This window comes from Haliotis rubra, unplaced genomic scaffold (genome assembly GCF_003918875.1).
Source record: "Haliotis rubra isolate DU_JTF1 unplaced genomic scaffold, ASM391887v1 Scf30, whole genome shotgun sequence".
Lineage (NCBI taxonomy): Eukaryota > Metazoa > Mollusca > Gastropoda > Lepetellida > Haliotidae > Haliotis > Haliotis rubra.
In genome coordinates this window covers 3,278,809-3,400,704 of record NW_025766969.1, presented here as the reverse complement: position 1 = coordinate 3,400,704, position 121,896 = coordinate 3,278,809, and the positions used below count along the sequence as shown (strand labels likewise).

The 121,896-nt window shown below is 39.3% G+C and overlaps 3 protein-coding genes and 1 long non-coding RNA gene across 5 annotated transcripts; 1 reads left to right on the top strand and 3 right to left on the bottom strand.

Moving 5' to 3' along the window:
• Positions 1-639: 639 nt before the first annotated feature.
• Positions 640-11,968, bottom strand: LOC124282615 (kelch-like ECH-associated protein 1). Of its 2 annotated transcripts, XR_006900204.1 has the most exons (8): positions 11,876-11,968; positions 9,775-10,211; positions 6,216-6,724; positions 5,113-5,341; positions 3,718-3,858; positions 3,073-3,265; positions 1,031-2,092; positions 640-912 (listed from the first exon to the last, which is right to left on the bottom strand). XR_006900204.1 is itself a non-coding variant. In XM_046718639.1 (7 exons), exons 2-7 carry the CDS (start codon positions 10,172-10,174, stop codon positions 1,870-1,872), a joined length of 1,695 nt encoding a protein of 564 aa, XP_046574595.1. In that variant the 5' UTR covers positions 10,175-10,211; positions 11,876-11,968; the 3' UTR covers positions 640-1,869. The 2 variants fall into 2 exon arrangements, 1 of the variants encoding a protein (XP_046574595.1); XM_046718639.1 differs by having other exon boundaries at positions 640-2,092.
• A 3,592-nt stretch (positions 11,969-15,560) lies between these two features.
• On the top strand, positions 15,561-37,226 carry LOC124282613. The gene is made up of 10 exons (XM_046718638.1): positions 15,561-15,877; positions 18,529-20,264; positions 22,961-23,095; positions 24,053-24,109; positions 25,857-26,057; positions 30,196-30,399; positions 31,279-31,308; positions 31,703-31,828; positions 32,699-32,825; positions 35,350-37,226. The coding sequence occupies exons 2-10, from the start codon at positions 18,566-18,568 to the stop codon at positions 35,729-35,731; spliced, it is 2,961 nt and encodes a 986-aa protein (XP_046574594.1). The 5' UTR covers positions 15,561-15,877; positions 18,529-18,565; the 3' UTR covers positions 35,732-37,226.
• Positions 18,233-33,689, bottom strand: LOC124282614. Its single transcript, XR_006900203.1, has 3 exons — positions 33,604-33,689; positions 27,554-27,558; positions 18,233-18,242 (listed from the first exon to the last, which is right to left on the bottom strand). It is a non-coding gene; the product is annotated as an uncharacterized LOC124282614 (long non-coding RNA).
• A 5,980-nt stretch (positions 37,227-43,206) lies between the features above and the next one.
• Positions 43,207-114,500, bottom strand: LOC124282612. Its single transcript, XM_046718637.1, is given in 24 exon segments — positions 43,207-44,421; positions 47,815-47,977; positions 48,651-48,803; positions 50,287-50,404; positions 54,940-54,961; positions 54,963-55,091; positions 56,441-56,500; positions 57,486-57,614; positions 61,196-61,312; positions 62,522-62,672; positions 63,126-63,426; positions 63,932-64,056; positions 64,725-64,823; positions 65,306-65,451; positions 66,313-66,465; positions 67,768-67,956; positions 68,385-68,515; positions 69,342-69,525; positions 71,411-71,489; positions 72,056-72,134; positions 72,775-72,929; positions 77,582-77,768; positions 98,629-99,271; positions 113,078-114,500. Coding segments are annotated over 24 exon segments (3,678 nt in total). The 5' UTR covers positions 113,198-114,500; the 3' UTR covers positions 43,207-44,376.
• Between the last annotated feature and the right edge of the window lie 7,396 nt (positions 114,501-121,896).

Below are 121,896 nucleotides of genomic sequence, written 5' to 3'. Positions count from 1 at the left end.
TATACACCAACTGTTTACAAAATCTGTTTAGTACTGGTGAATATATGATTGTTTAAGCCCCAATATATTTACAGCTATATCACAGCAAAGGGTAAACAACTTGTTCTGGTCTGGACTTGACAAACCAGTGACTGACATCGTGAGCATGTGAGTTGAATTTCATGACACAACCAGTCATCACACACTATACTACCCCCATCCACTCTGAAGTTTTACAGCTTATGTATGGGGAGCATCTTGGAGGTTTAAACACCAAGCCAAAGCTTGACGTACAGGTAAGGAAATGATATACTACAAAAGTGATAACTGAGAAACAGTTCCACTGAACAGGATTTTAGACATACATGATTCATGGAAATGTTTCAGTTTGTAAACAATCTTCTTTATCAGTGAAAGATCGTCAACTTTGAATTGATTGTCAAGTTCATATCACCTTTTTCATCCAAAGTTCAAAAGCAGATGATTTAATCAATAAATCAATGTATCACATGATCTGTGCCAATCAGTGTAGCCATGGTGGTTGAGATCTATATAGGATAAATGATTTCAGATTATCATGGGAATATATGAGGTCATAAAGTTAAGCTTCAGTATGTTTAAGTTGCTTGACCTTCACTCCAAGATTCTTATATATTTCACTTTTGGCATATAAAACTGCTTCTTTGGCATAAAGTTACAATTGAAGATGAATGGCTTCTTCAATTTCTGCACTGTAAGCTATGTAGGTATAAAATGTGGTAGAGAAATATGCACAAAGACAACAAAATGAAAAACCTCTCATGAAAAATGTCCTAATACATTGTACTTCATCTCATTCAAATCAGGTCCTGTTTTCCAATATGTTACCTCTTTGCATGAAGATCAGACAACACCTCCTTACAGAGTCAACACTCACTCAGAGTGAACTCTGACCTCAATGAAGGCTTCATGACCAATCAGATGTCAGCTTTCTAGAATTATATGACTCCGACCTCAATGAAGGCTTCATGACCAATCAGATGTCAGCTTTCTAGAATTATATGACTCCGACCTCAATGAAGGCTTCATGACCAATCAGATGTCAGCTTTCTAGAATTATATGACTCCGACCTCAATGAAGGCTTCATGACCAATCAGATGTCAGCTTTCTGGAATGACTTTCTGGCTACCTCAATTCAGAAATGTTGCACAAAAGGAGACCCACACAGACCACTACCATTACTTCAATGCACTACCGGTTGGCACTGTTATTTTCAAAATTGTGAACTACAGGTTAAAGTGGGTATTTTAGATACCAAATTTTGATATGCTTTGTCTGAAAGGTTATTACCAAGAACTTTAAAGCATCAAAGCTGACTGGCTGATTAGAAAGTTAACTTCAGACATTCCTTTTTAGAGGCTGTCAATCTTAACGTTGAGGTTTTGAATCAGAGCAAAAGATCTGATTTAATGAGATTGTTCACACAATGCATCTTCAGTTTATGTCCATGCTGTAATCATTCTTCTAAATGATTATGTAAATATGCTAATGTCATTAATATGAACCATGAGATCTCAAGCAGGGCACACTGCCCACAGGAAGAACAGTGGACTCAAGAGCTCCTCTTGCATTTGTTTCTGACATAGATGTATATCATGCATAATGTAATGTTTCACCCAGAAACTAAACACTGAAAGAAATAACTGTCAGAATGCTATGTAAGCATGGTAAGATCATGGGTGTTGTAAACTCCAGGTCCGAAGGAAGTCAACTAGAAATCGGAGAAAGAACACGTCTAGATTCGCCTATGGGCTTTGACAAAAAATGAAATAAATCCTCTCCACCCTATACTATTTGACTGACAAACTAAATATAAATAACATTCAAGGACTGTTCACGCTGAAGAAATCTCACACAACACCTGCACCACAACCTGCTCGACTGACAAGCATGTTGCTAAGCAACGACCACTGATCAGCATCTGGGTCATACGATTCCGCACTCCGTAGACGACTCTGGCCGTCGAAGCCACCGACGACATATATCTTTCCATCAAACACTGAAATGCCCGGCCAAGCTCGGGGTGTGTTCATTGGGGTGATGGTTGTCCACTGGCGGGTGAGAGTGTTGAATCTGTGCAATTAGATATTCATAATAACTATGACTGAAACATGTAGCTATGTGCAAGTAGTTTTAGTGTTAACATATTTGTCGTAATTGTCACTGGAAGCAAAGTATTGACATGGTCCAAATAGGTGGGAGCAGTATTTGATTCACCATTAACTAGCATTGACCATTCTATTCTATCAACAGGGTCCGATCCACAAAGCATTCATCACTTTACGACCCATCGTAACTTATTCTTCATCATAGGTTTACGAATGGCATAACGCTACAAACGTTTGTGGAACGGGCCCCAGGACATAACAAGCATGCCCCAAAATCATTGGCTGTAATAAACAATGAGCATATATTTTGTGTTATAAAGCTAACATAAATATGACACTGAAAGTCATCATGACTGACTGACTGACTGAGTTTTGGTTTTACGCTGCTTTTAGCAATATTTCAGCAACATCACGGCAGGGGACATCAGAAATGGGCTTCACACATTGTACCCATGTGGGGATTCAAACCCGGGTCTTCGGCGTGACGAGCCAACGCTTTAACCACTAGGCTACCCCACCGCCCCTTGAAAGTCATCATGAGGTAAGGTGAGGTGAAATTGGGTTTAACGTCGTGCTTGAGAATATTTCACTCATATGACGACGTGCATGCGTGTGTATGTGTATGTGCGGCTGCTTGTACTAGCCCAGACTGAAGCTGGTTTAATAGTGCTAGCCCACTAAGATACCATGCCGCAGTGAAGCATGAATATCCCACTCAGACACATCATACTGACTCCGAGCCGACCAGTCCTTCTTGTACCCATTAATGCCGAACGCCAGGCAGGGACCAACAAGTACCATATTTTAACGTCTTTTGGTATGACGCGACCGGGGATCGAACCCGCGACCTTCCGCTCTCCGGGTGGACGCTCTAACCACTACACCACGGAGGCGGTCGAAAGTCATCATGAACGTAAAGCAGGCAGATGGTGTGAAGATTCCTACCTCTCGACGAGATCGAAGTACTGGTCAGTGTGTCTGAAGCGTCCCCCGAATGCATATATGAAGTGGTCAACAGTGACCAGTGACAGCCCCGACCGGGCCTTCTCCATCTCCGCCGCGAACGTCCACTCCTGTGTATCTGGGTCAAAACACTCCACGCTGGCCCTGTCCATATGCAATGTCTTGTCATAGCCACCTGAAGCCACACAAACAACTGTTAAGTTCTGCGTAAGTAAGTAAGCGCTTGTACATAAGTATGTGTTTGTACATGTGTGTACATAGTGTCTCAGGCCCTACCACTTCAGCTCAAGAATAGTGTCAAATGACCTACAAATCTGGGATTCAAACCAACCATTCAGAAATGATTCGTTTTACCTCTTTGCTAAACTTTTGATAAAGTGAGTATGGTTTTACACCGGTTTTAGCAATATTCCAGCAATATCACAGCAATATCACAGCAGGGGCCACCAGAAGAGGGCTTCACCCATTGTACCCAAGTGGGGAACAGAACTCAGGTCTTCGGTGTAACAAGCTAACGCTTTAACCACTAGCTACTCCACCACCCCTCTCATAAGACAGATGGACCAGGTATTATAGCTTACAAAACATGGTATTCACTGGATCAATTGATTTAAACATTAGTCTTACCAGCTACATATATCTTGCCATCACACACAGAAACCCCTGAGCCTGCCCGCTTCCTCTTCATGCTGGGAGCAAAACACCACATCTCTGTCTTGGGATCGTACCTCTCCATGATGCTGTAGCTGCACGATCGATCCTCACCCCCTGGAACAGTGTCACCATCTTGGTTGGTTCAGCTTCCACGATACAAGCCATCAGGTAATGGTGAGTGAGTGAGTGAGTGAGTTTAGTTTTACGCCGCACTCAGCAATATTCCAGCTATATGGCGGCGGTCTGTAAATAATCGAGTCTGGACCAGACAATCCAGTGATCAACAGCATGAGCATCGATCTGCGCACTTGGGAAACGATGACGTGTCAACCAAGTCAGCGAGCCTGACCACCCGATCCTGTTAGTCGCCTCTTACGACAAGCATAGTCGCCTTTTGTGGCAAGCATGGGTTGCTGAAGACCTATTGTACCCCGGATCTTCACTGGTTCATCAGGTAATGGACTACTTGACAGTTGTATTTCACTAAACACCTTTGAAACCCTTCAGTACATACACCACATACTACTATTCTTCCTAAAGAATAGTCCTAAACTTGAAAAAGTCGAGAAAAATACTTTATCGGCATGAAAATGGATCATTTGCTCGTAATTAGCTGGACCTGTGGCTGATAGCACGAGCTGTCCATGCCACCACAACCAATCCACAACATCACACATTATGACATCCACTCCTCAGAACAAGCCTGTCAACAAGCATGGGATTTAAGGAGCAAATACTGCCCTGAATCTGTACTGAGGGAGTCAGTTTTACATGGGAAATGTATGTGTACATGATCCAGACTACCCACGTAGCTAAGAAGCGGGTCATTTGCTTTTCTGGAAGACATCTTGGTCCCCTGCCTGGACTTCATATCTACTGAACATAACTGCACTACTTTACTTCCACCAGAAGGAGTGAGTGAGTGACAGACTAGGGTTTAATACCACTCTGAACAATACTCCAGTTACAGCACAACGATTAAATCCCATAGTGATGCTTTCCCAGACATTATAATTTTGGTGAAACCATGAACCTAGGTTAATGCTGAAAAATAATAATCAGGGCAAACCACAAACACAGGAATCTGGTGGATCCAAGTCTGCACACTGAATACCGACACCAGTGATTTAGGTACCCATGCTCCCTTTCTGTGAGACAACATGTGACCAATATACCGTAGCAGTGAGTGAGTGAGTTTAATTTTATGCCGGTTTTAGCACTATCACTGCGGGGAACACCAGAAATGGGCTTCACACATTGTGACCATGTGGGGAATAGAACCCAGGTCTTTGGTGACGAGCGAACACTTTAACCACTAGGGTACCCCACCGCCCCTATATATACCTACAGCAGCATGTGACAACATACCTATAGCATACAAGACCCCTGCCACAGCAGCCACTGCCACAAATGACCTTGCAACCTTCATCTCCGTCTTTGGTATCCACTGTTTCATCACTGGGTCGTAACACTCCACACAGCGGAGGTAGAGAGTGTCCTCTTGAGTGTCGACCAGCGCACACTCACCACCCACTGCAAACAGCATCCCATCCAGGCTGGTGGCCCCTACCGCTGTCCGGGCAATGTTCATACTGGGCTAGAATACACAGAGAATTAGTCACTGAAAACAAGATCAACAAACATGTCTGTCTAAATTTGGAGCACAACAAATCTAGTCCCGATCCCATAGGTTCAGACCCTGATAGTTCAGACCCATTTAGCACAGACCCAATTAGTTCTGTTCTGACTTGTCCAGAACCAGTTAGTTCTGATCCTAATAGTCCAATCCAAAAACTTCAGACTCTCTTAGACCCATTTGGAACAGACCCAATTTGCCTGAGCCCTGCTGGTTCAGATCCAATTAGTTCTGATCTTAATAGTCCAGACCCTGTCAGTTCAGACCCAATTTGTCCAGACCCTGTCAGTTCAGACCCAATTTGTCCAGACCCTGTCATATCAGACTCAATTTGGCCAGATCCTGTCAGATCAGACCCAATTTGGCCAGACCCTGTCAGTTCAGACCCAGTTTGTCCAGACCCTGCCAGTTCAGACCCAATTTGTCCAGACCCTGTCAGTTCAGACCCAATTTGTTCAGACCCTGTCAGATCAGACCTAATTGTGTCCAGACCCTGATAATTCAGATCCAGGAAGTCAAGGCATTGTAAGACCAAATCTAATTAGTCCAGACACTGTTCGTTCACATAAAAACATTTGAGTTTTTCGCTAATTACTGAAATTGTTTATCCCTTGGGTCAAGGATGGCCCTCACCAAATCCTTATTTAATCAAGATGATGAAAACTATGATGCCAAAAGTATTTACAGGGTTTGTCTGCATCATTTTCACTATTTGCATTTCTTTGCAACAAATGATCATCATTAACATACTAAAAACCACAACAAATACAAAGTGTCACACAACAAAAGCTGACAGCATTTATGTGACACTTCTCCAGCCAGGTGTTGCTCCTACCATGGACATCCACTGATCAGTCAGAAAGTCATATCTCTCCACACTCTTCAGCTGACAGTCCGAGCTGTTCCTGCCCCCCACCACATATATACACGGGGGCTGGGCTCGGGGGGTCACAAGTTGCATGGCCGTCATGTCCTGTTTTGTTCGAATTGCTTTGCTGATGAACAACTGGCACTTTGGACACGTACGAAAAAACTCGGATTTTAACACAACATTTTCCAAGTATGGCAGCTCTAGCAAAGCTAATCGGATGTGTTGGAGAACGGTGCAGGCTTTGTCAAGACGACACACGGGGTCCCACTGCAGCCACGCTGATGCTGCCTCGAACACCTGGCTCTCGGCCATCACCTGAAGTTTATCACTTTTCAACAACTGGAGAAGCCTCTCTTCAGCGAGATCGAAAAACTCATCTGTTCGCACGACTTCGAGAAAGTTCTGATAGATGAACTGTCTTGCAATTGCTTCCAGCTCTGTACATGTGTACATGTCTGCAAAGTGCTGGATACCTGCAAACATGGAGAGCAGATTTAGGTAGCTGAATTCTGTTACAGTTTGTCTTTGTTTATTATTTATTTGTTGTTTAGTTAGTTAGTTAGTGAATTGAGTTTTACGCCACATTCAGCAATATTCCAGCTATATGGCGGTGGTCTGTAATTAATCAAGTCTGGACCAGACAATCCAGTAATCAACAGCATGAGCATCGATCTGCGCAATTGGGAACCGATGACATGTGTCAACCAAGTCAGCGAGACTGACCACCCGATCTCGTTAGTCTCCTCTTACGACAAACATGGCTTGCTAAAGACCAATTCTAATTGGGTCTTCATGGGTGTTACAGTTTGGGAGTGATGTAGGATTAAACCTGTGTGCTGTTGTACGAAGCCATCCTAAAGTACTGTCTATAGAAATAGAAAAAACTTTTTTTTTCACATTTATATCCACAATTTATGTAGTTAATATGTGAAAGTGTGAAATATCTGTGAAACTAAGTTCGGGCTAACTACAGACTCAGTGGTAAGGAGATAGGAAACGTAAAAAAAGGACTTTACTGGGGAGAGATTAGTGCAGAAATGAGTATTGTGGGCTTTTTCCAAGTCCAAGGCGACTTATTTGGAACAGACCTTGGCTTTATGCAAATTAGTGTACTATGACATTGTATTTCAAAGGACACTTTTTAAATGCCCATTTTGAAATAAGACTTAGCTTCATTATAAACAATAGCTGATGGACAAAATAATAGTTTTAATTGTGAAACTCTTAAGGATGCTTCTACCATGGAGTTTCACTACCACTATAAAAACAAACAGACATGGGGGGTCGTCTCAAAAGCAAAACCAGGTTGGGTGTCGCAGACGATGGTTGGGGTTGGGTGATAGAGATATCAGCTAAGATAAGATAATCCTTTAGGGGAATTAAACTGGGCAAGTAACAAATTACAAATAATATCCAGTCCTGTCGAACTTCGGGTGGCCATGCCACCTATGTATTTTGAGACATTTAATAGGATGGTTGATTTAAGCCTTTCTATGGGTATCATACTGTTTTATATATCTCAACATGAACTTTATGAGAGAAAGACACATTAAATGTTAATAAATATATGAGACATATTCAACACACAAGAAAATGCATAGAATATCTTTGAGTTGATGCCTTGTGCCTGTAGGCAGCACGTGCATTTCATGCTAGGTGTGTCGATGGTCCGTCATCATACCTGACCTAATTGTCATCTATAGTCTGATCTACTGTTTTAAGCAGCTATTCATATAGTTTCTAAGTTTTGCCTTATTTTACGAGTAAACATGCTTTTCTGGATATCCTATTACGCATCCGACTAAACGCCCAGTTAGGCCGAAGTGTTTTTTTTCGACATATGCTATTTGAATTGCAATTGTGTACATTTTTGGGATACAGAGTAACAGCCAAAAAAACAGTTTTTTTTCTATTTCTGACAGTACTTTAGGGCTAAGAAGATCATTACTCACATACCTTAACATAGACTTGCAACTGACAGAGCGCTAAGGTTGCTTTGTACAATGGCAACTGAATAACCCTTATAACAACCCTGCAGGGTTCAACGTTAACATCAGACCAGTGGACTAGTGGGTCTTAAAGTTTACTAGACCAGACCTAATGGCAACTAGACCATACTGTTGGAAGACAAAACAAGGCTATTTGTTATCAGCAGGTTCATAGTGCATACTAGAATAACAAACTATAGTAAACACAAAACTATGTGATAATTGTTTTCTTCTGTCCATTATGAATACCAGGGCTCCAGATAATTTTTCAACATCAGGAGTACGTACTCCTTATTTTTTCAATACAGGAGTACTGGAAAACTTTAAGAGTACATTTTGAGTACTGAATGGGATTTAAAGTAGTATCAGTAATCTTGTGTTTCGTTTCATATATGCACCACAACATTGCAATAATCAATAAAGCAATACATTTTCAGATAAATACGTAAGTAAATGATTCTAAGACCATACACCACTGCTGTGGTGCGTATCTGCTACAATTATTTCCTACCGTATCGTGCTTATTTTATATCCGTACATAAGCCGATACGACCCTTATCTGGAGCCCTGAATACTGTACCTTAACTTTTGACTTTTCTGAAGAACGTTATCATTAAAGAGTAGCTTTTATAGTCTTTCTACACTTTAATAAGCTTACTAACAGTTTCTATAATACTTATTATAATACATGACACTGTGCAAGACTTTTAATAACAAAAATAAACAAATATGGTGATTTGAAACAGCCTTCATTAAATATCAACACGACCAGTCGGGCTAGCCAGACACAATTTTAACTAGACTGGACCAGCTATTTACTAGACAATGTCATTCGGACGTGCCTTAGTGTCGAACACTATTTCAATTACATCATGGAGTATCAGCACAATGTGAAAGGGTAAAGTGACACAGACTGGAAAACATTATGAACATGGGGATGGTGCTGAAAGACCAGGAATCATATCCTGAGAAATCTTAATCCATACTCTGCTGATCCTGAAAGGGCTAAGGAACACCACACATCACGGAGCATTGTTTTTAACTATTGTACTTTGTCCCCTATACTGTAGTGTGGTACTCAGAAATCATGGTGTTACTGCCTTCAAAACTACAGACAATGTGTCAAAGTAATGTAGAGTGTAGCCAGTATGACTATGTTGACATGACCTGGGTGAGTCTGCCCTGCATGTTACAATCAGGGATAAGTGGAGTGAGTGAGTTGGGTTTTATGCTGCTTTTAGCAATATTCCAGCAATACGATGGAGGGGAACACCAGAAATGGGCTTCACACATTGTAGCCATGTGGGGAATTGAACCTGGCTCTTCAGCGTGACGAGTGAACAATTTAACCACTAGGCTACCCCACCATCCTTGGGATAAGTGGAACAACTATTCTTTATATCAGTACATGGTAAATGCAGAAAATCATATTTCAATTCAGTTTTAACATATTTTTATCCTAGAAAAAGTCAACTATATTTTCACACCCTTTCTGTAATGGGTTTTGTCCATCCACCTAAACATGTTGAACTTACCCAAGCAGTTTGATGCCACCAACTGGGTCTGTAGAAAATGTGAGCAGATTGTCCTTAGAGAGTGTAGTCCCAACAGACTGGCACCCTGAAGAATACTCTGTACATTCTCCACATTAATCTCAATGTTACTTGTGTACATGAAGTCCAGCAGCATCTCCATGGTGGTCGGCTCCACGCCATGTATTTGTACACAGTCCCTGTCTGTCTCCAACATCCCGTTGGTGAACATGGCCCGCAGGTACGGGCTGCAGCCCGCTAGGACCACTTTGTGGGCATGGAACTTGGCGCCATCCACGCACAGGATGACGTCGCAGAGTTGCTGCTGCCGCCGCAGGTCTTGCATAACATCGAAAGCATTCTTGGCATGTGTTGGCACGCAGCAGCTGCGAGACTCGATCATGCCGGACTAGCCAAGCAGGGGGCGATGAGGGGACACCCTGCAATGAGTGAGTGAGTGAGTGAGAGTGTCAGAGTGTGAGAGTGAGTGAGTGAGTGAGTGAGTGCAAGAAGGTCAAATAACAGCATAAGAGCAAATGGTAGTTGATGGCATACATGTGCATTTATCTGGTATTTCAAAACTTTTCAAAAAAAATTAACATCTGAATTTATAGACATTTTCTGGAGATTTTACTGAATCTTCTCGCCATTTCTGATCCATGTTTACAGTAACATAACACCACACTTGTTTGTACACAAAAAATAACATAGAATGTATCCTGCATTTGGTTTCATAAACAGCAGACAAACAGTTGGCATATGAGTGTTATGAACTGTATGCAAGGTATATATAATTAATATAATAATGCTTGATTGATAACAAAAATATGCTAATCATTCTCTTGACTTTTTTGTGAAAATCATCTTCATCCAAACCTCTCTTTGAGGTCAATAACTGAAATTCCATGCATGAAATGGTCAATAAAGTTATTACCCCTTATTTAGTACTGAACCATACCAAAGTCAGAACCAGTAATAGGCCGACTGATAGTCTGGGAAACAGACTATCAGCTTCAGCTTCAGCTTCAGGTTCAACGGAAAGAAGGAACAGGGGACTTACATTTAGATCTGCTTTCATTTACCCGTTACGCCAGAAGTGTTTTTTGTAGAATAAATGTTACCAAAATACTAACAATAAGGACGGCAGGTAAGAAAAATAATCCCCAACAGTTTAACAGTAAAATTATGCAATATGATTTTTGTGTTTAATTTCTGCATATTCTTGTGCCTTCATTCCGTTGAAGCGGAAGCTTGCAGGGGTAATGGAGGAGAAGAACGATTTGACATGCCACAATTTGTGCTTGAAATGTTGAATTAAATATATTGTAAGTGAGTAATTATTAAATATGAGGTTTGAATTCTGAGAACACAACTCTGTGAGGAAATGAGTGTATACCTTTGATGATGGCGATATTTTATTTTGATATTAAAAATAGCACAGCACGTTGCCAACCTTTGCTCGCTTCGCTCGCATATAGGAAGACTTTTCATTTTCTCTTTGTTGCACAACCCTATTTGCGCTACAATTTGCCTGTGCTTCAACTTTGACACAACATTCTTAACTATACATGAACTTCGCTCAAATGTACAGGTCTCCTCTGACAGAACACGATTCAGGTGATAGGAATCAGTAACAGTAATGGCCCCACTGGCCGTCACAGTAATAATGGCTGTGCTGGTTATAATTATGCATACTAAATGTGATTAAATCATACCCATCACCACACTACTTATAAAGATTTTTCATGTTTTTCATTAAAAAATATAAATGTGTAACAGATCCACTATACGTTAAGATTGTCCAAACAAGACAAATAGTGATATACTTAACTATTAGATCAATCTCCAGCAGAAATCGTATTTATCTTCGTCGTTACGAGAAACAAAGGCACAAAAATAACCATGACAACTCGAGGCAACGTGACAATGTCGACAGATGTAGTGATAGCACTTATATGTGTGCATGATGTCGTGATGTTATTGAATTATGACACATGACATGAACATAACAATCTGTCACTTGCGCTTTGCTTGGGTTTTTTGCCAACAGAAAGCCACTTGACACAGTCAGATAAACAACACATGTATAAATGAAAGCACCTACGGCCAAAACACACAAGGTAGAGTTGTTGTCTACGATCACGAAACCAATTTCTTCGTCGAAGTACTGAGCACTATGTTTTCGTGAACTCGCTACTTTTCGTTATAACTAAAACGGCTCAGCTCCAAAATGGTGTGTATAAAAACGGCCCGTGTAAAAGGGCGAAAACCAGGCAAAACGTAGGTTTGTAAAATGTTCATTATTGAAGTAAATGAAACGTAATAAATTAGTGAATGAGTTTAGTTTTACAGCGCTTTTAGCAATATTCCAGCAATAACACGGCGGGGGACACCAGAAATGGGCTTCAAACATTAATTGTAGGATGAGACTATTTTTATGGATATACAACTTCTTTATTCTGTATCTAGGCGGCGTTTCGACATAGATTCTAATGTCGTTGTCAAGTAATTTGGGGTGATATATATACATGAGATGTTTGGACAATAGATGAAGGATGAGGCGAACATGAGTTGTTTATACAATAGAAGAGTTGATATAACACAGATAGTATACAGGATTAAGTAAACATTAATTGTACCTAATTGGGGAATCGAACCCGGGTATTCAGCGTGACGAGCGAACGCTTTAACCATTAGGCTACCCCATCGCCTCTAGTAGTGGTAGCAGGTGCCGGATACAGCTTTTTGAGAAAGGGAGAGGGGTGAATACGTTTGAGAAAGGGGAAGGGGGGAGGTGCACGCTTCATTTTCACCCGTTTTCACGAGTGTTCCTGTGGTTATTTGATAACTTTCAGGACAAACGGGGGGTGGGGTGGGGGTGCACACCCTTGCACCCCAATCCCAACCCACCCAACCCCCTCTGGATCCGGCTATGGGTAGAGGTAGTAGCTACATAGCAGTATCAGATTAAATTAAATAAATGAATACAATCAATAAGAGGGTCAGTGTGTCCAGTCATGGCTGGACTCATCTTCAGCAAGAACTTGTCAGAGAATGGGAAGACTTCCTAACACTGCAGCCCGTGCAGGCAGATATCCGGGTACCCATTTCAATGTCCTTCAAGTGTATAACTTAATGCTGTTGTTGTTGCTGTCGTCGTAGTCGTAGTTGTTGTTGTTGTTATTCTTGTTGTTAAGAATCCTATGGTTTGTTCAAGGATACCATTATATGACAGAGTGTTGGTGTGTTTGGGAATTAACATTTCACAACCGAAAAAGCGTTTTCTTTAGACTTTTGGAGAAATGAATTAGAACTGTAATTAAATACCGAGGTAGAAGTGGTTTTCAATTAATATTATCGTACACTCATTCAGTTAACATTCATTATGAAGTTTTTTAATGACATTTTAGAAGTAATACACATATAGGGGTAAGTCTGTGGATGCCAACTTCTGTACTAAGTAGAACACTCGGTTCCGGTGTATATTGACCCGATGAAAGAGTAAACTATACTCCAAAACGTTCTGTTCCTCATATTACAGAAGCTGACATCCATTAATTTATCCCCTTTAAGTATGCGCGCATTCAATTAATGTTATCGTTCAATAAGATTAACATGAAATATTAAGAAAAACACTACAGTATCAACGGAATCAAGAAGCTAATGAAATTTGCTGAGCGATTACACCCCGAGTATGTGTGTAATCCGACCGTTAAAGGTCACATGCAACCAAAAAATCAAACATAATTAAAACACAGTTATCACTTCTTCATGACATATAATATGCATTGCTGATTATGAAAAAACAAATAAACAAAATTATAAGCGTATAATCGCAAATCAAAAGTGCAATATTTTGTACTTGGGTTTACCTCCCTCGAAACGAAGCAGCCGGGATACCGAACCCAGTCAGAGCGGGTGGGTGTGCACTCAAGTGTAACGGCTGGTTCATTAGCAGATGCCGCCTTCACGGCTCATTGTGTGTGTATATATAGAGATGTTGGGTTTTGTAAATACATGCTCATTTTTTTTGTGTATAACGTTTTGCAATCAACAGACATCATAACATGTCATGTGTTCAAGTATCACACGTACCTGCCTGTCTGTGTAATTACATAATGTGACAGAGACCGAACTCGGGCCATAAATCAATGCGTTTTGTTTATGGTGTATAGCCTGATTGGTGTTAAATTCAAATTGCATGTGGTCAGTGATCGCAGTTGTGTATTGAATATTGTCATTAGCAGACAGGCAGGCAGACACACAGGTGTCAATAAAACAAGACATTGAGTTTTGTCTGTGAGAGCGACATATCTATATCACAGTTAGAAATTGTGTCAACGCTAAATAATGACATTACTTTTAAGTATCGAACTGAGAAAGTGACTCGGTAAGAAGAACGTGTGGTGAAATAGACAAATGTAATTATATAAACAGTTTATTTACTGTCATAACATATAAAAAGCTCGCGCCTGTGAGATATCAACAAAACATTATGAAAATAGCTCACACCAAAGCCTTCACCGAGTATTCACCAGACAGCCCGCTTCCAAGTTGCGCGAACCTATTGCACTGCGCACGTGCTATGAGCGCAGCCCAGCTGTTGAAACCCGTATTCCCCAGAAAAGTCTGGGGAAAATTAGTGAAACGTTTGAACTCCGATTTCGCGCGTTTTTTTTCATCGCGTTATTTTTCAACTTTATAAGTTGAATTTGCATTTTTGACGCTTTGTTTCGGTAAGTCCATACCGAAAGGTATCAGAATCTGCAAAGTTGTGTTTTACGTTGCATGTAATCATCTAATCTTTGAACTAATTAATCTATTTCTTCTTTCAGAGGCATTTAGAAGCTGATTTGATAAAGAGGAACAGTTTATTTGGATAGATAACCACTTTATGGCAATAGACGCGACGTTTCGGTAAAGACGCTAACACCGTTATCAAACAATTAATCTGTGTATTCAGTTCAGACAAATCAACATGACACAGGTGCTCGATTTATGCCACAGTAGTTACTTAAATCAACACAACAACAGCCTTGTTTTGGTAGAGTAACTTAATTGCTCATCTAACTTTGTCCCTGAGTGACCACCACTCTTAATTACCCCTATGCATTTGTCCCTGACTGACCACTGTATTCCCCTATTATGTAAGAGGACGGTGGTCACTCAGGGAATATACCAACTGGAGTGCTGTCCAGGGGCTCCTTTCACGAAGTAACCTTTACTAAGGTTAACCTTAACTCCCCCATTCTTTAACAGTGCACTAAGGTTACCTTAGTGACTTACGATCACCTTAGTGCTTCGTGAAAGGAGGCCCTGAACATCAATGGACGTCAAATAAGTTGGCGAACAGGCATACAATGTACAAATTCATTTGTTCATAATATTTCTAAAATGTTTTGAACCATACATGAGATATTTGGAAATAATCTATAATGTTTTTATATGAGACTGAAGTTGAGAGAATTCTTGATCTTTTTTTGCCCGGGCTGTTTTATGTAAACAAATTATGGCTCGTTTTAGATAGGAGCCGTTTTATCCGGTAGCTTATTTTGTTCGATCGAACGGGAAGTGTCGAATCGAGGGAGCACGTATTGAGTGTACGTGTAAACAGACGTAAAGAGTGTTCACAAGCATTCTGATAACAGCAACAATTCGACTTATTCATACAAATTAATATCATGATTATATGTGAGACGAGTTCTTTTTACTTCTTACATACTTCAGTAAAACAAAGTCAAAGATGGTTGATCAATTATTACCTCCCTATCAAAGGGAGTTAAATATGTAGGTCAACGAAAAGAATGACTTTGAGATTTGTAGAAGACCTTCTGTTTCCAGCATATTTTACTCACTTTGCAAGCGATAGATGCCTGTATATTAGGGCTTAATTTGAGAAACTCTATTATGCTTTGTCTTCATTTACTTGTATTACAGACTTTCTTCACAGACGAATTATTTATAGTGGTATGCATAATATTTTGCAAAAGTGCCTTCCCTTTGACGTATTCCCGGAAAGGCAAAACTGCGCAAGAAGTTTGCAGTTTGCTGTTCCTCTAAAACTACGACGCAAACCCTCAACTCATAAGAAAGTTTTAATTAAAAGGTATTTGGGTTGTATGGTGTATATTATCGGGCCAATTGACTTTCGGTATCACTTGAAATATGGTATTGAACATCGTGTCATTGAGTGACAGGGTAATAATGTCGGTCCTGTTTTTGATCACTTGGCTGACTTGATTATTTCTTAAGTACTGGAATTTTTGTATTTTATCTTAGGCCGTTCATAATGTATGGCTAGAGGGTGGTGTGCGGGGTGTCACTTACTTTGTACATAAATTGTAGGGGAGATCATTCACATTGTCCATGCTTCTCCATAAAAATCATCATCACCCCCAGCTTTAAATTATGAACAGCCCCTCATGTCAAATAATACAGAATGTTGAAATGAGAAAATATCAATGTTTGAAAATATACGCTTATACTTTTTGGACATTGAAACTAGAATTCTCAGTACAAACTTTGAAATGTTATCCTTTCATGGGCCCTTTGATTTCTGAACTGAACAGACTAGAATTATTCCCCATAGATTATGACTTATGATTGTTGCCAATTGATGTATTCTGGTCTCCTATCTATTTCCAAGGCCCAAGATATGGATACTGAAATTAATCACTTGAAAAAGTGTGTTGGAATTGCAAAAGATGAATACAGGGAAGTTTATCGTGTGTATTTTCCCTCAGTATCCTCACCTCAAGAGAGAAACAAATATGTATAACAATTGTGACGTACATGTGACATCACTAGTGGTAAGCGACTTGCACATATGGCAGAAACTTCTCTTTGTCTTTCATTATCAATTGGCAACAGTGATGTCATGTTGTGAGGGACAAAACCCTGGTGTGTATATTAATGAGATAGAACTCACAGCAAATGTGCAAAATGACAATATATTGCAAAAAATAATTTAGTGACTTGTGATATCTGTGCTGTTTTGGCTTTGAAACTACAAGATAAATAATTTATATGTTGAAAAAGTGAAAGGTGTATTTCCATGTGAACTTGCCCGTTGACTGTTTTCACAAGTTTCCAAACTTATCCAATTTCAAAAGTATCAGCTGATGGCTGACCTACATGTTCAACAATGTATACACAAACTGAATGACTGGTTCACAGACTGCCTGATCCAGAGATATCAATAACAATATATCCACAAGTCATGTTTGATCATTTCCCTATAAATGTGCAGACATGCCCCTTGGCACAATATCTGTACATGCAGTCACCTTTGATCGTGGGGAGGTCGACACTATGAAATGTGCTGATACGCCCCTTGGCACAATATCTGAAGCTGCATGCCTGGATGCTGATAACACTGCAACCATGTTGCAATGTTTAGATATCAATCAAAATATGTCTAAAGACCTGTAATAACACCATATCAAACTTTAGATTGAGTTACACAGTTAACACAAGGCTCCACACCAAGCGAACATGACTTGTGCTTGAACTGATATTAGAATGGTTTCAGTAGGATAGCTTCAAGTGAAACTGATGTATCTGGATTACAATGAACTAGTAGACTTGGGACATGTGTAAGTGCATATGATATATTTACTTTTATATTTCATAATTATTCAGTATCTGAGTTGCCCAGTCATCTAAGAGTTCTCTCCTTTGGACCAGGCCAGAAACTGATGATTGAGGTTCGAATCCTGGTTCACCCTGTTCATGTTTCTTGGTTTGTTAGCTCCATACTCGTGCTCGTGGGTTTCACCAAAGTGGTAGAAGTCTGTGATATGATTCTCTTCAGGCTTTTTTGCCGCACAAAGCTGACATTCCATGATTTACTGTAATCATAGTTATTTTCGCGTGGGATTAATTTTCTCTCTTTTTGCGCAAAAAGATTGTGCGTCAATTATCATACCAAGCGAAATATTCATGGTCAAGTCATGACAAATACTCAAGTATGAACAACATGCAATTTGTTTAATGCAGCCAATCATCAATTTGACCATGTGAACAACACGTGTTCATAAACAACAAACACTACTTTATGATTTTTTACGTTTAATTATCGTAAGTCCTAGTATACACTCTTCCTTAAGTTGTTGTCAGTTAATCTCGCATATGGGACAGGTGTTGTCATGTTGACACAAGTATAATCCCACCTCTCTCTCTGATTGTTTTAGTAAACATGATTCAATTATGGCGGCAAGCTTTGATCATTGCATGTCTATTGGTTGTGAAAACTTTGTGATGGATACCATCACTCAGGTGTTTGAAATGCGCGAAAAAACAGCTGTGCTAAAAGGTCTTTTGTGAACTTTCTGCGAAAATTGCACCCCGTGAAAATATATACGATTACAGTAACTGCAATATCGTTCAAATCAGCATTCTACCCGGCTCACTCAACATCTTTGAGTGGCATTTAGAAGCAGTATACAGAATTGACACATAGATTTCAACTTCTTCAGTAAAGATGCTAGTTGTAAGTTTATCAGGCAAGGGATCTGTTCTGAAATGTCACACTGAAAATATATCAAGTTAAAATCTGTCTTCTTGTTTAACCTTTATTATGTCAAATGTCACATGGTGGTCACATGGTGGTCACACTGGTTTCCTACATGATAACCTTGACAAGTAATGATGGAATACGTATCTATGGATTATTTGTCACCATGATCTAGCTAGAACATTGCTATCTGCAGCATAAAAAATCAAGTCAATCTGAAAGGAAGTTTGGTTATGTTCCAGATGGCGAGGCGAGGTATCACAATTGTCTAGGTGACAAATGGAGAACAACCCAGAATGCATCAACTCCGAGTGTGTTGGTATTGGTATTCCAGCATATCACGGCAGATGTCAGATGTGCCAGCATGCTCAGGATAATCCGATCATTCAAATTGAGGCTCCCAGAAACCTTGTAGACCCTGTTGCCCCTTTCAAGTGCTTGATAGAAAATTGTCCCAACTTTGGGAGCATTGAGAAAGGAAAATTATGCAATGAATGTTACAACACTCATCCACACAGATGCAAGACGCTTCATTGTGATAATGTCAGCCTTGCTAAAAATGACTTTTTCTGTAAAGACTGTCTAGAAAAACGTGAAAAAGATGCACATCAATCAGAATGTGAAGGGCATCTTACTGGAACTTTTCAAAGTCAAAGACATTCCAAGGACCCAGGTTTGGAAGATGAGGCAAGTGGAACACCCCAAGGATGGAGCTCTACCAGACCAAGTGTAGAACCTCAGTATTTGGACCCTGTGTGGAGAAAGTGTCTTACTTCTGGCTGTGGCAATTCAGGTACCAGTGCCAATGGACTTTGTCTTCAGTGCTACTTGGGACAGGTTGATAGTGAAGGGCAGGCGAGTGGTTTCCTGGAGTGTCATGTAACTGGTTGCAAGGAGTTTGGGTATCAGAAGTTGCATGGGTTTTGCAGAAAATGTTACAGTGCTGGTCAGATCATGGATAAGACAGTCATTAAGAAGTCACCTTCTTCATCTTCCTTGGCTGAACATGCTAAAAAGGGTGAATTTAAATGTTCCACACCCAACTGTAATTTTTTTGGCCTTGCAGAACAGAATGGACAGTGCAGCAGTTGTTTCAAAGAGTATCTGAATACAGTAACGATGGAGGCTGAAAAACATCAAACTACTGGAAATGATTCTTTAAGCCAATGCAGAACTCATGGCTGTGGGTTCTTTGGAACGCCAGAAAGAAATTACCTGTGCAGCAGTTGTTTCAGAAAAGCAGGTGGGAAGGAGAGAACACGTAATGCCAGTGGGCCTCCTGGGTACTCTGCTCGGCAGAATCTGCTTGATAATGGAAGCAACAACAACAACAGCAACTCTGGTGCATTCAGTAATTCCACCGCCAACAAAAGTCAGGTTCAGGGAGTGGAACCCAGACCTGGAGGCCATACTAGCACTGCACATCCAGGAGCATCAGAACCTAACCGCTTGAACACTCGTACGATACCAGACATCTACATACCTGTCACCTCAGATGAATTGTTTGGAGAAGGACCTGAAAAAAACAGACCAACACTAAATATCAAAAGATCTTACAGCTCGCCATCAGGGTTTACTTTGATTGAGCGGGAATGCCAGAGGAAGTGTGGTCGGAAATGTGTGGCTCAATGCGAGCCCTACTGCATGAGTTGTTACGAAGATTTGAAACTTCAGCCACCGAGTATGATACAGCACTTTGAGCCATATTACCACAATGACGTTCGATTTGCAAGTAATCCTTCATTGTCCTCCCTACCAGGTGTATGTGAGTCGCCTGGGTGTGAGGAGCCTGTGTCGGGTTTGACTTACCCTCTTTGTCAAGGTTGCGGAGAGCAAGGTCAAGGAAGTAAAGCCAGGCCAAGTGCAGGGGCAGAAGATGCAGATGACAAGGACCCAGAATCAGTACCTCCTGGAGCCAACTCAAGGGAAGGTATGGGTACAGGGAGAGTACCTCTTTCAAATCATGCAGCACAACAAGGTATGTATGTCTTCAGTAGTTATCACACCAGTCACTTAGAAATGGCCAGGGTATTGATAAATAGAGGCTATGTGTCATTTGATTTTTGTGGCAGATTGTGTCCAAATATTAAAAACATCTTTTGTGAGTTTTCAAAGTGTTTCAGTTGGATGTTGAACCCATGTTTATATTGTGCTTATATATGGTGATAAGTAAGATGTCAAAAAGGCTCTTCTGTTCCATGTTAGACCATGATAAGTCAGAGGTTAAGGATGTTGATCTGTTCCATGTCAGACCATTATAAGACAGAGGTCAAGAAGGATGTTTTGCTCCATGTTCGAACATGTTGAGTCAGAGGTCAAGAAGATTGTTCCATTCCACGTTTGACTATTATCAGTGGAGCATCACGAAGATTGTTCTGTTCCATGTTAGACCATGTTGAGTCAGAGGTCAAGAAATTTCTTCTGTTCCATATTAAACCATGTTGAGTCAGAGGTCAAGAAATTTCTTCTGTTCCATATTAGACGATGATCAGTCAGAGGTCAAGAAGAGTGTTCTGTTCCATGTTAGACCATGTTGAGTCAGAGGTCAAGAAGATTGTCCTGTTCCATGTTAGACCATTATCAGATGGACGTCACAAAGATTGTTCTGTTCCATGTTAGACCATGATAAGTCAGAGGTCAAGAAGGTTGTCCTGTTCCATGTAAGACCATTATCAGTCAGAGGTCAAGAAGGTTGTCCTGTTCCATGTTAGACCATTATCAGTCAGAGGTCAAGAAGATTGTTCTGTTCCATGTTAGACCATGTTGAGTCTGAGGTCAAGAAGGTTGTCCTGTTCCATGTTAGACCATTATCAGATGGACGTCACAAAGATTGTTCTGTTCCATGTTAGACCATGATAAGTCAGAGGTCAAGAAGGTTGTCCTGTTCCATGTTAGACCATGTTGAGTCAGAGGTCAAGAAGGTTGTCCTGTTCCATGTTAGACCATTATCAGATAGAGGTCAAGAAGGTTGTTCTGTTCCATGTTAGACCATGATAAGTCAGAGGTCAAGAAGGTTGTCCTGTTCCATGTTAGACCATGTTGAGTCAGAGGTCAAGAAGGTTGTCCTGTTCCATGTTAGACCATGTTGAGTCAGAGGTCAAGAAGGTTGTCCTGTTCCATGTTAGACCATTATCAGATGGACGTCACAAAGATTGTTCTGTTCCATGTTAGACCATGATGAGTCAGAGGCCAAGAAGGTTGTCCTGTTCCATGTTAGACCATTATCAGATGGACGTCACAAAGAGTGTTCTGTTCCATGTTAGACCATGATAAGTCAGAGGTCAAGAAGGTTGTCCTGTTCCATGTTAGACCATGTTGAGTCAGAGGTCAAGAAGGTTGTCCTGTTCCATGTTAGACCATTATCAGTCAGAGGTCAAGAAGGTTGTCCTGTTCCATGTTAGACCATGTTGAGTCAGAGGTCAAGAAGGTTGTTCTGTTCCATGTTAGACCATGATGAGTCAGAGGTCAAGAAGGTTGTCCTGTTCCATGTTAGACCATTATCAGTCAGAGGTCAAGAAGGTTGTCCTGTTCAATGTTAGACCATATTGAGTCAGAGGTCAAGAAGGTTGTCCTGTTCCATGTTAGACCATTATCAGATGGACGTCACAAAGAGTGTTCTGTTCCATGTTAGACCATGATAAGTCAGAGGTCAAGAAGGTTGTCCTGTTCCATGTTCAGACAGATGTTGAAGATTGTTCTGTTCCATGTTAGACCATTATCAGTCAGAGGTCAAGAAGGTTGTCCTGTTCCATGTTAGACCATTATCAGTCAGAGGTCAAGAAGGTTGTCCTGTTCCATGTTAGACCATGTTCAGTCAGAGGTCAAGAAGGTTGTCCTGTTCCATGTTAGACCATGTTGAGTCAGAGGTCAAGAAGGTTGTTCTGTCCATATTAGACCATGTTGAGTCAGAGGTCAAGAAGGTTGTTCTGTTCCATGTTAGACCATTATCAGTCAGAGGTCAAGAAGGTTGTCCTGTTCCATGTTAGACCATGTTGAGTCAGAGGTCAAGAAGGTTGTTCTGTTCCATGTTAGACCTTGTTGAGTCAGAGGTCAAGAAGGTTGTTCTGTTCCATATTAGACCATGTTGAGTCAGAGGTCAAGAAGATTGTTCTGTTCCATGTTAGACCATGTTGAGTCAGAGGTCAAGAAGGTTGTCCTGTTCCATGTTAGACCATGATGAGTCAGAGGTCAAGAAGGTTGTTCTGTTCCATGTTAGACCATTATCAGTCAGAGGTCAAGAAGGTTGTCCTGTTCAATGTTAGACCATATTGAGTCAGAGGTCAAGAAGGTTGTCCTGTTCCATGTTAGACCATTATCAGATGGACGTCACAAAGATTGTTCTGTTCCATGTTAGACCATGATGAGTCAGAGGCCAAGAAGGTTGTCCTGTTCCATGTTAGACCATTATCAGATGGACGTCACAAAGATTGTTCTGTTCCATGTTAGACCATGATGAGTCAGAGGTCAAGAAAGATGTTCTGTTCCATGTTAGACCATGATGAGTCAGAGGTCAAGAAGGATGTTCTGTTCCAAGTCAGGTTAAAACGCGATATTGTCATTCTCAGCATTTATGGTACTGTTACTATAACCACGATAGTTGCATGTTTTTGGCAGGTTCTACCACCCAAAAGGGTAGACATTACTTGAAATGAGCAACTACGTATCATTATTCAGGTGAACAAGTTGATGGTCGGTTACCTGAAAAGAAGATGATATCTTTGAAACCTTTGTGCTTGATGCAGACTGACCTGTGTAGCATCCCATGTGATTATATCGTCTGTCTGTGGAATAAACGCAATATTGAGACAGGTGAGAAAAACATATTTCAAAGACAAATATATATTTTTTTCAAGAAGTGGCAAAGGGAAGCCAGGTTGTTATTTTTGCATATAGCACTATTTAGAGAACCGACCTTGAATTAATGTAAATTTGGTCATCGTTTTGTAAGCAGCAATATCTCCCAACAGTAAAACTACAGTCACTAAATCATTACTTATGTAAATGTATGAAGACAAATATGAAGTAGTTCATTCACCAAACACATGAATAACGTCAATCACTTGCTTAGGCTATAGTTTGTTTGCAGTGAAAACGTACCGATGAATTTCACTTTAAACAAAAAAGTAAATCAAATAAAGTGAAATTAAGATTGCGAATCCTCATTATTTTACCTTGCCAATTGAACATTTAAATCTCAAAATTTTATTCAAATTAGGATAAAAGTTGTTTAACAAAGGATCATAGATTCAAATCGCTATTACTGGTTTGCATTACAAAGGGGTAAGCGCAATAGTTGGAACAGTGAAACTAATGCATGTGCGTTAGGTGAAGAGCGTTAACTTATAACAACCCTTGTCGTTTTCGGTGTTTCATTTGATGTGCATACCCCCTTGTAATACAAACCAATAATAGCCATGTTAAACTATGATCGTTCGTTAAAAAACTTTAATCCTAAGTCGAATAAAATTCTGAGATTTAAATGTTCAATTGGCAAGGTAAAATCATGAGGATTTGCAATCTTCATTTCACTTTATTTGCTTCACTTTTTGGTTTAAAGTGACATTCATCGGTATGTTTTCACTGCAAACAGACTATAGTAATGACCATTTTATGATGCATCCCCTTCAGCCGCTCCGAACACATCCCTGCCACCACTCTCTGGGTGTAATGAAAATTGTTACAATGTGTAACCAGGTATCAAAGTGTCATTAGAGCAGAATCATTCACTCATTCTTCATATAGAGTAATTCATCAAGTCTATTTCAGGAAACCATCCATTGCTGGATAAGATTGGAGAAGTTACTCAGACCCGAGAAGTTTTTAGTAAGTACTATTAACCACAACTTATTATGTTTAAACAACACACTATTGTCTTCCCTTGTCAAGCTCCAAGTATACTTGGTTTTCAGCAACACATGCTTGTCATAAGAAGTGAGTAATTTTTAAACTTATCCTATCTCATGTTATGCGCTTTCTCTTCTACTATTGACAGTCCAGTGGGAACAACCTGAAATGATCTGTCCCTGGTTGATCATGTGACCACCATCTGTAGTCATTCCCTTACTTGGGGTGGTGGGGTAGCCTAGTGGTTAAAGCGTTCGCTTGTCATGCTGAAAACCCGGTGTAACAGGCCAAACTTTCCCTGAGGAAACTTTGGCCTAGGACAAACTTTCCCCCCCTAGGCTTAATCTTCCTCGGGGAAAGTTTGGCCTAGGCCAGATTCTCCCTGGAGAAAGTTTAGACCGGGGAAGAAATGGCCTGCTACACCGGGTTCGAATCCCCACATGGGTACAATGTGTGAAGCCCATTTCTGGTGTCCCCGCCATGATATTGCTGGAATATTGCTAAAAGTGGCATAAAAACATATACGCTTGCTCACTCACTCACTCACTCACTCACTCACTCACTCACTCACTCACTCACTCACTCACTCACTCACTCACTCACTCACTCACTCACTCACTCACTCACTCACTCACTCACTCACTCACTCACTCACTCACTCACTCACTCACTCACTTGTTGCACTGGAGTGTGGACATGTAACAAGTCGTGTTGATCCTTGTGCTTCATCCAATGATTGTTGTGCATGTTATTGGAGCCAGGTGTTCTGTGTATCAAACTGTGGACAACCACCAGTTCGCAGTATACAGGAAAACAGGCTCACTCAGAATTAAGAACAGGGATTCGAAATCTAATGATTTTGGGCCTTCTTCATGCAAAAAGCCTGAACAATCTACTTAGAGAGGTGACTGTACTTTAAAATCGCCTGTCATACAAACGCTCATGATTTTCTGGACACTCCGTCCCATTCATACCTCCGTCAGCTCTTCTGTCCTTTGGAAGTATCCACAGAATCAGTGACGCCTACACTGACAGAATTTGTTTCACTCTGTTCATTCCAACACATCTCTTAGCTCTTCTCAATCAATGAGTGTCAGGGCTGTGGTCGAAGAGTAAACGTTAATCCTTTTAATTCTTCCATCGTGCACAAGATCAACCTCTCTCTCAAGATATCTCAGACTTCAGACCTACCCACTCCCTGGCAGTTTGTGCTAAAGGGATTTTATGAAGCAAACCATCAACAGTGAGCGTACAGCCAACGTTCAGAGGATAAGACTGACTGACTGAGTTTGGTTTTACGCCGCTTTTAGCAATATTCCAGCAACATCACGGCGGGGGACACCAGAAATGGGCTTTACACATTGTACCCATGTGGGGATTCGAACCCGGGTCTTCGGCGTGTCGAGCCAACGCTTTAACCACTAGGCTACCCCACCGCCCCTCAGAGGATAAGAAGTCTAGGCCAATCTCCATGTGAATTTATCATCTCACAGTTGTCATCTTCCTACAGAAAATGTAATCTGCAACCCACCATCCAACCATGGGATAAGTTTAAAATGCAGACCTAATTATTTACAGACCGCCATCGTACAGCTGGAATATTGCTGAGTGTGGTGTTCAACAGCAAACAAACACAGTTCTGTCATTAGTTATTAAGAGTCAGTTTTACATGGAAATGGACAATATGAATATCATGCATCTACTAAATGTTTTGATTGGTTTACAGAAACATCTCTGTCCCACAACAAGGTGTTTGAGACAAGTGGAGGGCTGTCAAAGGCTGGTAGTGTGTTTCACTGTAAGTATGACCACGCTGTGGATGTCCAGGTAGCCAACGCCCTGCTCAGGTGTGTCAAGTGTGGAGAAGCGGAAGCCCGGAAGAAGTGCAGACAAAAGATTGTCGCACTGTTTCCAGTAGCGTATTTTGGTGTGTAGCCTTGTTTCATCTATCTCTCACTTTAATGACTCAGTTTCCTGAAAAGGAATTTCAACTTTTTATGAAACCACTCATGGTCATGTCCATATTAGTTGACTGTGAATTCTGAATGTCTGTCTGATTTTGACTAAACATTTCAGATTTTGTCATCTAATTTTCTTAACCAGTTAATAGTTGTTAGTGCCAGTGCAGCTTATGTTTCTCTGGGGGGACAGGGTCCCAGGTAGTCTGTCATACAGACCCTGAAACAAACATACCCATTGGAGCCCGTGCAAGTCTAGAATGTGGGGCAAGTCTAAAATGTGGGGCAAGTCTAGAATGTGGGGCAAGTCTAAAATGTGGGGCAAGTCTAGAATGTGGGGCAAGTCTAAAATGTGGGGCAAGTCTAGAATGTGGGGCAAGTCTTGATTACCATAGTTCAGAAAATGAAGAAAGTCGCTGGCTCCTTTTTATTGTATTGTATTTCAATTTAAAAATTAAGCGTTCGCTCGTCACGCCGAAGGCCCAGGTTCGAATCCCCACATTGGTACAATGTGTGAAGCCCATTTCTGGTGTCCCCCGCTGTGATATTGCTGGAAGATTGCTTAAAGCGGCGTAAAACCATACTCAGTCAGTCAGTCAGTCAATTTAAAAACTGCTTTTTTCTGTAAGATATGTTCATTTCAGAGACTATAGCTAGCTGTCCCAATCATGTCAGTTTAGGCCACAATCTATTCGCAGAGCTGCATCTCTTGTGCTCTGTACCAGGAATACCATTCAGACATTGTTTAAGCACAACTCACTCACATTTTCATTACAACAGTTAGATTTTAATGATTTAAATATTATATATCTCAGCATGATTTCATTACTCTCAAAACAGAGAAACTTTTGTCTGCTTGAAATATAAATAGCATCTATGTGATGCATTCTCTTTCAGAGGAAGTCCTCCTTGGGGTACATATAAGCATTAAAATGTCCATTTTAAAACCCACGACTGTTGTAACTATATTTATTAATAAAATATTTACAAAACAAAAAACACGTTTTTGTGTTGTGAGACCACCCCTACAGCCAAGAACAGGTAACTCTAACCATCTACCTCCCACCTCACTTTTCATGCTGAACGATCAGACAGAATGAGGGGAGGCTGGTGGCCGTACCCCAAGGTGGATTTTCTTCAAAGAATCAGTAACCTCTACAGATTTGTACGCGATTCTTTTTCGGAAGAAGTCCTCCTTGGGGTACATATAAGCATAAGACAGACTCCCAAAGATATCTGTGTTGTGAGATCACCCCTACAGGGCCCCACAGGGCCCCCTACAGCCAAGAGCAGGCAACTCTAGCCATCTACCTTGCACCTCACTTTTCATGCTGTCATTCTATTAGGAAGACGCATGTGGGTGTTCATTGCAAGTTTTTTATCTTCTACCTTTGAGATGAGTGACACAGAATCAGCTACTGTATGTATGGTTACTTTTTCTACGCACAGGCGCTTGTATGGTTACTTTTTCTACGCACAGGCGCTAGATGGAATTTATAGCTTGATTTTTTTCATTCATAAATTGTTGTCACTTTGCCGTACGGTCACCCACTTCCTACCGTGTGGCAGGCAATATGGCGGAGGTTGGGGGGTTGGTTCTGGGAGACCTCACCGCTTCCGGCCTTTGGTCCGAGAACGAGGTGACCCTGCACATCAATGTGCTAGAACTGAGAGCAGTCTGGTTGGTATTTGAACGCTTCTTGGAGCAGGTTCAGAGCCGAGTGGTTCGACTAGAAATGGACAACCAGACGGTCTTGTCCTACATCCTGAAGCAGGGCGGTACGGTGTCTCCGTCACTCCTTCAGCAGGCGTGGCAGTTCCTACTCTGGTGCTATCAGTTCGACATACGGGTTATGCCTGTTTATCTCCCGGGGCTAGACAACTTCCGTGCAGACGCGCTCTCACGACGTATACTAGCCCCTCATGAGTGGTGGCCTGACCGGGAGATATTTGGGATTATCTCCCAGTTGTTTGGGTCGTTCCAGGTGGATATGTTTGCCTCTGGGGTGACAAACTAGACGCCGGTGTTTTGGTCTCAGATTCCGAATCCGTGGGCTATCGCCCAACCAACGCTGGTTTCTGGTAATACTCAGGTTGCTAGTTCAGCCTCCTGTACTATCCTGTACAGAACAGCGCGCCACGACCGAATCCCAGGATTCAGTGGCTGGCATGGTCTTTGTCTGGAGTCACCTCCACGCGAGCGGAATTCCTGCACCAGTTGCTGACACAATTCTGGCTTCGCGAGAGGGATCCGACAAACGTTCAATACGAGGATAGATGGGCCTGTTATGCGCGCTGGTGTGGAAACAGGGATTCTTGATCCCTTTTCTTCGACTTTAGTGGAAGTACTGGAGTTTTTACAGTCTCAGTTAGAGGCTGGTTTAGCGGTGTCTACTATCTGAGGCTACTACATGGCAATATCTGCTTACCACACACTGGGCTCTCCTAGGGCAACACCCTCTGGTGTAGTGTTTCTTAGCAGGCGTGAACAGAATCCGTCCGGCCGTCCTGCGTACTAGTCCCCCATGTGACTTATCCCTCAGTTTAGATTGGATGTCCGGTTCTCTCTTTTACGATCTGTCGGCTCTATCCCTCCAGCTGTTAAGCTGGGAAGCAGCCTTCCTTGTGGCGATGACATCTGGTAGACGGGTTGGTGACATTCACGCAATGTCATCAGATCCAGAGCTTACCATTTATCACAAAGATCGGGTTAGCATTCACTTACCAGATTCTTACCCCCCCTAAGATCGCTAGCTCCTTTCATATAATGGCGCCTATCGATCTACCTGCTTTTACACACCCCCTATCGTCGGGAAACTCTAGTCTGTGTGCTCACGTCCTAGATGTTCGTAAGACGCTTAAGGCATATATAAGGCGTACAGCATCTATCCGTAAGGATAAACAGCTGTTTTTGCTGCTATGGCGACGGCAAGGCTGGTCATCCGGCTAACAAACAAACCATATCGAGATGGCTTGTTTCTGTTATATGTATGGGATACATACACAAAGGCTTAGCTCCCCCAGAGGGGTTAAAAGCTCATTCGGTTAGAGCAGTTGCCACCTCCAAGGCATACGCTGCTGCTCTGCCCATTGAGGAGATCTGCTCAGCAGCTATTTGGAGCCGACCGATATGTTCATCCATCATTATCAGCTGGACAGACACTCACGTGAGTGTGCTCAGTTTGGCCAGACAGTTCTCAACAGTGGACAGAGTAGTACCTCTCTGGCTGAGTGAGCTTTCGAGACTACATCCTCTGTATTTTACCTGGTGTCGGGTTTTTATCATTCTCCTTTTATCGGTGGCAGTATTTGGTGATGGTTCTTATTCCGGCTCTACTTTGGTATTTCGGTGTCTTGTACTTTACATGTACTTTCCACTTCACCACACTTTGCTGGCTGGGTGTTACTGGTAGTGGGTTGTTTCGGTGAGTCCCCATAGTATACTCCTCCAAACCTTGGGTTGGGGTGGGGTTATTTAAGTGCCATGACACTGTTAGCCAGTCAGATATAGGCTAAGACATTCCGGGTCCTGGCCCTAGCCATGCCCCCCGCCTTGATTGACATCGGCGGTCAGGTGACTAGGTAAGTGTAATTTTCTATCTCCGCTCGGTTGTAGAATGTTACTTCCAACGGATTGTTATGTCAGACAGAATGCCACTCCCGATTCAAATATCTTTGGGAGTCTGTCTTATGCTTATATGTACCCCAAGGAGGACTTCTTCTGAAAAAGAATTGTACAAACCTGTAGAGGTTACTGATTCTTTGAAGAAAATCCTCCTTGGGGTACGGCCACCAGCCTTCCCTCATTCTGTCTGATCGTTCAGCATGAAAAGTGCGGTGCGAGGTAGACGGTTAGAGTTACCTGCTCTTGGCTGTTGGCTGTAGGGGGCCTGAGGGGCCCTGTAGGGATGGTCTCACAACACAAAAACATGTTTATAGTTTTGTAAATAATTTATTAAAAAATATAGTTACAACTGTCCTGGGTTTTAAAATGGACATTTTAATGCTTATATGTACCCCAAGGAGGACTTTCTTCAAAGAATCAGTAACCTCTACAGGTTTGTACAAGTTTAGGGTGCTAACATTTACTTTTAATCCTATGCTCAGAGGACCTTCAAGGAGACCCAGGCATGTCAACGCGAGTGAGCATGTACGTCATTTCTTACATCCAGACCGTCACAGGCTACACACAGTTGCTCAGCAAGTTCTGGCTGTGTGTCGACTCAGCTGACACCAGCACCAAGTGTAAAGAAGAATACGTAAGAGTCAAGGAGAAGAAGAACAAAGATATACATAAAACCAGTCTTGCAGGTGAATAGTCTGATTAGTGGTATCTTGGTTACATGTGTGTTGATTATCTCCCCTAGTCTGCTCCTCTTAATGGATGTTAAGAGGATGTGTGAAATTATGTTCTAAGTGCACACAAATTCTGTAATGGAAAAGTAGTCAGAAGATTTGTTAGTTGTGCGAGTATGTACTAAGCACGTGATAAACCTTCTTAGCCCATGGTATTGTTAGAAATTAATTGACTGATGATTGGAATCTTGTGAGGCAAATGAGTTTGTTGACTGTAAGAGTCAGGTTTCACTCTTGCCAAACTAGTTCAGTATTTTGTGTTCAGTGAAACCCTGGCTGTAACTCAATACTTTATACATCCATCATGTCAATTTTCAGATATAACAGATCACCACATTTTTTACAATGGTGTCAATTTTCAGATATAACAGATCACCACATTTTTTACAATGGTGTCAATTTTCACATATAACAGATCACCACATTTTTTACAATGGTGTCAATTTTCACATATAACAGATCACCACATTTTTTACAATGGTGTCAATTTTCACATATAACAGATCACCACATTTTTTACAATGGTGTCAATTTTCACATATAACAGATCACCACATTTTTACAATGGTGTCAATTTTCACACATAACAGATCACCACATTTTTTACAATGGTGTAAATTTTCACATATAACAGATCACCACATTTTTTACAATGGTGTCAATTTTCAGATATAACAGATCACCACATTTTTTACAATGGTGTCAATTTTCAGATATAACAAATCACCACATTTTTTACAATGGTGTCAATTTTCACATGTAACAGATCACCACATTTTTTACAATGGTGTGCCACTTTGTCATTCAATCTTTCTCTGAAACATCTGCTTACAGGTTGTCACCAGTGCAAGAATTCTCCAGCAGGTAACTATGATTCTTGAACCAAACTTTAACATCCTCAGCTGATTCAAACAGGTAGCTATTTTTTGTATATAGACAAACTTTATGGATAGCAACTTCTATTTTTTGTGAGTATGATGTTTCGTTACAGATTCTTGTACTATTGTCAAGTAGGCATGATAACCATACAAGAATCTGTATCGAAACGTTGCACTGACGAAATAAAGAAGTTGTTACCCATAAAGGTTGTGTATATTGTACTTCCCAGCTTCTAGAATAAAAGAAGCTATTTTTATGACATCCAAGGTTGTCCTATTTGTTTATACTGACCTGTGACTAAAGGGTGATGTTGTCCTCATGTAGAAATGTGGTTATGTTTTCACTGTACTGTTATAACATTTGGTTTTCTTCTTTGTAGCAAAGCTGAAGCCCATCTCTGACACATGTGGAGATCATTGTGCAGTGTTTTGTATCCAGTGTCTGAAGATTGGACGACGTGACCGGCTACGCTGTCCCCGGCATGGCCTGTGTTTCTCACCAATAGGTAGGGACAGTTGCAGATTCATGGAATAACTACAGTTCAATGACCCCAAGGCCATATTTAACATGCTAAATAAATATCATTAAATCTGTTTGTATGTCAGGAGGGAGATTTTTTATATGACACAACTATATCAAACACACTGTTCATTTGTTTATTTTAATTCTTACAACTTTAACAAATGTTATTCTCAAAAAAATATGATAGGACTATGTACATGTTATATTTATAAAACCTGTGAAGATCTGAGTTTTAATTGGTCTTCAGCAATGCATGCTTGTTGTAAGTGGCATCTACCAGATTGGATTGGTCAGGCTCGCTGGCTTGGTTGACACATCATGGTATCCCAATTACATAAATTGATGCTCATGATGTTGATCACTGGATTGTCTGGTCCTGACTCGAATATTGACAGACTGCCAACATATAGCTGGAATATTGCTGAGTTTGGCGTTAAAAATAACAAACACACAAAAATATTTCATAAAGTACAGGTAGAGGGGAACACTGTCACTACGGCTATTTCATTCATGTTTATGAAGTTTGGGAAGATAAGATGCCGATGATGTATGGATGAAAAGTTAAAAGCTAATTAATTATTGCTATAAATGTGAAGTTATGTGAACAGCAGTGGACAATATTTGCTTGTAATGGCTCCGTAGCCCTTGACTACCATATCTAGTTAGGGCATCCAAAATATTTTGGCAAAAGCACAGATTTAGTTAATTAACTGCAATTTGAACAGTGGATCAGCTATTCCCATATATTCCCTTCGTTTATATAATATTAAAGAGAAATTTTTAACTCTTTTTCGTTGAAGTGTTATGTCTATATATTTTTAAGTCTACTCATGTTAGAAAACATGTTTTTCAGGTCATGAAAACACATATGCCATACTGGTGGCTGGACATGACAAGAATTCAAAAGTAGCCAAGATGTTTGTTAAGGATGTTGAATACATGAAAAGGGCATTACAGTGTGATGACATCATCGGAGTCAGGTGAGTCGTAGGTAGCCATGGTTACTCAAATATATCTTTAGTTGGTTTATGAGATCAGCTGATAAAACCCCTCAAATGAGAAACTAATTAGAAAATCAATAATAATAATAAATAGAGCTAGGTAGGTAGGTAGGTAGGTAGGTTTATTTAATTCCTCCAGATTTGGAGATACAAGATTAATTGAATATTAAAAGCTTAAGTTGTTAGCCACAAGTGTTGAAATGTTATGATATATATATTAGTCTTTAGAAAGTGAAACTGGACCAGTCGATCCCAGATGCAAACTGTCCAACCAGTAGCAGCAGTTGTATGGTGTCAATGTCATACGTGTGACGTCCGAGCAGCACTTCGGTCAGCGTTCTCTGTTCTATATTGTCTAACAGAACATATGTGTTTACACCGAATATGTCTAGAATATCCAGCCACATGGTTTCTCGTCTTGCGCTTACCACATTGTCAGTACAAAGGTGAAGAATGTGGTGTACAAGACCATGAACAATGCAGGAACACATTGGGCACTGTTCAGTTCTCACTGGGTGCGTGATAAGAGAGAGAGTAGCTTTAAGCCTCTCTCACCTGTGTGGGTGATGTCTACTCATGGTCCATATCAGATGTGGAATATAGACACTGTGATTGGTGAGGAACAGCGACATGCTTGCATCAGTCTCCATCCGGGACACGAGTTCATCAGTTTCCGTTTTGAAAACTCAGTCAGTCAGTCTTACACAAACTTGATCTGGGTTTCATGTTTATTGTCAGTTATCAAAAGAGCTTGAACTACTTCATATAAACTATACTGTCATTTGGGAAATGACTTCAAAAGAGACAATTCAAGGAGAACAAGACTACTGCAATAGTATTGCAATAGTTGGTCGCAATAGTATGTTGCAATAGACTATCGCCATCGCAGTAGTTATTTCCCCCTCAATTGTCACCCCTAATAATAAACATACATACTGCTCTCTGCTTTTTAACATGAGGTGAATGGAAGACTCTCAAGATTTTATCGTCGTTGTTTCAAATTGTGAACAATACATATTAAAATATGCATCCTAACAAAAAAGCAGACAGTTATCTTCTGTTATCTTGTCATGATCAAACTGTTTTTATAATTAGTAGCAGTGCTTATCGGTAAGTTTGGTAAGGCAAACAATTTATAAACCAAATTAAGAAGAAATTTAGGGCCTTACCTTTTGTTTATTACTGTTGTGCAGTAACCTAGGAAATAACAGCCAGTGATGAGTTTGGAAGTTTACTTTTAAAGTGTTCATGTTTCCTACAACATTTGACAGGTGTTTCATGTATTTTGAGGGGAAGTGGGGTAGCCTAGTGGTTAAAGCGTTGGCTCGTCACGCCGAAGACCCGGGTTCGAATCCCAACATGGGTACATCGTGTGAAGCCCATTTCTGGTGTCCCCCGCCGTGATAATGCTGGAATATTGCTAAAAGCGGCGTAAAACCAAACTCACTCACTCACTCACTCATGTATTTTGAATACCATATATGACCGTAGATAAGCCGAGGTCTTAACTTGACCCTTAAAATCTGCATCAAAATGGCATGTTCCGTACATAAGCCAAGGTACCCATGAAGATCCGGGTTAGAATTGATCTTCAGTAACCCATACCTGTCGTAAGAGGCGACTAACGGGATCGGGTGGTCAGGCTCACTGCTTTGGTTGAGTCATGTCATTGTATTCCAGTTACGTAGATCTATGCTCATGCTGTTGATTACTGGATTGTCTTGTCTCGATTATTTACAGACTGCCCCATATAGCTGGAATATTGCTGAGTGAGGTGTAAAACTAAACTCACTCATTCACTCAAACTCACATAAGCTGAACCAACCTTCATTCAACTTCTCGTCGGGATCAGTCTGCGGAAATAGTATCAACCAATCCATATTGAATTATGCTATTAAATCCTGTTGTTACACTATCTAGTGCCGGTATTTGTCAACATACTTGTTACATATACTGATGACCTATTCAAGGCAGTGATCAGTGATTCTCAATTTTAATTGGCAAGATTCTCAGAATATCAAAATAATGCTACATACCAGGGGGAATTCTGGTTAGAATTGGTCCCTAGCAACCTACACTGGTCATATAAGGATTCTCAATGGACCGTGACTGGTGACTTTGTTGATGGTGTGTCAGTCAGGGCCCCGTTCCTGAAAGCGATCGTAGCACTACGACTGTCGTAAGTCTATGTTAAAGTTTGGGAGTTACGATCATCTTAGCCCTACGATCGCTTTGAGGAACGGGGCCCTGGACCAGAGAATCCAGTGATCATGAGCATTGATCTCCCAATTGACGTATGTCAACCAAGTCGGCAAATCGGACCACTGGAGCTCATGAGTGACATCTTACGACAAGCATGGGTTGCTGAAGACCAATTCTAATGTGGATCTTCAACAGTTTAACAATTGGGCCTGCCAGTACACTCCAAAAGTGCACTGTAAGAAATGAAACATTCCTGTATCTACTAGTATATGATGTATCAACTGTATTGTTTTGTCCGCAGGAACGAGAACATCCAAGTAGTAACCCCTGGTACAGAAAGAACCATGTACGAAAGAGTGATTAACGCCTTTTCTGATCTGCAAAGAAAGATCCAACAGAAGAAGGGTCCATCTTTCTTCTGTTTCTTCTACTCTGGGCACAATGACAAGAAGTCGCTAAAATTGGGGAAAAATAATGACTCAATCACACCAAAGAGATTGAAACAACAGCTCAACAATTTGGACGTGGAGAAGATTGTGATCATTCTGGATTGTTGCTACAGCGCAGGAGCAGACTTGACTGTTGAGGTTGATGAAGAGGATTTCTCATTGTCAATAGGTAGCTGCGCAAAAGATGACACTGAACCGGAAATATATGTCCCCAAATTGTGGAATCTGGACTGAAATACAGGAGGACTCAGGATCCAAAGGAGGAGACACCTGTACGTACCAGTGGTCGTCATCCACAAGTGACGAGAAGTCTTTCCATGACTATGAACATAGCTTCTTTACTTTTAGCATTGTGAAAGCATTGAATGCAAAGTGTCCCCTTGAGAAAGAACGTTGTGGGCAGTGTCAACAGTTCAGACGAGAAGTCATGAGAGCGGATGGTGTTTTCTTGAAGACGATTCATGAAAGTGTGGATTATCACGTTCAGATGCTGGCACAGAAAAAGACCAGACAGCAACATCCCCAGCTTGAGAGCAGCCATGATGACGTGCTCCTTGCATTCCATCATTTCTACACTTGATGCCATTTACGATTTAAACGGAAACTGTTCATGGCCACATTCTAGTGATTCTAGTGATAGGACCACCGTAAGTCAAAGCTGAAATATGGGAATTACTGGGGTGGCTAAATTAGATTCATGAAACAGTTCCTTAGCTCTAATTCATTGGCACTGAAGGTCAGTATTCTTAAAGGGGCTCCATCTAATGGAGTTCAGTGTGGGTCTTGGTCCTGATGATGTAAATGGGGACAAATGGAGTATCTTTTTGATTGATATACATCAGTAACAGCTTTCGAAATACCTGCCTACCCGACCGCCTGGGACAGGTTATTTTCAACACGGACTGCCAGATTCTCAAATTCACCTGCCCGGTTGGGTTAATTTGTAGACATGTAAATATTTTGTGGGCAGGTAAGTTTTGGTCAGGGCTGGCAAGTTTTACATCTATCCAGCCCTGTGGTCTGGCTGAAATTTTTGGGAGTTTCATACCCTGTCGTTAAAGGTGACTTGTCTGAATCAGCTATCAAGAGATGTGCCACAACTTACATCAAGGTGCAGGTCGTCAGCAAGGGGGCCGGTGGGGTAGCCTAGTGGTTAAAGCGTTGGCTCGTCACGCCGAAGACCAGGTTTAATTCCCCACAGGGGTACAATATGTGAAGCCCATTTCTGGTGTCCCCCGCCATGATATTCTGGAATATTGCTAAAAGCGGCGTAAAACCATTTCTTCCTAAGTCCCTATTTTGCTAACAGTAGTAAGCAGTATCTTAAATCGTGAGAAGCACATGTAACCAGCTTCAATGAGCGAGAAAAGTCTGGTCATTTGATTATAATACCATGGGAACTGATGTCTCAGTTCCATGGTAGAGATGTCTCCAAGGGGAGATTACTTGATCTCACCAATGAAGTATATCTTGTGGAAGCCAGTGTTAGGTGATATATATATATATTTATGTACAAACATAGTCAATAATGACTCAGCCAGTAAAATCATAAAACAGTTTAGATATAAGACTTTATATTGCCTTTCTGTGTACAGTGACATATATGATTGATAGAGAAAATTCTATTGTAGTTATTTTGTTTGTGTGGGAGATTTATATTTTTGACACCAACAAGGATTATTATTAGACCTGATGATTGGGCCAGAACAAGCCCTGAAACGTTGTACTCGAGAATAAAAAGAAGATGTAACCCAGAAAAAATCTCTATGTTCATCAAATATCATCTTTTAAAATGCCAATCAAGCATCTAAGGATTATTATTATTATGGGATATTTATATAGCACACATATCCACGCAACTAGTGCATGCTCAAGGTGCACACAAGGGTAAAGTGTGTGTACAGTTAATGGTGCTATACTTTGTGGGTCTGTTTGGGAATGTATTCATGGAGTGTTGCACCTCGTCAAGGAAGGCAGTGGACAATGGAACCCCCTGATCAGACATGGGTTATGTTTGTCAGTCAGTGAAAACAATGCCAGCTAAGGACTACGAGGTCGAACCACACTTCTGAATATGCCAAGGTTGTTTATTTTATGGCATTATGACCAGACATACCTTTTGCAATGATTTTCTTACTTGAATGTCTGCAAGCAGAAACTGTTTGGATAACCATGTTTAAGAGTTTAAAAACGTTTGTGACATAGTCCTTAGAATTAACTGCATAATCATTTGTTATCCTAAAACAGTCTGAGAGTATTTAAGCATGTAGACTACTTACATATATTGTGCAATGTAGTTTCTGTTGCTGTATGTGATGAATTTCATTATATCTTGAAAAGATATATATTTTTTGTTTCTGTTCTTTTGTGTATTATGATGATTATGTATATTGTTTACTTTCTGAGAATAGTATTACTGCTCCTTTTACTGGCAGGTGCTTGCTGCTTATGAATGACTTACTTAAGCAAATCTGTATTCAATGCATTTATCTGCAGTCAAACTGCTATACTGTACCTCCTGTCCGTAGTCGAGAGTTGTTTTGTGTAACACTGCGCTTTCTGCTCTGTTGGGTGATCACGTGAGAAAGGATATCCTAATCATACTAAAGCGATATCGCTACTTCTGAACTCATTGTCATGTGATCTTGGGCGCCGGGGTAGCCTAGTGGTTAAAGTGTTCGCTCGTCACATTGAAGACATGGTTTCGATTCCCCACATGGGTACAATGTGTGAAGCCCGTTTCTGTTGTCAACTGCCATGATATTGCGGTAGTATTGCTAAAAGCAGCATACGATCATATTCACTCACTCAATAATTACCAGCTGGTTATTGACAGAATCAGAATCAGAATATAGGAGCCAAATGAAGTGCAGAAAAGATCAGAGATATGGTGTCTACTCAGACCAGGAACAGTCAGAATTACCAGTCATTTCACAGACCAGGTCATGGACTGTCAGGGATTATACCATATGTTAAACATGTTACATAATGATAATATGATGTGTGTTATATAATGATGTAGTTGATTATGAAAAATCAAACTGGGCATTTACCATATGATATATATTATCATACTAGTATTTATGAAACATATAGATTTCTGTGCAATCAAAGGGCATTGTATGTATGCTGATCTGTCAGAACAGTCCTACATGATCTATACAAGGTACGTTCCAGAAGATTTTTTAAACAAATATTTGTACTGATACGTTCTGTTTTCACTCGTGCACGATGTCTAATGAAAATTATGTCTATAGTTTATGTGAAATTTATCACATATATTCTTGAATCATTAATCAATCATGTATCATTTGTTCTCGGGAATTATTGTTAACCTTTCTGTCATCCTGTTGTTCAGGGGTTATGATATATAATAAGGTTTGGGTAAGTGTTAAAGACTATAGACTTAAGCTATGTCAGCATAATATGCCTTCCTCAAACTACAAAGTGAGACAAACGTTAATATTGTGGGTAATTTCACATTCAGAACAGAATGAAAACCACAAAAATACATTAACAAGAAATGATGACTTATTATTTCAGTTTTAGAATGAACAATCATTTTGTATGATGTCTTTCAGTGGCATTTAGAAGTTGTACATTGATGTCCAAGATATTTTTATGGATTAAACTTCTTTGTAATTTCTCTGACGACGTTTCGAGACCATTCCATTGAGTTTCACCTGATGAAGGGACCTGGAATGGTCTCGAAACGTCGTCAGAGAAATTACAAAGAAGTTTAATCCATAAAAATGGAACCTGGAATGGTCTCGAAACGTCGTGAGAGAAATTACAAAGAAGTTTAATCCATAAAAATATCTTGGAAATCATTTTGTAGCTTAAAATCTGAACATATGGTTTAGTTTGTGGTTAATAATTAGATAATTTTCCAAATAAAAGGTTGCTATATAAAATACCTTACTTGTACTGTAAATGAGTTGACATTGACACTGTCTGTCCTCGCTGATGTCATGATGTTTCTGCTGTATAAACATAATAAACAAATTACTGTTGAGAGTGATGTTTAATCTGTTTCACATTTACCTTGTCATTCACTCATTCGTTCAGCCGTTTTTCTATGCATCCTTTCCGCAATACCATATGTTTGGTCCCACGTGTAAATACCACACAAACCCACTTTGTGAACCTCATTGTCAGCAATATATCCGTGCTTTAAAACTGGATCAACATGGTCAACTGCAGCTTGTCACTTTTGGTTTACCAATGACATTTTTATTTTTATTCAATTGTTTACAGATCTGCTGACCATTAATTAAAATCAAGAAAGCAGAGACAAAATATCTGAAAATCCCATTTAGCAATAATGTATATCACAAATTGTTTTCATGCATGTCTCTAGACAATATGTTGAGCTCACCTTGTCCATGTTTAAATAATTGGTCAAGTCCCGCTGTACAAAGCAATCTTATCACAACATGTGTGATAAGCCTACATGAAAGTATGTGAGTTGTGATCCCCTTAGTCTAAGATAGATTTTGCAATGGGGCCCTTGATCTTGGCCACCGTGACTGAAATGTAATTTGTTCATTTTTTATGCCCTCTGAATAATATTTTCACAAATGTCAGAAAACAACAATCCACCATGTTTGTTATAGTGTGTTTTATATACTGCTATTTACATATATAGGTTTCTAAAGAAAAGAACCTAAACCAACTAATATGAATAAGAAGGACTTTTTCAACCACCATTTTAAGGCAGCAGACCATTATTACTTGATTTTGAATGCTGTTTTCGCAATGGATGTGATATCATAACAAAAATGGCCAATGTATGTTGCAACAGTTCCATGTACAAGTTATAATGCTTTAAACATTACCTTCCACTACACTGGCACAGAAAACAAACATGTCTTCAAGATACAATTCGAGTGTTGAAGTCTTAGATGTGCACCACCTCCCTGGTGGAGGGTCTGCCTGGAGAGTGTAATGTCTCTGGTCCAGTCCCCTAAGAACATCAAGATGGTACTTGTAGTTACCCTGCCTGCAACTGGCAATAAGGATGTGATGTCAGAGTGGGGTTTTCATGTTAACCTGTGGCATGGTATATCAGTGTGCTTACACGACAAAACTCACATTTAATAGTCTTGTACACTCAGCAATGCTTACAGCTTTATAAGTACTATAGTCTTGAATGTGACATTTCAAAAGTCACCTTTCCTTGTCTGTCTTGTTAGCTCTCCTTTTCAGCTTTATGATGTCATTGGTCAGGGGAGATAATCTGTTATGTCTTGTTGAAGGAGCAAGTAATTATTTAATCACCTTCATGCTGTAGGGTCAGGTGAAAATTTTCAGTCATTTTCCTACACAGATTAGCTGGGTGTTATTGTTTAATCATCTTCCTAAGAGGATGTTGTTTATGTGTTGAAGATTGCTATTTGATAAACTTAATTAAGTGCATCTGATGCCCCAAACTTTTGTTTCTTTGAGCTTCATGACCACAGCCTTGTATACCCAGTTGCATACATGCATGCTAATGATGTCAATCACTGGATTGTCTGGTCCAGAGGTGATTATTTACATACAACCTTGGAATATTGCTCAGTGAGGCAATAAACAACAAACAATAACTGGTGTCTTCAAAAGTTACTTGAAAACATTGGAAATATGCAAGGTTATTTTTGTATGTTTGTACTGTAACTGCCTTTCAAGCTGAATAAAAATGCAACAAAACATGAGTACCTTTTCTTTGTCTCAGGCCACTTCATCACAGACAATGCTCTGTTGCTTGACAACGGAAGAGTTTGTGCTCTATACCAGTGTAGGAAAGATGTAGAAAATCTAGCCTGTCCACAGGACTGGCAGGTCAAATTTTTTACCAGTCCTGCCAAAACCTAGCCTGTCCTCCAAATATAAATAAAACACCTTCGGCAGTGTAAATATTCAAAAAGGTTATAATCATTATATATATGTCATTGGTTTGCTAAAATTGACCCGACATGAGGACGGACTAGATATTTTTTTAACCCGTCCTCCACAAAATTCACCCGTCTCGGAAGTTGGGACGGGCTATCTTTCCTACACTGTCTATACCTTCAATGACAAGACCTTCCTCTACTATAGTCCGTTTGGCTCAAAAGCGGACCGATGAATTGCAATCTCGAAAACTTATAAACATAAAATACTCAATGAAACACTGATCACAATGAAAACGTCAGACCAACTCTGAGAGGTGTTTGCAGAATTTATGTCCTAAAAATAAAAAAGTTGCTTAACAAACTATCATTAAAATATCGACACAGTTCACTATTTGTTACGAGGGAGGAGTGCAGAGAAAGGGACAGCCCGGTGTGCGAGAAAGGATGGAGACGGGCACAGCACAGGTTAATGAATCAATAACTTTGTCGGCACTTGTGCACGTGCTTCTCTAACACCTGGCTGTCCCTTTCTCTGCACTCCTCCCTCGTAACAAATAGTGAACTGTGTCAATATTTTAATGATAGTTTGTTAAACAACTTTTTAAATTTTAGGACATAAATTCAGCAAACAAATCACAGAGTTGGTCTGATATTTTGATTATGATCAGCGTTTCATTGAGTATTATATGTTTATTAGTTTTTGAGTTAGATTGCAATTTATCTGTCCGCTTTTGAGCCAAACGCACTATAGTGAGAGTAGAACAAAGCCCTTCACTGGACTTGAAATGTGAAGATCTGGGTTAGAAATGATATTCAGCAACCCATGCTTCAGGTAACCCTCTTTCAGGTAACTGACTGGATTGAATGGTCAGCCTCGCTGATACGGCTGATGCCCGTCATGGTAGTCACTGGGTTGTTTGTCTAGATGTGATTATTAACAGCCTGCTGACATTGAGCTGTAATATTGGTTAGTGTGGTGTTATACTACCAACACTCGATTCTGGGCCTCGTGTCCAGTACACATTATGCTATTGCGATGGCTGTGTGGGTTAGATGGTTGACTTGATGTGCTTGTGATTATGTGCCTGACTCTGAGAGTGTGGGTTCGAATCCCAGGTTGGACTCAACCCAACAAAAGTGCTAGAATCTGTACTTTACTGAGAAAGTGTAATCCCAAATACGACGTTTTACCAAACTGGTGCTTATAATGGTTGGGATAGTACATGGATGCTTGGTAAAAGCTTGTCTCTTTGCAATTTAGTATTTTGACTTATACCGTACATTCCCAAATTGTTTCAGGTGAACAATTGACTCGACTAAGCATATGTTTATGATGGGTGCCAACGGTGGGGCAGGATACACTCACCCTTTCTCGAACACCTGGTATGAACACTATGTCATAGTGATTCATAAACACAAGCTCTGTCATTGTATCGCTTGGTGACAACCACTGTATTGTCTGGTCCAGACTCGATTTATTTACAAATAACATTGTACAGCTGTAATACTGTGACACAAATATATCTTCATGATATTGTCACAATTGTACAATCGACTCTGCTTTTAGCAGAGATTTCTTATGGATGTGGAAAGGGTTTTGTCACTTCTATCTACCTTGAGGACTGTTTTGGACCAGTGACTGGTTTGTCTTGTCCAGAGGTATAGATGTCCTGTCCCTACACAATGTTATCTCCCTGTACCTGATCAAAAGGCAACTGTGCCTACAAATCTGCAACTCTCCACAGCCAACTGCAGACTTTACCCACCTGGATCAATCCTTTGTTTGGAAGGGTAATTGGGTGTAACATAAGTGGAAAACAGTTTCACATTCAGTAATGTTTCATATATTTATACAATTATATTTACATTCAGCATTGATCAAAGCATTGTAAAAAGGTACTGCCATACAAGGCATTTGACAGTATTTTGAAAATAAGAACATAAAAGAAAACGTCTCCAATCCTCTCCACTTTCTTTTATAAACCTTTTTACAATGTCCATACTCAGGATAAACACATCCCAGACCTGTGTAGTCATAGCAACAGACTCAGTCTGAGGACATGATTGGCTGTTGTTACTGGTGATATCCTCCATGTTTCTGTCTTCTTGACTAGTTGGAATATTATCCCTGATACTTATTTCAAGTACATTACCCTCAAATGCATCAGGAAGCACAGTACTTTACAAGACAATAGAATGTGCAGACATACTCTCTAATACACTAGTCCTTTACATGTGGTTCAACCCTGCCTCATTTTGAATATGACCTTGACCGTATTAATAAGGCAGAGGTGAATACAGTCATGATGTCCGAGGGCTTTATCAACATTGGTTCTTTGATATTCTCAAGATTCTGGTCAACATAAACACTGACTAACACAATGTTCTATGCAGTCTGTTGGATTCATAACAAGCAGTAGTCTCTTACAAAAATATGGATCATTTCTTCCAACAGGCATGCAAGTATGACAGCAGCATATAGATAGGAAACACAGATCATAAGGAGAAGGATGATGATAGCAGACTGGACTCCGCTCTGTACTTTCCTAGGTGTTCACGGTCCACACTACTGAATAATCAGTTTGAATATCAACCATTCATCATGGACGGTGAAATGTTTCTTGTGCAGGCAGTATATTGTTTTATGACTCATCCTTAATTCATTCTCCATATTGCATCCGTCAAGATGTTTGTCATATCCTTGATTGTGGCTAGGGAGACTCTGGGCACAGATGAAAATTGTTGCAGAACTTCTGCAGGTAAAAGAGGTCATGGCTCTGTTGATGTTGATGGAACATCTTCAACTTACACCAGCCAATCAGTTGGAGAACCATCATATATGTTGTTGTCACTCTGTTTTAAATTCAATTTGTGTGCCTGACACTTTCAGCGACTTATTCCCACAGTCAAATTCTTCCTCTTTATATATTCTCATGAGCACATTTTCCTGAGGTTTATTGTTTGCCCTTGAGAAGACCTTGACCATCACAATGACAGTGACCTTCAGTTGAAGCCTTGATGGACACCATTAGGTCGCAGACTTCTCATCTGAGGACAAAAAGATCATTTGTTTTCTTAAGCATGTTTAAACAGAAAAGTAAATGATGTAAGACTTCATGAAGATTTCTAAAGGAACATCTGATTCAGTTCTTAACGTAAGGCCTAAAAGATAAACAGTTCATGATTGGTTCCTTTTACCTGCCAATATGGTAAGAAGCTATAAGCTTTTGTTTCGTAAATTACGTCAAAAGTTCAATAGACAAGATGTGGGTTAGGCAAACATGTATCCTAAATGTCAGATATTCAGAAACAAGATGCATCAACTTAGATGAAAGTAATTGCAAGCACACACAATTGTCTAGACTTCTAAGCGTAGGCTCGTCACGCCGAAGACCCGGGTTCGAATCCCCACATGGGTACAATTCTTGAAGCCCATTTCTGGTGTCCCCCGCCGTGATGTTGCTGGAATATTGCTAAAAAGCGGCGTAAAACCAAATTCAGTCAGTCAGTCTAGACTTCTCAGGTACACTGTCCCTAGGATGCATGAACATTTCCGAGGAACAAGTGGTGTTATTGTCTACATTCCAACTTCTTTGAGATGTTTAATACATGCTGATCTAAAAATATGACATAAAAATAAACACTAAGAAACACAAAGATATCTTAATAAGGACACAATACTATGAGAAAGAGAACTGATTCAACACTGCTTTCAGCAAAAACACCAAGTGAAACACAAAATGGGCTTCACTCATTGAACACACGTGGGAAATCAAACCTGTGTCCTGAGATGGACAAGCAAACTCCTGAATCACCAGGCTACCCCAGAAATACTATGGATAACAATTATCCTTCATGTCATGTAAAAACACGTAAGTTAAGGGGCAATTCTCGGAGCTGATGAAGGGGAAGGAAGTAGCCCCGAATCCTTGTGTATAGAATGTTTCAGAAGACAGAAATTGTTATCAATAATATTCTTTGTAATAGGGACCCTAATATTTCACTGGTTATTATACACAACAATCTTTTCAAACAGTGAAACAGATTTCATGCGAATAAGCATCACAGAACCAAATAGGCCCAGTGAAACATTTCCTTTGCTCATTCAATTCAGAAACCAAAACTAGCTCCTGGTGCACATGCAAAACTAGGATTAGACCAGGCCGGGTGTCAACAGACTCTGTGCAGAACATCAACTTAATGCACAAAACAAAAAAGGTGGGTGGAGGTGGGGTGGGGTTTGGGTTAGTGCCAAGTTCAAAACTGTAGTACTCAATGGCAACATGGATGCATGGGTACGCGTTTGCTTGCTTGTATCAGTCTACTGCCAGTTTAATCGTCCTAGCCCCATGAGATAACAATGGACAGCTCATGCAGACAAAGTATCCTGGCTCTAAGTCTACTGCCAGTTCTTGCCTTATCTCGAATGCTAGGCAGGGATACAACAAGTAACATCTTCCACCATATTTTGATGGGACACCACCGACCTTTAGCTCTCCAGGCTGCTTTCAACAATGTGTCAGTCATATCACAGTCGACTTACCATTGGATGCAGCTCATCTACAGCTTTGGTCAACAATAAGCACAGCAATGGAAGCTGACAATACCATACACAGCAAGTTTTTGTTACATCTATGAAGTATCTATTGGTTGGCTGGTTGTTTAACACAGCACTCAGCAATATTCCAGCTATTCGGCAGTGGTCTGTAAATAAACGAGTCTGGACTAGACAATCCAGTGATCAACAGTATGAGCATTGATCTACGCAATTGAGATACGATGACGTGCCAACCAAGTCAGCAAGCCTGACCACCCAATCCCATCAGTCGCCTCTTACAACAAGCATGAGTTACTGAAGACCAATTCTAACCCGGATCTTCGCGGGTTGACGCATCTATTAAATCTATGATGCAGACATAACAATGTGTGACAGGTATCCAAAACCAACGTGCACCAACACAAGCCCAGGAGCCATACACAGAAATACTTACACTTGTCAGTTAAACTGTTGAAATAATAACATTGTATAACATCATCATTGGTATTCGGCTGAATTGTTATATTTGTAGCTTAAAGGCACAATGTCACACTTTTTCGACAATATTTAGGCCTATAATGTATATTGGGTCATATGCACTTTTTTTAGCTTCCTATTGATACAGTAAAAGACTTATTATCCCTTATGACTTGCCTGAATTCGATAATTGAAACTTCAAGGCGAACAGCTTCCAAACAGATAACACTTGCCATATATGGAATGTAAACTATTGCGCCGTACATCAAAAACTGTCGCACGTGGCATTGTCGGTGTTTGCCGAACTGGCCTCAATCACAAGTTGTGTTACAGGATAATCGTAAAGTGCATTCCAAGGGACAAGACTCTATGGGGTTCACTTGAAAATAAGTTCAGTCAGTAGAGGGCACGAGAGTCGATTTAATGCAATGTTACATTCATTCATTCAAAACTGTTAAATTTCATATTGTAATCTTAAAAGTAATTTTTGGGGGGAATAAATTATATGGTAGCTTCGCTGGGGGGTGACAGATTTAATGATAGAAAAGCAATATTGATTTTTAGAGACGTGTAATGTGATAGTGTGCCTTTAAAGCTGAATTCAGCAATATTACAGCTATATGATGTCAGTCTGTACATAATCAAGTCTCAAATCTGACATTAGAGACACATCATGTGCATTGATCAAGGCAATTTCAATACAGTGACATTAATTAACCAAGTCAGCGTGCCTGAACACCCAATGCTGATTGTCACCTCTTACAACAAGCATGGGTCGCTGAAGACCAGCGGATCTTAACTGGGTGATTTATCATGTAGGAATACAATACAAGATTTGTACAGAATGAATGTGTGAGTGAGATTCTTATCAGCAGTATTCCAGCTGTATGCAAAGTCATATCTCATAACCCTGGACTGAGTTAATCTATTAGCGACACAACTAATTATTGAGAGGTGACAGTGAAGATGACTTCTTTTGAAAACCTGGAAATGTTGTCATCATTTAAGTCAGCTCGTATAAGCTTCAGTTTCTGACCACCTATTCTGCCCTGAACGTCCCCATGGGTTTGGAAGATTAGTTATTACTGACCTAACTAACCTTGACAAATTTTGTTTTGTTTGTTGTTTAAGGCTGCACTCAGCAATATTCCAGCTATATGACAGCGGCCTATAAATAATCGAGCCTGGACAAGACAATCCAGTGATCAACATCATGAGCACTGATCTTTGGCTACAAGGCCATGTGTTAACAAGTCAGCAGGCACCTGATCCTGTTAGTAACCTTTTGTGACAAGCATGGGTTGCTGACGACCAATTCTAACCCAGATCTTCAGGGGTCACCCCAACTCATCCTGGTATAAACTGTCTACCAACTGGGATGTCTGACAATTGGGAGGTTACTGGTTAGAAACAAACTGAACACCCACCAATGGTCCAGAAGAGCGAGTGATGCGTGTCCGGTCATCTAATTTCTGGTTGGTCAGTTCTGATGTTACGGATGACCGTCTTGGTGGTATAATTCCAGAAGCGATCAGTGGAGGTGTGGAGGTTACCATGTGCCGATTCACTGTCTTTAACACTGGACCCGTCCTGAAAGATTGATAGGAACTGATGCTGTCAACAAGGAAGAAGAAAGCTGTCAATGGTTTATCTTCTGGTTTTTTAAATTCAAAACAGCAAAAGTAAATATTCTAAGTGATACATTTGGACAAGTTCATTTCTTAAGAAACTTTTGATATTGAGGTTACAATTTTAACATTAGTCAGATATGCACATTCCCTCTTTAAGTTTGCCATCATCAGATATCAAGGACATTTTACTTTTATTAGCCACTTTCAATTTGAAAATGTCTGAAAATTGGTGAAAGATTTTGTGTCCTTTTCTGTCAGACTGATCTACTCTCATACTTCCGCAGTTTCAGGAAAGTTGAGAAAATAATGGCAACTAATAAAACCATTTAACAGCACCAGCATTGTCTAACTATCACATTATACTTGAATTCCTCTGCAGTGTATTAAAGGGTTACAACACATGCAATAAAGATGGACTTGTCTCAGATATATAGCTCCTTTCAGAAATTAAACTTAAACGTTGGGTATTTAACTTTAAGAAATTGTTGAACTCCTGCATAATTTATTAGAACAGAACTCCCTTTAGTCTTAACTGATGATCTACTCCTGTAAAACACGCATGTAAAATGTTACAGCAACAACAGCCTAACTATCGGAGACAAGTCCCCCTTTAAGTGTAGGCGCCAGTGTACCTGACAGGCTTTCTGAACACAGGTGGAGGGAGTGGGAATGTGAGGGGGTTAGATACATGGTCAAGCTGGTAGGGGTTGCGGCGTGATGACACAGGGAAGGTACGAATGGGAGTCGCAACATCGCCTGCTTCAGAGTCACTGTCATCGGAGGAGCTACAAGGGAAGGTTAGTGTTTCAACAACCAATCACCATCTAGTATCAAATAACATGCACCTTCTAACTTGACCTTGTGCAACTTGTTTCAAACCAGATCCATGTTTACTTGACAAGAATTTGTCATTTGACAGTTCTGATATAAAACTATTGTAAGATATCATCAGTACAAAGCTGCGTTAAAGAAACAGCTTAACTATAATAAAAAGAAAGAATTCAAATAACTTCATTTGAATAAAACATTTATAAATATAAACAAGCAGGGTTTTTCAGGTGAAACTGAGCAGCAAAAGATCTTGTTGGCATAAAGGAGTTTTGACAAGGACAAATACCTGGATTCTGCTATTTGTGAGTACATTGTGTACACATATGGTTTTCAAAACTGCATATTGTATTATCCACTGGAAATACCCCAAATCATCTTAACCATTAAAATGACATTAAATCACAAAATTCGAGTAAATGAATTCATCTTGAAGAACAACCAAAGAAGACTAAGTTTATAGTCATTAGTTTGTCAACACGAGATTTGACCAAGCAAATTAACATTGGTGAGTGAATGTTATGCAGTTGGTATGTCATGAAGAATAGATGGCTTCAGATGTCATCACACAAGGTCTGGTTTGGAGGCCTGGGTCCCGTTCCTCAAAACGATCGTAGCGCTACGATGATCGTAACTCCCATACTTTAACATAAACTTATGACTGTCGTAGCGCTACAATCGCCTTGAGGAACAGGGCCCAGTTCTTTATCTTGTTAAACAGACACAGTGATTAGGAGTATACCAGAGTCAGCAGTATTACAGCTACAAATAGTTCTCTGTGTAATTCAAATCAGTCAACAGTGAGGATACATTCATTGTCCTACACAGCAGTCAGATCATGCCTTGTTGCAAACCCAGAAGCCATTCTGACCATCTGATACCCATTTTGGTGGCTAAGAAACACAGCCAATGTGTCTTCCCTAAATTCCTATGTACTGACACACAAGAGATACAAAGCTGTTATTCCGATACATTTTCTATCAAGCATACAATACGTGTTTCTGTACAAGCTAACTTCAGTTTGCTGCCATTTTGAAAATCAGATCAACATCACTAAACTCATTATTTTCAACACAGGAGCATTACTGGGTTTGTGATAGGCCAAGACATATGATCACTTGATAATTTGATCAGGTGAGCTAAAATATCTTGATTCTAAAGTGCTTCCAGTATCACTAGAAGATACGTTCATAAAACAGTGTTAAGATCACTTGTAATCAACTTTTTCTAAACCTTTGCATGTAAACCAAGTTTAATTTGTTTAACTTCTTACATCCATTCTAAGAGATGTTAAGATACTTACAAATGCCAAGGAATAAACGTTTTAGTAACTATGGTTATAATATATTTCAAACATGCAAATATTATTACCTGGAGTGTAGGTAGTGAATTAATGCAGATGTGCGGGTGAGCAAAGTCAGTTAGCACATGTAAGATTACCTGAGGTCCTTGGGTCCATTAACCAGATGACCATTTGAGAGGCCATTGGTCAGTGAGGTGGACGGAAGGATGAAGCCATTTGCACTGTGTACACCTGGACATAGATCCCGGAAGTTGTCTGCAGAAAGATATCAGATGACATGAGGTACAGAAATGGTGGATTTCGTTGGTTGGGTTTTTGTTTACTCAGCAATATTCCAGTAATATGTCGGCGGTCTGTAAATAATTGAGTCTGGACCAGACAATCCAGTGATCAACAGCATCGATCTACACAATTGGGATACGATGACGTGTCAACCAAATCAGCGAGCCTGACAACCCAATCCCATTAGTTGCCTCTTACAACAAGACCAATTCTAACCCGGATCTTCACAGGTCGGTGGATTTTGTACCTGGTGATTTTGGGGCAACGTGAAAACAAATTTAACAGAAATAGTAATCCTTACTTAAGTTATTTCATAACACATACGATCCTTGACCATTCACTCAGTCTTACCTGTCTTGCAGTTGGCTTTGAATGGACTACTGTGTGGGTGTATGGTTTGGTGTATCCATACATGACACAACCACATGTTTATTGATGTGAATCAAGGCCACATACAACTATTTCATACAGTTACTGGACAACTTTAATAACTGGTTGTTTTAAAACCTATTCCAAATACATGGGTAGCATCAAATGATTGGATTCTAAGATTCTTAGATACAAATCTTAGATACTACTTCTATATTTTCTAAAAAGCAAACACAAAACATTATCTCACATGTATAAAATATAAAAGTGAGTGAGTATGGCTTTACGCTGCTTTTAGCAATATTTCAACAATATCACAGCAGGGGACACACATTGAAATGGGGAATCACACATTGTTGGGACCCATGTTGGGAATCAAACCCGGGTCTTGGCGTGATGAGCAAACGCTGTAACCACTAGGCTACCCCACCGCCCCACAATATAAAAGCCTCCTAATAGATGGATAACAAACACTCAAAACACAAACAAGCATAATTAATTTCCTATTCACCAACATTCGAATTTTTCACTCCAAAACCACATCAGATCACACTAAAGTACTAGAAAGCAAAACTCAATCTACTAAATAGAAGTTAAAGAAAATCCATCTTCTTTAATATGACTTTTGTTAATATGTCATGGTATGACAGATTAATTATAGTCATGTGAAGAAATTATCTTAACCTCTTTTGAGTAGTGTATATATAATCCAGGGCCTATATTTTCGAAGCTCTCTTAACACTAAAACAGTCGTAAGTGCCATACCTTAAAATTAACTTACGACTATCTTAGCGCTAAGAGAGCTTCGAAAATCTAGGCCGAGGAGTCTACATGCAACAACTAACTCTATCCAGCTTGAAACTTTCAATCTATCTAGCCAAGTATGCCAAATATGACAATGTTGTTGACTCACAGAATGATGCCACGTTCATTGGGGGCTTAGTGTCTGTGTGGAGAAGTTGTTCATATAGTACACAGTTTTATATACAACACTAACGAGAAAAAAGGAATTAACAACTGAGCAGGTTATGTTTTTGTAAATATATCTAATACCATATTCACAGTAGTAAGCATCCCTGACACACCTTTAGATCAATCTATATGTTAGTTGTATATGTGCCATGTACAAAGCCTGAACATTTGTATGCCAGGTTTAGTTTCATGGATGTTTGAACTATGTTTGTTCAAGTACTGCTCAATCTCTGACAACAACTTTGACTTGTGTTAATATGCACGAACCTTTGTCTCTTTTCTTAGTGCCCAGTATCAGAGACAATATAATAGACGGACAGCCCTCGAGCCAATGTGCAAAACCTAGCGCTACGGCTTGTACTGCGCAGCCTATCCAGAAGATGGTGAAAACGTGCAGTGTAAGAAATAGTTTCCAAATTTTGCTATCCCATCGGGCTTGCTATGCCTGAAAGTAACTAGCCCACAAAATATTACAGAAAGGTAAAATACCATCATTTATCAGGCCATAGTCTTGCATGACTTCAAAGTGTATTATAACTGAACAAGTCGGAGAGAGTGATGTATTCAAATTCACTAGCCAATTCGGGCCAGTGACTGTGGAGTTTACTGGCCCGACTTGATTTATACTAGCCATGAGCTATTCGGCCAGTGGTTATTTTGTACACTGAAAACGTGTGTTCACTTCAGTCATCAATCTTGTGTATTTTCATTGCAAAGGTAAGATTTACATTTTTTTCATTAATGGTATTATATGGTGTCTGCAAGTATATAACACAGAAACAAGACCAGATTCAAAATACCTCCAGTTATTATAAGTGTCCCATACTACTTCATTTTACAGTCATTATGGTTATTGTGTTGTAAGCCAGAATAGAATCATTTTACAATTTTGACATTAAATAAAATAAAGTGATAAAAGTAAGTATGTACAAGATATTTTTTTACAGAACTGAAATTGTGAAGACCCGAGTTAATCAGACTTGGGCAATCTCCTCAGAACAGTTACTTCATTCTATGTAACAAAATATACTCCTCACAAAAAATTAAGCAACAAGTGTATTTTTGGTCAGTACATATGCCTTTACTCATGATCATTACAACTGAATCAAACATAACAAAGATAAAGCATATCCACACACTTTTCCAACAAAGAAATCAAAATTCATTGAACAATAACTGACTTGCAAATCATCAAAAACAGTGTCACTGAAAAAGCCGTGCAAAATGTGTTGCATCAGGGTATGAAAATGTCTGAAAACACTTTTACTGTCAGTTTTGAGCACTGATCCAAAGTTTAATAACGTGTATGGCCACCATTGACCTGAATACACGCTTCAAGACGTCTAGGCATTGACCAGATGATCTGTCTAGAGTCTGTTGTGGAATGTTCTGCCATTCTCTCCGCAATGCCTGTTCAAGCTGATCCAGAGTCTGAGGACGAACGTGGAGGCCGTACACACGCCTTCGAGGATGTCCCAAGCATGTTCAATAGGATTCAGGTCAGGAGACCTTGCAGGCCAGTCCATATGGGTGATGTTGTTGGTCTGAAGAACATCAGTGACAACTCTTGCTCGATGTGGACGGGCATTGTCATCCATGAAGATGAAGTTAGGACCTGCTTGCTGAGCCCACGGAATGATCACAGGTGTGACAATTTAGATCTCGGTACCCTCACACCTGTCATGGTACCTCGCCTGATGACCACAAGATCAGTTCGTCGTCCAACTTGGATTCCTGCCCAGATCATCAAACTCCCACCTCCATACTGATCATGTTCAGCAATCGTACAGTTGGCGTTATCGTTCGATACACGGTTTCTCCACACACGAGCCCTACCATCATTGAAGTCCAGACAGAATCTTGACTCATCTGTGAAGAGAACATTACGCCAGCCGATTGACTCTCCAGTTACGCCGTTGGTTAGCCCAATTCAGTCTCTGTTGACGATGGTGTGCAGGCAGTGGGATACGCTGCACTGGTCTTCGGGACCTGAGACCTTCAGCATGGAGTCTGTTCCTCACTGTCTGTGTGGAGATTCTGTTCCCAGCAACTCTCTGGAGGTCATTCTGGAGAGATCTGGCTGTGGTGAACCTGTTCGCCGGCTAGGGTGGCCAAGTATCGGTCCTCTCTGGGAGTTGTCACCCTTGGACGACCTGGCGTGGTCTCTCAGTCATCAATCCGGTCTGTTGGTGACGAGTGATCGCTTCTGGAGATGACGCTTCGATGAACATTGAAATGGTTGGCAACAGCACTCTGGGTCTGACCCCCTGCACCATTCCAACAATTTGAGCAACTTCAATTGGTGTCAAGTGACGCCTAGCCATTTCTCAAATGTTACTGTCAACAATTTGTCGTTGCTGGCAGTTTTAACGCAATCAGAACGCATGTGCGACGTGTATAGCACATGTTTTCCATGCATTTTGCATGTGAGTTTTGAGGGTGGTTGCGTTCAGGCGGTGCTAACAATGTTATCAGAAAAACAATATGGGAAATGCTTTAAGTTCATCAATCGTAAAGGGTTCTCCTGCATGGCTTATATGCCAAGTAATAACTTCATATACCCATGAAGAAAATATGTGGAAAAAAATACTTGTTGCTTAACTTTTTGTGAGGAGTATATATGATAGTTACAGGGACTAAATTGTTTGATCGGCATTCTAGAAGTTGGTGAGTCAAAAATGAAACATACAACTTTATGAATGACAACTCCTTGTTTATTGCATAGAGCGACGTTTCGATGGGCAAGTAAAGTCATGAACTTTTAGCTTGATAACGGTGTAAGAATCTACATTGAAATGTCACTCTATGCAGTAAACAAGAAGCTGTCATCCATTAAGTTGTATGTTTCATTTTTACAGGTACTGAAGCTCACCTCCAACACACCTTTACAAAACTAAAGTCATCAACTATCAATGAAAACATATAATGAAGGATCGTTCCATGATTGAAATTGCTAGTCTTTTAAATATATGCATTTTATGATTTTGTCAGCATTTCTGCTCTATCACATGATTTTCACTGACATGGTGCCCACGTATGTAGTAAATGGTGCCCACGTATGTAGTAAATGGTGCCCACGTATGTAGTAAATGGTGCCCACGTTATGTAGGAAGTAAGTATCTATATTATTCCCCAATAGGTAGAAACATGCAACAATGTACACTTACCAGCATGAGTATACCCTGTTCGGTATGTTGAAGCCAACAAGAGCCTGTGAGATGTTGGAGGTTCCCTCATTGAGCGCCACCTGCAGGCGATGATGGATATCATCAGGGGAGGTAAGCGGAGGCTGCCCTTGTGCATTTCTACCATCTACAAACTGCAGGAGGGAAGCAAAGTCAGCAAGCAAGGTTAGCAAGCAGGTCAGCAAGGAGGGTTGATAGGAGAAAGGTGGAGAGAAGAACGACAAAGCATAGAGATTTGCTCCTGAATTTAGGATTGGTTTGAGATTATATCCCATGTATATCACTTGTGTGTGTGTGTGGCTGTTTGTACTGACTGGACTTGCACCATATTTGTAATAATAGCCCACTGAGAAACCATGGCACACTCTAACGCTGATACACCATTCTGACACATCATACAGACTCTATCCTGATCATTCCTCTGTGTCCACATCACTGACAGTTCATGAATCTCCTCTCACCTACTTATTGCCCAAATTAGTCACATGTTGCCATTTAGTTTTCATTATTTGAGATATAAAGTTATGGAACATATTTTGACATTCAAGCTTATCAGGGTCACAATTTACTCACTCATGGTAGGAGAAAAAATTGATGTCCCTTGTCAACATGCGAGTAAACTAATGTTTGAATATGTCTGAATAAACTGTATTTCATTTTCCGGAGATTGTCCAGCGTCCTCAGACACCTTTACTAGTCTGACAGTACATGTATTCCATTCAGCATAGACTGAGCCTTGAATGGGTACATATATATCTGCACTCCTGATTACAATACCAAACCAGTTGTGTCTCAATGGGTTTAATATTTCATGGCGACGCAAATCAGTATGTTATGTCCAGATCTGGTTTTATACTAGCTCAACAGATAGTTAAAATGAATACACCTAACACTTAATATTGACTCCCAGCTAATCTGTCATATGACCCATATTAATGCCGAAGCTGCAGGGACTTTACTTTTATTTTAGCAGTATATTACAGGGATTGAACCCACAGTTGTGTCTCAATGCAACATTTCAGTACAAATCAAAGTTACATGATCTATACTAGAGGTTAAAAAACACCTAACACTTAATATTAAAACAGCTAATCTGCCATAGACTAGGCTGCTTCTTTACTTTTATTGAGCAGTATATTACAGGTAAGGAGTGGAGCCAAGATGGCAACAGAGGTCAGAAAGATCTAAAAATGTCTATGATATGAAAGCATAGATGCTATTCTGTAGAAAGAACTGCCCAATCCCATGAAGTTGAAGACAGTAATCTATGCAACTAAGCAAGAAAGGCCACACTTTAATACTATTGCTTATATCAGCACTAACACAGATGTTACCATGCCCAGTTCATACTGGGCTTTTGGTCAAGAATGTAACATTTTTTTTGCATACTGTAAAATTGTGCAACAAATGTGTTATCAATATCTGACATCACAAACAGGACTGACTGATTACAAATACATCTCTTGGGTTTTCACCAACTCACAAAGAAACTGAGATCTTTCTGTCTGTCTTCTTCCGTTTTCTTCTTGATTTCTGCCATTCTCTGGAATGTGATAAATGAATACAAATAATGTTCCAGACATGAGTGAGAAAAAACAGGAACATCATGCTTGGTCTTCATATATACACACAGTCAATAAAATCTTGTACTGAACCACAAATGTAAGGTATGTTTTTCAGAAAAACAAAAATTGTATCTATATTATTTTATACTCATCCTGACTCATACTAATTACTTATCTCTATTCCTCCAAAAATGTAGTACAAATGTAGTCTTGTGCTGTGTTCACCAAGAACACAAAAACATCTCACTCAAACACACCCTAAACAATTATCATTTGTGTGGTACATAACTTGCAAGTAATGTCTCTGTTTTAATTCATATCTTTTAATACCGGTCTGACCATAGTTTCATCACATAGTCTAGTTTTGATTACCATAAATTTGCATTCCTCGATTCCCTGACCACCTATATAGAGCTTGGAATAATGACTTCCTACTCATTTCTTCATTGACAGCTCTCTGCATGGCCAAACTTCTTGACTTCTACTGCTGACAACTATATTACCCATCAAAAGTTTAGACTCACTTAAAACACTCACTATATGTTATGTAGATATACATGGGGTTACATCGCAGATGAATTTCTCCACTAACTTGGGGAAACCAACTGCAAACCTTATGCAGATGAATTACACGAGGATCATGTATCAACTTGCTGAAAGGTATGTGCAAATATCGTGCATGTGAACAGCTGTGTTTTGGTGTAAAGTTTTGTTAAGAATTTGCCAATTTTCACTGAGTTTCATCATTTATTGAACTCATGTCAATAAACTTTTCAACTTTACAAATTAGTTTTACAATGCATCAGTTCATGTGTAAACAGTACCCTTAATCTGTATAGAATATGTTGCAAAATCTAGTTTAGATCAGTTGACTGAAGTAAGTGGCTACATGTACACTAGTGAGTGTAAACTATTGATGGGGAGTATATGTGATAATGAGATCCTCTGTAGTACACAGTGTACCTTAGCCTGCCTCTCGATGCTCCTCTCTTCTGTGAAGCAAGGCACTCCCCCATTACTGCGCCCCTCATACTTGCTGATGTAGTGGGGGCGAGTGGCCATCCTCATGTACTTGTCCAGGGCAGCGTTGGCCTGCAATCAGAGTTTCTGGGTCACAAGTTGCAAACTTTCATTTAGATTTTACATATATGGATTTTTCAAACATCAAACTTTTATTGTTCATGACAAATGTTGAAGTTGTTTGCCTGGCCATCTGTTTTATTGAATGGCAGAAATATTGAAGATGTATAGAAAACAATCATCATTGAAGTTACTGAACTGGAACAAGAGGAACCACAAGCATGATTTCTTATATGAGAGAATAATTTCCTTGAGCTCCCCAGAATACAAAACAAATCACAACAAAAATAATATAATAAGACCCAACTCCAAACAATAACATTCAGTTATGGAAGGAAGGTACTGTGACACACATGGGGAAGACAAAAGGTTAGAGTGAAGCCATGCAGGTCATGTTAATAGATGAGGCAACTTGAGGCAATTTGTGGCAAGTCATGTTTAGAAGGATATATACCAGCATGTGTCAGGGTCCATATGACTGACCAGAGAAATAACAATATCTTTACTCCTTCACAAACATACACACAGCAGAGGTGTCCTGGTTATAGAACTGAATGACTAGGGTTCTACAGAGAACCAAACAGGCCGTGCTAATGTTGTCTGTATCTAGAGGACTGGATACAATCAGATTGCTATAATGGTTGCAGACATCAGGAACCTAAGCAACCTGGATGACTAGGGTCCTTGAGGAGACACATGAAGGTCACGCTAATGTTGTCTGTGTCTAGGGGACTTGATACAATCAGATCGCTATAATGGTTGCAGACATCAGGAAGCTAAGCAACCTGGATGACTAGGGTCCTTGAGGAGACACATGAAGGTCACGCTAATGTTGTCTGTATCTAGGGGACTTGATACAATCAGATTGCTATAATGGTTGCAGACATCAGGAAGCTAAGCAACCTGGATGACTAGGGTCCTTGAGGAGACACATGAAGGTCACGCTAATGTTGTCTGTATCTAGGGGACTTGATACAATCAGATCGCTATAATGGTTGCAGACATCAGGAAGCTAAGCAACCTGGATGACTAGGGTCCTTGAGGAGACACATGAAGGTCACGCTATTGTTGTCTGTATCTAGGGAATCAGTGCACACTCTTAACCACTATACTCATTGCAGACTTCAGGAACTAAAGCAAACTGGATCATATATTTCTCTGTTGTGGATCTAGGGGGAATCAACACAACATCCACTCTAAGTTAATACCTTCTCCAGGTGCAATGACAGCAGCAACAGTTCTGGATCCAGAAAGTATATAATGAACTCCGTCTTCTACTTGAAGAACAAATCTGAACTTCATTTTATTTCTTCCCCGTTTTCTTTCTATTCTTGCAACAGTTATGAACGTTTTAGTATTTGGGATGTAAAAGAAAAGTGAACTAAATCAATGAAATATTGATTCTACACATCAAGTGATTTTCCTCAGAAAGATCAAGAATAATTCCATGACTGGGAATCAGGTTTGTACTCCCCAGAAATAATGTTCTCCTATTTTCTCCTTTCATATCATGGCTGATGGGTCCTGGCAACCTTAACTTCCACTATGCATGATTCTGCCATCTTAGCTATGACTTGCTCACATATACCATTGAGACCCTGGAAGGTCTTAATAAACTTTCAAGCCATCTACTCTGTGTAATCTTCAATCCGAAATTGTTCAACTAGATCTTCCAGAATACAGCTTGCAAGAAGACAACCTGATGTAATATGTAGGCTGGCCAATGGTGCCACTCCCATGACCATTAGTGATACAAATAATCAATTAACAAGCCATGAAAATGTACACCATGCACTGCTTGAAGATGGATCACGTTTGTCCAGTACTGCCATAAAACTAAGGTATCATTTGATAAGAAAATCTTATCCAGCATGTCATATTAATTTCTCATACAAATATTTCTGAAGCTGTCTTCGAGTATATAAATTGTACCACTACAATGGAGCATCACAGAGACAATTTCCAGCAGACATGAGACACCATTCAAGAACTGATCCTCACTGAAAGAAACTCCTGCATTTACTCATTGTCTGTCCTAGAGCAGTTTTAATCAGACTGTGTTCTGTGTGACCCCTTCTCAAAATGGTGGACAAGTGGGTAGATGGTGGTGGAGGTACACCTGCTGGTGCCTCAAGGGCAGAGTTAGAACATGGTAACATGTCATGTTGTCGAACAGTCTTGGCTGTGTGACTTCTTGAGGCTGACTTGTTTTTATGACGTATATTTCTCAGCGGGTGAAACACTACCTTACCATCGTCTAAGTGTATTTTGAGAAATTGAGATGTGATTATCACAGAAGACAAGTCAGTGTCTTCAGATGATTGTCTGTATCTGTGGTTCTTCAGCATCTGAAAAGCTTCAAAGGTCAGTCCTGGCATTGCTGACCGAAGACTCGATGGGACAGAACTCCTCGGAGTCTTCTCAGGGAGAATCGAAAACTGTTTGGGGTTTAACACAATTGTTTTCTTCTCAGGGGTTGAAGATTTTGATTTAGATGATTTCTGAAATTTCAAAATGATAATAGTATCTGTCTGTATATTTGGATAATACAGAAATCTGGAAACATTAGGTATTGAACAGAGGATACAACTTTCCATCTCAAAATCTTGGAAGAACAAAGGAAACCAAAGAAAGACATGAGGAAAATAAGAACAAAATTGATACCGTATAATATCAACAACATCCAGCAAATGAATCAGTCCTGAGAATGACAATTCAAAAACATACCTACTATAAAACTGAGACACCAACCACAAGTACCAGTAGAGAAACAAACAAATGGAAAGCAAAAGCAAAAGGATGTCCAATGAAAGAAAACCAAAGTAGACTGAATAATGTCACATACATAGTACTGCCAAGTGTAACAGAATTCAATCTGTCCTCAGCCACTGATGGAGTTGATAAAGAAGACTTTAACACTACAGTGAGTGAGTGAATTTAGTTTTACTCTGCACTCAGCAATATTCCAGCTATATGGCAGCGGTCTGTAAATAATCAAGTCTGGACCAGACAAACAAGGGATCAACAGCATGAACATCGATCTACGCAACTGGGATACGATGACATGTGACAACCCAGTCAGCGAGCCTGACCACCTGTAAGTCGCCTCTTACGACAAGCATGGGTTACTCGTTTTATAAGCATGGGTTGCTGAAGATCAATTCTAACCCTGATCTTCACGGGTATTAACACTACAGTCCTTTGCACATACATAAACATGATCTCAGTGTGACTTTGATGCTACCTTAGTGCTTCTTGTAAGCTAGGTTAACTTGACCTGAATATACCAATTATAACTGAATGTTCCAGTAAACTTTATGTCTAGCCAAACAACAGTGAGTGGGTTTAATGGGCAACATGGTTCAGTGCTAACACTCAAGTAGATTGTCTGACTTTTAAAGGTCAATTTACTCAAGAGACTGTTATTCAATGGTACTTTGTCCCAGAACCTACCTGTTTGGCTTGTTCACTAACAACTGGGTGACAAGATCACACTGCAAGACAGTAAGGGATGTATCAGCCCTGTGACTACCTGAGACCACCTACCTGTCTGACCATTAGCGTCTGGGGACCCTTGACAACCGGAGACCTACCTGTCTGGCTCTGTACAGAGGTGAGCTGTGTGACTGGGAAGGTAGAGACCCTGCCGGCAGCTGGTGGTGGGAGCCATGATGTGACTCTGGGACACATACAAGGGCCGGCAGAGATGCCTGCTTGTAGCAAACATGTAGCCAATCACCAGGTTAGTTGCACACAGAACATTTATTATGCACACAATTGGTGTGACAAGCATGCAAGTCATTACCATGATATGCCAGTCTTGATCCTGCAGTGCAATTCCACTCTATCATGATAAATATCCTGGGCTCTTATTCTTGAAACGTTCGTATCCATAAGAACTCTTAACTTTGATGGTAGCTAAAGTGTTAAGAATGGGCTTAAAATGTTTGTTGGGCTACTAATGTTTCAAGAATAGCTAGCCAGGACACATTGTCCTTCCCAGCCCTCAAAATTCAAGCTAGTTCGCTGGCCCAAGGCTACAGTGTTCAAATCAAGTCCTCATGGCCTAACAGTATTTAAGGGCCATAATTATGAACCAGTTCTCAATCCTTCTATTTGCCTACAAAGTTAACAGATTTAATTTAAACTGATAGAACAAGTAAGTACTGTATATATTCTTGGCTTCTTCAAGTAGGACTTGTTATGAACTTTTGAGGACAAGGGAAAAAAGTTAACCAGATCTCTGGACAACCCTTTATAATTTGAATGTCTGATCCTGTAATGAGTAAGTATGATTTTATGCCGCTTTTAGCAATATTCCAGCAATATCACGGTGGGGGACACCAGAAATGGGCTTCACACATTGTACCCACGTGGATAATCAAACCCGGGCTTTCGGCGGCGTGACAAGCGAACGCTTTAACCACTAGGCTACCCCATCTCCCCTCTGATCCAGTATCACAAGTCTTGTTCAAATTTGATTTGGCATTTTCAAAACTGAAATCAGTTTATGAGCTGAAAGAATCCATGCAAAGCTAGTGAGAGAGATGCTGACATCACGTACAAATAAGTTCAGATATCAAACCAGTCCAGCATATTTATCATACTATCAGGGAGATATATACACTGGAGTATCAAGACCTGACATTCCTTCAGTGCAAACATGTTATGTGTTTCAATATTAGTACGTTTTAACAATGCAACACTGAAACCATTAGTGGGAGGGTGTTCTTTTTTAATCAAATCACAGCAACTTTCAGCGTAGTTCAATTAACATAAAATTGGCAAACAATATTACAAATTCACAGCACTCTTCAACTTCAACTCCAGAACAGAACCCAAACACCACTTCTGTGGAAATTGAATTATCCAATCAACTACAGTCTGAAGCTGTAACTATGGTTACAAGACACACTCACAGATAAAACCTTCATTCGGGAGTCCTCTTTCTTTTCAGCTGGGGTTGGTGTTTTCTTGTCACGATCCCGCTGTTTTCGAGATTTCCGCTTCTTCTTCCGAGTTTTAGATTCTTTCATCTCTGGTTCTGATTCACTGTCACTATCACTGGAACTGAAATGGGAAGTGAAAAGAGTACAGACAACCACTCAATCCAAAATAAACAAAATCAGCAAGGTTTCTAACCATCCAATCCATTTAGTCAGTTCTTTTGGCAAGCAGTATGTACCATGAAAAACAGGGAAATCAAAAGAGATCTATTTCAAAACTCCAGCAAAGGTAATTATCAATACTTGCTTTGGATCTCAGAGACATGATCGAAAGTAGTTTAGATAAACAAAATGTCAACCAAGCCTGACTGCCAATTATTCTAAAGTTCCTCATTGGTGAAACCACTAGTAAAAGTTATATATTCTTTCACCAAATTCTCAATGTCCAATAACTTCTTGGCAATGTTACACCAGTTTGTGGAGAGACAAGACGTAATGGTAACATCACTGAAAATACAAACAATTTAAAGAATTGTAATAATTGTTATAATTGTTAGAATCACACTTTGACACTAACTCTGATTCTGTGATAGCATCTCGAACACTGAGCTCTGTGAGAATGTTCAGACAACCGTCCATTGTTTTGAGTGACATGTTATCAATGAGCTGATCGATCTCCTTCCTTGTTATTGCTGGTTCCTTCCCGGTCTCAGGTTTCACTCCCTTCTGCTCCTTTTTGTCCTCCTTCTTCCCCTTCTCCTGCTTGTCCTCCACTGAAGACTTTTCCCGATCCTTGGCCACGAGGGACAGAATGACGCCAGTCCACTTCTCTGCATCCTCCTGGATCATCTCTGCCTCCATCTCAGACAAATTGGAATCTGAAACATCATCAGTGAGTGAGTGAGTGAGTGAGCATGTGGTTGTGAGTGAGAGAGAAATGGGTGTGGGTGGGTGTGGTGGGGAAATGGGTGTGGAGTGGTTGTGAGAGGAATGGGTGAGTGAGTGAGGAATGTGAAAAAGAGTGAGGTTGGTTGAGTTAGGAGGAAATGGGTGGTGTGATGAAATGGGTGTGCGTGGTTGAGTGAGTGAGGCAGAGCATGGAGAAGAGCAGTGAGCAGTAGAGAGGAATGGAGTGTGTTGTCTGATGCTGCAGTCAGCAATATTCCAGCTATACTATCACAACATACAAGAAATTTAATATAAATGAGTGAAACTTGTGACAGAAAGCATGACCAAGAAGACATGCTCCACAATGCAGTACACACAAGCAGGCAAGTCAAAGCATCAGACACTGAACACGAATCCATTTCAACTGCCTAAGAGTCTAACAAATCCTAGTCTATCCTTGATCTCTACAGGGACTGAACTGACTGACGGTCTCACCTTGCCTCAACATGGCCATGTCCGTGAAGCTGGGGATCTTGGTGTCCTGTGGGAGGAGCCCTCGACTCACCAGAATATCCTGAGTAATCACTCTTGTAAGGTCAAGGACAACCTCCGTCTGGCGGCTGGCAACAAAAAGTATTGCTTGCTTAGTTCCAAGAACCCCATTACAAACATTACATCCCTATAAAATATTTGTCATTTCAGAATAACAAAAAACACTTGCATTGTCTTTTTTTGTATGGATATTATCTATCCCATGACTACAGAAATTTAGAAAATGATTAATTAATGCAAGGTAATTGTCAAAAAAGAGTCAAAACTGTCGAGGGTTGAGACCACTTAGCAAATCATTCAATCTAGCTTTTGAAAAAAATGATCCAATTGTTGCCTAAGACCAAAATTAGTGAATGTTGACCTGGGAACAATATGAGCCAATGGGACACCATGGAACAAAATAAGCTTATTGAAGAAAAGTGGGGCAAAAGGAGCAATTGGTACCCCAGTATAAATGAGCCAATTATAGCCCAGAATAAATGAGCCAATGATAACCTAGTATTTAAAGAGGTAATGGTTGCCTAGTATAAGTGAGCCAAAGATAGCCTAATATAAATGAGCCAATGGTTGCCCAGTATAAATGAGCCAATGGTTGCCCAGTATAAATGAGCCAATGATAGCCAGGCCTAGTACAAATGGGCCAATGATAGCTCCGTATAAATGACCCAGTGGAAGCCCAATATAAATGAGCCAATGATAGCCCAGTATAAATGAGCCAGTGGTAGCCAATACTCACGCCTTGTTCTGCTGCAGCTCCATGTAGTCCAGCACCACCTGACCCAGGGTCTTCCCCATGTCCATGAAGTCACTGATGTTGAAGTGCCGACTCCGCCCACTTAAGTATAACAACACAGCACATGATGAGATTATATTCAGTGGATCTGAATCTGACATGACCTTGATATTGGGGTAATGATGAATCGAGATGATGAGAATTTGGGGAAATGATTTTGTTTATAAACATTGGATTTCCATGTCCCTGTTATAATAAGATATAATCCCAATATGATGTAAGGTTACCTTAAAAGCAAACTGTTTTTCCAGGACTCGATATGTCGTCTTATGTTGGCGTTATATTGTGGTATGTATTATCATATATGGCTATTTTTGTTTGTTTCTTGTTTAACGCCACATTCAGCAATATTCAAGCTATATGGCGGGGGTCTGTAAATAATCGAGTCTGACCAAACAATCCAGATATAGCTTTGTAGGCTCCTGTTTATTTCCGCAAACTGCAATACAGCTATCCGTAAACTCCAACATGTTGCATATGTGTATTATAAACACACTGCACTTCTATATCCCTGCCACTGTTACCTGTCGAGAATGGTTCCGCTGAATGTGGCCTCCAGGGTGAAGCTGTTGTGGATCTTCATCTGCCTCCACATCACCACGCGACCTGTCGACTCCTTGCACTTCCTTATATGAAACTTGCATGATGGGTAGCTGAATTTGTCAGGGGACTGCAAAAAGAAGCAGTGTAGTTATTGGCTGGGGTGGACGGAGGTGTGCTAACACAATTTCATTACTTATCATCAAAACCTGAAAGATGGATATTATAAGTTGTATGCTTCTCTCGAGGGTAATACAGTCTGATGTACACCTGTTTGTACCTGTGTCACCCGAGCCGGTAGGCGAGGGATAACACTGCTACAAAGATGCATACATCAGACTGTATTACCTGAAGGAGAAGCATACAACATATTTATCTTACCGCCATGTTAAATGTACAAAATATCATTTTATTTTATTTGGAAGATCGCTACCAACTATATGACATGTAAACAAAGTGACGTTTGCCTCTTGACTGGATTTTTAAAATCAGTGAAACATATTCTGACAAGCTTAAAATTGCTATAAAAATGATTAATTATGTTTAAGTTGAGTGTATAATATAGTTTAAATAAAGCTGTGAAATAAATGTCTACATAGTGAACTAAAAACAGCTTATCAAACGGTTTTCGAACTCCGGGCACTGCATGCATCATATTATGACGTCATACAATTGTTAGTGATACAGCTTCTCGGCGAAGAGTTTGGCAGTTACCGTGGCAGAGGGTTATATTTTTTCCAGTTGTCACCCTCCTGGGAAACTTGTTAAACCATCATTGACCAATGAAATTAAAGTATTTTACATGAAGGTAAGATAATATTCTTTGTACATCTTGTATCCCTTGAAAGAGGTGGAAGAAAAAGAAGAGAGCCAACACTTCTGTCAATTCTTAAAAGGTGTTCACAATAACTGCAACATCATTTTTCACCTGTGGTGATGGTTGTCATACACGCATCTCATTGGTAATGAAGATATTTAATAACTGTAATACCTTTTGAGACATCAGCCACGGGAAGAGCCGTTCATTGATAAAGGTCCTTGCAGCACCAAACTGGGACACATCTTCTTCAGTGGATGTGTTATTGCCATACATGAACACATTGTGTTTGCGACTGTGGCCGTGAAGGTCACAATATAAAAGCACCTGTCAGAAAGAAAACTTTACTTACAATTTGTGAAAAATACTCATGGACCTAAAGTCCATGCCACATGTATTCTTGTGAACTTCATGATTTGCAACTGTGTTGGCAGCAGCTTTGAAAATGGTTTGTGAGCAAGTGACATTAAATCTTTAGGAGTGAGTGAGTGAGATTAGTTTTATGCCGCTTTTAGCAATATTCCAGCAATATCACAGCAGGGGACACCAGAATTTGGCTTCACACATTGTACCCATGTGGGGAATTAAACCCGGGTCTTCGGCAAGACGAGCGAACGCTTCAACCACTAGGCTACCCCATCGCCCCTTAAATCTTTATGACATAACAATGACATGATCCACTACAACTCTTTGTTCTTCAACATGCACTATTTACGGAATATTCCAGCCTTGCCAGTGGTGGGTCACCAGAAAAGTGGTTCACACATAGCACCTACCGTATGTACATTAAGCAAGGCAACTGACCTACCCCATCAACCTTTTGCAACTGATTATCGTCAGATTCACACATTGTCCCCATGTTACTGAATCGAACCCTGGTATTTGGCCTGATGAGTGATCTCTTTAACCACTAGGCTACCCTACCACCCAAGTACTATGAAAAACACCAAGTGGTCCAAAACTTCATTACATACGGAGTAGTACATAATGCCCAAAACTCATCCCTAAAGAGTCATATCCAATCTCAGGCTAATAACTACATTGCCAGTGGTCAATCTTACTTTTAGAACAGATTCATTGTATTTTTGGACCACATTAATTGTTATTTGTTTGAACACTTTCATTGATATTTGCAAAACAGGATTATTATCATTTGTGGAACAGGTTCATGTATATTCAGAACTGGTTCACTGTACGATTTGTTAAAACAGGTTCATTCACCATGCACAGGGGGCATGGTAGACGAGCTGTCTAAGGCACCGCGCTAGTAAGCAAAAGGTGCCTGGATCGATCCCCACTTGTGACCGGGTGTAAAAACCTTGGAGCTAACATTACTTGCAGGTTGTGCACTTAAAAGAACCCACTCATCTGATGGTAGGTGACCAGATGGTGGACACACAAACATGTGCAGACACCTAGTTGCAGGTATAGTAACATGCATCATCACTGGACAAAATACTGTGACTATGTGTCCCAGTTCACCCAGCTGCAAATGGGTACCTTGGGTACCCATCATCATCATCATCATCATCATCATCATCATTGTGGTATTAGTGGAACAAGTTCATTGTTATTTGCGTTCATGTTTATTGTAGGGTGGAGTATCTGTAAGGGTGTGTAGCAACTGACCTCATGCCTCTGCACCAACATGTCCACCATGCTCTTGACATACCAGATGGTTGGGAAACTCTCGCACCGCGGGTGGCGGTAGTTCCTGTTGAGGTCTCGGTCGGCGAGAGAGCAGCGGTAATTCCCCACAATCACACCATCAGGATTTAACATTGGCACTATTTTGAAGATAACACTATTGCGAAGTTTCTGGAATATGTACACAATAACATTCTTCAATAAAAGTTTTGTTGAACAAACTGTCAGAGATGAACATTCTAATAGTAAGACAGAGATTAAAAGACCATTCAGTGGGTGGAAAAAAAGTCCATAACTTAAAGACCTGTGTAATAACAATGTATTATAGAGACGAAAATGTTGGGGTCAAGGTTGAGGTCAAGGTCCATGGCAGGGAGACAATCAGGGGTGAGTCACACCAAAACCTCTTATGTTCATGGGCACAATTAGATATATTAATAAAGAAAAAAAGACATACATTTTACAGTTTAAACAAATTTTGCATATTTTCACGAGAAGTAATAACTTGGCAAAGAAATGCTTGGGGTGAATAGTATAACTGACTGGCAAGTAAGACTGGCTTCATGCCTAAGTATGTCCATTGACTGAGTCTGACTAACCTCAGCTACCGGGTGGGAGCTCGTGACAAAGTCTAGAAGTCCCTTCATCATCCAGCTGGCCTGGGACTCCCCTGGGTGGACACGGGCAGACACCACAACTGCCTTCTTCCTCACTCCTGGTGTTGCATGCTCTGTGACCAACAGTCACCAGTGTCAGACATTAGGGTACAAATGGCATCATCTACATTACAGTCATATGAAGGTGGTGGTGATGGAATAGGGTTTAACGTCATGTTTGAGAATATTTCGCTCATATGACGATGTGCATGCGTGTGTATGTGTATGTGCGCCTGCTTGTACTAGCCCAGACTTAAGCTGGTTTTATAGTGCTAGCCCACTGAGATACTATGCCGCAGTGAAGCATGAATACCCCACTCAGACACATTATACTGACTACGAGCCGACCAGTCCTTGTTGTACCCATTAATGCTGAGCGCCAGGCAGGGACCAACAAGTACCATATTTTAACGTCTTTTGGTATGACGTGGTCGGGGATTGAACCCGCGACCTTCCACACTCGGCGGACGCTCTAACCACTACACCACGGAGGAGGTCTCATATGAAGGGTTCCATCTATGCTTTTACTGGATCAAGTACACTTACCATGAGCGAGCCAAGTTTAATTTCTACAGCACTAATTATAACCTGGAATCCACACAATTTTAGTCTTAAAGTGATGAAAACTCCCATGCTTTTACCTCTATTTATGACTGTCATACCACTACACTTGCTTTGAGGTAGACATCTCATATCCCAGATTTGTCTTGGCTTAGGAATATTCAGCTTCATTTTGTTCATACAATGGTTGGAATATGTGTCCTTGTGTGTAGTGCTAGATTACTGTAATAGTTTTGCCATTTTTCCAACTGTCACCTATTCTCTTGGAGGCCATGTTTAGGCTATATTTGTGTGTGACATGTAGATCTGCGGTGCTGCTCTGGGTATGTCGACACCTACCAAAGTTAGTGACTGTGATGAGGAAGCAGCTGTTGCCGGCCCGAGTCTCACACAGCACCTCCCGCCTCATGAACTGCTCACGCTCCGGGTCCTGCAGTAGGGTGTCCAGGTCCTCCTTCAGGTCCGTGAATGTGTAGGGGTAGCAGTGGGCCAGGTAGTATGTGTCTTCAGCATGAGGGAACTCCTGCAACAGTTACATCAGTGAACATAGGGGTTGGCCATGTGTCTCCCCTGAGGGAACTCCTGCAACAGTTACATCAGTGAATAGGTTGGCCATGTGTCTCCCCTGAGGGAACTCCTGCAACAGCTACATCAGTGAACAGGTTGGCCATGTGTCTCCCCTGAGGGAACTCCTGCAACAGTTACATCAGTGAACAGGTTGGCCATGTGTCTCCCCTGAGGGAACTCCTGCAACAGTTACATCAGTGAACAGGTGGTGGCCATGTGTCTCCCCTGAGGGAACTCCTGCAACAGTTACATCAGTGAACAGGTTACATCAGTTGGTCATGTGTCCCCTGAGGGAACTCCTGCAACAGTTACATCAGTGAACAGAGGGGTTGGCCATGTGTCTCCCCTGAGGGAACTCCTGCAACAGTTACATCAGTGAACAGAGGGTTGGTCATGTGTCTCCCCTGAGGGAACTCCTGCAACAGTTACATCAGTGAACATAGGGGTTGGTCATGTGTCTCCCCTGAGGGAACTCCTGCAACAGTTACATCAGTGAACAGAGGGGTTGGTCATGTGTCTCCCCTGAGGGAACTCCTGCAACAGTTACATCAGTGAACAGAGGGGTTGGTCATGTGTCTCCCCTGAGGGAACTCCTGCAACAGTTACATCAGTGAACAGAGGGGTTGGTCATGTGTCTCCCCTGAGGGAACTCCTGCAACAGTTACATCAATGAACAGGGGGGTTGATTATGTGTCTCCCCTGAGGAAACACCTGTTGTTTTAGGCCCTGTTTGTGATCTATAAGTATTCAGTCTGGATCAGACAGTATAGCGCCTGACATGCATGTTAATCTATGCAACTGTGATACAACGACATGCGTTCAACCACTGAAAACCTTTTAGTCGTCTGTTAGGACAAGTGAAGTGAATGATGACAGACCTTTTATAAGGGACCATGTTGTAAGAGGTGACTAATGGGATCGGGTGGTCAGGCTCACTGACTTGTTTGACATGTCATCGGTTCCCAATTGCGCAGATCGATGCTCATGATGTTGATCACTAGATTGTTTGGTTCAGACTCAATTATTTACAGACCGCCGCCATAAAGCTGGATTATTGCTGAGTGTGGCGTAAAACTAAACTCACTCACTGTAAGGGACCAACAGTTACATGATTGAGGGCAAGTGAATAAGGTTAAATTGATGTATGGTCACGTCGGGAGTAATACCTAAGTATGTAAGTTGTGAATGTTTACTATTTTTTTAGAAATCCACAAACATGGGTTATTGACACAAGGATTTATACCTACATCAAGCAAATCCTGACACAGCCAAGAGACATAATTATCAATGCTCTGTATAACAGGTTACCCGGTTGTGGTTGGTGAACTTGCTGTTTCATATTGTTGTAACCCTAAGACAAAGGTTTACAAGTAGTTAACCACCCAGGAAGTGATATAAAATACACAATGCCATTTTAGAAAGTGATCAAATGTAACATATTTTATATTTGGGATTACACTTTCTTAGTAAAGTACAGATTCTAGTACTTTTTGGGTTGAGTCCCATCCGGGATTCGAACCTGAGGGTGTGGGTTTGAGTGAGTGAGTGAGTGAGTAAGTGAGATTGGTTTTGTGCCGCTTTTAGCAATATTCCATCAATATTACGGCGGGGGACACGAGAAATGGGATTCACACAATGTACCCATGTGGGGAATGGAACCTGGGTCTTCGGCATGACGAGCCAATGCTTTACCCACTAGGCTACCCCACCGCCCGGTGTGGGTTCGAATCCCGGATGGGACTCAACCCCAAAAGTACTAGAATCTGTACTTTACTAAGAAAGTGTAATCCCAAATATAACATGTTACACAGGAAGTGATAGTGTCCCAGCATGCATCTTACCATCTGCCACTCCAGGTAGTAGTAAGCTATGCTGCGCTGTAGCAGCGGGCAGTGAAGGTAGGTCATATTGCGACTGTAGCTGAAACGGCAGAAAATAGTTCAACTGTATCACACACTGGGCTGGTTTATATCTCTTTTCAATAAATCAGCTTAATTAATGTATTGTTAAATTTATAGTAAGAGACTGAGTTGTGTTTCATGCTGCTTTAACAATATTCCAGCAATATTACAACAGGGGCCATCAGAAATAGGCTTCACATGTTGTATCCAAGTAGGGAAACAAACCAGGGCCTTGATGAGCAAACACTTTAACCACTAGGCCACCCACCCCATTGGGTTTATGGTAAACTACCTTTGTTACATGAAAACAAATATCATGGAAGAAAGTTAGTGTGTCTAATTTGGGTAAGAGCAGAAACACACAATGGTAATGAAGACATCTGTACTTCATGTCTAAGAATCCAATCGCTGAGTAAAAAATCAATTTGTCAGTTGTCAAACTGTTAAAAAAAGTTAATTAAAAAAGTTAATTCAAACCAGTAGCTGATTCTTTACTTTTTTCCATCAGCATATGTCAATTCATCACCATAACTATCCGTATGGTATCCACAAATACGTATTACTTCACTAAGAACAGTGTAGTACCTGATGTGGTGGCCTGTACGGTACCAGCCAGTCTTCCTATCTCGAGCATTTTGTTCTGAGTATCCCAGTGGCCGCATACCTGGTATAAATCAAACAGAATTTAATCAAAACTGTTCATCAATTTTTTATAAGGATATTGAAACATTTAATTCTGTTGCCAATCTCAAAACAATGCATCGGAATGAAAGTTGCACCTATCTCATGAAAGTTGCACCTATCTCACTACAGATCTGAATAGTATTTGTATGATGAGATCTCTAAGCAATTACTCCAATTCAGTTCCCAACCAGGACACTCACAGTATCCAATTGTGAGTAGGATATTAAATGACATTTAGATATCTGGGGATGTCCCCTTCCCCAAAAATTTTGAATCTCCCATTTTGTATTTACCGTTCAGATTAACAATGTTTCATTTGTGCAAATACTGTCACTGACAAAAATCAATAGTCACTTTGTTAGTTCATGCTTTAGAAATAGCATTAACTTCGAAGCTAAGTATATTTCTTTGGCATCAAACAATGTGAAAATTCAAATCCCACCCCTATTAACAATGACTGACAAATATAGCTTTCTTGTCTTGAACCCTCAAAGTAACTTTCTTGTCTTGAACCTCAAAGTAACTGGTTATGAAACTAAAAAGATAAATTGTAAACTATTTTCTAACCAATAAACGTTTTATCTTTACATCCAACTACGCAGACCACAAACCACACTGACCATAATTATACAGACTGTCCCTCTTGAGTAGGTTGACGATGCGGAACTTGTACGTGACCCCTGGTACAGCATTCTTGACCCGGAAGTAGTACCACTGTGTATGGCGGTTTGTGTACAGGTCCGTCTTTAGCACCAGTTCATATTCATACTGACCTCTGGAATAACATACCAAGCTTTGAAAAGACAATACATCAAGTGCATATTGATAATGGTGTAAAAATCTACATCGAAACATCGCTCAATGCAATAAACAAGAAGTTGTCATCCATAACGTTATATGCTTCATATTTTAATGATTCATCAGTTTCATTCATACCTGAGAAACACATGCGTAACTATTCATATTTGTATGTCATGCTAATGATGAAGATTGTTTATTATGTTTGAGAAATAAACGTGAATCTTTGAAACTCCAGAATCACAATACACCCTGTGCATAAATATTTCAAATTTCAAAAAAACACGAAACCAACTTCAAACATAATGTATTGTGTGCTACAGGTGGCTCCATTATGTCAAGAAAAACATAATATATTGTGTGCTACAGGTGGCTCCATTATGTCAAGAAAAACATAATATATTGTGTGCTACAGGTGGCTCCATTATGTCAAGAAAAACATAATATATTGTGTGCTACAGGTGGCTCCATTATGTCAAGAAAAACATAATGTATTGTGTGCTACAGGTGGCTCCATTATGTCAAGAAAAAAACATAATGTATTGTGTGCTACAGGTGGCTCCATTATGTCAAGAAAAACATAATATATTGTGTGTGCTACAGGTGGCTCCATTATGTCAAGAAAAACATAATATATTGTGTGCTACAGGTGGCTCCATTATGTCAAGAAAAACATAATATATTGTGTGCTACAGGTGGCTCCATTATGTCAAGAAAAACATAATGTATTGTGTGCTACAGGTGGCTCCATTATGTCAAGAAAAACATAATATATTGTGTGCTACAGGTGGCTCCATTATGTCAAGAAAAACATAATATATTGTGTGCTACAGGTGGCTCCATTATGTCAAGAAAAACATAATATATTGTGTGCTACAGGTGGCTCCATTATGTCAAGAAAAACATAATATATTGTGTGCTACAGGTGGCTCCATTATGTCAAGAAAAACATAATATATTGTGTGCTACAGGTGGCTCCATTATGTCAAGAAAAATAACATAACATATTGTCAAGAAAAACATAATATATTGTGTGCTACAGGTGGCTCCATTATGTCAAGAAAACATAATATATTGTGTGCTACAGGTGGCTCCATTATGTCAAGAAAAACATAATATATTGTGTGTGGCTCCATTATGTCAAGAAAAACATAACATATTGTGTGCTACAGGTGGCTCCATTATGTCAAGAAAAACATAATATATTGTGTGCTACAGGTGGCTCCATTATGTCAAGAAAAACATAATATATTGTGTGCTACAGGTGGCTCCATTATGTCAAGAAAAACATAATATATTGTGTGCTACAGGTGGCTCCATTATGTCAAGAAAAACATAATATATTGTGTGCTACAGGTGGCTCCATTATGTCAAGAAAAACATAATATATTGTGTGCTACAGGTGGCTCCATTATGTCAAGAAAAACATAATATATTGTGTGCTACAGGTGGCTCCATTATGTCAAGAAAAACATAATATATTGTGTGCTACAGGTGGCTCCATTATGTCAAGAAAAACATATATATATTGTGTGCTACAGGTGGCTCCATTATGTCAAGAAAAACATAATATATTGTGTGCTACAGGTGGCTCCATTATGTCAAGAAAAACATAACATATTGTGTGCTACAGGTGGCTCCATTATGTCAAGAAAAACATAATATATTATTGTGCTACAGGTGGCTCCATTATGTCAAGAAAAACATAATATATTGTGTGCTACAGGTGGCTCCATTATGTCAAGAAAAACATAATATATTGTGTGCTACAGGTGGCTCCATTATGTCAAGAAAACATAATATATTGTGTGCTACAGGTGGCTCCATTATGTCAAGAAAAACATAATATATTGTGTGCTACAGGTGGCTCCATTATGTCAAGAAAAACATAACATATTGTGTGCTACAGGTGGCTCCATTATGTCAAGAAAAACATAACATATTGTGTGCTACAGGTGGCTCCATTATGTCAAGAAAAACATAATATATTGTGCTACAGGTTGCTACATATATTGGTGCTACAGGTGGCTCCATTATGTCAAGAAAAACATAATATATTGTGTGCTACAGGTGGCTCCATTATGTCAAGAAAAGAAAAACATAATATATTGTGTGCTACAGGTGGCTCCATTATGTCAAGAAAAACATAATATATTGTGTGCTACAGGTGGCTCCATTATGTCAAGAAAAACATAATATATTGTGTGTTACAGGTGGCTCCATTATGTCAAGAAAAACATAATATATTGTGTTACAGGTGGCTCCATTATGTCAAGAAAAACATAATATATTGTGTGTGCTACAGGTGGCTCCATTATGTCAAGAAAAACATAACATATTGTGTGCTACAGGTGGCTCCATTATGTCAAGAAAAACATAACATATTGTGTGCTACAGGTGGCTCCATTATGTCAAGAAAAACATAATATATTGTGTGCTACAGGTGGCTCCATTATGTCAAGAAAAACATAACATATTGTGTGCTACAGGTGGCTCCATTATGTCAAGAAAAACATAAGAAACAAACAATACAGAGTATTTTTTATAACCAATGACTAGATCCCTTATCTAAAAATTCTTATTGATTCTGAGGAAAGTGTTGTCATTAAATACTCAAATACACCCCACACAAGGGGCATCTGATCTATGAGTCGATTCTTGAACAATTGTTACTGACAACAGACTGAAAGTGAGAACTTAATCACTCCCCAGACAGCAAGTCATGGCTGGAGTTAAAGATTACAGACTTTGAAAATGACACATCAAAGCCTAAACAGGAAACTTGAATAAAGCATATTTCATTTGAGTGAATTCACACAAACTTGGATAAAAATAATTAGGTTCATGATAGTCAGCACATTCAGTTTAGAATAATTATTACTCAACAATGATAATCCTTTAGGATGTATTTATATTGCACAGAGGTTAAGCAGCTTGTATGTCAAAAGGTATACTTCATGTATTTTCAGCTCTAATATAAGTCTGTAAATGTATGAAAGTTACAGCCATAATATCACTGACAATACCAATATTTTATGCTACAATCAATCTATTAATTGATTGACTGATTGATGTTTTATGCTCCTTTAAGCAATATTTTATAGCAATTTCATGGTCTGAAATTGCAGAAATGGGTTACACACATTGTACCCATGGGGAGAATGAAACTTGGGTTTCTGAATGACAAACAAATGCTTTGATCATTGGTCTACCCTACCACCCATTATTGCTGACACTGGGAGCATTACAGAAAATATCTTAATATCTCATACAATGAAAGGATTTTAAAAAAATGCATTCTTAACCACAGAAGTATGAAAATCTATTGACAATCAAAAATGCCCAAATAGAAACGGTTCCACAGAAAAACAGGTATTAAATACGTGATGACTGTTATAAAAAGGTGAAACTTAATATCTTAAAATTCATTAATTTATGTTTTGTTTATATATAGTGGCACAATGTTTACAATGCCCTAGCCAGTGAAAAACTTCACCACCTAACTACGACCTCTCTTTAAGCAGTAAACATTCGTTATGTGACGTTAACAAAACAAAACGTCCACATAAACTCCAGTCAAGTAAACCTATATTCAAACCAACACTAACAAATCAGCGTACAGTGACTTGGGATATCTCCACCCATATCCACCTGACAACTACAGGGGATAACAGGTCGTATCCCTCCAGCAGTGTATACAAACACACTGCCTACCTACAGAAACTAGCGCTGGGCCGACACCTTGGTTTTTGCCAGTCTACTGGCGAAGTCAATATTTGATAATGGATTTATCTGGCAACAATTACACTTCAGTGTACTGCTAATAAACAAGGGTGCCAGGAGTGAAATGGTTGTTACTTCTGAAGCATACCAAGACTTTTTTGTAAGTCAATTTAACAATGATAATACTGGCAACTTCTCTGGTGATCTCTTTACAGCATATACAGATATACTTTACACCAAACATATGTACCTGGCTACTCCGCTACGGAATACCTTCAAGGATCTGTTTAATAGACTTGTATAGTCCTTGTCAGACACAAAGAAGGAGTGCTGGGAATTGGTCAAAATCATAATTGTTTTTCAACAAATCATCATGGGTCATTTTGAAATTTTCCCTGATATTTTTGTTAATGGACAAAAAAATAAAGAAAAAACCCTGTAGTATTGCACAAAAAGGCATTGGCAAATTTCACATCTTTAAAGGATATAGTAGGTTAGGAACATTAATTTCTTGGATTCTTGAAGATAAATGTTGGAATGAAGTGGTCATGAAACCAAAGTTCTATCACAAGTAAATATGTGATGAACCTTATGAGTTTACTATCAGCTATTTTCAGAGTTTGGGGTTAAAGTAAAACCCATGAGTAAGTGCAAGCAAAGTGCTGACAACAATGCTCCTATGATTATAGGATCCTGGTACAAACAAAGGGAGTTAACTCAGTGTACTGCTTCACAATAGACAACCAGGTAACTCAACCAACCTGCACTACCAATATACTGAGCTGACTATACAGATCCTACTCAGAAAAAGTTAAACAATGGTTCTATGCTACTGCAACACACAGCGTTACAATTGTGGGTGTTTCCTAACTTTGTCTGAACAGTATAGAAGTATTATATCCTTACACTCTCCTGGCTTGGCGTAGATTGCCGCTCTCAAAGCGAGACTCAAACAGGAGGTTTGGACAGCATCCCTCCGGAACAGGCTGTGCATGGTGTTCTCGTGGGCTGCGTTCAGAGTCGTACACAATCAGCACTCCGCGCCACCGCCCATGGAAGGGCGTGTCCTGGTTTTCTGCTGTTCTGGAGACCGCTGAAACACAAGGAAACTGCATAAGAAACTGTCCTTGAGAAACTAATATTCCTATTATATCCCACAAGAAGTATCACTGGCAAACAAAGATTAGTGTCAATAATAAAGTATATTCATGATCTGTGACTAAAAAGTGCATGAGTTTACAGTTGTGCATCTACAGGGCACATGTGAACTTGTTTCACACAAACTTTATGATTTATTTTGAATTTGTCATATACTCATCACACTATGTCGGTGCTCATATTCGATGGTGTTCATCAGAACGTATGCACCGAGATGTAGGAAGCTTCTGTCAATCAATAAACCAAATAGTCCCTAATTTTATCACCCCATGAGCCCATCTTTGCCAGTGTTAAGTGAAGTTCTTATCTATAAGTAAATGACAGGTAAATGCCTCAGTTATTAAAAATCCATGATACAGTGTAATTACAGATACTTTATCAAAACCTAATGTAATATAAAGAGGAGGTGCTACCAAACCTACCAGATAAGTCATACAAGGAAAAGCAGCTCTTAGAAAAAGTATTGAATATATGTCTTATTTCATGTCTTAAATCTATTTAATGAGTTAGTGAGTGAATTGGGATTGTTATTGTCACAATATATCATCTATGACTGTTATATATGAGTTCTACATGACTGAAGTTCTCTTAGTATTATTAGAGCTATATAACAGGGATCTGTAAACACCATGGAATAGAGAGTTCAAGGGTAATATTCCCCTGACCACTGATAATAATAATGGAATAGAGAGTTCAAGGGTAATATTTTCCTGACCACTGATAATAATAATGGAATAGAGAGTTCAAGGGTAATATTCCCTGACCACTGATAATAATAATGGAATAGAGAGTTCAAGGTTAATATTCCCCTGACCACTGATAATAATAATGGAATAGAGAGTTCAAGGGTAATATTTCCCTGACCACTGATAATAATAATGGAATAGAGAGTTCAAGGGTAATATTCCCTGACCACTGATAATAATAATGGAATAGAGAGTTCAAGGGTAATATTTCCCTGACCACTGATACTAATAACTGATAATAATTCAACCTGGACCACACAAAAATGTGACACAGCTCAGATGTCAAGTGAGTGAGTGACTTGGGTTGATAAAGGATCAGTTCTGACCTGCTTGAATCTTGCATCCAACTTTTATCACTGCAAAGTTATTTAAACTAAAATGTAGAGGAACCTATGAAACACCATTGATTCAGAAGTAAGCACCTACATGATGACAACTAAATAACACAAACATCTGGCTATAAAACATAATTCAAACATCTAAACATCTTACACAACCACAGTATCAAGAACTTGACCTTCAAATGAGAGTAGTCTCCCCTTCATCAAGGTAACAAGACCTTCTATGCGAATCAATTTTGTTTTCTCACAACTGTTTTGTGGTATTATAAATATAAGGCATGTAAAGTCATAGTGTCATCTAGTAACCATCATATTTTCATGCACTGTGAATTTGTTTTAAGGGGAGTAGGCTTGGATAAGTTGGCAGTCCCAGCAAATGTGAATCATGACACTCAAACAACCTGTTTACTTGTTCCAGTTATTGTGTAGCCATACTCATCAGTTTCAGTAATGTAGTAAACATCTAAGACCTGTACCACTTCAGGCTTTTGTCCCACATTAAGCAGACCTGTCATGTTCAAACTGGAATTTTGTTCAAAGTAGTGTTTATCCAATTCACTCTGTTTTGTTTATCACTATAGCAGTTAATTACCCCAACTACAGTGTTCCAGCTTCACATGGGGCACAAATAATGTCAGCACCATACTGTGGAACATAGTCTTATTGGAAACAGTCATACTGGGCTACAGTAACCAGTAATATCTTTCATTATCCAGTAAGTCACTTTGTGGAACAAAAACGGTATTAATCAAAGAGGAACTTGTATTACATTCTCTACATATCAAAAGAATAAAGATTACAAATCATTAAATCATACAATTCATTTCAATACTTCAAGAAAGAAATATATGAACTGGACTTGGATAACATTCTGACTCTGAAAGGAAATAAGTGTCAGTATTGCTCGGGGCAACCATCCAATCAGAAAACAGTGGCGTTCTGTAAGTGGTGAGGATAGGGTTTCAAGTGGTCATAGTTTGAAGGCAGAAACACATTTATATCACTTGACAGTCACTTGAGCACAGAGTTGTCTCCCTTCGTGCCACTCTTCAGGACTGGTGACAGTGACAGATGGGAAAGTACTCGAAGAAAATACCCCCTACTTTCTCTGTGTTTTTCAAGATGACAAACTCATGTTGAGGTCATAGCAACCATTGTGCACTGTCACAACCTTGTCTGTGAGTGAGTGAGTGAGTGAGTGATAGGTATTCAGTGTTGTAGTCAGCCATGTATGTGCAATATCCCTGTATTTCTGAAATATGTGCCAGAGTATAATTTGTTCCTTTCATTCTGGAGTAAAACTTTAAAGAAACATTGCCAGTGGCCAGTTTGAATTGTGGAGAATTCATCCATTGTGCCTGGGTGAAATGTCACACTAAAACATTGTTTACTTATTTGTTTTCAAACTCACCAAATTCCAGTTAAGGCTCAACATACAAAAACTTCAGCATATTTTCATGGCTGATCATATTTGCAGTCTAGGCTTAATGCTACATTCAGCTGTAGGCCAGCTCTATGAAAGCAGTACGTAAATAATTGAGTTTGGACCAGACAATCCAATATTTGATGTCATGAACATCAATCCATGCAGTTGGGATACCATGACATTCATCTATCAAATCAGACCACCCAATCCTTTTATGAGTCCAGCCTGTTTGGCATAACACCCTAGATGTTGAGGGGTGTTTTTCTGATGCATATACTTATGAATCTGAAAAGTGAACACTATGGCTATAATATTACACAGAGATGTCAAATATCTACCAGTAATTTCCTTTAGATGGTGTAAATTCAAGTACAAATACTCAGGTGGTTTGAAAAAACAACAACACTGCCATGTGCTGTGTGAAACTTTGCTATGCATTAAAAAGCAGTAAATGTCTTCACCTTCTAGTGTACACCCATTAAAGTACTGTGCAACGATATATTTATTTACATCTTTAGGGAAACTGAAATTAAACAAATTACTGTCTGATATATGAACAATACTATATGTCAATAATATAATAATGTTACACATTCAACATATAAATTGCTTGCCATAAATGAAAAAATTGTCATCAAGACACAGATGTTGCATATGCATGAAGAAAAGTATCATGTGACCCACCATGTGATTATGCAAACAATATCCAAATTTATGGCGAACTTACTTTGGTGGTCATGATAGCGTATATTCTAAATCATCCAAATGATGTATTTATCGATTATCAGTAAGAACATTTCAGAAAAATAATTGGTGACTTGATAAAAACAGATACCTGGGATCACTAAAAAATATGCTAGTTTTGAAATTCAATTCTCCAGCTAATTATCTGATATTTACATTTTGAAAGATACATTAATAAATACTGACTGTTCAAAGTTGTGAGATTTATGATAAATCTCATTATTTCCAATGGTCATTGTCATCAATTTTGCTTTGCCAAAAATGACAAGAAGCGGGGAATTCAGAAGTAAAAGAACACACAATTCTTTCACAGTTAATTAGTTAATCCATCATTACAGATTAAGTACTGTAATATGAAAGAATCAAGTGTTTTGTAACCTCTTGAATAGTAAATATTAAAACTGACATCGGTTTTGCTCATTTTGGTCTGACAATTTATTAGTTCTCATGTAGTATTTCTTTAATGAGTGAGTGAATAAGTGAGTGAGTTTGGTTTTACGCTGCTTTTAGCAATATTCCAGCAACATCACGGCGGGGGACACCAGAATTAGGCTTCACACATTGTACCCATGTGGGGAATCGAACCCGGGTCTTCGGTGACGAGCCAATACTTTACCCACTAGGCTACCCTACCGCCCCAAAATCTTTAATGAAATAGTACTGACTGAGTTTAGTTTTACGCCTCTTTTAGCATATTCCAGCAATATCACGGCAGGGGACACCCATGTGGGGAATCGAACCCGGGTCTTCGGCATGACAATGAAATAGTAATACAAATCCTGTCTAATAAACTATGAAACAACTATCCTGTCTATAATTTCAGAGGTAACAAATTGCCTCGTCACAACTTACCGTCATCATCATCCTGAGGCACTTCTTCCTCAGGCTCTTTCTCGGCCAGAGGTTCCTCCTCCAATGGGCAATCAGAGATGTGTTTAGGTGTAACCAGAATTTCACCATCATAGTATTGGGGCCAGTATGGTCCATAGGGCCAGAATTTAATATCAGGAGGCCTTGTCTTATACTTGTTGATGTACTCCTCCAACTGTTGTGAGTACGACAGATAACTGATCTTACTGTAGATGGGAGATGGTGAGTCGGTATCGCTGGACTCTGTTGCTGCAATCTGACCTTCCTCCATTCTCAATCCTGCACATGCCCTCCCAACATTTCACATCCATAAAACTTGACATCTGCTGGGTGTTATCTATTAGAACTGGCCACTTTGGCTAATATTTTAGTGTCAGTATCATAAATTATAGAATACCGCCATCAAGATACATCAGTCTTCACAAACATCATGTCGATCCAATTATGTCCATAAACATGACAACATGTAACAAACTAAAAAGTCCCATGAATTGATTGTTCTCCAAGAGCAAGGGTTTCTTCACATTTTGTCCATATTTGTTTTACATTCCTTTTGAAAAGTCAAACATGTTCACCATGTTTCCAAAGCCCTTCCCTACAGACCCAATGATCCAGTTCACGAACCCTCAACTCTCATAAATCTTCCTTGATTCTTGCAGATCCAGTGTGTATTATCACACTCCACATAAAGCCATAAGCAGTTACAATTACTGCTCTTTAAACAATTTCTGTCCTTTTGATCCAATGGTTTGTCTTGGAATATATGTCATCCTTCCACACGTGACAGTTTGGAGATTTTGCCTATTGCTTCTGTACGAATCTGTGACACAATGTCTGACAGAGACTTGAGGGCTTACACCCACAAAACACCATAATCCCAATATTTTCACATCTATTGAACCAACACACACCTACTAAGGATAAAGCCAAACATTTATAGCTACAGCATAAGCATAATGATAATATGACGGATCTTCTATCTCACACTCCGTTGTGAGTGGATCTATAAATGGTACGTTATTTCCTAAGCATTGAATTCCAACGGTGATCCTCTTTTCTCCCAGCGATTATAACCTGGTGAAGATTAAGTGCATTTGTCAATAAATACCACCAGCCTAGCTCCACCCGCCTATCTGGATGTTGGGTATAAATGTTTATACTGACGACAGAATAGAGCCATCAAACAAGTCAGCCTCATAAATCTCCCTCTCAGGGTGATTTGATTTTCTTTATCCAAAAACTATGGGAGAAAATGTTCTCACACGTTGACAAAAGCATTGTACCTACTTCCACAGCACTTGGCTCAAATGCATGAACACTGACGTGAAAAGTCATCAGTTTTAGCTCAATTACTGACACGTCTGCTTGAGGTTGAAATTCCAGCTCTCACTTCTCCATTTGTCTGACCAACACAAGACGAACACAATGGCCAGGGCTTCTATCGCTAAGCTTAATGCCACTTTATTAATCAGGACTCTAGAGAATAGTTCCACTTGGTAGAACGTCTTACACAGTTATTCATTTACATATCCTGAAGGAACAGGAAATAGTATTAAGCATAATCCTAAGTGAAGGTCGAAGGGTATGAAATGTCCATTTAGCAGAAGACCCTGCACAGCTTCCACCAGGAGTGGATTGTTTAGTAAGTAGGAAAAACAACAGGATTTAATCTTCCCAAATATTAAGTATACCATAAAGCTGCATATAGAAATTATTTTGTGCTGTTTGGGTACTAGAGACACTCATGAAATTGCAACAGGCTAGTCATTATTTCATTATGACTAACAGGTCAATCTTAAACAATTATCTGTCTTCTGTTCAACCCGGACATAAACTCTGGTACTCACACCACTGAACCATCAACATGTTTAATTGGTTTTACACAATATGGTAGAAACACGAGAATCCTGACATTAACTTCATTTTCCATGTCTACAAATTTGGTTTTGTTCAACAAATATATCATTCAGTATCAATGTGTGCCTATTCTCTACATTTCCCTGACATGAACTCTCCTGGTTCTCACAGATCTCAGATATTTTCAAGGAGTTGACTGGTTTTCTTCATCAATACAAATCCATTCCTACATTAAGGGCTTAATTCCCTTGTTCCTTGCATCACGAGTATTATCATCACATCCAAAACCAAACTGTTTCCAGAAACTTTTTCAACAACACAATCACATTCCACCATCCCATGAAACCATCTTAACCATCTTCAAATATCATTTTTCAGTCTGTTCTTCCAATTTTTTATCCTTTGACTCGTCCACTATTTCATTCTTGTCTGACTTTTGTGCCTTTCGTGACAGCGAAGCAGACGACAGGTATAGATGTGCAATCGTGAGTGAACGCCGTCGCTTCAACTCCTGTTCAGCATCCAAACTCTGTAGCACCACACTCTGCTTCTTGGTAACACTGCGTGGAGAATCCATAATGGTGGAACAGCAAGTACTACATTGTTTACACTACTACTTGCATTAGAACCTGCAAGCAAATTGGTATCTTTGGCATTATTCTCATAGATTCTGTCAAAGACATACAAATACTGTTCTCCTAAAAACAAATCTGATAGAAAAACAAAAGTCATGAAAATATCAATCTAACTTTCAGCACACTTCAGATTTTGAACACATAGCTAATCTAAGACTCTGGAATGAAATATCAAAGACAATCATAGGATATCCAGCAAAACAGACTAAAACACCACTACACCTTATAAGTATCAAAACACATGCCCATTTACTCAGCCCAGATTAATAAATGACAGAACCCAATGGTCTTGAGCCAAACTTACAAACTATCTACCTCAATAGTCACCATCAGCCAGTGTTCAAAACCACGACCACATACGCCTTCAATGTCAGCTAGCCTCAAACAACATCACTGGACGCTCAACCGGACTCGCTCAATAACATTTCAAAACAACCAATGTATGACGACAGTTCAAGAACCTGTTATCAAATCGCTAACAAGATCAAATTTCTGGCCCCAATTCAACCCCTGAACTTTCTATTGTGAGAAGAAGTTAAAGAATTGGTGATCAGTGACTCTGAACTGAGCCAGTCAATCAACACATTTAACATATTTTCACACCCCTCTTATTACATTCTCAACACTGACCAAATGAGAAACCCTGGCTTTGTCAACATTAAGACTTGCTTTTATTCCCTTTGAATAAAACCTCATTAAGGTGACACATGCATTCACATTCACTGTTCAAGCATACATAAGAAAAACCTCCATGTTGGCAGAGATCAAAGAGGGCAATGAATATTGAGTTTCCTGGTTATGTGTTTAACACTGACTCGATCATTGTAAAGATCTTTTCAGTTAACCAGCAGTAATTGCTGAAGTGAGTTTACTTACTGGCAATATCACCATACATGAAATATTTGCTCAGGAACTTAGTAACACCATTACATTCTCTCATCAACACTTCTGTGGAATCTCTTTGATAAAAATATCATTGCAGATTCGGACTTAACACATTGCTTGTCACCTTCAAAATTAAGATTTCAAACAAACCTTTTAAAAAACAACCACATTCCAACCATACATAAGATACAATAACTATATGGAGTTTCCGACCAAATCACAAAACATACAAACTTGTCACTAAACTTTAATAAGCATTAATTTCTAAAAATGTACATAAAATTAGACAAACATCATTTTAACAAGCATGAACGTAGTTACTCACTCACTTATAGCCAGGAACAGTGTAACATGGAAAGTTCCTGTGACCTCCAGTCAAACACTTACAACCTACTACCAGTCTCCCAGTAACAACCATATTGCAATCTCCACTGTTGAGGTTCGTGGAGAGACAACACGCCATGACGTGACTCACGCTGCCTACTGTCTGATGGAAGATAACAGGCTTTGAATACAATGTGGCTGTAGGTGATGAAATAGACCAAAGCTTCAGGTCTATTGTTCTGGCATTTGAGTGAACATCAGTTTATGTTGGGTCAGTATTGTAGAGAAGAACTCACTTTGACTGAAGGACTCCATATATCTGAGATATTCAGTACAAACTGTAAAAGTACAAACAGCCACTGAATGCAAGTTCACCTGTATTTCAGATGTGACTACACTTTACTTTAATACTTAATGTTTCAGTTGAAAAAATAAAAATAAAATTTAATCTTCCAGGGTAGGCACCATTGTTCATTGTCAACCATTCAACAGCTCACTCATTCAAGGTAACTAAATTCACAGCACTGTAGGATAAATGGCAAGCCCCTCTCACACTTAGAACTACTGTCGGTGCCTGTACACACCCATGTTAATGTAAGCCAGCTTTATATTTACTTAACAAGCAGTCACATTCACAATGAGATGTTCCAGGGAATCCCCATGCTGGTGGTCTGTTGGCCTTCTCTAACAGGGAATCCCTATGTTGGTGGGATGTGGGCCTATTCTGACACAGAATCCCATGTTGGTGGGATGTGGGCCTATTCTGACATGGAATCCCCATGTTGGAGGGATGTGGGCCTATTCTGACACAGAATCCCAATGTTGGTAGTCTGTGGGCCTTCACTAACTGGGAATCCCATGTTGGTGGGATGTGGGCCTATTTTGACACAGAATCCCATGTTGGTGGGATGTGGGCCTATTCTGACACAGAATCCCAATGTTGGTAGTATGTGGGCCTTCACTAACTGGAAATCCCATGTTGGTGGATGTGTGCCTATTCTGACACGGAATCTCCATATTGGTGGGATGTGGGCCTATTTTGACACAGAATCCCATGTTGGTGGGATGTGTGCCTATTCTGACACGGAATCTCCATGTTGGTAGTATGTGGGCCTTCACTAACTGGAAATCCCATGTTGGTGGATGTGTGCCTATTCTGACACGGAATCTCCATATTGGTGGGATGTGGGCCTATTTTGACACAGAATCCCATGTTGGTGGGATGTGTGCCTATTCTGACACGGAATCTCCATATTGGTGGGATGTGGGCCTTCTCTGACATGAAATCCTATGTTGGTGGGATGTGGGCCTATTCTGACAAACATGCCCATGTTGGTAACCTGGATACCCTATTCTGACTGGATACCCAACGTTGGTAACCTGGATACCTATTCTGACCAAGATTCCCCATGTTGGTAACCATGATACCTATTCTGACCAGGAATCCCCATGTTGGTAACCTGGATACCTATTCTGACAAAGATCCCCATGTTGGTAACCTGGATACCTATTCTGACCAGGAATCCCCATGTTGGTAACCTGGATACCTATTCTGACTATGATCCCCCATGTTGGTAACCTGGATACCTATTCTGACCAAGATTCCCCATGTTGGTAACCTGGATACCTATTCTGACCAAGATTCCCCATGTTGGTAACCTGGATACCTTCCCATGGATACCTATTCTGACTATGATCCCCATGTTGGTAACCTGGATACCTATTCTGACTAAGATTCCCCATGTTGGTAACCTGGATACCTATTCTGACCTGGATACCTATTCTGACCAGGAATCCCCATGTTGGTAACCTGGATACCTTATTCTGACTATGATCCCCCATGTTGGTAACCTGGATACCTATTCTGACAAAGATCCCCCATGTTGGTAACCTGGATACTTATTCTGACAACAATCCCCCATGTTGGTAACCTGGATACCTATTCTGACCAGGAATCCCCATGTTGGTAACCTGGATACCTATTCTGAATCCCCATGTTGGTAACCTGGATACCTATTCTGACCTGGATACCTATTCTGACTATGATCCCCCATGTTGGTAACCTGATCCCCATGTTGGTAACCTGGATACCTATTCTGACTATGATCCCCCATGTTGGTAACCTGGATACCTATTCTGGGCAATGATTCGAGAGTCAATAAGAGTCTCCAGGAACCTGCAAGTCTGGGCTATTGCGAGAAGAAGAAAATTGTGCTTGTCAGAGGAAAAGTTAATGAGCCTGTGAGATTTAGTGTCTACTTCACTTTCTCCATTTATGTGTGCTGTTATCAGGGAGATCACAGGGATTTGCCTCAATGATCCATACCTTGAACATAACCAACAAATGGTCAGTCTGACATAGGCTGGAAAACATGTGTTGGATAATAACAGTATTCTCGGCTTGGTGCTCACATGAAATGGATTCATTACTCCCATGTCACAAAAGGACCAAGCAGTGTTGTGTGATAACAGGATATAAGACTTTGATAATCAATTGAGTGGCATGTTTTATATCACTTTTAGCAATAGTCAATCAATATCATGGCATGTTATAACCAAATCTAATCTAATTGTTTTGTGCAGTTTTTATTTCAATCGTAACACTCCCTGATATTGAACTGTATGTTACAATGTTAGAACACATAAAATTTATGAAACCAAGGTTATACATACATGTACACATGACAGCAATAAGCAGAAAGTCTGTTATATAACAAACAGTTACATAAAAATTCCTACAAACATTTCTTTGCTACATTTTTTTCTAGCATTTTCAGGATTTATATAAGACATTTTTTCTTACAAAACAGGAATACAAATTTAAGTGTCTCGCTCTGCATAATCTTTTTGCCTAACAGATGCCACTAGTACCATAACATGTGTAAATTTGTCCTTCTGGAATAATAAAATCAAGATAAAACTCCAACCAGTCGGTACCATTCAGTCCCGTCACAGCCACTCGGAAAGTCCCAATAAATAGTTGTGTGGAATATATGGTCAGGATTGCCCGCCAAATGGACACTATAACACTGATGTGTTATGGGTGAGGGTAGCTGTCATGATGACATGGCGGCACTATCTAGATGTAACTGACCCCAGAGACATGACTATCTCCCATCTAGTCACCACAACAAACATTTACTGTAACACAGCAGACCTCAATATTACAGGGTACAGCATATCTACACTGAATCTGGTAACATGATGAAGGGAGCATGTTCACAGACCAACACTGTACAGAAATACAGAATATTGTTGTGTCACACTCACCTTACAAAGTGATTGTCATAATTCTTTTATTTCCCATATGTAATACAAGAATTCTTACATATGCTTTGTATAATCAGTAGAATCACAAGCAGATGAAATAATTTCTTTATAACTAATTATTTCTTAATCCTTTTCAGTTGCTTTTTAGAAAAATGCACTGATTGCAACTTGGAAAACCGCAACAGTTCAACCTTCAGTCACATCATCGTTTCTGATGTGATGTCATTATGACCTAAAGTCACAATAAGATTCAAACATGATGGTCAATAGGCAGGACTCCTCTGGTTTACTGTTTAAAGGCAAGAAGCTTAAAATCAGTTTGATTTAGTCACACAAAAAAGAGGTTTTTGAATCAGATCCAAATGGTTTGTAATGTCGGCATCTTGAAGCTTTTTAAAATGCAAATTCAAACATTAAACATAATTGGTTTAAATATACCAGTCAGTTAAACAGAGGCAGCATTAAAAATTGCTGCATAATAGTATTTCAGTTTAACGGTATATAATGAGGCTTGTCAGCTTGATGTGAGGAGAAAGTCTGTAATAGGAGATACTTAAAACCCATGAGCACAGGAATGGTGTCGACAATCCAATAAATATTCAGTCACATTTGGTTCAAAAAGGGTTGAAGCAGCAATAATGGGTTTCTGAAACACCCAAGTGTCACAATCCTGAACACAACATAGCCATCTGCATGCCTTCTCAAGACTGGGATTGACAAAGTAAGCGAACAACGACCCATATGCAAAGACAAATATCTACTGAAAGGCATGGAGCTGACAAACCAATAAATATTTGGGCAAATTAGGGATTCAGGACAATGATGAAACATTCTGGAAATCCTGTGGGTCACCTATGCAGCCTTCCAAGTCATGGATTGACAAACTAAGCTAATGACGGCTCATATGCAAAGCATAATATCTAATGAAAAACGCAACTTCCTGTTCATAAACCCAAATGGTTTTGCACCGACTTCCACCAATAAAATGGAAAAACAAACTGAATAAATACAATCCATTTTAGATTCTGTGGTCCTGTAATCCTTTAAACCCAAAACATACTCCCATGCACACATAAAACAGAAGTCAGCTAGCAACCAGTTAATTGATTACATTTTTTGCACAGCAAATTTCAGGTATACCTTTCATTCAAGTCCTGCTTGCCGGACCTCACAATTCGTACAAACAAAGCAAATCCCTGTGAACATACAGCACCGCCATGTTTGTTTCATGTTTAATGCCTAAACACAAGATAACCACAGACTCCCTGGTGTGAACATATCTACAGGATATGAAAAGATTATGCAGAGATTATGCAGAAGTGAACAATGCCCTTCGCAAGTAATTGACTAAATCTGGTCGATCCACATTTCCATGTATTAACATCTGCAAAATGCCGTACAAATTGACGATCAGGCACAGAAAATATTGACCAGATTCAAGATGGCTCAATGGGAAAAAATTTCTGACTCGCTTTTTGCTTGCCAATAAGCTGAATGGTAATTGGAGAATCTGTGAAGGTATTTAGCACTAGAGCACTCATATCTTAACAACACAGGCATGCCTGTCAAGCAATGTGTTCAAATGAGAACGGTAAGGTACAAGCTCTTTTCAAAGAGTCATGCCATAATCTTTCCGATAGCTATTCAACTGCAGACCCTTAATACAGTTCAATTAGGCCGTGTGTATACAAAGTCGGCCCAAACTCTCTGGCCTTCATTCAATCACAAAGCAATCCTCTCTCCACCCTAGCTATATACACAAACACACCTCACGTGCACCCTATTTATGACTGAATCTCATTTGACTCGATTTGGCTTTTACATATACCAGCATAATGGGATTTTCTCCTGTTTGCACAAACATACTAATTATCATGTAAGTTCAAGATTTCTGTGTGGAATCTATACAGGGAAAGGCCAAGAGGTTTTGCCAGGGGTGACAGAAGGTGTTGACTATGAACTTGCTGTGCATTTAAACACATTACATGGGAAGAGACTGTCTGTATTATACAACTTCATACTGCCAGTCACTGTCTGTCACTAACTTATAACCTGACACCTTGGTCATTAATCATTATTCTTCAAGAAGTCCACCACTACGTAAAATAAATTTAATAATTTGTAAAAGATCAGCCATCACATATTCTTAAGCCACAGGGTAGCCTAGTGGTTAACACCTTCTTAAGCCACAGGGTAGCCTAGTGGTTAAAGCGTTCACTCATCACTTTGAAGGTCCAGTTTGATTCCCCACATGTCTGCAATGTGTGAAGCCAATTTCTGGTATCCCTTGCCATGATATTCCAGGTATATTGCTAAAAGTGGCATTAAACAATATTCACTCACTCTTAGGCCACAGGCCACTTGTGTTTCAGGTCGAAGAATAAGCTATGTTTTCACTTGCAACCACGCATGTCATATCTATTTTAACACAAGCCTGATACTGTCCCCATGGAAAACAGTCACTCCTGTATTACATTTACTTTAATCAGGGAAGGTTATTGGAATCAATATACATGTATTCTAAGGGGAAAAAAACAAATAAAGTCCTGTAACTTAACTGAAAAGTCATTTCATCCAAAACTGAAACATTTTTGCCATACATATTGAAACTATTTGTTTAGAGCTACCTACCAACTATGCTCACAGAAGTACTACTTATTGCTTAGTATGTATCCTACTATAAGTAGTGCTGCAACAATATCACAACAAGCCTAACTTGTAGCCATGTGAAGAATCAAACCTGGAGACAAGTGAACACCTGGACCACTGGGCTATTACAGATGCCCATATGATTATCATTTTGTGGTAATCTTGTCTTTAGGCCAAGCAAGAGGTTGATGTGAAAAGTGTTCTCACAAGAAATATGACAAATATTTATGAATGAACATTGCTGGTGACATCTCATCAGCAACACTATCACTGTAACAGCATAATTGACAGAAAATATCATACTGACTCCCAAAACATAAATAAACATCACTTGTGATGCCATATCAACAATATTTGATCTATGGCACCACATAAAATCATGTTTATGGACTTTCCATACCTTCTCCAAAAATGTGAACAAACATCACATCAACAACATCTAAACTGTGACACCATACAGCAACATCATACTGTTCATGCACACACCATACCTTCTCCAAAAATGTGAACAAACATCACATCAGCAACATCTAACCTGCGACAACATACAGCAACATTCTAAAGTTTATGCAAACACCACACCTTCTCCAAAAATGTGAACAAACATCACATCAGCAACATCTAACTTGCGACAACATACAGCAACATTCTAAAGTTTATGCAGACACTACACCTTCTCCAAAAAAGTGAACAAACATCACATCAGCAACACCTAACCTATGACACCATACAGCAACATTCTAAAAGTTTATGCAGACACCACACCTTCTCCAAAAATGTGAACAAAAATCACATCAGCAACATCTAACCTGTGACAACATACAGCAACATTCTAAAAGTTTATGCAGACACCACACCTTCTCCAAAAATGTGAACAAACATCACATCAGCAACACCTAACCTATGACACCATACAGCAACATTCTAAAGTTTATGCAGACACCACACCTTCTCCAAAAATGTGAACAAACATCACATCAGCAACATCTAACCTATGACACCATACAGCAACATTCTAAAGTTTATGCACACACCACACCTTCAAAAATGTGAACAAACATCACATCAGCAACACACCTACCCTATGGCACCATACAGCAACATCATAAAGTTTATGCACACACCATACCTTCTAAAAAAATGTGAACAAACATCATGTGTGACACCACATCAATAACCTTTGTCCTGCAACACCATACAATAACATCATGTGTGACACCACATCAATAACCTTTGTCCTGCAACACCATACAATAACATCATGTGTGACACCACATCAATAACCTTTGTCCTGCAACACCACCATACAATGACATCATGTGTGACACCTGCAACACTATACATTGACATCATGTGTGACACCATCAATAACCTTTGTCCTGCAACACCATACAATGACATCATGTGTGACACCTGCAACACTATAACAACATGACATCATGTGTGACACCACATCAATAACCTTTGTCCTGCAACACCATACAATGACATCATGTGTGACACCTGCAACACTGATACAATGACATCATGTGTGACACACACATCAATAACCTTTGTCCTGCAACACCATACAATAACATCAATGTTAATTCAAATTCCACACCTACTTCAAAAGTTTGGAAAAAAACCATTACTTGTGACACATCAGCAACATTTGAGCTGTGACATGATGTAACATCAAAGGTTCTACAAATACCAAACCAATTTCTCATATCACTTGTGACACCAAATCACCAATATTTATCCTGAGACACCATAAAGTAACATCTTAGAGAATACCACACCAAAACATAAATGAGCCTGTTTTTTTACATCAGCACTATTTTTCCTGTGATACTACACAATATAGTTTGATACTACACAATATAGTTAAATCACATTTAAAACTTAAATTCTACCACATCAATGTCCATAATTACAGAACACCAAATACGATCAGAAAACCAGGTCCACCTTCAGCAGTATGAAACACAAACCACATATCTCTCACCTTACCAGTTTCAACAGTCATATCACCAAGTCTGTATTCAGAAAGCTAAATATCCCCTTATCCCTACCACGCACACACAAAGGCAAAATCCTCTAGGGTGCTTGAAGAACAACAAAACTTTATTTCTACTTAAGTGACAACAACTGTTTGCGAAATCAGCCATATTTGCCACTTGAACCTTTTCAGGCCAGAGCCAATGTTTACCTAGGTGGTTCAGGAGACTTCTATAGCATAAGCTTATTACTGTGTACAGCCTTGGCAGGGAACACATGAAGTAGGAAATAATACTATTCACATACCAAAAATTTAAATTTGAGTTATATTTGTATTTTTATGCATGTTTACAATTTATGGTAAGAATCAGATTTTCTTTGAATTTGAAAAACATGCAGTTTGATCTGTCACATTCTGGAATTTCATAGCAACAATGTATCAATCCTATGAATATCCAGAGGTTGAAGGAAAATATTACAAAGTGCAAACAAGGAATAATAAAATTGAAAAACAAATTTAAGTGATAAATTTGTTATTTTTATAACCGTTCATCAATTTTTACTGTATTTAAATAGCACCTACCCAATCCATGACAGAGAAACACATTTATAACCTCCAAAGCATACACCAAACAATTGAACTGAACAAAAATAAATCCTTAAAGAATACAGATCTGAAACCCCTAAATATCCCAATTGTTTGTTGTTCAACAAGAAAGATTAAACAAGTGACACACATTAATACATAATCCCTAACGGTTCAAAAACAAACACTGCCTGGTACCCACCATACCAATACATTTTCACATACACAGAACCACTCCCAACTAATACTCAATACTTACAATGTTTGTCGTTACTCATCTTGTACCCAACTATTCAATTTTACACACAATGTTTGTACTTACAATGTTGTACCCAACTAGTTTGTCGTTACTCATGTTGTACCCAACTAAAATGTTTGTCGTTACTCATGTTGTACAAACACTGCATGGTACCCACCAATACTTACAATGTTTGTCGTTACTCATGTTGTACCCAACAAATACTAACGAAATCATCCAAAGCAATCCAAAGACAGAATATCAACACATTTCCACCCTGTCAAATACACGCTATTCCACCATCATGGATCCGAACTGTATCAACCCAACTGTTGCCCACACTATACTACTGCCATTCAAATCAGCAGAGAGATAGCAATGGGCACCTGGATTGTTATAAAGCAGACATTATCCCAATACTTCAAGAAGATTGTAACATTGCTTTAAATTAACTGTTTCCACTCACTTATCTCAGTACACAAAACTTCTCTATAAACTTGCTCTTGTTCCTGTATTTTTAGAGAAGAAATTGCTTTATAGACAGCACAGGTGTATCAGATTGTGATTAATTATTTTCCATGTATTTATCTTCAGTGAAAAGGCCTCTTTATCTTCTCACACCGTGGTACGATAGCTGCCAATGCCTTTCAATGTCCTTGGTCTAAATAGCTAACCTAAAACCCAGGTCTGTCGACATATTCAGGGTGGTATTGCTCAAGGTTCCATTAATTATATTTTTCCAATTTATTTGATCATATGGATCAATAACCTGTCTAGATTAAGGTTGGATAAAGTTAACAAAATATAATACTAAAACACGTTAGAGACCACTTAATTTTTTCAGAATACCAGTCAACCTTTCATGGCATGAGAGACTAACTATATAATAATATGAAAGAAGTGGTTGGCGTTTCGTTTTTCAGTAGTATATTACAGGAAAATGTAACTGTTGATTTAATGTTTCTACTGACTTCCTGTCCTTTACTTTTTGTCATACAAGGTTTATTTGCAAATCTAGCCAACATTTAACGGATGTTAAAAAAATAAATGAAAAACGATATATCTGGTTTTGTTTGTTTGTATATTTTGTCATCCAGTAAATAAAACAATACTACCTAGCAGACCATTATAATCACATCTGTACCCACACCAACTGCCGGGTGGTGTGTGTGTGGGGGTGTGTGTGTGTGTGTGTTTAGTCTTATGGTTAAAGTGTCCGTTCGTCATGCTGCTGATCTGGGTTCAATTCTCCACATGGGTACAAAGTGTGAACCCCATTTCTGGTGTCCCCTGCTCTGATATTGCTGGAAGATTGCTACAAGCAGCATAAAACCATACTCATTCACTCACACCATCTGCCGAAAGAGCCTGTGTGAATACTTCATGATCAGGTAAATAGGTAACAAATGGGTTTGAGCATTAAGGCAAACCATTTTTATTTTTCCATTTGATGGATGTACAAAATTTACTTCAGCAAATTTATGACCTGTACAAACACATACAAGGTTGACAACTATAAACCCAAGCAATGATTGTTGATAATTAGTAACTCATTCTAAAATTGTTCAAGACGGTATAGAACAGTTGACCCAAACTATTTGTTGCAGCACTGTGGGCTAGTCCTGGCAGAGTTGTGTCCCTTGATGTGCCAACCTTGCGTATGTACATTCCAGTGACATATATAAGGTTTCATGCTTGCATGTTGCATGTGAAGAATGTTGAAGGTTATATTCTAGTTGGTGTATCTTTCCGTATGATACTGTATGGTATGGGGCTGTTTGCTACTGTAGTCCTCAACAGCACGACACATCATGGGATAGGGCTGTTTGCTACTGTAGTCCTCAATAGCACGACACATCATGGGATAGGGCTGTTTGCTACTGTTGTCCCCAATAGCACGACACATCATGGGATAGGGCTGTTTGCTACTGTAGTCCCCAATAGCACGACACATCATGGGATAGGGCTGTTTGCTACTGTAGTCCCCAACAGCACGACACATCATGGGATAGGGCTGTTTGCTACTGTAGTCCTCAATACCACGACACATCATGGGATAGGGCTGTTTGCTACTGTAGTCCCCAATAGCACGACACATCATGGGATAGGGCTGTTTGCTACTGTAGTCCTCAATAGCACGACACATCATGGGATAGGGCTGTTTGCTACTGTAGTCCTCAACAGCACGACACATCATGGGATAGGGCTGTTTGCTACTGTAGTCCTCAACAGCCGCACACATCATGACACATCATGGGATAGGGCTGTTTGCTACTGTAGTCCTCAATAGCACGACACATCATGGGATAGGGCTGTTTGCTACTGTAGTCCTCAACAGCACGACACATCATGGGATAGGGCTGTTTGCTACTGTAGTCCTCAATAGCACGACACATCATGGGATAGGGCTGTTTGCTACTGTAGTCCCTCAACAGCCACGACACATCATGGGATAGGGCTGTTTGCTACTGTAGTCGACACATCATGGGATAGGGCTGTTTGCTACTGCGACACATCATGGGATAGGGCTGTTTGCTACTGTAGTCCTCAACAGCACGACACATCATGGGATAGGGCTGTTTGCTACTGTAGTCCCCAATACCACGACACATCATGGGATAGGGCTGTTTGCTACTGTAGTCCTCAACAGCACGACACATCATGGGATAGGGCTGTTTGCTACTGTAGTCCCCAATAGCACGACACATCATGGGATAGGGCTGTTTTTGCTACTGTAGTGGGATAGGGCTGTTTGCTACTGTAGTCCTCAACAGCACGACACATCATGGGATAGGGCTGTTTGCTACTGTAGTCCTCAATAGCACGACACATCATGGGATAGGGCTGTTTGCTACTGTAGTCCTCAATACCACGACACATCATGGGATAGGGCTGTTTGCTACTGTAGTCCCCAATAGCACGACACATCATGGGATAGGGCTGTTTGCTACTGTAGGGCTGTTTGCTACTGTAGTCCCCAATCCTGTAGTCCCTCAACAGCACGCATCATGGGATAGGGCTGTTTGCTACTGTAGTCCCCAACACGACACATCATGGGATAGGGCTGTTTGCTACTGTAGTCCCCAATACCACGACACATCATGGGATAGGGCTGTTTGCTACTGTAGTCCCCAATAGCCACGACACATCATGGGATAGGGCTGTTTGCTACTGTAGTCTTCAATAGCATGACACATCAAACTAGAGAATATGAGAACATGTTGTGACAAAGGATGACCCTGATTTCCCCTATTTTTGGGGTGAAGATGATGATGGGATGCACCAAGACCAAGCTTCAAGTTGGACAATCCTAAACATAGTGAACCCCTCCATCTACAAGAGGGATCACTGGACCACCATGTCCTTCATCCATTACACCTGCATCATTAGTAATGTTGGCAGGTGTACACATTCCTCTTGTCTAATTTAGTAATTAATCTCGAAGTTTGAGTGATTGTAATTAAAAAAAGGCCTTGATCATTACTTAGATTAGTGTGTCCGTAACTGGAAAAAAATTCTTTACTTACCTCCACAATAAAGTTTAATGCTGATGTCTCCTCAAGTCATATCAACCTTAACAGTTTCATGCTAATACTGCAGATCACCTCCTTAAGTCAAATGCAACTTTTGTTCTTTTCTGTGAATACTTCATGTAACGACATACATGACCAACACTTGACACCATTGTGTTACAAAACACGCAATCAAACATGTCACAGTGCCCAGCCATATATTCCTATGTGTGAGCTCATGGCAGGCAAGAGGTTCTCGGGACAATCACGCAACTTCATGTTTGTATATATATCCCATAAGAATATATACCATCAACAGTAAACATGCCTACCATAGAGTCCTGTGTATATTAGAAGTGAGTGTCTGAGTAACTCTCCATTCCTTACCAATAACTGAGTAAAGACTTAGTCACACTAAGGACTGGAGAGTAACAAGGATAACATTTCCTGTATGCGCTGGACGTTGGCTCAACTAACCTACATGACTAGGGCTCTCATTACACATGCACCTTGTTTGCATTCCAAGTTATGACAAAGTGGATTGGATGGTCTGGCGAGTGACAGCAAGGACTGTGTGTCATCGTACCTCAATCACATGGCACAATATCTGTCACTGGTCTGTTTGTTCCAGATTTGATTATTTATTGGTCGTCATATAGTTGCAATCCTGCTGAGTGCTCTGTCACAAACAAACAAACAAACAAACAAACATTCAAACATTTAACTTACCTGGCAACTGGTAGGAAAGTGGTTCTGCCTTTATGTCAAAGTACTTAAATCTAGGTGTTGCATAGAGTGGCAGGCAATCCAAAGGCCAGAAGGGGCCATCTTGGTTTCGTATAACACCATATTTGTCTCTGTATGTTCCATTGTCATCCAGAAATGTAAACCCATCCGGCAAGTGGCCAGACTTCATTGCTTGAAGGAAACCCTGTTTTGTGTAAAAATGTCGTATCTTTGGCTTTAAAGGAGGAAATCTCTCAACAGAATTGGAAAACTCTTCTCTAATATTTTTAATCCCTTCAGAAAAACTCTCCAAACCAAACACTCCAGGGAACTCATCCTGGTTGGATCGCGAGAGTTCATCACGAAACACAAACTCTATCCGATTATTATGTTGCGTCATATTCCGATTATTTTGTCGAGCCTGTAGTGCTCGCCATTGTTTTGATTTGAAAAAATCTCTGTCTTTTGATATATCAAGCAGTATATGGGAATTTATTTTTTCCAGTTCTTTATGCTGGCGTTTCCGTGCCTCTTCTTTCCGTTGCTTGATGCGTTCCAGAGGGGGAGTCTCCAGGGCATCCCGAACTCGGCGATCCAGTTCTTCCTCCATCTGTCTGCGGACGTTCTCCCCGCCATACTGGTTCTTCTAAACACACAAACATAAATTTAGTAACTCAAAGAATTGGCATTTTTTCAGCCTCTACTTCAGTGATGAGACCAAGTTACACATACATATAATTATATTTAAAAGGAATTTCTTTATATACACATTTTTAACATTACAATACTATTTGTCCATTAAAACACCATCACTTCACAATTATAAAACGCAAGTAGTTATACAAGAACATATTTACAATTGATGATATGAAACAAATTTCCAATAAGTAACAACGTACACAAAGCAAGTGAGGCTTTATACCAAAGTAAGTTCCTGTCAAATCATGACAGGGACTACTATTTAAACAAGCTTCACATCGAGTGAAATATACATGTTATTTGACAACATTAACAAAATATTCTATTTATTCTATTTTGATCATGTTTATAAATGATCGAGACATCGATCATTTCGTTAATGGCAAAACTGTAGTTCATGGCATTTCATACTTCCAAGCAAAAGTGATATTCTACTCAGTGAAATAACATGTTATTCTACTCAGTGAAAATACCTTTTCTATTTTCACCAATATTTACAGTATTTCACCCTATAATAAACTAAAGTTACTTTAAAAAAAAATAGTTCATGAAGATAATATGTTTCATTTTGTACTAAAACCTCACAATTCACATGACACTCCAATTCATCATGGGTACAACATCAAATATGACATAATGGAAGTGATGGCGCCAAGCTGTCCTAAAACATTTGCCCAAATCACTTTTCTATCACAATGATCAGACAATTAATGTGAAGTATTCAAAATAAATTTCAAATAATAAATATATAATAATAAATACAAATAATAAATATAAAATAATAAATATAAAATAATAAATATATAATAATAAATATAAAATAATAAATATAAAATAATAAATATATAATAATCAAATGCAAATCATAAATACTATTTTTTTACGTCCTTCAATTTAAATCACAAACATAAAGGTGTAAGAATGTGTGTGGTTTCTCATTGGCTATGTAGTAAATTTTGTACAGTTTTTATGCAAAATGTACAAGTATCATACCCTCTGTGATCAGTCATCCAATCACAAGATTGTTATTACAACATGGTACCGAAACATTCTTAAAAAGATTGTCTCCTTTCTATGGGATGAACTCTCATCATTTGTGAAGGCTTTACCAATTCAACATTATGGATGTATTGTCTGGTGTGTGTATTAACAATGATAGAATGTCGACATTCATGCATGAAGTCTTGAGTCTGAAAACTCTATCCTGTTAGTCACCCATATCACAAGGCAAGCACTTCTGAGGAACACTTTTAACACATAATACACAATATTCCACACACTGCACAATGTGTTCAAAGCTACACCATTATTCCACTGGTCAATGGTCCATTGAGCTCTGGAATGTCATTGTCATCTACCTGTGGAGCAAATAGTCCATGGTGCCAATAAGCGGCTCATCACCATCTCATCCTACTGGGACCCGTGAAGATCCGGGTTAGAATTGATCTTCAGTAACCCATACTTGTCGTAAAAGGCGACTAACAGGATTGGGTGGTCATGCTCGCTGACTTAGTTGACACCACATGTCATTGTATCCCAATTGCGCAGATCAGTGTTGATATTGTTCATCACTGGATTGTCTGATCCAGACTTGATTATTTACAGACCACCATCATATAGCTGGAATATTGCTGAGTGCGGCGTAAAACTGAACTCACACACTCACTCATTTGACATTTGTTAAAGTGGCGTATTTCAAACAAAATCCCACAGGACCCAAAGACCTTGATCCAAGTATGAAGCTAGCACCACATGGACCAAGTAAGAGTTTACGATGCTGCTGTATCCAGCTGTATTCTCCATGGCCAGACAAAGTGGTTGTCATTAGTGGATCAATACCAGTTGGTTATGACTCGTAACTATCCTGGTCCCAGCTAAGATCTGATCCACACCTCACCACAGTCAGATCATTGTGTGTATTTTATTTGGTGGAGAGTTTTTATAAAGGAAACAGAAAGACAGAATAACAAGGAACTACCAGTAACTCTGCTACATGTTGAAGTATGTCCAACTACAGTTAAATCTGGATGTCCAGAGGTCAGCAATTTTTGAACATTTAAAACATGTGCTCATGACAATTGTTAAATACATCCAAATATGGTTGAAATTCGATCTCCCAGGGTGTGAGTTATTAACTTTTCAAAACTTCACATGACATTGTTGTTGTCAGGGTATGTATTTCAAGAATGAAGTAACAAGCCAAGTTATTTCTGGGCTTCTAATATCAACCAATGACATACCACAAGAATTGTTTATGAAGTTGGAAATGTTCAATTTCATATACAAAATAAGACATAAATTCCAGCCAGTAAATACATTGAATTAAATATTCTGAGATTAAAAACATCAAATTATAGGATGTCCATATAGTCGGTTCCAACAATCAGAATTGGTTATTCCAGTCACAAAACTCACTACTCAAAACAAACTAAGGTTCACCCCTTTCTTTATGATGACAACGGTTAATCTGCCATGCCATGACAAATTATCATATAAAAGAATTGAGTGGTCCTTGATTTCTTTTGAGTACTATATAATGTAAAACCAGTGTCTTCCAACAAGTCTTCACAAAACTGCCCCAACAGTCTTACTTTCAATTCAATGTTATTTATTTTGTAAATATTATTCAGTTAATATTTATTCTATATTATCATACTCACAATAGATTCATTAACCCAAATCAGTGAGAACTGGTGTTTCATATTCTCCAGTTTAAAACAAATGAGCTATGAACTCCTAGAACTGGACTGAAGACAAATAACATCTGAATTTCATTCAGAAATATACATACATCTTACTTAAGAGAAGTGACAGCATCTTTTCTGTCAATGTGAAATGACAACTGAACTTAACCCTATAATAATGACAACAAATACCGTGAACAACTCAACTCTCTTTCATCAATAAATCTACATTTAACTACACCTTACTCAAGAGAAGTGACAGCATCTTTTCTGCAATTTTCTAAATTTCGGAAAAACAGAAAAAAACATTGATAAGATTACCTTTTCTTCTAATCCTCATGGTAGAAATAGTTCCTGTTTTTGAAACAACTCCCCAGCCAGACGATATCCCTGATAACGTCCCTGTAGTTATGTACTAAACACTCAAGGGATCCTCCAGGTGATACTGTAGCCTTACCCCCAGCACGCTGCACCTCCTTCCATGGCCGTATATCATGTAACACACTTATGAATATAGATGAGAGGAATTATTTTCAATTCTATGACTGCTTATTACCAGTGTGGGAGAGGTGACCTGTATATGAGCGATTATACCCACATAAAGAAGGAAATACGATCCCCTTAGGCATATTGTTACCTGTAACGGCTTTACAGCTGGGTATAGATCATGTGGAAGACTTGTTTCCAAACACTTACTGGGAATAAAGAATATACAAGTTTTTATTGTTAGTTGTTCCTATACATATTCAGTGAGGCATTTATATTTCAGATAACCTATATTTGATCTGTGTACTGTACCAAAATATTACCTTCCCTTCAATACTTTGTCAAAGCATGACATAAGATGGTAAATTGCCACAATGTCGCAACTCGATTCCAAAATTTGCCTTGTACTGGTAACTTGGTAGTGAGTTTTCTTGTTACCTTTGATGACCCTTCTTTACAAATGAATCCAGGATTCACACTGAATTGCTCTGGGATAGACAGTATAACGTAATTCTAATGCAACATCATTTTCACCAAGATTCAGTCCACTAAATTACCTACATGTCCTAAGACAATACTTCCACGCTAATTAATAGTTACAATAAATAATTTGAAAAACTCCTTTTTTGTGGGGGACAAAATTAAAAATTAACCCAAACAGTAGTGAATACAACACCTTAAATTACAATGTATTCTGATAAGATTTCTAGGAAAAAAATCTGAAATGCATTTTTCTGTCTTAACTTCTCACAGGATTTCCAAAAGGCCTAATCATTGTTATATTCTTCATAGTTAAAACATGAACTTCAATAACTAAGCGAGTGAATCAGTCTGTTTGAGTATGGTACATCTTATATGGATTGCCAAGCTTTCACTGTGTATGAACATGGGCAGTGCTTTGTTAAAATACAATAATTCCTCTCGGACAATTTTCTCCTGTAGTGCCATACAAGAGTATCTCTAATCAGACAAATCAGACGACCCTGTAGGTCTTGTCATGAAGTAATTCAGCCTAATCATGACATCATGAATAGTCTACCACCTTGAGATCATTGTGTCCAAGCTTAGCACTGTCAATACATGTGCCACTAGCTCAGCCCAGTCACCATGCAGTCTTGGAGCTAAAATACATAACAATTCTATAACCATGTCATACAAATTGTTATCACCCAACCATCTCATGTGCACCAATGGCAGGCTTCAGTCACCCATAATGCTCAGTGATAACAGTGATAACTCCCTATCAGATAACATTCAGTTTATTCCAGAGAGCTGCTCTAACCTTCATAATGTACCCTGACATGCACATGCAATTTATCATTATTATGATAGCATCAGCTACCATGTTAAGAAAACTCACAACCTAGCAGTTCCTAAGGTTTTTGTATCTGTTGATTATTTCAAGCTCTTGAAATGAATCTTTGTATAAATGTTTTAGGAAAAAGAAAACAGCATTGAAAGAATTATGGAATGTTCTCCATCATCTGAGCAATAGATATTGATACTTGGAGATATACAGTACTAAAACTGATATGAATGGTACCACTTGTAACCTCCATTTACATCTACAACTTGACTGAGATACCATTCCTAAATCAATGATTATTGGAGTACCAGTAACACACACCTCATGACTGAAAAACTTCTAGAAACCAGAAGCACCTTAAAGGACACAACCTATGCCAGCTTACAGTCAAGGCTTGACCCATTCCTGGTAGTCACCATCCAGAATCTATCCATACACTAGTTTCATTGTAGCCACCCACTCCTCCATCTCTCTACTGCATTGGTTGTAAGGATACCTGGGGCGTACCCCTGCAGGAAGCTCTATATCACCATTTCAAATATCCATATTTCATGTCTACTATAACACATGATAGAAAAGTCATTTATTGTTTACTTTAGAAAATTCACCCCACCCTAATCTAAAATGAATTTACCGAATCTACGATACTTCACAAAAAAGTTATTGATTATTGACCTTCTTGACAGGTAAAGATTTAAAAGCCTTCAAAATGTAAGCATATTTACATGGTCAAATACATGTGACAGCAGAACCCTCAAAACAGTCCAATATCACTACTAGATGATTTATTAGACTGTCAGACTGTGATATATATCCATATATGAGTTTATGATACACAGTCTTCATACATTATTCTTTCTCTGTAAAACCACATTAAGGAACTTACTACTGACACCTGAATAGAAAACACTTTTACCGAGGATAGATTAAGACAAGAATATGGTGATCAGTGAGTGAGTGAGTGAGAGAAACTGTCCTGTACTATATAGTGTGCTTTGGGACAAACCTGTGAAGATCAAGGTTAGAAATGGGCTGACCAATGCTTGTCGTAAGAAGTGACTAATGGGACCGGGTGGTCAGGTTTGTTGACTAGGTTGACACATCATCATATCCCAACTGAGTAGATCGATGTTCAAGCTGTTAATCATGGACTGTATGGCCTAGACTCAATTACTTACAGAGCACTGCTATATAGCTGGAATATTGCTGATTGTGGCGGTAAACACCAAATAGACAGACGTGTAGAAGGAGACAATAACCGCCTTGTAACTATAACCAAACTTTTTTTAGTTCAACAGACATTTGAACTTAGTTTGTTCACTACCACTCGATTGCTACAAGAAAACAAATGAACTTTATTGTCTATGGTTTTAATAAGCTACTCCCTCTGTCAATGTTTTAATCACTTCGGCAATTATTCTGGTGGGTATAGTACACAGGGATGAGAATGAAGTTTTGAGAAAAACTCTGAAAACTAGCCGGGGGTCTCGGGGCTGCAGGCCCCCAGCCGGGTCCAAGGCGGATCAACGGATTTAGACGATTCACAAAAATGACCCTTGGCCTTGTGAAATTCCCGTAATTCCACGGATCCGCGGAAAATTCTCATCCCTGAGTACAGACAATACCATGCCAAAATCATATAGCACTGATGGTGTTCTGCAGAGTGTTAACGTCCTCAGTTTTATTCCACATGAAGCAGGCTATACCATTACGTATTCATCCCCACAAACTAATCTTGTATTACCTACCTGCTGAAAGGATTCATAACTGCCATCCATTTATTCCCAGATCCAGCATGTAAAATATACATGGCAATTCATCATACATAGTATGTGTCCTTCACTGGGATATTATCAACATTTGTCACACTCTTTAACTCAAACAATGCTGATCCATACACTTCCAATCTTCAAAAAACATTCGGCCTCTCCTGAAACTCTCATGAACTCCTGAAATTTATCCACTGAGGTCATTAAGTCCAAGTCCAACATTCACAGTGTTCAGACCTCACTGAAACATCAGACATTTCCTTCTACACCCTGATGTTTTGGAGGATTCCCAGTTCTATCAGGAATGTCACCCTCCATACACTCAACACTAACTAGGGAATAACAAATGATTTTGACTAGTAATAGTAACTCCCATTTGTCACTATGACACATATCACACTTTCATAACGTCCTGGTGTTGGAGCCCCAGTCAACTGCTTGGTTCTATCAACAATAACATTGTCAGTACAGATGGAATATTGCTGATAATCCCCCATGTGCCCTGGTGTGAGAGTGGTCATAAACCACCTCCTTCCGGTTGGCTAATCTGACAAGTGTGTAGATTGGGAGATTACACATGTAAGTCTCCTGCTTGTCACTTACAGGTAAAAACAGGTAGTCCACCCAGCCAGGTAAAAACAGGCAGTCCACCCAGTCAGGTAAAAACAGGCGGTCCACCCAGCCAGGTAAAAACAGGTAGTCCACCCAGCCAGGTAAAAATATGCCCAAGATAAGAAATTTGGGAATGCCACAATCAGCATTTAAGAATTATTATATGTATGGCTATTACTTTAAATTTCATCAATTCATCAAGGAGGATAACATTTATTACACAGTTTATATTTCATGTTGACCCAAATTTACCAGTAGGACATGAATTTATACCCGCCTTATCCAGCTCCGATTACAAATAATTAAAGTTGTCAGCCACATGGAGTTGCATACATTACAAAATATCAGGAAATCTGATGTAGGAAGATATTAAGGTTAATTTAATTTGCAATGCAAAATTCATCATTGTATGCATAATCACAACCAGATAACTGAATGTGAAGAATATTAAACAAATTATGGACACATATAATGAAATGTTAGTTTTCTCCTAAATGTTACACAAATAACGGAAGTATGCCTATGATGCAGATTATTTTGTGAATTTAAAATGTAAAATGTTAGATGGTCACCTGTAGTCAACGGCACTCAGCTAAAGTAGGGAGGTGTCTGATACTCCAAGCACACAACACTATGGTATGTCCCATTCACATGCACTGGTCCCATGCATGTGTGACAACTGCTAATGAAAAACACATTACAGATAACCTGTACTCCACAGAAGCCTTGCCATACACAATGTTCAAAATACACACTGGCAACTACATGTGTCTATTCTAACAGCGAGGATACTTACTGTCAGGACGTTTTATTACGGAACCTGTCCTTGTAAAAGATTACATACTCTAAAAGGCAATGGCTACATTGTACATTGTTGATTTACTTATTGAGAAAAGAGACAGTTAAATACAACAGTGTTTGTTACTACTTTGATAGACATGTGGGCACACAAAGGCTTTGCAGGTGCTTGCTGAATGACTCTCATTGCGGACTGACTTATTTTTCTTAATTCATTTTCTATCTTTGGAAAACCATTTTGAATAACATATTTGTCTTTTTTATTGAGATAAATATTGATCAATGTATTTTGAATTTTGTTGAAACATGATACCAAATTATCAAACTGTGTACTTTGTTACTAAATTGTAAGCACACATAAAAACTGGAGGCACACACAAACTCCTTCCCTCCTCATTAAAAAAATTAATAATAAACAACGTCAAACCAACCCACCTTGGATCCATACACAAATGCCATTGTATCAACAATTTTACACTTCACTTGATTAAAGAAGATTCTTTATAAGGTAAGGTAAACAAATATTTCCTTTTCAGCATTTACCAAGACATTTACACATATAAGCCAACAAGACAGAGTGCTGTTAGGTCAACCATCACTCCTGGATGTGCTGTTCATAGGATCCACAGAAATCTCTGTTCTATTGTAAGATTTTATGTACCAAATTCACACTAATCACTTTCCTTGTAAAAAGGCTACGATCTACCTGAAAGCCCTTTGAACTTGTTTTATTAATCTGTGTGATTTTAAGGTTGGGGAATGTATCACAACTTTTATATCAACTTTACCAGTCATCAACATTATTACTGATAATGTAAAATACAGGTTAAGCTGATATAACAATAAACATTCCATGAATAAAAATATTCCTTTTTTCATTTTCTACTTAAATTCAGAACTAATGAAGCATAAAATGATAAAAGTCAATATTGATTTCAATACGACCCCCAATTATTCATAGGAGCAAGGTATTGATAGGGTTAAAACTGGTATTAATAATCCCCCTCAGATTCCCTTTGTGCCGTACCTGCGGTCTTCAAGGTGTTTAGCGAGCACCATGGTAAATATGTAAGCGTTTGATTGATTGATGTGAAGAACTAAGCCTTGGTGTACAACAAAGGCCGGTGGTGCTGGAGACCAGCACAGCATGAGCCAGTTGGTTCAGTGCGTACTTCTTGTAATATTACTACATATGAATGTATGGTAATACTATTGAAACCCACGCAACTGTGTAATGGCTGATTTGCTTGTTTGAGGGTTCGGCAGATCAAAGATACATACAGGGCAATGCTTGTGTCAAGCTAAATGTGATTTTGATAAAGCATAAGTCAAGAGAGACTATATGTTAAATTCACATTGCATGTTTTCATAAGAAAGGGAAAAAATCCATTTTTTTAAATTATGTCACAGATTTCAAACTTACATAATCAGTAACTTTTAAATGTAAGTTTGAAATATCAACATAAATTATATTTAAGTTAAATTCATTCTGTATAAATATATAAAGTTGAGAAATTAAATTTCCTACATATGTTCAGAAAGGTTGTTATTAATAACTTGATTAATGACATCAATTATGTAAATCTGTATTCCAGAAACATTCATGTTGTGATAAAACTTGAATAAAACTTGAAAATAAAATAAACTTTGGCTAAGTTTACAGATCCCCAAAGTCTACTTACCATGGCAGCAGCATCCACCAACACAACACAATACACTAATACACCATGATCACTAAACCTTGTAGGATTATATTTTCAGCAGAATAATCTGTTTTAATTCCATGATCAAATTAAATGTAACCTTGTAGGATTATATTTTCAGCAGAATTAGATTTATTTCTAATCTGATCAAGGATCAGAATCCATAATTCTTGATTCTGAAACTTGAATTGAACCTACTGGAGACCAATAACAAAGATTTTAATTGTTACCTGAGAACATAAGAATACTCTCTCTTTTGAACTGCCTGATATTAGACACATACACAATCTTTCCTTTCAACTGAATTTCATTGCAGATACAACAAACTTGAATTGAGCCTACTGGAGACCAATAACAAAGATTTTAATTGTTACCTGAGAACATAAGAATACTCTCTCTTTTGAACTACTTGATATTAGACACATACAAAATCTTTCCTCTAAATCTACTTTCATTGCAGATACAACAAACCTTTAAGAAAATATATATGACTGAAACACAGTGGGGATTTTCTTTTGGTTTTGCAAAATCAGTCCTACCTGTTGGTTGAATCTTTAGATGAGAAACACAAGTTATACAATAGTTATAAGAATGGCAGTCTTAAAACCTCTTTAGCTGTCAGTATAAAGGTAATCTAAAGACAGGATAATAATAGCATCAAATAACAATCATGGCTGATTTCTGTCCATATAGCATATAATATGTCATCAAAGAGTTATCTCCCTTACAAAAGGTAGTGTAACGTTTTCGTTGGAACAGGCTTTTTAAATACAAAATAAACAAAAAATCTCACCTGATTGCATCTTTTTCAAATTCTTACACTATTACCAGCATATTGAAACCGTATTTCATAACAGAATACCTTTCAACCTGACAGTCCTGTCGTGTTCATGAATTATGAATGCTTACATTAATTTCTACTCATGTATCCAAAATAGAATTAATTAATTGTGGAAAAAAATCAACACCATAATAAAAAAGAAATTAAAAATAATTGCTCCTACCAGATCCTTAAGTCTTTCATCTCTTCTTCAAATCAACATTTCCAATTGTACAGAACACCAATCACCAGCAATTACTCTTGTATGAATGAGATAAAAAGTCAAGTGAGCCACAATTACCCAGAAGGCAATGAACGGTAACAATTACTGGAGGAATCTGGCTACTCAGGGCTTAGTACTACAGCATAAAGCCTTCTCTGACGATCAGATTTGTTCAGTGTGTAAAAATCAGGTATTATCATGTAATCTATACATGTTCTTAGGCAAGATTTGCGATTGACGTAAGAGATAATAGGCGTGTAATGGGGCGTGAGTGAAATCATTAGGAATGTATGCTTCATAATCTGTCTTGAATAGAAGAAAATATATGGGATTTGTACTGAATAGCACAGCCCTTATAGGTTAGGAGGTCATTATAGAATAGACCTCACATGTGTAGGTGAGTGAGTGAGTGTGTTTTGGGTTTATACTGCTTTAAGCAATATCACAGTAAGACACCAGAAATACACTTTACACATGATGCCAATTTGGGCAATTGAACCTGGGTGCTCAGTGTGATGAACCAACCCGTTAACCACTAAGGTATACCAATTGCCCATGAAGTTTTTGATTTTTCGACCAAGAAAAAATGTTTGAACTATAGCTGTTAGTGTTGAGTTCAGTGTTCTAATATCCAATTTACATTAGCGTTTCCCTTTTGATCACCTTGTGACAATGGGAGAATGTGTTTATACAGTTTAGCTATATTCCTAGTATGTTATGGCCGGGAACATGGAGACTGGGGATATTAAATCTTTCACTCATGTTGTGAGTCCAATACAGATTAGGAAATGATACTTTGAACCACTAAGCAGGGCTGGGTTTAGTGTAGATTCACTATCCACGTACCCACACTGTAGGCCTCAAGACTCTACTGGAGTCCACGCGAAATCTGTTAAGATACATGCATAAAATGATTTCATCATGCATACACTGCTATTGAATATTTTGTGAATATTTGTCAGTATTTGTTGAGTTCAAAATGTCTGATTAGGAATGGTTTTACAAGAGCCCTGGTAAATCTATGCAGATACATGCAGAAAAATATTCTGAGAGAGTATGGTTTTACACCGCTTTTAGCAATATTCCAGCAATATCACAGCGGGGGACTCAAGAAGTCATGAGTGGGTGAGAGAGTATGGTTTTACACCACTTTTAGCAATATTCCAGCAATATCACAGCGGGGGACTCAAGAAGTCATGAGTGGGTGAGAGAGTATGGTTTTACACCACTTTTAGCAATATTCCAGCAATATCACAGCGGGGGACTCAAGAAGTCATGAATGAGTGAGGGAGTATGGTTTTACACCACTTTCAGCAATATTCCAGCAATATCACAGCGGGGGACTCAAGAAGTCATGAGTGAGTGAGAGAGTATGGTTTTACACCACTTTTAGCAATATTCCAGTAATATCACGGCGGGGGACCCAAGAAGTCATGGAAAGGTTCACTATCCCAAGTTTATCCATAAAAACATGCTTAGTTACTGATGACAGTGCTGAACTACTTACATGTAGTTGAAAAACATCAAACTACAAGTGAGAAACAGCACTCAGACAATACTCTTTAGCAGTATTTACTGGTGAACTCTTGTCCATGAATTATTCTGACATGCTGTGAAAAGGCTGATTAGTAAAGTTCTAGTTAAGTGACAACACAGTGATGTGAGGGAGGGTGTTGAGCAGTGGTCCAGGCTGGGATGACTGTAATAATGAACTCAGCATGACCACACTGTTTTTCACATTCACAGCAATCATTGTAATCTATATTCAGTACAGTAGGGTAATTTACTGATTGGAGTTACCTCCCTTATACTGAAAAATGACTTCGGAGAAAAGATCCATATTCATAGGTCAGATTATCTAAAGATAACCTCATTTTTTTCATTAAATACAACATGTTGTTAAGTAATGAGAAAACTTGAAAGCTCAGTACATGAACTGTATTACAATCCTATCTACAGAAAACATTACTTAAACTTCTTGTCTGTTCTTTATACATGTAGATGTCGTTTTTATGTTTTTGTGTTGCTCGGTTTTTTAAAATGGGGGTATTAAATGCCACATTTATCATCCAAAACTGGGCTCCACAAGAGATATTGCTTGTGTGAGATCACACGATATCTACTAGGAGATATCATTTTGACAGTAGATTTTGTACAATGCCCTGACAATGTTATGACGTCATGAACTTGATGACGTCACAACGCTATGACATCACTGCACTGCAAGTCTAATGGTAGTACCGTGTTCAGAGATGTACATTTTTCATTGAAAAGTAATGAAGAGTGATTTTTTATGATAAATAGAATCTCACCCTCGTTGATAAAGGAAAAATATCCTAGGCAAGCCTCAGATATTTCTAACTTTATCAACTCGTGGTGATATATTTAATATCAGTAGACACTTGGGTGAGATTCTCTATATATCAATATTCCAGCTATGCAGCCAACTGTAAATAAACAAATATGGATCTGACAATCCAATGATTGACATTCTAAGCATCCTTGGAAAGAAGACGTAGTGCCTTGAAATGAACCAAACCACCAAGCTGGACCACTGAATCCATTCTGAGGCCTCTTGCAACAAACAAGGTGACGCCTATATTCCTTCCTGGAACTACTAGTTCAATCATATGTGATTGTGTATACTTGATATTGTATTTCAGCAATATTATGTTGGGTACAGCCAAAACAGGTGACAATCAAAGTGTAAGATGTTAGTGAATGCCAAGAATATGTTTAATAAACTGCAGCCATGTAAATGAACCGTCAGACAGGGTTCTCCAAGATTTGTCCTACATATAAAGGGAGACAACTTTACTCAACAATTCCACTAACCTAAAAAATGGTTAAAGTCATATTGTAACTTCCGACCACACAATCTGGAGGGTTACCAGACATCTTTTGTTGATTGCTCATGCACAAATCCACAAATATACTGCCTCAACTGGTTCAAATGTCATCCATATTGCACTGTTATAAATTCCAAGTCATTCAGACAACGATGACTGGCATATCTATCATCTTGATGACATGTTCTGAAGTGGCACAGGTTACATTTTAGAACATATCAGAAATTACAAATGGAAGGATACAATACTGCAGAAATTCTGCACTGGAAAAATATCATATTTCATTCTGAAACACATCTTTTTCAATACTATTAAAAGTTATAAATGTCTCTTTTCCCCTTTACATGCATGCAAAATGTGGTTCAAAGATTATACTGAAGAAAATCTATGTACATCAAAAGCAATGTACTTTTCTAAGTTTAAATCATGCTTCAACATTCTCATAAACACATCAATAATATTAAAAGATTCCATAGCTGTAAAAACATCACAATATTTCTTACCTGCAGCAAGTTTTTTCCTCTTTTGCTCTGCCAGTCGTGCAGCCTCCTCCAACTTCCGTACAATGATGTACTCGCCAGAGGAGCTGCCATCGGTGCATGAGTCAGTCTCCGTGTCTTCATGAATGGTTGCCACTTTTTTCATTTTCTCACTCAACTGTCCCTCAATCTTATAAAAAACTTAGGCACATCAAGACATCAGGAGGATTGTATGGCTAGGTTTCCAACATCATTCTATTCTTCTTGAGAATAGATAGGTACATCATACTCAACAATGTGACATCCAGTCACTCCAGAGCTGTTTCAGAAGCTGGCATCTTCATGGAGAAGGTGCCTCCATCTGTGTCCCTAATGTCAGATCACACAGAAGATGAAAGCTGAAGTTGATAAACTGACACCTTTCAACAACCGATTCACTCTTTCATGCCTTCTTCTTCTTCATGCCCGAAAATATGGAGAATAACTGCCCCAGATTCCTTCCGTCTTAATGCAAACACATAAGCACCTCATATGCTTGCCCTTAAGATCATTACTTCTAGTTTCATCGTCCATACACTAAATATTGCCTTGTGATGAGGCAGATGGAGCTGTGAGTCCACAGACACACCAACATCTTCTGTCGTCTGCAGGTGCAACTTGCTATGTCTCCATCCCGAGCATCCTTATGTATATCTGTATATCTGATAATTGCTGTGTAAATGTCACAGAACAAGTCACATCCCACATAAAATCTCCAGAAGTCCAGTAATATTCACTTCTTCTTGAATATTAATTGAGCATTATTTCTGCCAATTCACACGTAAAACACAAAATATGTTTTCCAATGAAGCAAAGTGGGCAAACTCTGTTATCAATACAGATTTCAATCAATGCACAGTTTCAGAGTTACACTAATGGCCTGGTTCACTGTAGTTGGTAATCCCAAAGTGAGCAACTGCAGAGCTGAGATCAGCCTTCTCACATCCCATGAAGAGAAGGCTAATTAGGCAGAGCTAAGTTGGTAAGCCAGGTAATCCCATACAGTAAGCCACTGGTGTATTGCACACTTGGATTCAGTCCTGTGTTAATTAGTTACGGAAGTTAGTTTAATTGCTTTAGCAACACTTGATTAAGTGGTCTTTCATACTTTGTCAGCATAATTGTTCGTTTCAGCAATTAAAAAATGGTAGGTTGCAGTTCGAAGTATGGAAAATCAAAGCGGGTAGACACTTTGCAGATTGTAAATTTGATATAAAAAATACTTGGCAATATATTGTTCAATTTCACTGGCAACTCCATCAATTAGATCATAATTTTCATTCACATAATAATTTCACTAGCATCGAATGATGACACACTGTCCTAATCCATGATTCTTTCTTCCTAAGAAACACTGAAAGATCGTCTATATCATGAGTATATTGTCCATGGCGCCTCAAGGGATGTTTCTTTTCATCTGAAAACAGGAAATTCAAACCATATAGTTCAAATTGTGATTCTAAAACATATAAATACTTATCACAATGAAGCATTCATTACATATTTTATGACCGCAATTACTAAAGCAAGGGCCTCAGATGAAACTCCAGGATCCCATTCCATAAACCATTCTTAGGACTAGAACTGTCATGAGGCTATGTTAAAGTAATTAGATCATCTCAGTGCTAAGGTTGCTTGTGGAACCATATGCCAAATAAAAGTCAATACAGACAAAACTTCCTAAAAGGTCTTTCACTAAAAGACATAATATAGGAAAAGGTTGATAAAACTTATGGCAGAAAACCTTCCACCTCACATGAAGATGCCAACTATCCCAGCAATACCACTTCTCTTGCACCATTGCAGTATACCCCACTGCAGAATGGGTTGATGTTACAGTTTCATACACAAAGCAGGATTTCAACAGCAGAAAGATCAATATGCAATTCAATGCCTGATCACCCACTTCTTGCTTTGAATCTAAAGAAGTATACACATGTTCTAAAGTAATTCCAACACAAGAACTGTAACCACTGGAGCTGGCTGTTCTCCCTGCCCCGTGACTCCCCCCTGCTATCACTAGCTTACACTCTGGCATTACCACCCTGTAACCAATGACCAACTCAACGTTGGATACTAGGATATTACACTTTCGTAATCACAAACCAGGCCTAATAATTCATGGTAAATCTAGCTGTAAAATTCCCTTATAATGAAGGAAAAGCCCCTGTTCATGACTGGGTTGTTCTATGTGGGGTCCGACAAGGGCATATTCATCAACAATGTTCACATGTCAGGGGTAAATGAAAACTTCAGCCAGTTCATGGTAAAACTGGGAGCGAAATTCATTTAAAAAAACAAACCAGAAAATTCTATCCAAATTGTTTTCAAGCCTGTATCATAAATTAGACACTACCATGCAAAGTAACCAATTTCTATTTTAGAAAAAACCCAACTAAAACAATTTATTTCCTCTTGACAATAGAAACCTGGAGCAAAAATAACTTGAGGTGTACTTTATGGTTTATATATCTAAAAATAATAAAATTAATGAGGTATGGCATGCAGAGACATAAATAAACAATAGCTGGTGTGGTTGATTGCTGCCATACATCAATATGTCAGCACAACACTGCCATGCTACCTGTCCTGCATTGATCCCACAGATACGGACTTTACAAGTAAATCTATATGTAAAGGGAGGTAATCCATACAGGACGAGGAAACTTATCTTGGTTAATGCAAAAACTGTTTTGATCAAAGACTTTGATGTTTACAGAATAAATCCAAAAATCCATACTTGAGAGCTGACTTTGTGTCACTGCTTCTTGTGTTTGGTCACTACGAATAGTGGCAAATGCTGATGTGACCTTAAGCAAATATCACTCACTCACTCGTGTTTGGGTATATTGTGTAAACTCTCATGGTTCAATACATCTTGCAGTCTGAATTAAATGTAGATCTTTAAAAAAAAAATTCTGTACAAGGTACTGATTACAGCATGAAAAAGCATAAAAATTATTTCTTTTCATTCCATAAATACTTTCAGAGTTAGTGAGATAGTATGGTTTTACGCTGCTTTTAGCAATATTCCAGCAAAATCACGGTGGGGAACACCAGAAATGTGGGGAATTGAACCCAGGTCTTTGGTGTGACGAGCCAACGCTTTAACCACCAGGCTACCCCCAACCCCGTACAACAGTAAATAACTATTAAATATCTGTAAATATGATAGGCAACGGTCCAATTCATTTGCTAAGATTAATGGAGAAGTAAGGAAGGTTTGGCATTAAAGTGAGTGAGTAAGTATGATTTTATGCTGCTTCTAGCAATATTTCAGCAATATCACAGCGGGGTACACCAGAAATGGGTTTCACACATTGTACACATTGACAAGCGAACGCTTTAACCACTAAGCTGCCCCACCGCACCTTTTGGCACTAAAACATAGTTTTCCTAATTTGAACTTGTTGCCTGGAAAAAGGTAAAAAAAAAATAGAATTCCAAAACATGAAGGCACCAGTTCTGCCTAATGTGTTCATCAAGATATTCAAACACACAAGGGCCATAATTTTGATGGTTGTTTTCAAACTTATTAACATGTTCATCAGTTAATGATGCTTTGGTGATATGGCAGTCATGTATCCTTGACAGTTTCCGTCAAAATCTGTCACATTTTCTTAGGGCCACAACTAAAAAAAATATATGATACATATTTTCTATCATGGGTTTCAAACTTGATCAACATATGTTGTATGATAAACGCGATCAGATGTTTTTAATACAAGATTTGCATCAGAGAATATTTAAAAAATACAATTTTTGAAAACTTTTCTGGATGCTTTGAAAATAACGTGTTTTGAGAAAAAGATTTGCTCCTCTATCAGACAAAAAACCTGTTTTGAAGCAGAAACTGATATATGCTACTCCAAGGAAGTTAAAGAATTGACCAGATTCTTTCATATGGTTGTAGGGGCGGAGGGGTAGCCTAGTGGTTAAAGTGTTGGCTCGTCACACCGAAGACCCGGGTTCGAATCCCCACATGGGTACAATGTGTGAAGCCCATTTCTGGTGTCCCCCGCCGTGATGTTGCTGGAATATTGCTAAAAATGGCGTAAAACCAAACTCAATCAGTCAGTCAGTCAGTCATATGGCTGTAGTTAATCTGTCATGATATATATAGCATAGTCAATCCCTTAGCAACTCACGACTGCAAAGAAATGTTAAGATTTTCAATGCGTGTGACTGACATTGAACAGTTCAGTGTTGGTTATAATGCTCTAAATATGGAACAAACTAATACAAAGTAAAAACATTTAGACCAACATAATCTGATGTTTGACCATCAGAAGATTGTCCTGGGAGCCAAGAGGTGAAGTTATACAGATACTCACACAGGCATTGAGGAATAAATCCTTTATTCCATGTGTAGGACCAATATTCACTATGTGATAAACATGCCTATACCCCAGCAAACACATGGCACAGATACGGAGACTCACAATCAACATGCAGTCTGTGCTATTAGTTATCCACACAAAATAAATCCAAACAGACTTGATATCCGATAGGTGTTCAAAATGACTGCAAATTGTTCCATTGTGTTTGAACAAAGGCTCAAAACTCTGTGTTTAGTTTGAAAGATCCTAGATAATGGGAAGCGTTATTGACGTGAAACAGCAGGGTATAGACAAACTGGAGAGAGATATGTGATAAATACTGATATATCCCGCCCCTCGGAAACCCCGCGTGTGCAGGGATACCGCACACCCCTGCTCTATCACGACCATCTGAAAGACTACATAAATTAAGATTTAACAGTGAAATTCCAGACTCTGTCTACACTGATGTCAGCCATGTCAAGAGGAGACATGCTACCCTACTCTGGAACTAGATAGTTCATAATGCTATGAAAAATTCACTAAGTACACCACTTTGCCAGGCATGTTTCCATACCGTCTGCTTAATTGAAGCATACTATGAGGTGAATGACCCTAGCTATAATCGTGTGTCCTCAGTGGCAGACAGATTTCAGATGACACCTTGTATTAAGAGCTTGATTAACACCTGAATTGTGGACAGTGGAAAATAAACGTATTGGGTAACTTGTTACAGTTACAATTTCAACATTGAAGTAATTAGTTACTTAAAGATAAGCAACCTTTGCTTAGAATTTTGCAATGTTATAAGTGATCTTGTTTGGTACAATAGACAGGGAAATGTAAAGGCTCTTTCTGACCATTGCAATTGTCAAATCATCAAGTTGCAGAAAACTATGAAATAGTGATATAATTGATACCAGACATGTTTGTTTGTTGTTTAACACCGCACTCAGCAATATACTAGATATGTGTTGACAGTCTGTAAATAATCAAGTATGGACCAGACAATCCAGTGTTCAACAGCATGAGCATCAGTCTACGAAGTTGGCATACAATGACATGTGTCAACCAAGTCAGTGAGCCTGACCACCCGATCCCATTAGTCCCCTCTCACGACAAGCATTGGTTGCTGAAGACCAGTTCTAACTCCAAGGATACCATATGTTTATACTTTTGTATATGTAGTCCTCAAAATTCACTCTTGACGACTAGCCGATACAACTAATTTGTTCCACTAACAAGTAAAATTCTAGTGCAACTTTCCTCACAGACTTTTCACTGTCACGCAAGTCAACCTACTCAACATGCTCAAGGAGAGGTCTCCTGAAATGGCAGGAACCATGCTAGGCTCCTAACATGCAGTCCCTTGTTTATTCCTACACTGCTGTGGGTAGACTCCCTGTTGGCTTGGGCATGTTCCACTATTTGGAGCTTATCAACAGCTCTCCTGTGGAGCTACATCCACATTACATCAAAGTAAACTGGGAATCAGGTGGGTGGGTGTTGTTTTACGGCACAGTCAACTGTAAATATTCAAGTCTGCGACAGATAGAGCAGTGATTGATATCATGAGCAACTAGCCAGAAGTTGGTGTCATGACAACATACAATACTTAAGGTCACTTCTATAGCCACCATGCAGCTCGAATGGCAAGCACAAAAGTTTGTATAATTGATATTGTCCCTAAGAAAAACAAGCACACTTTTTACTGTTTAAAGAAACCAAATTCAGACCTACTACGAACGATTCTGTATTGTCATAAATGTTTCTATTTGCAGCGACCGCCTCCGTGGTTTAGTGGTTAGAGCGTCCGCCCGGAGAGCGGAAGGTCGAGGGTTCGATCCCCGACCGCGTCAAACCAAAAGAAGTTAAAATATGGTACTTGTTGGTCCCTGCCTGGCGCTCGGCATTAATGGGTACAACAAGGACTGGTCGGCTCGGAGTCAGTATAATGTGTCTGAGTGGGGTATTCATGCTTCACTGCGGCATGGTATCTCAGTGAGCTAGCACTATAAAACCAGCTTAAGTCTGGGCTAGTACAAGCAGCCGCACATACACATACACACGCATGCACGTCGTCATATGAGCGAAATATTCTCAAGCACGACGTTAAACCCAATTTCACTTCACCTCACCTCTATTTGCAGCTGTTAGTCACCATTGTGATCATATCTGAAAGGCTTCTATTAATGACGTGATGTAGCCTAGTGGTTAAAGCGTTTTCTTGACATGCCAAAGACCTGTGTTCGATTCCCCACATGGGTACAATGTGTGAAGTCCATTTCTAGTGTCCCCTGACAATGATATTGTTGGAATATTGCTAAAAGCAGCGTAAAACTAAACTCACTCTATCAAAGACCACTTGAAATGTTATTAGTTTTCCACAGGGGTGGAAATAACTTTAAAATTGCTAGTGTACTCTGGTACAGTGGCACATGTAAAATCACTTGCCATGATCATTTTTCACTATACCGGCCGTTTTCTTGTTGATTTTTTAAATTAACAACATTATTAACACTGGAAAGTCAACTGGACACCGGTACAGTGTGATATACAAAGCTGCTTGCCCGACCAAAACACAACACTGGACTCGGATGTCGGGCAATGGGTTATTTCCACCCCTGTTCCAGCCAGTCAAGTCTACGAGAATGATCAGTGAATGGTTACATGTAACACCAGTCTATGCAGTGGTACCTTCAATACTGCTGTGGAAATATCTACTCACTACATATAATCACAGAGAAAATTGCTACACTGTACACTCTCTGTTAATATTTCTCGGTGAAGGAGCAGACAAAGATGTTTCAGAATACAGACAGAATCATGCATAGAAATTAACCTGGAAAGTTTCCAGGGGAAGAGACAGTCTATAAGTCTATTACTGATCAAAGGAGACAGGCTAACAATGGCTATGGTAATACTGTTTGTGTCTGTTTTGTTGGAACAACCTGGTAGTGATTCACAAGATAGGAGAGTCCCTTGTAACCGGGTTCACTACAGGTCCTTGGGTTGATTCATATCAGTAATCTGTGATGTAATTGGTTTTATAACCTTGAGACTCTCGAAGAATCCAAAACTGGGTCCCATTTACATTGGTCAGACCCTTCCAAAACATTTAATGATCTCTTTAGTGACACTGAATGAGTTTCCACTTTCACAACAGACAGGGTGTGTTTAGCCTATAGCTAGTTGCCCGTCATGCTGAAGACTTGGGTTTGATTCCCCACATGGGTACAATATGTGAAGCCCATTTCTGGTGTCTCCTACTGTGATATTGCTGGAATATTGCTAAAAGTGGAGTAAAACTAGACTCACTCACAACAGACAGCCATATGAACGTACATCAAACTACCTGTTAACTACCTGGAAATTTCATTCATTAAAGTACATCAATTGCAAGAAAATTTAAAACTTGTCTGTTTTCATTCATTAAAAGTAAGTCAATTTGGATACATGTTCACCCAACACCTTTTGTGAAATAAATCCATAAAATAGAAGATAAGGACTTATCACCACAACCATGCGGCACATATAATGTCATTGAAATATAAATTGCTGGAATTGACTTTATTCGTATATCTATCCCCTAGCAACATGCCAAATGTATCCTGTTTCAGGTGTCAGTAGAACACACTGAGAGTGTCACTGTCAACAGCTTTTTGCAACTTTAGCTTTGTCTTCAGACAAAGACCTAATCTGCATTGTGTATAGTGCAGATATACAGATAATCTGCATTGTTTGTGGAAGAATAGCAGTCACACCTTGGTGAAACAATTCCAGCTGGTGGCTGGGGAATAACAGTATCCATATCGCACACAACCCCTGGAGTCCCTGCCTTCAGTGACTGTTATAGTACTATAGATACCAGGTTACAGTGTTGTGATATTGCCTATCTGATATAGCTGGCATTACAGTCAACCATAACATGATGTGATGGATAGTGTTGGAATGTATCTCCAGGGACTAGTGTTCCATACATGCAGTGTCAATACTTCATTTCTATTGTAATAAAAGCATTCAAGGCACAGTACATCAGTTGAAGCTTACATTTTAGGGGATGAAACGCCATGTCTACTGTATGAACTTCATTGTAATATTGATCAGCTTTCAAAACATTTTTTGCCAGATTACAGTTATAGAATAAGCAGTTCTCAACTTGCCTACAGCTCTTACTGATAATCAGAACAATCATTTCTAAGCCAGTTGGTTGGGTGCACAGACAAACAGTTTTAATACTCAGCTAGGTTATCTGAAAAATCAGACCTTCCACAAGGTTTTGTTGGACTCAGTATAGCAGTGTAACGAATAATATTGAGCCTATGTTTACTTAGACTGCTGAAAAATTAACCATACCTAATTAAAAAACAGAATACACAACTAAACTGCTTTAAGCATGTAACTACCTTGCCATCATCTGACCAACAGGAAAGACAAAATAGAATTGTCACAATTAACTGACATGATTCTCCATTACCAAGCCTT

Bases quoted from the DNA above. Each gene is read 5' to 3' on its own strand.
- LOC124282613 (XM_046718638.1), top strand. From the start codon at position 18,566: ATGGAGAACAACCCAGAATGCATCAACTCCGAGTGTGTTGGTATTGGT. The intron at 31,309-31,702 runs GTAACTATGATT...TCTTCTTTGTAG, and splicing joins GTGCAAGAATTCTCCAGCAG to CAAAGCTGAAGCCCATCTCT. The intron at 31,829-32,698 runs GTAGGGACAGTT...CATGTTTTTCAG, and splicing joins CCTGTGTTTCTCACCAATAG to GTCATGAAAACACATATGCC.
- LOC124282615 (XM_046718639.1), bottom strand. From the start codon at position 10,174: ATGATCGAGTCTCGCAGCTGCTGCGTGCCAACACATGCCAAGAATGCT. The intron at 3,859-5,112 runs GTATGTTGTCAC...ACACTGTTCCAG, and splicing joins AGGGGTCTTGTATGCTATAG to GGGGTGAGGATCGATCGTGC. The intron at 2,093-3,072 runs GTAGGAATCTTC...CTAATTGCACAG, and splicing joins TACTTCGATCTCGTCGAGAG to ATTCAACACTCTCACCCGCC.